General features: G+C 34.3%; 1 protein-coding gene and 1 long non-coding RNA gene across 3 annotated transcripts; one reads left to right on the top strand and one right to left on the bottom strand.

Moving 5' to 3' along the window:
* Window positions 1–24,489: 24,489 nt before the first annotated feature.
* Window positions 24,490–127,741, bottom strand: PCDH17 (protocadherin 17). Of its 2 annotated transcripts, XM_059041899.2 has the most exons (5): window positions 127,150–127,741; window positions 122,674–126,354; window positions 90,823–90,881; window positions 90,517–90,689; window positions 24,490–29,215 (listed from the first exon to the last, which is right to left on the bottom strand). In XM_059041899.2, the coding sequence occupies exons 2-5, from the start codon at window positions 125,242–125,244 to the stop codon at window positions 28,533–28,535; spliced, it is 3,486 nt and encodes a 1,161-aa protein (XP_058897882.1). In that variant the 5' UTR covers window positions 125,245–126,354; window positions 127,150–127,741; the 3' UTR covers window positions 24,490–28,532. The 2 variants fall into 2 exon arrangements, with proteins under 2 accessions (XP_058897882.1, XP_066872318.1); XM_067016217.1 differs by lacking the exon at window positions 24,490–29,215 and adding an exon at window positions 81,634–84,954 and having other exon boundaries at window positions 122,674–127,741.
* A 482-nt stretch (window positions 127,742–128,223) lies between these two features.
* LOC136792763 (uncharacterized) lies at window positions 128,224–137,959 on the top strand. Its single transcript, XR_010837120.1, has 3 exons — window positions 128,224–128,255; window positions 129,139–129,267; window positions 137,917–137,959. It is a non-coding gene; the product is annotated as an uncharacterized lncRNA (long non-coding RNA).
* Window positions 137,960–144,179: the final 6,220 nt, after the last annotated feature.

Genomic DNA, 144,179 nt, shown 5'->3' with positions numbered 1-144,179 from the left:
CACAGTGGTAGGGTGTGGTAAAGAAACCAATGCAGAAAGCTGAATGAGTTCTCACATGTGCCAAAATATAATATTCTTTGAGCCAATGCAACTCAGGCAGACCATAATAACCTGTTGGGGTTAGAAAAGTTCATGCCAAAAATGGATGATTTCCCTAGAGCCAATCAAAATGATGGAAACATTGGTGCAAAATCACAGCTGAGCAGGTTTAGTCCTCTCTTCACTAGCTACAGATGGCATGTAATTTAGAATGCCCATTTGGTGAAATTTACCCGTTCCTCTAGAGATCACACATATGGGTTTGCATTTAAAAAGAAATTGTACCATGAATAGCTTTTTAAACAACAGATGTAAGTATTGACAGTAAAAGGATGTCCAAAAAGCAAAGTATGTCCACATAAGAGGAAAAAAAGAGCGTATGTTATACTTTATAGCACTGTAAGTGGCCTTTTAACTTAAAAAAAAAAAAGAAAATAATTATGAAATCAATTCATACAATGCTTGCCAAGGCATGAATTAGATGGGAGATTCTCTCTTCACACTATGTTACTTTCCAGTAATTTACTCCTTTTTTTCCCACCTTTTTATTTTACAACCATACTCTTAAATCCCCAAAGAATACAGAAGTACCTTAAGAGGAGTTCTGAGATCTGTGAGTCAATCTGTGCCCTCTGCTTCTCACAGCGCTGTTGTTTGTAGTTGTTGTTTGTTTATTTCTTACAAGGAATTCATAATAGATCTGTGAAACCCCCAACATCATTTAAAAATTGAATGCACTTGTGTAAGTGTACACAAAGGGAGATATTTGTTTTTGCAGATGTGTGCACTAGTTAGTAAAGGATGTTGTTACAAATTGTGAGGTTTCCAATTGCCTGTCCTTTATTGCTTCCTTTAAAGAAGGAAATTAATTGTGTGAAATTGCCTTGCTGGTAAAGTGATATGAGATTGCAATGCCAGCATTGACCTAATCTAGCAGTAAAACAGGCAATCACATCCTCAGTGAACACTCACAGAAACATTTGATTTCAGGAGTGTGCAAGACCAAAGTTTCCCTGGAGAAACATGCACATAATTTCCATTCTTGTATTCAAAGGTAGTTCCGTTGTGGATTTCTCCCATACAGTGTAAGCCTTCTTTGCTTTTATTGAAGGATAATGCTTTGTACGTCACAGTACAGTCCCATATGCAAGGAAACTACAATTAAAAGTTTAGGTATGGACATCAGGCATTTGACACTGTTTCTTGATTGAATGAAATACAATGTTACTTTTCTCTCATTCTCTGATACAATGATGTACTGGAATACTAACAGCTATGCAAATGATGACATTAACAGGAAGATACCATTTTTCTGGCTGTTTATGACTAGCATCAGGTGAAAAATTGTGGGAGATTGAATTGCTTTTGTTTAGAGGTGCAAAGACAGGCAATTGGTACTATCCCAGGAAGCAAAGGAAAATGAAATTGCTTGTACAAAGGGATGAACAGATTCAGATTAGTATTCAAATATTTATGATACCATTAAATGGATGCAGTGAAGATGTAAAATATGGAATACCCATAACGTACATATTCAAATAAGAGAACTGGTGTTATCATGAATCTTCTTCTATATTCAGCTTTATTTTTGAACTGGATATTTACAAAGAAACTATGACATTGCCCAAGCTGTATTAAATTTGTGTATTAAATTAATTCAAGTGCTTTTTTATTTCACATAGCTGACAATATTAGAAGTATAAAGGCTTGTATATATTACATATATAACCATAAATGCAGTTCATTGTTGTATTCCCACAGTGTGCTAACTGCCACTGTGAAATTAGACAAAAAGCTCTGACTTTAGAAATTTACAGTTTGAGAAAACAAAGAAAATAAATCAAGGCTTTCACAAAATTATCAAATGTTTTCATTAGAAATGGAATAACTTATGTGTAAGTTCCTGCATACAAGAATGTGCATTAAAGACAATTTTGAAGGAAGAGGGTGTCTACAGAGAGGAAGACAAACAAATTTCCAGGCATACAGAAACCTCCAAAGGTGAAGCCCAGAAACAAATTGCATGAGTAATTGGAGAGGAGCGATGGCAGTAGGAGGAGGTATAGTAAAGTTGGTCCATTGTGACCATATGCTGCAAGGGGCTTTGTGGAGGGTTTGTAGATCTGATTTTTCCTGTACTTCTGATTAATCTGGGCTCTCTCCATTGCTTAGGAACAGGCATTAAAGCAGACCCTCAAGTGATTACGTTTGGACTTTAGACTTCAAAAATGGCATTTTAGGTGTAGGAAAAGACATAGGTTTCAGAAGTGGCATTCCAGGTGTAGGGAAAGGCTAGAAAATAGACAGAACAGATATTTGCTACCAATCTCCTTTTCTCTACTCCCCTCTGCCATACACACACACATAAGACACTCCAGGCCCAGTGAAAATCATTTCAAATAGAATGAGGATTAAAGAGAAAAGTAAAACAATGTAGGTAGGTGCTGGGGAGTGTCCTGGAGAAGAGATCAGATGTCCACTCACCATGGAGAAGGGTCAACCATGACACAGAGGGTAAAGTATAAGAGAAGGCAGGTATAGGGTAGCCTCATGGACTCTCTCTGCTCCTTGATGGGGAATAAGAAGAGCCCTCTCTTTCTTATGCCTGAATGTGGCCTGAACTAGCAGACTATATTATTTTAGCTGAGAGGAGGAAATCATGAATTGATCGGACATCTGCACCCGCCCTGCCCCTCCCCCCCCAGGTCACATAAATATTCCAGAAGCTAGACGGCTTACTAGGGAGAAGTTTGGAAGGTATAAGAGCTGCCATTGATCAAATTTATCCTGAAACAACTGGGAAAACTCTCAAGTAATTGAATTTATCCTGAATTGATGACATTAAGTTTTCTATTATCAGATAAAATGACTCACTATAAAAATTTACTTCAGTTAGATCTTTTAAATGCTAGATTTTTGCACATCTAAGAGCATGAATGGAGAAATGATACTTGTTATGTAAATTAATCAATAAATAAGGATTTTGGAAATTAGCTGTGATTTCTAATCACGAATTTTTTGTGGAGATAACATTCGTGTACATAAAACAATTAGTGAACAATCCATGATTATAAGTAAGTACTAAAATATATGACACAGACTACTAGTTGTGTGGACATTTGGAAAAGAGAAGATAAGTGAAGATTGGGAAGGTCACAAATGGCTTCCCAGAAGTTCTGAAAAGGTGACTATGCCCTGAGAGAAAGAACATTTGAGGATAGGAGAGGGACAGGAAAAGGACAGCATACAAACTACACCATGAAGAAAAGGGCCTTGCCTTCTAAACACTGTATTAATAATACTTAGTCTGACATATGCTGGATGCTCAATAAATATTGAATTGTTGATTCAATATGATCCTCATAAATTCCAAATACTATGAGATTAGTCCAGGGTCTCCCAATGTCTGCAGTACTGACATTCTGGAGCAGATGATTACTTGCTGGGTGCAGCTGTCCTATGCATTGTAGCATATTTAGCATCATCTCTGGCCTCTACCCACTGGATGGAAGTAGCAACCACTCATTTTGGCAAAATGACATTGCCAAAAGTCACTTGGGAGGCAAAATGGTCCCCTATTAAGAACAACTAGTTGGCCTGATTACTTCCTGGCAAGGAAGTGAGGAAAGATCTGTGACAGGTAGAGTAATTGAATATATTTTTATCGATATAGGTTTATATGTTTTATTGGACTGAGTCACTGCTCTGTTTTCTTAATGTGGCACCATTTGTTGAGTTCATACTCTGTCCTGGCATTGTATTAGAAACTTTAGTAATTATTTAAACTCTGAAACGGGTATTACTATCTTTATTTTGCATGCAATGAATTGCCAAAAGTCAGTTTGTACCCAAATCTGTCTGACTCATATTTAACATTAGGCTATACTATTTCTTTATAATGCTATAAGCATATAGTGAAGTCATATTCTTAGAAAATATGTTTACACACATATGTAGGCATGTCTATAGAGAGATGGATAGATACATACACACATAAAGATACTTGCTCATTCTTATGACATAAAACATATTGATTACTTTGAAAATGAGATTATCTGGAATGAGATGTGTATTTCAATTATTACCTAAGTCATATTAATCTTGCTTTATTCAATTTGAGTACAGTGTTGACTAACACTTCAATTAGTTCCAGTTTGCTTGATTTCACACTCCATAAAATTAATGCTGGCTGTGTCTACATAGGCAAAGTGGAGATGCAGTAATTATTGCAAAATCATAAGTAGCAAACACATTCTGTTATTGAAGAAAGGTAGTCCGATAATTCTGAACTATTAAGATTGGCTTTCTATATTCAGGACATAATATTAAAAGAGAGAAAAATGTTAATTGACCCTTAGCGAACACTTGTGTGTGATATTCATCTCAGTGAAAGATAAAATAGAGTATTTCCCATTCTACTTTATAACTAATCTTAAAGTAACACAACTCTCAATCAAACTTTCAATGCAAAATAAGGAGGTTGTGAGAAGTAAAGAAATTTGAAAGGCTCCCCTTAACTGTGTAGTCCTGTTTTCCTCCTGCTGCCGCATGAAGCAAGATGGCTGCTGCCTCCTCCAGTTATCTAGAGGCTGCCTTCAAGGTCCTCAGGCCTCCGAGGTCAGAAAAGTTTAGTCTTTTGATGCAGAATGACCACAGAAGACTTTTTTGTGTACATGACACAATGGTTATTCACATTACAAGTTTAAAAGGTGGTACGGGCATTGCAGCTCTCCACCATGAGTTCAGAGGGCTCAGTTATGCCATCCTTGAGTTTCTATACTTAATTCTCAAGCTTTGTGTCTCTTCTCCAGTTTTGTATCTTCAAGCAAAGAATCTAATCAGAATCTGTTCCAAATGCCAAAAAATGTCATGTTATTTATTATTTCTCCTTTCATTTACTATTAGTCTAAATTGGTTATTATGAAGCCAATTTTATATCACCTCTCTTTTTATAGAGGTAGCGATATACAGAAATTAAGAGGATGACTGCCACAGTTTCACTGGGTAGATGTGAATTGTGTTTTTGTCCTTACTATTTTTTTCTTTTTTTGTTGTTTTCTGTTTTTGTTAAGAGTTACAGAAGTGTTAGTTGTTATTTTTTTTTAATTGAGGTATACTTGCTCTACAATACTGTGTTAGTTTCTGCTTTACAATGTTTTGCCAGCTACATGTATACATATATCTCCTCTTTTTTGTGTATCCCTGTGCAAGTTATGAAAACTCTGAACTTTAGTTTTACTCATTGATACAATTAAAGTAATAATAACACATAACTACACAGGAATATTGTAAGGAATAAATAATTGAAAACAAAAAAGTACTTATAACTGTACCTAATAATACATAGTAAACTTTTACTCAGCAATTGCTACTTTATGTTATATCATACTATTAGATAAATAGAAGTTCCAGGGAAGAGATACATATATAGCTGAAGGGTTATAAGGGCAAACATTTCATATTATAAAATTACTAAGCTCTAAGCACATACAGCATCATGTCTATTCTTTCGATTCCAACAAATATATGTGTGCAAAATCATTTTATAAACTTCAACTGCTATGAAAGCTGATACAAAAATACTAATTATTTTCAATACTGTGGAGAGCTTGAACACCTAATAATCATTTTTAAATTACCACTTTAGTGGCATTAATATACTTCCTTCATATTCTTCCAAATTCCTTCAAAAGATTTATTTTTTAGGGAAAGTGAAAAATATAGGTATTTTGTTAAATGATAAACTGTTTTTATTTAGCAGGTTGTTTTCTTACTCAACTCACTGTTTCTTGACAATACATTTATGAAGCAGAAATTACAGTCCTTTTTGTCTTTGTATGAAAGTTCCCAAGGTTATTGGTTTCTGTAAAGAAAAAGGAGAAAAATTTTTTATTCATAAAATAAACACAAAAGGTGCTTTCACAGTGCATGAGAATTTGGGTGCCTAGTTAGTAACTCCAGGTTGTGACTTGCTTACATTTTGTGGCCCCCTTATTTCTCATATCCAGCTTTCTTACTGTCTGTTCCTTTTTTCCCATTTCAAATTTAAAAAATTTTGAAAAACAAATATGTAAGCCAAGACTAAACCAAGACTTTAAATAAGTGAAGGTTTTAGCCAAATTCATGTCCAGAAGAAAGAGTCCAATATACCTGAAAACAGGGGAAGGTACAGTAGAGTGTAAAAGAAAGGCAGTAAAGAGCACACTCACCTTGTAAGCCCTTATAAGGTCTTTTTTTTTTCTCTAAGTGACATGGAGAAATATTTGCAGATTATGATTTCAAAGGATCACTCTGCATTTAGGTTGAGAACAATCACTTAAAAGGGCAAAGCTAGAAGCAGAAAGACATGTGAGGAGATTATAAAGTAATTTGGGCTAGAAACAATGGTGTCTTGGACTGGGGTAGTTTAGTGGAAGCCATGGAGAGTGGAAGGTTTATGCCTACTTTGAAAAAAGTACCAACAGGTTACCTGACAATTTAAATCGATTTGAAAGAAAAAAAAAAAAAAATTAAAGGAGGCCTCTGTAGTTAGGGCCTGAGCAACTGAAAGGATAGAGTTGTCATTAACTGAGATGCAGAAGGTTGCAAACTGTTTATTTTGTTTTGTTTGTTGTTTCATTTTATTTTAATTCTGAAGATCAGAGTTCAGTTTTTTGAGATGTTGCGTTAGACATAGCAAGTGGATTTATCAAGGAAGGAATTGGACATATGGAATTGGAATTTAGAAAAAGAGGTCTAGACTAGAAATATAAATTTAGGAATCAATTGTACATTGATTAAAGCCATGAGACCAGCAGAGACTACAACAAGAATGCATATAGGTAGAGAATATAAGTGATGCAAAGACTGAATTCTTGGATGCTCCAAAATTAAGAGGTTATGAAGAAAAGGGAGATTCAAGATACTGAAGAATCAATCCATGTCAGAAAGAAAACAAAGAGAGTCCTGGAATCCAAGTAAAGAAATATATTCATGAGAAAGGAGTGATCAACTCTTTGAAAAGTCACTCATGCAATTGACTATTGCATTCAACAGCCTGGAAGTCAGCCTTGGTTTCAGCAACCTTGATAAGAGCAGTGTCACAAGAATGAGAGAAGGGAGCAAAAGCCTAATTGGATTGGACTTTGGAGAGAACAGGAGGAGATTTGAAGATAAGATTACAAGGACTTACATTGTAAATGGGAAAACAACACCACCAAAATATGCAGTAGCAAGTGGGGCAAGTGGGTCAAGAGAAATGTGTGTGTGTGTGTGTGTGTGTGTGTGTGTGTGTTTATAAATAACAACACATTTGTTTGCTAATTGCAATGCTCAACAGAGAGCCAACTACTGAGAATTCAGAAGAAGTGACAAGAATTGCCTAGAGTGCAGAGCCTGAAAGGATGGGAGTTGGTGCAGAAAGGGAGAAACTGATTTGCTTGGGAGAACAGAGGTCTCATCCATGGTGACATTGGAGGAGGCAGAGGATGTGGATGCATATGTTATTTTCTCTTCTGATTGCTTCAGTTTCCTCTTGAAGTTGGAAGCAACATTATGAGATTTAAGAATGTATGTTGATATCTGTAAAGAACTGTTCAGGTTATTATAATTTCCTATCAGGACAATTTGCTCATCAATTCATTCCATTTTTTACTCTATTATACATTATGTTTCTGATGGGCAGTTTCAAAACCCTTTCATTATCATCTTTGGTAAGAAGTACAAACTCATAGCATTCAAAGTACTCCAAATCTAGTACATTTTGAATATCACATTCGAGTTCATTTTTCCCCATTCCATATTCCAATCATATGGATGTACCTCCCAATACCCCAATGATATATGAAATATCAGCCATATGTGCCTTTGCTCTTGATGTTCCCTTATCCTTAAATTCTCTTCCATCTTCCTACCCATTTAATTTCATGATGGTCTAGTTTGAATGGTACAGGCATGCCTTGGATACATTGCAGTTCGGTTCCAGAACACCTCAATAAAGTGAATATCACAATAAGCAAGCCACACACACTTTTTAGTCTTCCAGTGCATGAAAAAGTTATATTTACACTGTACTGTAGTCTATCAAGAGTGCAATAGCATTATGTCTAAAAATAATATTCAGACCTTAATTTAAAAATACTTTATTGTTAAAATACTACTAATCATCATCTGAGCCTTTAACGAGTCAATATTTTTGCTGGTGGAGGGTTTGAAATATTGTGAGAATTACCAAATATGACACTGATACACACGAAGTGAGCAAATGCTGTTGGAAAAATGGCACCAATAGACTTGCTTGATGAAGGGTTTAAACAAGCCTTCAATTTGTAAAAAACAAAACAAACAAAAATCCCTGCAATAGTCGCAAAGTGCAATGAAGCAAGCACAATAAAATGAGGTATGCCTGTATATCCTTCAAAACATGAAGGCATTCCCCAGCCCCTTGAGTGGAATTCACCCAGATGAAACAACTTATTGGTGAAAAGGCATGTATTTCAAAACTAGATCTTGGTTAAAATCCTGCACGGAATGTGTCCAGGCTTTAGTTTTCTAACGCATTAAAAAGGAGATAGTGATAATGATATATAGTAAAGTATTTATTTTTAAAATTAAATAGATAAAATATATTAAATTAATTGGTAAAAGTATATGTCTGTTTTCACCTTCCTTAGAACGTCCATATTCACTTGTGTATATAAGACCCTCTTGTATTACTTATATTTTTATTTACACAGGAACTAGCATTTTTTATTTCAAAGCCAAATAAATGTCTTATATTTTGAAGTAATGAATAATAAAAGTATTTCTTAAAAATCAGCACTAACATTTAAAAACACAAATTAATATGAGCCAGACTCTGTTGTATATACATATCATAAACATAATCACTTTTATCTTCACAATAACCTAATGAATTAGGCATAATTGTACAAATGAGTAAATGTAACTCAGATAATTTAGAAATTTCCCAAGTTCACCAAGATTACAAGAGTTTGAAGGTGATTTGCACATATATATTTTTGTTTTCAAAGCCTGTGCTTTTAATAAGTGATCTCTAATTAAGTATATCTCAAATTTGAAGTAGAGAAACATTTGGATGAGGGTAAAGGAAAAGAAGTGAGCATTTTAAGACTTATCACATAATGAATTGTAAATATATTTGTTCTCCTTATTTGCTTCTAGCCCCATGTTGGGACTGATGAAATAAATGTATATAGATATGCATGCTGTGCAACATACATAAATAATGCAACCCAATCTTTTAAAACTAGTTCTACACAAGAAAACAAAACTTAAAATGTGTAGGGCAAAGAAAGAACAAGGCACCATCCAAAATTCTATCTTACAAATGAAATCCAAGGGCACAAACCAACAATGGCAAAGGTTATAATTTTGATAGCATGCAAATATTCAGTAGAAACCCTCACTAAATGTAACACAATGAACTAGTTTGGTATAAATATATTTTTTTCCTGAAATGTTCCCTTAGGGACGGCCAGATCTGTTGTTCAAACACTGCCACCCACATCCATATGTATTGTCTTTCCTGCCAATGTTTTTTAGTTTTTGCTTTGTTTTGTTGTTTTGCTTTTAGCTACCATGTAGACCTTAAACAGCCATATATATATATATACACACACATATATCATGAGACATATGCGGCACATATGACATAACTTAAGAAAAACTACTTTCAATTAAAGTGTAATTGGGCAATGCTTGCCATACTGAAGACATTTGAATTCATTGCTAGTTACCAAGTTTCTTGGTAATATGAAGACCTTCTAGAATCTAGATAATTAATACAAATATCACATTGGGAAAACAAAACAAATTCCTTCTTTTTGAAGGAAATCACTTATTCCCTTGGAAAAATATCTGTCTTCATGGAATAACTCTTTCATTCTAGTTTTAGCATATTGTTTTGGCAGTTTATTAAAACTTCAAATAGGAGCCATATATATAAGTCTAAATATCTTATTTTGCTTTAACACTAGATTTCTGTTAAAACAGAACACTTCATTATGTTTATTCATCATCATTTGACTGTGAGGCTGCTATAAGTCAAAAATCGTAAACACTTGTGGAATGTATAGTAATTGAGAGCAACAGTAAATTACATTTTAAGGGCTCATCAAGGTGAGAATGAGACACTTCAATGCCACTTCTTGCTTCCTTGTTGGGAACCTTGCCAAAATGGAGAAATTTAAAGACTTGTTAAGCAGTGCCTTATCTCATTGACCTTTCTTCATTTGGAAGATTATCACTCCACCTAACCATGATCTCATGTTGTGGAGGTTCCCTGGATGGCATTGATTTGCTTTTTTTCAACTCAGCTGTGGATAAGGGCAGACACTTATTTAGAGTCATAAAATCAAATACATTTCTGAAACCGTATCATATGTCTCATGATATTTCTATGGTGCATTCTGGTACATCTCACAATTTGATGCTTACATTGTGGAGAGAAAAAATATGGGGAATGGGATAAGGAAAAAAAATTGTTTTGGACAAAAAAATATCCCAGGATAATAAATGACCACAATAAAATATTCTTCTATAATAGTTTCTCTCAAATGGGGCCCATATGTTCTCTGAAATATGCAGACATATTCTTGAGTGCCACAACATTTTCTACCAGAGCTTTCAAAGTATAAGCTTCCATTTTTTAAATCATAGAAAATGTTAGTTATTAAACTAAGACCTATCAACAATTTATTGCAGTAGGCTAAAAAGAATAGAGACAGAATTAATATGTAAATGAAGCATTCATTCAAAAGACATCGGGGTATGTGTACTAATGAATGTTTTATAAAAGGTCAAAAAGAGAAAAGTGGTAGGAAATTTGTGTCATTATAAGATGCACAGGAATTTATCGATGCCAAACTTGCAACTACCTATAGTCAGTCCCCAAATGGAGCATTGTGCCATGTTCATACTCATGTTTCTAGCAGCAATTTAGTTTCAACAAAACACAATCATTTACCATCTTAAATTAACTGTGGTTAATTTGAATTATATAGGATTTGTATTCCTGTTTGTATGTAATTTGTAATTTCTTTTTTTTCAGTTTAAAATGATCAATGTATGAAATTCATATTTAGTTTATATTTAATTTTGTACACAGTTAACTAACATAATAATACAAACAATTTGTTAATAACTGAGGACGTTTGGATATTTTTTTCCTTTAAGGAAGTGGAAGTGCTCCAAGGAGATATTGAGAAATCTTTCTCTATACCATACTTGCCAAGAAATCATTCTATGGGCTGATGATAATTTTACAGCAATCAGTCATTATAGTATAAAATTTCCTATCAGTATATTTTTCTAGACCAGTAACAATTTGGGGGGCATTTGATAGAACTCCATTCTTCCCACCAATTTCTCTATCCCTTTGTTCACTGTAAAGACTTCTACTTAACCTTGAGAATAGTGAGGTAGTTATTATTTTCTGTGGCAACCCTTTCGATGAAGACATTAGGGAGAATCAATTTATACATGCCTTGGTCATGAAATTAGTTCAGGTTACATTTCTCAACAGAGTCCTTGACTGTCTTAAACCAAACCTACTATTAAGCAAATTGGCTCCAAGCACTGACAATATTATGGTACGCCACTTGCATTAGTTAGGGTTCTCTAGAGAAAGAGAACCAATCTGATATAGATAGATAGATGATAAATAGAAAGATAGATAGAAATATTGTATGGAATTGTCATATAAAAATAAATATTGTACTCAATATACATTTTTAAATAAACATATTATGAAAACAGAACATATTTGTGAGATACAGTACTTATTTTATTCTCCCCATAATCAATCTGATTCTTTAAAAATATCAAATATGACAATCACTTCAAAGCTTATTTTTAATTTTATACCACTGCTTTGCTGACATTCTGAACATGGGCATAGACTATTCACTGGGAAATCCAGGTACCATCTATATCCCCAACTGATCTTCCACATGTAGATACATTAAGTTCTCAAATACTTAATATTAAGTTATGAACTGCATGTCAAACTTAGCTATTATTTATTGAGATCTCTGAAATGAAACAGTAATGAGTATTGAACCAGCATAGTTGCCTGAGAAAAGCCTAAGCCAAGATACTGAAATGAAATAAAGGAAAAGAGCAAAAGAATGTAATGTTTAATAACAGATAGTATATGGCTTTGAGATAGTATGAGATAGTATATGACTCTTAGGTTGTCAAAGTATTGAGTTGAGTTTATTGTGGATATTTAAAAGTGCAATAACATGCAGGGTCTGTTTTTATCTGGTAAGGTGTGGAGCTCTGATTTTATTTTGACACCCTCTCTACTCCCCTCCCCCAGTGTTCAATAATACCTAAATATTTTCTGGTTGGTGGAAATGAGAGCACTGTAATAATTAAAGAGGAATATTTCTGGGACTATTTGTTTTCTTAAGTGGTCATTCTTTTAAAATCTTGGGGCTGGCCTTGTAGGCACGTGTACATTGAGACTTTTTTTTTTAAGGACAATTTGATGTTAAATGAAATTAAAAGGACTACTTTTATTGAATAAAAGTATTACTAAAATATGTGTATCTCTTACACATAATTTATATTTTAAATTTTCAGGGTTTTGTTTATACTTGATATACTTTTGTAAAATGCTATTGAAATTTCATGGTTATATTACATTTTATATTTGGGTTAGAGAATCTTTCATTTAACATTTCATTTTTATTTAAAATGAGTCACATATAAATTGCTCCAGTGTGGGCTATTACCAAGATTTCTTCCTGTGGAATCCTGAAAGTTCAGATATGCTAAAAATACAAGAAATTTCTCATGGGAATTTTGTTCTTTCTGGATAAGATGTAAGAATATTTTACTTTCTTATGAAAAACACAATGGAACAGGTGTTAGGTTTCAGGATTTGGGGGGAATTAGAAATTAAGTTGCTTTATCCAGATTAGATACTGATTTTTTAAAAAATAATGCTGACTTTGCCTGTAGAAATTTAACTTAATCCTATGCCATTATTTTAGATAGGCATTAAAAGCTGTTTTAATGAGCTTTGAAAGAAAGCTAAACACTTACAAATTTTTCCCTTGAACTTTTTCTCCTTTAGCATCTTTTCTACTTATTTAAAAATAATTTTATTGATGTCCAAGAACACTTATTGAGCTTTATTTGGAGCTATTTTTTTTTAAGAATTCAAAATATAGGGTGATTTCTTTTTCTTTTAATAAGTTGTTATTCCCCAATTGTTTTTACCCTTTCCCCCTTTTCAATTCTAAGCATGTCTTTTCAAGTTCTTCTCACAGTTGCCACTTCAGACATTTTTGATTCCACTTGTAATTTCCAGGTGCTTGGTTTCATGGATTACATATGTTGCACAAAGCTAAAATCACTATAATCAAATGTTGAACACAGTGCTTTCAGTGGAACACAATTACAGATGATTCTGAGCATAATCCATGGAAAGGTCAATTCACTATTTTAAATCGGAAATACTTGCAATAATGATACATATTTTTCTAAAATGCCATTACAATAGTCTTTTCTGCATGTTGACTTAACTTTGATAAAAGATCCATAGTTTTAACAACTATCTGAGTTACAAAACATGATTCAATTACACCAGCTGGTATTGACTGATGTATTTAATAATGTAATAAAGATGTCCACCATGACAGAACTTGTTAGTTTGATATTAGGGCAAAGTGCCATTTCTTCCACAAAGTTGGCTAATAAAAATACAGCCTACTATATGATGAGACCTGTCAAGTAAATTTATGATATGCCAAATTCATAAGCTCTCAAGAATTTCTTTGGAGTTTGGCAGAAGGGGCAGCCTATAGTGTGCTCTCTGTGTAAGAAACAAATACATTGAATGGAGGGTGAGCTGGCTAGTAAGTGGTCCACATTACAAATGATTAATTGGAAATATTTCATGTTCTATATCCATCTTTTATCAATAATATTTTTCTTTGGAGGGTTCTATATTTCACATTTAATTTTTATGTTCACTTGCAAGTTTCTCTGGTCCCACAATTCAAAGAGAGTCTGTTGAAGGGAAAATTAGAGGCTGTGATTCAGAATTCAGTGAGTCTAGTTCCTGCAGAAACTTGGCAGAGGATAGAATCAGTTCTTAGTATGCCAAATTGAGTGGCCCTGGGCCAGATGCTAATTTTGAATGCACGGCACACATCACTTTGTGTCTCGATTAAGCCATGTCTGTGAATCCTATGCAAGCCCAGCAACACATTTTGTGTAACATATATATTAGCGTTCAGCACATCATAGATTTAATTCTGGCTTTAAGCATGTAAGAGAAATCACTTCTTTTAGGCTAATAAATTCTACCTCTTTGAAAAAAAATGAATAAGGAATTTTAATTGACTTTTTTCCATGATTCCTTATTTAAAATTTAATAATCTCTATTTTGGTCATTTCTTAAGAAGGCACATTCAAGAAGAGAGATTTAATCTTACACAAATGTAAAAATGTGATAGGAATAACATAAGATTATTTTCTCCTTCTACTTACTTTCTTCTTTAGTATGTATCAGACAGAAATGTATTCATGAATGTGGATTTGTTCATTAAGCTAATTCAATCATCTTAGAGAAGACTAATAAAAACTGTGGAGCACAAAAATTTAAATGTCAGTGTGTAAAACTGGATTAAAAAGTTTTACTTGATTATCAGTATTTTCACCTTATTTGAATCATACTGCTGTTTTATCATCTGGCGACCTCACCAGAATGTGCCTGTCTGTTTTCTTTCTTGGAAAAATAAATCCGTCAGTGTATACAAGCCTTCAGAAACATGACCCTTTCCATGGACGTAGTTTTAGAATTGTTCTTGTTTGAAGTCATTTGTAAATAAATAAATAAATAAATAAATTTTTAACGTAAAACAAATAAAGTTACTGATGTAGGTTTTTTTTTTTTTTTTTTTTTTTAATGGGAGTTGGAGCTACTGAGTCATAGAGAGGATTAATGTACTGACCTTGACCTTGAACTGTGCCAATTTGTGCTGTCTTCAGCCAGATTAAAAAGATCATGGTGAATCAGATACAGCTGGCTCTGTGAGTTACAATAAAACATAATATTCTTGTAAATCTATTATCTGAAAAGTATACACAAAGTCTTCTATTTATACTAATAAGTTTTAAAAAAAACAATATATGAGAAACGTTGACCTTTTATTCAGAGAAAGAAGGCCATTAGTTAAATGATTGATTTTGTGCTTAATTTTTTTCTCTGCAGCATTTTATTTCCTTTCTGTGTTCCTTTTTAGTTTGTTTTATGCCACTCTCTGAGTATTTAGGCACCATTGGATACTTAACAGAGAAAGGAGAGGAAAAGGCAAGGACCAAATTAGAAACTCTTTGAATTGCTGGCTCTTACTCCAGCCAATCTTCTTCTGGAGTTGGAAATAATGTTGTTTTCTTTTTTTTTTTTTTAATTAAGGGGAAGAAAAGAGTTTAGTGTAAGTTATATTGTTATTTTACAGCATGATTGCTTCGGCCTAAGGGAAACACAAATTGAAATAAAAGAAACTTTTGAAGCACAGTATGAAAAAATCTTGTTTTCATCCAACACTAGTTGACTTTGAATGGATCTAGTCTAAATTGTTGGTACCATGGTCATATATAACAGAGATGAGATTGGGGAGGTCTGACATCTCTTAATTTCTTTATTCCACCAGTGTAATGCTAGCCACCCCCTGTTTTTATTATACCAATTTAATGCCAGCCATTTCCTGTTTTCATTAGACCATTGTTATGCTAGACTCCTACTGTTCTCATTAGTGCAGGACTGTGTAATGGCAGCCACCTCATGTTTTCATTATAACAGAGCTGTATGGTGCCAGCTGCCACTTGTTTAATGTTACTGAGAAGCATTTGACCATGGATTACATACTTCTACAAGCTAGCGGCAAACAAGGTAAAGGCATCCCAGTTTCTGGTAAAATAGTGGTAAGTGCTTAAATGACTTATTAGCTATTAATGTGCAAGGAACAGTTGTTGGTGATGACTGGGAAACTACAATAAACTGAGTAAACCTTTGAACTGTTTTGTTATCATTGTTGTTTTGTTGTGCTTAGAATTTTCTGACAATGACCTTCGATAAGATTTTGAAATGATGTATTGTGGTTATGTGTAGATAGATTTGTATTGCTCAGATGAGTCCATTTGCAATAATGGATAGCATTCATTGAGAGTTTTCTATGTGTCCAAAATATTTCTAAGCTTTTTATGTCTTATTTATTCCTTACAATTACTTTAGAAGTTACTCTTGCACACATTTTACAGATGGAAAAACTGAAGTATGTAGTAGTTATACAATTCAAATTTCCTCTGTAAAGGGCCAGATAGTAAATATTTTGTTTTACGTTTCGTACAAAATATACAGTTTTGTCCCAACTACTCAACTCTATTGTTGTACTAGAAAACAGCCATAGACATATAAATTAGTGTGGCTGGTTTCCAATAAATATTTATTTACAAAAATAAGCTGGGGATTGGATTTGATCCAAAGGCCATAGTTTGCCCACTCATGACATAAAGCCACATTGCTAGAGGGTGGTAGGTGAGAGTTATGGCTCTGAGGTAAGAGTATGACTTTTAACCATTATATTTCCTCTCTGTAACTTTGTAAATGGAAATACTTCAATTCAATTTATTTGGGACACTTTATTATGTAATTATAAAAGTTTTCAAAGAGAAAAATGACTGCTTAACTGTCCTTAAAATTTTTTCTTTATATTTTCATAGTTTTGTCCCTAGTGCTTTTTATATGAAGCATATATGAATTCTTCTGAATAATAATCTAAATATTAAATTTATTATTGAAAATAAAAGGAGTCTTTTCCTATGGGTAAAAAATAAACTTTCAAATTTATCTGGCCTACATTTTCTTTTCTTTATGTAAAAATGTTGTGGAATACTTTTTTTTTAAAATCCATCAATTTGTCACCCTCAGATTGCTGCATTACTAACTTTACCAAATAGGGTGATTGACAGATGTGTATAAGTTGGTTGAAATGATTAAAAACGGTTGCGAATTGTAACCTGTCAGTGTTTCCTGGGAAAAACAGTCCTATCCATCTGTTAGGGGACTTTCTAAATGACTCTAATGAGTCACCTTTAAACTGGCAGCTGTCACCCTAGGATTTGAAACTTGAAGCCCCCAAAGAAAATGCATCTATATAATGATGCATGTGCTTCAATGAAAAAGGAAAGTATATCACCAAGTTTCATGCTCTTGATCACAGAAGGAGGTCAGAAAGCAGTGCTTTGTTATATTAGGTTGTGATCTACAATTAGCACCCCCATCTGTCTGAGGCCAATAACAGTCAGATAAGCAAGAGTGATGTTGAAGGTTGGTAAGACATTCTGTCTCACTTGTCTTTTACATTTCCCAAAATGAATATACCCTCCCGATGAACTTTGTAGGGCTCAATATCACCTGTGGAAATTACCTTTATTGAACTGCAAGCACTGTAAAGACAAAGGAAGAGAGAAGATCAAATCAGAAACTCAGTGCACTAGTCATGAGGGTCGAAAGTCATCGGGGTCTTTCATGCTCTCCAGACTGCTGGGTTTGGTACTGCTAAGTAAGGATGGGTGGGTGAGAAGTTTCTTATATTCATTCTTTCCTTTAACTGTTTCTATTTCTCTCTTGTTTTGGTGTTTCATCTAAAAAAGTCAGGTGGAGTCATAACATTTGCTGTGAAATAAAATGCAAATTCCACTACACAAATAAACCATTAGAAAGTAAATTAACTTGAACAGTAGTGGTATTTCAGTGATTATATTGTTTTTTAATATAGAAAGATTCAGCATAAATAAAACCCAGCAAGTTTCTGTATGTGCTGGGGGGTGACTGAGTCTCACTGGAAAGAACACCTCAGAGGCTGAGGCTATGGTTTTCTCTTTCACCGCTCGAGTGCTTTTCAACATGTTCCTGGCCTGTTAGTAACAGCAGCATGCACTACAGTGTATGCTAACTTTAGTTTTAACACACTTAGTGCATATTTAACCAAGTTGTACCAAATAAAATCTCAAATGTGGATTGGCTATGGTAACTACTGTTTATATTAATTATCCTGTCAATGTGCAGACTTTCAACTTTGCCACTGGAGTTCCTGTCACCCTTTTAACACATTACCATTATTATTTTTAAACCAGAGTCATTTCAAGTTCAAATTCATAAAATGTGCATTGGAACCACCCACCCTGCCTTACAGATGGTAAAACAGAACATGTGTCAAGAGAAATAAAACTTTTCAGAAACCATTTGCACTCACCTTCCCCTCACCTCTATTAGAAAGTCAATCTGAAATTTTTGGCATTCCACATATTACTCTGAAAAATTCAGGTAAGAAGATGCCTAAGAAATCAATAAAGGCATTCATTCTACAGCATCCAGACATATTTATGGTCACCTAGCTTCTATTTAAACACTGCCATTCCTTGATCTGACACCTCCTACCACCATCACGTTTTGTAATACCTGGCCCCACAAAGTCCCAATGTCATGGGAGAGAGATTTCACATACACGTTAGGGACAGGTGACTTGAGGTTGAAAGATAAATTGATCATATCATTTTACCTCTAAGGCAACAGTAGACCAGACCTTTGAGACAGTCCCAGAGGCAGACTCTTCCCTCCCTTTACAGCTGGGGAATTTTGTTTTACCTTCCCTTAGGAAATCAGCTTTCAATTGCTTCAGGAGGAGTAAACAGCCATCCCAAGCAACACCTTTCCATTCCATGGAGATTCTTCCAATATATGTGTTACTGGTACTGATTAGAGTATGAGATAATACTCCCAGCTGCAAGAGATACTGACCTGCCAATCTCCAGAGCAGAATATACCCACAAGAAATTGGAAATAAGTCCTTATGCTAAGTAACTTAGGAGAATTTCCAGAACTCCTCTCAAAACTCAGGAAGAAAACATGTCAATCCATTTAATAGTTAATGTCCATTACCCAAAACCTAATGTTGTTCACTGCTTTTTTTCCTAAACACCTCCTTTCATCAACCTGGACATTAGTGATATTTTTGACAAAAGAAATCTTTGTTAGTTGAGGAGAGCACTGTATTGTGCACTGCAGGATGTTTAGCTGCTACAGATGCAAGTAGCAACCCAACTCCCCCACGTCTTAACAACCCAAATTGCCTCTATATACTGCCAAATATCCCTGTGGGGCACAACTTCTGCCAGTTGGGAGCCACTAATCTAAGGCCATTATTCCTTATTTCAGTGCCTAAATAATCAATAATTTAAAGCTCCTCTCTGATATGCTTGGAACATTAGAGAAGCATTAAGATAGTACACCTATATCAGCCTGGAGGGCCCTGGATGAGTGGACTCAGAAAAAAATATTTAGAAATAGAATTATTCTGCCTAACAGAATTCACACAGATACCAGACTGGAAAATCTGGGAATGTTAAAAAGCCACTTTTCCATGGTATGAAAATCATCCATACTCTTGGTCTTCAACTTTCTCTTTTGTCTCTCTTTGCTTCCTAAAGCTTCAAACATGATTACAGATTTCAAAGGAAGAATTATTTCTGGGAAGTTGGAAACATACACATAAATACTCTGCTGAGGGCTTGAAGCTGAGAATTGCAAGATTCAGCAAAGCTGGCATTGCCCCTAGATGGTTGGACCTGACCCAAGAACAAGGTGCTATTAGGCAGCATCTTATAAAGAATGGATCACCAGGCAGCAGCAAGCTGTCCTAGTGTTATTTTCCTGAATTCATATTCAGCTTGGCAAGCCTTTCACAGAGCTCTCCCAGCTGGTGAGCCTAATTCAGGTATCCTCAAGTTTCTTCTTCCTTGGAATAGAAATTCACATGACACGTCATAAACTCAGCATTCAGTACAATCTCCATCTTGACCTAACCCACCTTCCAAATCCTTTCTAGCTTTCTAATCAGAAAATACTTTGACTTTATTTAAATGTTTTTGCACACACTGCCCCTCTCTCCTTCCAGAATGTATTTCCTGTACATCTCTGCTGCCAAAATTCTGTCCCACCTTAAATGCTCAATTCAAATGCTGCCTTCTCCAAGAAGCTGTTACTGTCATTTCCTCTGCTGAAAGTACTTGCTCTCTCTCTCTTTCACTCTCATTTTTTACCCACTGCAACTTGTACTTTCATAGTACCAACTACAAACTGTGTTTGTGTAAATAACTTCATTTCCCAGCATATTTTAAATTCTATAGTGACAGAGACTACATTTTGTTAATATCTGTATGCTCCATTGTATTCAAAAACACTATATATGATCCATAAATTAATGTTGAATTGAATTGAAATGTCACATTCTCAGGAAGGGAAATCACCAGAGAGGCCACTTTTGACCCATTCATTTATTTCCTTTTCTCCTTTGCATTATGAACACAGATTAAATTTTTTTAGTTATCCAAAATGAAAGAAATGATGAAATACATACAATAGTTGAATTTTCAAGATGTTTGGAGAAAAAAGGCAGATTAAGATATCATAAGCACATCTCAGAAGTAAGGGTCTTTTCTAATCTTCTTTCAAAGCCAAACATTTCACATGATGAGATTTTAAAATGAGAATTTCTTAACATATAGTAATTACTAATAATAGAGTAAGATAATTCACTTTCTCTCACTTTTTCAACTTTTCAATGAAGTAGCTAGGCACTCTTGCATAAAGATTTTAACTAAGACCCTGCATCCTAACTTATTTACCACTGTTTATACTGTTATATTCTATTATGCATTTTGTCAGTTTTAACACTCCATGTAGGTTGCATTTAAAAAATAGCTAATTTTCCTATAGGTTAATAAAAGCAGTTTGAACATTTTGATGAGACTATTGGGTGAAACATCACTATCTCCATAATTGATCCATAAATATGAATACATATGAAAAATACTTATATCTATATGAACATATCTAATGGAAAACAAATAGATGAGAAAGACTATATAATAGTTGATGTTGAGATAAAATTATGAAATTAAGATGATAATAAGAGACTAGTCACATGCAAGACAGTAGATAATATAAAATTAATGCTATAAAGGTATATATATAAATCTGATTTATAATGGAAAGAATAAAACAAAAATTCAAAAATCTTACGTCAAAGCAAATTATTATATTGAAGACATTGTCTTTCAATTGCAAAAGTAAGGAGGAATAATATCAAAATATGATTTAATATTGTTAAAGAGATAGTGCTGAGATATTCAGTGGATCAATAAAATGAATGAATATCTCATATCATCTATTTGAATTTAAATTTTCAAAACAAAATAATGCTAAAGGTACATTAAAATTTATTTCTGGACCTCTTGAAAGTCAGGTCGGTTTTCTGTATATTGGAAAGAGAGATATTTTAAAATGTATGTGTAAGCAAAATTCAGGAAGAATCAGAACACTTCACTTTTGATTAACCAGCCTGAAAATGACAGCAATTGCTCTCTGTCTTTTTCATCAGATCATTGAAGACGGCAGTGGTGTAATATGTTATCAAATGAGGATGAGGTAAGTCATAAATAAAACAACATGTTTTTCATTCCTTAGCCACATTGTTACTACTCAACTTCTGTCTTTTATTTTGTGATACTGGCTTTTTAAATGATTTGACTCTCACGTCTCTAAATGTGCATATGAATCCAAATTATTTAAATGTCCTTTCTATATTATTAGAGTTTAATTATTTCTAAGAAGCCAATTAATAATCTTATTAATTTAATATATGCAAAATTTCATAATATAAAGGAATTAAAGAAAGTTTATGGATTTCTTCCAGGTGAGAATATACCAAGTTCATGGAAAAACAAATCTTCCATAATATTGCTTCAGAATATTTTGGAGATCATACCATCAATGCTGTGAAACATAAATGACAGTAAAAAATTGAGGACAATCTTAAGAGAGGCTCAATTCTTGTGATGTCTTTTCTTTTTCTTGGAGACTACAATCTCTATTCTCTATTTTCAAATTAGTTAATGTTGTTATGAACTATTAACATAGAGGGGATCTAAATTATATGATGTGACAGTCAATTTAAAGGGGAAGGCACATTACTGGCATAATTTAATGTTTTAGGGATGATAAATTTAAGATATTAGAGAGGCAAGATATTAGATAGGGCAGGATTGCAGAATTCACAAAATCTGGAACAAATAGAAGAACTGGTCATTAAGTTCAAGTGTGGGCTTAAGGCTTCTAAGCTCTTTGCCCTTGGATAAAAGTCCATTGATCTCCTTGATCTTCAGAATCCTTAATTCTGTAATGACTTGTAAATTTGTGAAAGTTCGCTGGGAATTGGAAAATTCTCTATAAACAGAATTTATCAGTATTAATTTAGGCTTGTGTAATTATTCTTTTATTTGGCCTGCCTGATGCTATAAACCCTTAGGGAAATAAGAACAATTTTTATATAAGTAGTGTTGAACACCAGTATTTTATACAACGTATCATGATAATCTGTGTATGTTGAACAAAAAGAGGGTTCAAACTTGGTTCTGTTTGTTTTTTGACAATCTTTGCAAAGTATTATGAAGTCATTTGACTGAGTATTGTAACTTCAGGAAACTAGATTTTGAAATATATATCATAATCAAAATATAGTTTATTAGAATGCTATAGATCACTTATAAGTTGTTCCTCTCAAAGTGAAATGTTTCATTTGTAAGACTAAAAATAGAACACTTATTCCATCTAATGGGGGAGGTCAGCCTGTGTGATACAAAATTTGTAAAATCTCACTAAAATTTTCCCTCCTTTAATCAATCTTTGTACATAAGATACTCATTAACATCTAAAATAGTTTGAAAAAACTGTTACTTTTTGATAACTTTCTGAAATATTAAAAAGGGGGAACAATGAAAGAAGTTGTACCCTCTTTTATAAATATTGAGAATTTAATCCTTAGTGTATAGTGGATTATCCAGCATTATTAATGTCTAACATGAACAGAAAATGATATATTTCCTTGGTGAACCATGTGCAACCATCTCCAAAAGGATCTAATAAAGAGTTTGAAGATGGTCCATCAACTTAATGATCTATTTCTTTGTGCTGTATTGATGCTATAGTGATGTTAAGAATTTGTTCTCTTCATATCCTACAAATGATTGTTCTCTGTGATTATCAAATAATTGTATTTTTGAGCATATCTATTTTAAAAAATACCATTATTTGAGGGGATTTAATAGCTCACTGACATGGAGTAAGCCTGTGATACATGTTCCACTCATGACTTCGTCCTCATTGCAGCCTAGCCAGGTAGGGTTGTTCATTTGCTCGACTCCCTAATCTCTCAGCCCTGGTCAGATGGTTCAGGTGAGTCAATTAGCAGCTTGTTTGATTCTCACACTTGAAAGCAATGAATGTCATGGTAGGCATATGGTTTTTCTCTTCTTAAAAGTTAAATTATTTTTGTTATAAAAAGGTAACAGTATCTAGGCGATATAACGTCAATTTCTATGTTGCTATATATCACCTAGGCACAAGCTATAAATTCTCTGAGGATAAAATGTAATTGGCTTAGTTCTTTTTCCCTTGGGATCCTTGAACACCACCTGACACCTCAGTGGTGCTCAATGAAAAAGAAAGACATGTTAACAAATAAATGAGCAAAATAAAGAATAGATAAGTCATTTAGTTTATCACAATAAGTCTAAACCATAAAGATGTTCTTAAATATGGAAAGCAATGCACTCTTCTTGATTTAATTTATATTGTCAGAAGAAAAGTAAAATTAAAAGAAAAAAGATCAGATCGACAGGGGCAGAATATTATGTTGGTTTGTAATTTAGGAGATGCCGCTCACTGAGTGTGAGATGGCAGAGATATGGGATAGGTGGAGTAGCTGAGGGAAAATGCAAACAAGCAAGAGTAATGTGCATTAGAAGTTACCTCTTTGTTTCTCCCTCCAGACCCAGGAATGGTGACCCAGGCACCATTCCTTGTTTACTGTTTACTCCTGGGCATAATAGCCCAGGGAAAATACACAGTAGGACTTCAATAAACGTTTGTTGAATGGGTAGAAAGAGAGGCTTATTATTTTAAGATGCCACAATAAACATGTACTTACTTTAAAATGCCATTTATAAATATATAGTTTCATTAGTCATGTAAGCTTATGAGAGGTCTTATAAAAATTATTTTTCTGAAGTCCTTTAGGATCTTGTACCAAATTATCTTCAAACCAATCATAAATATGAAAATCCACTAGTATCATTAGGCTATGACTCCATGGTAATTATCTGACTAACCAACTTATCTAAGCTATCTGAAAGCCAGGTAACCCATTCCCACTGAGGACCTGGTGACAATATTGTTAAATAAGTTTTTCCAAAAGTTTATAGAACTAGAGCACAAACAGTTGTGATGCCACAGTTGCTTTCCAAAATAATTATGATCAGGGTCCCTGAGGTACGCAGTGTATTAATGAATTCAAGGGAAGGCAACACCACTATTAGTAATAGCTTTTTATTCGGAGTCCTCATTTTCCAGATAGGTCACATTAAACACAGCCATTAACAATAGTGTTGAGATAAATCCATACAATGTATGCTGCTTTGTTGTTGTTATTCTTGTTCACCAATCACTTGGTGCAGCTAAGAACCTTATGGAGTGATGGGACTGATAAATGGGAATAGCCAACCTGCAAAACACTGGGGCCAGGAAAGTCAGACTTTATTCAGGTCTCATTCAATTATGTTTCAAATCAACACATCTTGATAGCTAAAACTCTCATTTGAATTAGTGCTCCAATAAATGCTGTGTGTTGTCAAAAGAATATAATTAGGCAGTAATGAGTGGGCATATATTATGCCAAACCTCAGTCTACTTGTTGACCTCAGCAACTTGTAGTCCATTAGACAACAAACAGCTTTTAACCTGGTGGTAATAAAGCATACTGCTCTATTACTACATGACTTATTTTATGGTGTCATTTTTTAAATTGAGCAGTACCTAGATCCTTTAAAGGGAAGTCATGTCTTACAAGATCTCAGCTAATTTAGAAAAAACAAAACAAGTCAATTTTCGAAACCAGAATTCAATTAATTTATGGAGTAGTGAGCCAATATTTGCATATCGCCTGCAGTAAGGATAAGTATGTCAGGTTAAGAAATAATATGAAAGCATTCTTTGAAATTGCATGATATGTCTCTTTAATGTTTACTTTGGTATAGGTATAACTAATTGATTCTAACTACTTTTAATTTTGATGAAAAGATCTTTCATCATTAACATTTAATGAAAAAATTGTTTTGTCACTGATATTTTTTAGTTCATCAGTAAACAATTTTTAGAACTTTAACTTTCTTATGAAAATTTCTATAAATTCTTTTTCTGTACTTGACTTCAGTTATTTAAGGACCTAAAATACAAAGTATTCAATATTATTATTCATTTTGAATGTGTGGGATTTTTTTGAGGGGTTAGTAATTGGAAGATGTGAATTAAGATATTTTTTTCGCATTCTGAATTGTGATAAAAACCCCTTGAAACATCATTGTCTGATCATGCATCAACCCTTAGAGCAAGCTGATACCCAAAGGGGTAATTTTGGTATCTCGTAGACTTCCATGGAAGCTGAGCACCAGAGGTCTGTGGTAAAGGCAGTTGCCAGCCAAAGAAATAAAAGCAAGGTTCCCTCAACTCAACTATAAAAGCTTAGAGTCCTGACTGCTGAATTACCACCAACTTATAAATAAATAATCACTACTAAATTCAGATAATGTGTTAAACAGCTAACACTAGTAAATCACTGGTGACAGAGAGCCTAAAGGTAATCCCTCACACATTGGCACAACCAATTCTTAAAATCTGATAGTGTTTTAATGTCTTCAGACACATATAATAAATTGAACAACTGGTTACTCAGCATAAAGAACATTTTAAAAATAAATCCTACTCTCTTTGTTGATTTCATTTACATACTGCCTTAGATTTTACTACTTGGCTATCTGTCTAGTAAGAGAGAGGCAGCACTTGGTAAGACTAAATGGAAATCAGTTTTCCATCAAATTTCAGCTATCAAGCTAAATCAACCTGTAGTCTCCTGGCAAACATAACATCATATAATAGAGACAACACATTTCATATACATAAATTGTCCAAAATATAGAGAGTCAATTAGGTTTCACATGTACAAGATCCCTTCTTTTCTGACTTAAACATTTACAAATAATAAAAACCAAGAGTAGAGCTTTGGAAAGGCTGTTACTGGGAACCAAATACAGTTCTCAAGAGAATAAGGCTGATGGGAGTTGTCCATTCTTCCCTTTCAAAGCAGTTTTGCAAACGAGGTACAGTCTAAAATCTTGACAGCATTTGATGGAAATATTTTCAGTTGGATTTTTTGAGGTTTAAAATTACAAAGCTGAATTCACTTCAGTGTTTGTTTTTGCTTTTGTTTTTATTTTTAATATAAGGATTTTATGACATTTATGTTGTTTCTACACTGGCTTGGTGGCCAGGAAAGAAGGCACAGAATTCTCCACCAGTTTGCAAATAATGCATTTTTCTGCTCCTGTGCACAAACAGCCTTTATTTAACTCAGCACCACATTTTCTAAGGTATGGGCTGGAAACTGTTTGTCATGAAGCTGTAAAATGCAAAAATTTTTAAACGCTGAAGGAAAATGTCAATCAAGGCATTTTCCCATCTACTGCTACTTCTGCAAGTGCTAATTTTATTTTTCCCAATTCCTGAAATTTGAGGTTTCCTAGCCTCATATGGAAGTAAGTTTGAAACATGCTAAATTTCACAAGGAACGGTGCAACAAAATGAAGGAATAGATGGTGTACTGGTTTCAAGGGACACCAATAAAAAGAGGCAGAAGAGCGTGGAAAAAAAGGCAAATTTTTTTTTAAGACCCAGACCTCTTGTAAAACACTACACAATGCAAGTAACCAGTGGTGGTACCACACATGCATTAAAGCATTTTTCATGGTTTTGAAATATAATGGGAACACCCATCTTGAACCACTTAAGATACTTTTGAGAACCAATCAACAATATGATATCTACATAGGCAGTAGCTGTATGCTATTGAAAAAACATGAAGTTTCAGGTATTGGTACAAATGTAATTCTTGTGATTTAGCATGACTTTAATAAAAGCTTCCACGAAGGACTTGCACATAACCATGACTGACAGATGTATTTTTTGACCTTTCAGTTAGCTCCATCAGCTCACTCAAACACATTTTGAACAGATTATGTACTGTAGTACTTGGTAGACTCTACATTAAACAAGAGACTTTGCTCTGAGGCACTGCTTCCAACACTCCATGGGGAAATGGAAGCAGGAAAAAACAAAACTCATAGAGTTCGACAGCTACCAAGGCAACACTTGCCATTTACAATATAAGCCCAAATATTTTTGCAACACAACTATATATTAATTTAATAAAATACACAATATAGCTCTTATACACTCAACAATTTGGCTCATATGCACTGAATCTGCAATAAATCAATAAAAATATGTCATTTGATGTAAACACATTGAATCTTCTTACATTTGCACATTTAAATGGTCATGTGATTTGTGTATGTCTAAGACATTTTTGCTTTCCTGAGCTATTTTAGTGTCCACAAATGAATAAAACGTATCATTCATGTTAATTGTCTCTGAATATCATTACTCAATGGTAACTATTTTTCAGAACTTTTCTAGGTCAGATTTAAAATATATCCATCATTATTTATACGTTTGTTGGACACTAAAATGCTAAAGAGGCATTTTAAACCTTTAAATTTTCTTCTCCTTTCATGAAGTGAATTATTCTAAGTGTGTGCAGGACAAAATGGACTATACCTTTTTACATTGAACTTTTATACGACATGAGGTGTTTTACAAATGACTCAGTTTTTAATTTTTTTTGACTAATGATATGGAATGTTTCCTGTGTTTATATGTGTGGCAGGTAACTTTATACAGAAATGTTTACCACAAATATGTGTTAATGTTTGGTGTAGCTTGGACTACTGCAAGGTCTTTTCAGGACTTTCAGTAGAAGCCTGTGGTGACTGCTAGAAATTCTACCACAGATCACAAAGTATGACCCTGCTTTGTATGGGGTTTATAGGTAAACAGTTACGTTAGAATAAATCACGGAGGACAGTCTTAGGGCAATGAGAAAAAAACTTCCATTCTCACACTGCATACCTTCCTAACAGATTGTCACAAGGTAACTCGCCTCTTCATCCTCCTTTTTCTTCTCTCCTTCTTTCTTCTCTGTTTTTCTTTCCTCTTTGAACATCGTTAATTCTGTCATAATATAAGTTTGGTCAAAACAAAGCCATTGTTATTTCTGAAAAAGAAACAGCAGTGAAAAGAAAATAGTTGTGGGCACTTCAGATGTTCACTAAAAGCCTTAAAGCAGCATCGGTTTTTCTTTATCCCTGTAAAATGGGGTTTTCACCAGGAGGGATCATTTTTAAATCAACAGAAGAGACAAGAAAATGCCAATGCTTTTTTTTTTTTTTTTTTTTTTTTTTTTTCACTTTCTCACAGCCACAGGGTCATTTCCCCGGCAGTCCTGCAGAAGCTTGTCGATTTCTCTCACGACTTCGTCTGCATCCACCGTCTCTCTGGCCAGATCCCTGTTGGAATGGTCAAGCTGCTCCAGGACAGCGCCCATCTCGCTGGAATCCCGGCTGGCTCTAGAATGCACATCTGCGAAGACCCTTGCCATCTGCTCAGAAGCCAGGAAGGGAGGGTCCCTCGGTTGCTTGCTGGGGGACAGATACTGACTGTCAGTGGGCAAGTACTGGCTGCTCGCCTCGGCCAGAGCTCCTGGCTTTGCTTCGCAACCATCTAGGGAGCCTTTCGTTGAGGTGCAAGGCTCAATGCATGCCTTGGTTGGGCTGCTTGATGCTGAGGGGACCTCTTGGAGGAGAGGGCTCAGGGCACGTTTGGCTTTTAAATAAGGTTTCACATTGGCAATGAGAATCGTGTGCTCTCGCTTGTCTTTTCCAAATGTACAAAAAGTCTTTTTCCCAGTGGGATTCACAGTTTCGTAAGTCTCAGTCTCAACATTAGCTTCAACTGTGGGTACAAAGAGATTTGTGCGGTAATCTGCGTTTTCAGCCTGATTGGTTGCAGGGAACTGTGGCATCCAACACCTGTCAGAATGACCAAGCACTCGGCATTCATCTGTGCAATTAACACACTCTTCCGGTTCTGCAAAACAAAAGAGAGGACAGCAAATTCAATCATTAGGGTTGCCTTTATAGTTCTACAAAGGCTGCGATCAGCTCTCCCTGGGTTTGCTTGACCTCTGGTCTCTAAATTAAAAAGGAAAAGAAAACAATAATTAAAACATTTCAGGATGGTTGCATAAACCTGCTGGTTGAAACAATGGTTTTATTTAAGTCTATTCTCTAGGTATTAACGAATTCTCATAGCCTGGGAAGAAGTAAAAAGTGGCCACTGGAGAATCATTCTCAGTAGAGTAGAATATCACTGTAAACTAGTCTCCTGGGGATATCAGTTAGTCTTTGTTCTGTATAACCCATCCTGGAAATAGGGAACTTCAAAAAGGCTTACCAGGTTTAATTTTTGAAATCAAATAACAGTGCAAAAACTGAATCACAAACTTCCATAACAAGTCCTAAGCTGCTACTATTTTTTATGTTTCATCCCTACTTTGCTTGTAATTGTTATTTTGGTGACATTCATGAAATAAAGTTTTCCTTCAAAAGTCTTCTTTTCCTACTGAAGAGTAGCAAATGGAATTTTCTATCCCAACGTGTTATGAATAAGCTTGTCAAAAAGTGCACATTGCTATTGTCGTAGACTTGCGTATGGATCATGTAATCAGTTTTCTTCACTTCAGCTTTTTGTTTTGGGTATAAGTAGGTGAAAATGTATTTTGTCAACAGATATAGTTCAGAATGAATGACAAATCATGATTTCAAGTCTAAATGATAATGATTTCTGTGAGAATTTTTGCTTCTCTCTTTTGTGATAAGCATGTAGATAATCTAAATAAAGTACTGTTTAACGATCACTATTTCAAAGATGCTGAACAAGAAAATATGAAAGAAAATCCCTTCATTATGACAACAGCTGCATATGTCCATGAACTCAATATTTTAAAAGATAACTTTGAGCTACATCTTCCCAGTCGTCCCTTTCATCTACAAATCGTTGTCTTCCTTATGTTTAATGATCCTTTTAAAATCAGGGACCTTTTTTTCAGGAGAGGATATTTACAGTTTAACTCTATGTGATGGGAATAGAATTCCTTACTCATTTGGGAACACTTGGGATTGCCATTTAATTGATGCGAAAGGATCTCCATAATGTATAGTGTCCTGTGTGCAAGGTAAAAAGCAGCAAATTTAATAGCACTGATACATTTATACAGTTACTTTTCAAAGTCATATACAAAATCTGAGTTTGTACTTAAAACACACAAAAAATTCCTTATCCAAAAAGAAAAAAAAAGTAAACCACACCTTAATTTATCTCAAAAGGTTTTAGGATAAAATAATTTCTTATGAAACTAAACTCTTTTAGAAAAGAATCAAAATGGTGTTTTGACAGAACAAAAATTCTGTGGTATTTCATAGCATGTATCATTATTCACACTTGAAATGTTAAAAAGAAGTATCTAGGTGGCTTGTCTCTATTTTAATTTTGTCTTGCTTTTAAACATATATTTACCTAGGAGTGAATAAAATATGTTAAGTTTATTATGTAATGCAGGCAAGAATGCTGAAATGTAGTCTCAAACTGAACTGTCTACTCACAGACTCAAATACTGTCTATGATTTGAAAGGTTGTCAGACAGAGGGACACAAACAGAAGCAGAAGAATCTAGGCATTTAAAATTTTCTAGAAGCCTCCCTGTGCAGACTTAAAGTAGAGCAGAATTTAAACAACAGGATATCAGAAAAGTTTAATATCAGGTATCTGTTTTCATTACCTATTCTGAAAGTGAATCTTCAATATTATGCCTGTGTCAGTAAGTGTTAGAAAAAAATAATACATATCATTTCATTCAACTAATTTTATCCTTAAAAAATACAGTAGAAAACTTTACTATCTATTTCACTTGGTAATATTTTTGTATCTTTTAGATTTGTGATTTTTAAAAACTTCATTTACAACTCATACACCTCTTTGAAAGACACTAACATAATTTTATTTTTCAATATTGACTGACCTCAATTTCAGCAATTTCAATAGCCCAGCTTTGAATGAATTCAATATGAATTTAAGAATAGAGTGAACAGGACAGAATAATGCAGATTTATGAAAGTTTAAATCGACCTTGAATTTGAAACCATCAACATAAAATGATTGTTTGCACTTCGCTACTGAAAGGCTGCAGCTTTTTTAACTTGACTTCATGTCACATCCTAGGGAGCAAATTTTGAGTATTGATTATGACACATTATATGCTGTTCACCTTGTGATTAGACTATAATTTTGACAGCAGCAGTTCACAGACAGTGAAGAAAATCAAATGGACCCTTTTGTACAAGCTGCAGAAACTAAGAACATAAAATGAACTATAACTGCCAAGGGTCAAATAAGAATTTTTGAGAGAGTAGAATTATTTCTGAAGTGACATAAATAAATGGATGTCTAGGTAGACACATAAAAGAGACATAGGTAGTACATAATGAATTACTAGCTAGACCAAAAAAAAAAAAATAGACAAAATGGAAAAAATGAAAGTAAAAGAGAGGGAAGAAGGAAACCAAAGTGAGGGGAGAGAGGAAAGGAGGGAGGGAAGAGTGAGGGAGGAGGGGCTTAAGGGAAGGGGAGTCATATTGCAAAGATTTCTGCTATGCGCACCTTCTATTATATTTTTAATAATCCACTCAATAAATTAAGTGTGTATAATAAAGAGTAATAGTGTGGAGGATTTTCTCAAGCCCTAGGACTATAAAGGTAGATAACAGCTTCTTTCTGTACCTTAGGGAAAATGAATCCCAAAACAGATATGTTGAATTATGAACTATAAAAATGAAAAAGAAGCAAATTACACAGACAGCCACTATTTGCATAGATTAGATATTTGTATCAAAAAACAAATTTAGGGATCCTGGACAGAAAAAAAAATTTAGAGACGCTTGATCCAAGATTCATTTTTTCTTCTGGGCCAATCTGGGATTACAAAGAAATTATTTACCCTCATTTGTATCCTTTCCTTAGTATAACATGATAACCCTTTCACAGAATGCACCTCTTGCCAAGAAAGATGGTATAATCCAAATGGTATATACATGAGAGAAACTAAGAGATAAGCATATTTATATTGCAAAGTGAAAACAACTCTGAAGTCCGACAGCTAGAAATCTGGGCAGTTCTGTCTATAGAGAAAGTTTACAGTGTCTAATCTTTTCAGGGTATAATTCCCTGAAGGATCATGTGACAATCAGAAATTTAAATACTGTTTAACATTAAGAATCATTTTCTATACCACTATAGTCACATCTGACTATTATACCAGCTCCCAAGGGGAGGGATCTAAACACAGTCATCTTAATTAGTTCAATTTTGCATCTTAATTTATATGATCTTTTTCAAAAGATATAGTCACTCAAATTACTGTAAGTACTTGCAGTTCAGCTGCCACCATAAACTATACATGCACACACACACACATACACACACGTATAGATCTTTATTTGCATGTGTGTAATAAAATTGAGCTTTCTCCAGGAAATAGTCCAAACAAAATTTAAAAACTCAAATGCATGTCCAATGCATTCCTGAAAATTAAAAATCAGTAACTACCATAAGAGAAATACAGATGAATGAATAAAACACACAGGAAAGTTATATATTTGAAATATAAAGGATAGCAAGTATATTAAAAACATATATATAAATATATTTATAAATATAAAACCTTGTATATAATTTACATGTATGTATAAATCTTTTTATTTAAAATCACCAGTAAACAACCTTTTAATCTTTCTCTATGCCTTTCAACTATGAGTGTGAAACCTCTGACTGGATAAACAACTTGACTACTGATTTTAGAATTTTACATAATTCAAGTTGATTTAGACATAAAGATGTATGAAATCTACAAATTCATATTAGCTGACAAATCTGAAAGCTCTCTCTCTCTTTTTTTTAACCTAGATTAAACTGTTTAATAACTTAAAGATATTAGACAAGCAAACAGTTTTTGCCAAAATATACCTTCAAAGGAACAGGCATTGTGAAAGTTACATATATATGAGGAAAAAAATATCTAGGTAAAATATCAAATTATCTATTTCCAAATTACTGGATTTTAGCTATCTTCCACAAAGGTTAACAGAACTTAATGTCCACAATGTGATTTTAACCTTGTAATGTCACTACATCATGAAGAGTACACATCCATTTCAAAATGGGTAAGAGGTGCCAATAATTACAATGTAGAATATTAAAATTTGAAGTCAAAACACTATTTAAACCATCAAAGATTAACAAAGATTAAGGGGCCTCTATTGAACATAGTTAATTTGGGAAAAGTCAGGGGAAAACCCTTGCGTGTTGTGACTCGGAACTGTTCACCGCAAAGGAAACACAGTTCGAGGAGCCAGGTCATGACATTTCTTTAGAATAAATCTATCTCTTTACTACTATCTTTCTCACTCTCAAAAAGGAATTCATCACAAATCAAAAGATAAGCTTATCTTCCCTGTCTTCAAAGCACTATACCACATAACCCAAAGAGAGATACTTAGCAACTAATTTGTTAACACTTAGGGAAATATTAAAAAACATAAAAGGATTTCCTCCCCTTAGTTTCATTGACTGTTTCCTCCAGAGCCCACATATCTGTACATCTGAAAACATGCATATTATTTCTAGAATAAGAGTTTCAGATACGCATCTGATTTAATTTTTATAATGAAGAAATAAATGTCTGTGTCACAGAAATCTGAAAATCAAAATCCATTAATCAGAACATCAGTGAGGAAGTTCTAAATTGCTGTGGCTGTGGGGAAGGCTATTTGAGAGAGTTTTCTGTGCTTTACGACTGTCAACAAAATGGTTTTATTTCAGCTCTGTAAATAGCTTTAAATAGGAATAGTGCTCTTCTGTGAGTGTGGTTGTTGCTCCTGTTTCTAACAGCACCTTAAAATTGGAGTTGTTTCCAAGTAGACAGCTCTATAAATGAAGTTCATTTCTTATTTGTTCTCACTTTTCTTTTGTATTTCTACTTTACCTTCTTTCACCAATGTAAGCTTTCATAACACCTAATTTGCTGTCTGGGAAAGCAGAGAGCTGGCACCCTTCTATATTTATGGCTGGCCCAAATGTTCTGGAGATTAACTCTACAGAACTTAAAGTTGACGCCCATCACAGATTATCTACCAGTAAACAATGACAAGCCAGGAGCTTAGACTGACAGTTCGTGTATACCAGTTTTCTACTGAAACGTTTTAATGATGTAACCACAGCTTTCTTCACTGCCTTTTTCTTTCTTCAGTGCACACACAAACACACACACAATTTTACACATGTACACACATGTCTCTATGAGCACAGCAAATTACAATTAACCCTAATATATTCTAACATATCAGAGAAAAAAAACACCAATACTAAAATAGAAATCTCATCAGAATACAGTCCAACCAACGTCTAATAAAATGTTTCTTCAGTAAATTGACATAATTCATAATATCCTGCAAACTGACAGTTTTCTACCACAAACAGTTCTCTCCTTATTTGGCAATGCTGATGATTATTCACTTACTTCCTTCCCTTTACCATCCTATAAACCCCTTACACTTGCAATGATGATAGGGTGAGTCATTCCATATAAATGGCACATTAACAATCTATATTCATTCAAATTATTTCCATTTTTGATTTCTATGTCTCATTTACTAGCATATCAGTTAAAAATAAACCTTCTGATTTCACTCTACCTGATTATGAGGGGGTAAAAATTTCACTTTCAATATTACTTCTAGAGACAACGTTGAGAAGTTGTTTCAAAACGTCTTTCTCTGTGTCGGGGAAAAAAAGAAACAAGTATCCTAATATTATAATTGTATCACATGCTTTTCTTTCTGCTAGTATTCACATGCCTGCCAGGCTTAATTTTAGCACAATTTTTAATAACCTTGGTGTATCCCTTATTCAGGGAAGAAAAGAGAAGGGTAAGGGAAAACGTGGCATCAGAGTACAATCACTTTATTTAGCCAAGTGATCTTTCATCTATTGCCTTGTATTTCCCGTATTTCTCACTTGTGCACAGTGATCTAGGCTGTTCTACAAATCAAATAACTGATATACAAATACAGATGTGGGATATGTTTTTGCTTCTTTTATTTTTTAATGTAAGATCACGTATCTTGTTACAATATGCTCATTTGCTCATTTTATGAGCATGCTTGTCCACACGTTGGCAGTGATATAATGATAAAACATTGGGTACTGGACTCCAGGAACTTAAAACTATTTCCTAATAATTGGTCATAAGAAATCATAATTTAGAAACATAGTTCATGGAATAAAAATACTATGAGAGAAATGTATATATTTTTTAGGTGTATGTACTGCTGATCTGGCTTCCAGAATTTACCTCAGTTGTGAAATGCCATTCTATCTGCTTTTGATAGGCAGAGAGCACATTTTGAAGAGGAGGTTATTATAATGCTATCAAATAGTCAAACAGTGGCAGCTTTGAAGTACCAATCCTCTGGCGTGCAACTACATCACACAACGCTTCTGAATGTATCGCCACAACTTCATTCAGACACCAGAAACCACTGGCCTATATCACATTCAACTGAATCCAATTGCAGCTGGGTCTTTGGAGTGCTGGGAGCATTTGCACTTACTATTTAGTGCACCTGCACACCTTCAGGGATGGTTTCAAGTGTTTGTGACCCTTTGGACATAATAATAGGTCCACCAGAATGAATTTTCTGGCATAAATACTGACAACCACAGATAATGCTCTGAGATGAAGAAAATGAAATTAAATGGAAACATATGTTAAGGAATGAAAGCAAAAGGATATAAGGAAATCTGATACGGAAGCACCAGAAAAAAAAAAAAAAAAAAAAAAAAAAAAAAACATGCATTGGGAACCTATGGCACAAATATAATTGTGTCCTGTGGCACAGTGTTCTGAAATTAACATTCAAAATTTAGCTGCCACCCTTCCCCAATCCCATACTGTAGGTGCAGCCATCACCTGGGCCAGTAGCAGATGCTTAGAAGTGAAGGCACAGATAAATAGGGCCATCTCTTCCTTAACAGGTACCCTCAGGAGAACTGCCTCTGAAACTCAATTCTACGCTAAATGGAGCAAGTTTTGGTTTTTGTTTTTATTTTTGTTTTCTTGAGAAAAGGACTCTGACATAACCTCTCAAGGAAAAACAGTTTAAGTCAAATGCCCCACCAGAGTAAAGACAGCTCAAATTCATTGGGAGTAGTAGATGTGTGTAATTCAGCAGTTAAAGGAATTATACTCAATCATTCATAAGGTAAGAATGAACTAAACATCAACTTTGTGAATTGGAAGTTTTCAAGCAAAGGCATCTTTGAAAGAATGTTGTGGAACAGGTGTGTCAAGTAAAGGTTTGTGGTAAATGAACCCACGTTTATCCAACTCTAAAATTCTCCAGTCTGGAAGGCTGCATCTCTTTACCAAGGAGTTTACAGTTTCATTAGAAACTAGAAACTTGATTTGAAACCACCGTAAGAGAAATAATTCATGATGAGTTACATTTTGAACTATGTTATATGAATGTCAAACAACAGAAATACAGAGAAAAGTGTAGACTGTAATATTTTGAAAGGCTTTTTAGAAGAAGTGGTGCTTGATATGAAATTCAAGAGATGATCAGGGTTTCAACAGACAGTGGAGAGCAGGGATAGGGTGATCTAGGTAAAGAGATTAGAAAGTGAAATGATTACCACACAGAAATACGCATTTCACAGGGTGATAAGAGAGTAGATTTGTGGGTCTAAAGATGTATATTGCAATGCCTAAAAATAAAGTAACATGGGAAAAACTGGCTAGAATGTAAAAGAAAATGGAAAAGCTCTGAATAAAATAACAAATTTATTTTAATGGGTAATGGAACACTAATATAGGTATTTGAGCAATTTATTATACATCTCAGAAGATTCTTGAAATACTTAGGAGCTTGACTGAGCAGTACTGAACAACATTTATGAGCCTAAAAAACTGCTTGGCCACAGAGCAAGTAGTATTCAAATCAGCATTACTTCTGGTACAGGTGTCTAGCGTTTTGGCTCTGACCAGGATGATCTCCAACAGAGCACAAACGACTTGTCAGGGCTCTGTCACCATCATTCCAACTCCATCCTACCCCATTCTGCTTGCATCTCACCCCACTTCTCCTAAACTAAAGAAATACTTTGTGTATGTTGATTCAACTGATATTGTATATTAACAATATAAATCCTGAATTTTATAGTTCTGCATTAGAAAACTATTTTCTTTCTTCCTACATCTACTTTATCTGCCTTCCTGCTTTCTCAAATTTGCTATTATTATTAAGCAATCATAAGATTGCATATGATCACGTGTCAGAAAGATTAAAGGATTCTAGAAGGTCAGAAGAGGGAAGGTCTGGAAGAAAGAAGATCATTATATGTATCTAAAGAGAAGTAATAAACACTCCTACAAGGCAAGGAACATGGACACAAATAAGGTAGGTAGATGTTGAATCTCAGAAACCTTTCAAAATTTATTCTGGATCTCAAGAAGAATAAATAATTAATGAAAATTCCTGAAAATATTCTCCAAAATACTCATTTCTATTTTGCACAAAGATTATGCCACAATTTTACAATTGCATTGTATACTCTAGCGTTGCTCCCTGACTCTTATTTTTTAATCTGTTTGCCTCAACAAATTCCTTATGCCCCTGGAGGATCAAGACTCTGAGGTCCTGGTATATTCTTACATGCTCTATTCCTTGAGAATACACTTAATAGTCACACTTCTGAATTTGAACAGAATGCTACCATTGATATAAAGGAAGATGAAATTTAAAAGGTATCAAATACTATTGGTAAGCTATAAAAAGAATGATCACCCCTTACAAATTACTCAATTCATTTATGAGAGTGTAGTGTCAGTTTTCAGAATGATCCCAGGACCTAAACAAAGTTATATATATTAGCTCTCTTTTGCTATGAGATACACAGTACTTAAAGTAACATCAGATCTGTCTGTTAAATACCATATTTATATAAAATTCTTAAGTTCTCTATTTATTATTGAGGGTATCTTTTTCAATAAAATAAATAAACCCTACTTGACATATATCCACTGAAACATGGAGGTCAGGATATTTTCCCCTTAAGGGAATTTTTTAAACCAGGGACACACTGAAATTAAAATCTATGTTTAAATAATCATATTTTTATAATTTTAAATTATGAAAACAGTGAGTATTCTAAAAAACCAACACCTCAGAATCTATTAAGTTTCTTTAATCTCTCTCTTCTAGGTTTCTCCTTTTGGCTTTTTTTTTTTTTTTTTTTTTTTTTTTTTTGATTCGACTGCATTGTTGGGTCAAATGTGCCAGTTTCTCTCTTTTGTTTTAAGGTAGTTGCCTCTGTATTTTATGCTTTATCTGACAGCTACCATCAACATATGAATTAATTAATAAGTCCTTATAATTTTAGAGTATTGAAAGGGTTAATGCAGCTTCCAAAAAAGTCTGATTTATATGCATTGAGAAACCTATGCTCTGGCATGCAATAGTTAGTAAAAACTGTTTGGTTTACAAGGACAAATTTAGCGACTTAAATAATACTGTGAGTTTCAGACCTAAAACTATTTAAATATACTGCTATGGAGGATAAGTTTTCCTTATGCTTGTATTGCCTGTGTAAGCTAACCCCATCTCTGATAATGACACCATTTTTGATGACATGGATTAATACATCTAACATTCAAGTCATTCTCCTAGCAAAGTGGTAATTATTAAGGAAGGTCAACGAAAACATGTCTATTAAGCTGAACTCTTTGTAAGAAGGAAGCAAGATCGTCTTATTAGTTTTTCTCTCCTGCCTGCTATCTGATTTCTGTTGGGATGTATTTCTATTTACTAGTTTAAATCCTACTGTTCACCTTGTTTCTAGCGCTTGTTTGTTTTCAATTGCTAGGGGCAAGTAAACAGAATCAGTATCATTGTTAGCATTCTCAGAAAACAGAGTTAATTCAGATGCAACTAATCCTCTCTTACTTATTATTTAGTAATCAATGCTTGCCAATAGGATTTGGGAGTCCCAGAAGATGGATTTTTTAAAAAGATTTTATTATTATAATATTTTAATGATATTCTGGTCTCCAAAGTCTATTCATTAAATTCATAGAACTCTACTCTAGAGATAGATCTAAAGTTTCAATTAAGTTACCTTAAATTAGATGGACATGGTTCCAAAAGAACAGATGGGTGTCTTGTTCAGATGAGTATGTATAAAAATGTAATTTTTTAAAAGAAATAAGTAAAAGAAAAGATGTTTTCTTTCAAGATTTAAAACTGTGGGAAAAATATTTGAAACTATACTTTTCCATAAATAATTCTTACAAAAATTACTTATATTACAATAATTTAAAAATAAACTGAGGAGAGACCTTCAAGATGGCGGAGGAGTAAGACGTGGGGGTCAACTTCCTCTGCACAAATTCATCAGAAATACATCTACATGTGCAACAACTCCTGGAAAATATACTGTTATGAGAGAAAAAAATAAGATACTTTTATTTATAACAATAATAGGCAAATTACCACTTATTTTGTTAAATGAAGTTTTATTAGAATACAGGGCCACAGTCATTTTTTTACATATTGTCTATGGCTATGTTCATGATACAAGAGCAGAAGCAAATAGCTGCAAAAGAGATAGTAGAACCTACAAAGCCTAAAATATTTACCATCTGGACCTTTAAGAAAAAATGTGTAGACTTCTGATTTGGGATAGATATTTTGAGTCTCAAGCTGGATCATAATACTTTTATATTCCCTCTTTTAGCAAGATAATATCTGTGAAAGCCAGGTGTTGAGGATTTTTTAAGAATGATTTTTTAAAAATTTCCTTAAACCTCATACAAACCAAGATCTAAATCTGCTGGTCTGTAATATAGTAGAGTTTGTTCTAATTAGAGCTAAACTATGAACCTTCTTGCTCTATGGTAGTAGGATGGTGTGATTTTCTAAACCATGGTAGAGACTCATCAGTAGGTCTTGAAGTCAATTTTCTGGTTGTAACTAAATATTTTTAAGTGAAATAGACAAAGGTAGAAAAATAGAGAGTAAAGGCAAGATTGCTTATAAAAGCTTTGTTTCAATTTGATAACACACACACACACACACATTCTGGTTTACCATATATCAACATCAATTAGAAAATGTTTGAAAGTCATTGCTTAATGAAATATGAAGCTTATAACCCAAGTGTTGTGGACCATTAAGGGTGATGGAGTTAAGTGTGACTATACTGTTCCCAATTCATCCTTAGGGACCAAAGATTGAGAGAAGGAGAAGAGTAGAGAATATTTAATGGAGGACTTTGGCACCCTTTCTGATCTAGAATTCTGGAAGGAGATCTCTTTGAAGACTTATCTGGGCAAAAAACCAAGGGCATGCCAAGGAGAGTTAGAAAGGCTGCGGGTATATTCTGCATTTATTCACTTCTAAAATGACCTGGATTATTGTACTAGAGTACAGATGAGGGTGGGAGCTGAGTCTGAAGCAATATTCTTATTTTCCCAAGGTCTGCTTTGTGTTTTACAAATTTATCCACATGATTCATGGAGGGGAGGTAGAAGTATAGAGGGCCCAATATACTGTTAAGCAAATAGCCCACCATGTTCATTTACTTTGAGACTGAAAGTAAATGGTAGAGATGTAGTTCTGACACTCCCTTTCCCCTCTCCCAAAGCAAGATGACAACAGTGATCCCCAAAATGACCAGTGTAGGGGGGAGACCTTCTAGATGGTGGAAGAGTAAGACGTGGAGATCACCTTCTTTCCCACAAATACATCAAAAATATATCTACATGTGGAACAACTCCTATAGAACAACTACTGAATGCTGGCAGAAGACTTAAGATTTCCCAAAAGGCAACTCCCCACGTACCTGGGTAGGGCAAAAGATAAAAGGAAAAACAGAGACAAAAGAATAGGGATGGGACCTGCACCTTGGGGAGGGAGCTGTGAAGGAGTAAAAGTTTTCACATACTAGGGAGCCCCTTCACTGATGGAGACGGGGGTGCGGGGAGGGGGGAGTGGGGGATAGGGGGCAGGAAGCTTCTGAGACACGGAGGAGAGCGCAACAACAGGGGTGCAGAGGGCAAAGCAGAGAAATTCTTGCACAGAGGATCAGTGCCAACCAGCACTCACCAGCCTGAGAGCCTTGTCTACCCAACCTCCAGGCCGGGTGGGGGCTGGGAGCTGAGGCTCAGGCTTCAGCAGTCAGATCCCAAGGAGAGGACTGGGGTTGGTTTCATGAACACAGCCTGAAGTGGTCTAGTTTGCCACAGCTAGCCAGTAGGGAGTACAAGGAAAAGTCTGGAACTGCCTAAGAGGCAAGAGACCATTGTTTCGGGGAGTCCAAGGAGACGGGATTCAGAGCACCACCTAAATGAGCTCCAGAGACTGTCACAAGCTGCGGCTATCAGCATGGACACCAGAAACGGGCATGAAATGCTAAGGCTGCTGCTGCAGCCACCAGGAAGCCTGTGTGCAAGCATAGGACACTACCCACAACTCCCCTCCTGGGAGCATGTGCATCCCATCACTGCCAGGGTGCCGTGATCCAGGGACAACTTCCCCAGGAGAACACAGGAGTGCCTCAGGCGGCTGCAACATCAAACCTCTGCCTCCGCAGGCTCACCCTGAAATATGTACCCCTACCTCCCTCCAGCCTGAGTGAGCCAGAGCCCCCTAATCAGCTGCTCCTTTAACCCCATTATGTCTGAGAGAAGAACAGATGCCCTCAAGTGACATACATGCAGAGGAGGGACCAAATACAAAGCTGAACCCCAGGAGCTGTGTGACCAAAGAAGAGAAAGGGAAATTTCTCCCAGCAGCCTCAGGAGCAGTGGATTAAATCTACACAATCAACTTGATGTACCCAGCATCTCTGGAATACCTGAATAGACAACAAATCATCCCAAAATTGAGGCTGTGGACTGTGGGAGCAACTGTAGACTTGGGGTTTGCTTTCTATATCTAATTTGTTTCTGGTCTTATGTTTATCTTAGTTTAGTATTTAGAGTTTATTATGATTGGTAGATTTGTTTATTGATTTGGTTGCTCTTTTCCTTTTTTTAAATGTATAGATATAATTTTTTTTTCCTTTTTCTCTTTTTCTGAGTGTGTATGTGTTTGCTTCTTTGTGTGATTTTGTCTGTATAGCTTTGCTTTCACCATTTGTCTTAGGGTTCTGTCTGTCCATTTTATTTTTCTAACTATAGTTTTTAGCACATGTTATCATTGGTGGATTTGTGTTTTTGGTTTGGCTGCTCACTTCTTTCTTTTTACCTTTATTACTTTTTATTTTTTACATTTAATAATTTTTTAAAATTTCTTATTTTAAAAACTTTATTTTATATTATATTATGATTTATTTCTTCTGAGCTGTGTGACTGACAGGGTCTTGGTGTCAGGCCTGTGCCTCTGAGGTGGGAGAGCTGAGTTCAGGACATTGATCAACCAGAGATCTCCCAGCTCCATGTAATATCAAATGGCAAAAGCTCTCTCAGAGATCTCAATCTAAATGCTAAGATCCAGCTCCACTGAATGATCAGCAAGCTACAGTGCTGGACACCCCCTATGCCAAACAACTAGCAAGACAGGAACACAACCCCATCCATTAGCAGAGAGGCCACCTAATATCATAATAAGATCACAGATGCCCCAAAACACACCACCAGTTGTGGTCTTGCTCACCAGAAAGACAAGATCCAGCCTCATCCATGAGAACACAGGCACAGACCCCTCCACCAGGAAGTCTACACAAGCCACTGAACCAAGCTTAGCCACTGGGGGAAGACACCAAAAACAATGGGAAATACGAACCTGCAGTCTGTGCAGAGGAGATCCCAAACACAGTAAGTTAAGCAAAATGAGAAGACAGAGAAACACACAGCAGATGAAGGAGAAAGGGAAAAACCCACCAGGCCAAACAAATGAAGAGGAAATAGGCAGTCTACCTGAAAAAGAATTCAGAGTAATGATATTAAAGATGATTCAAAATCATGGAACTAGAATTCAGAAAACACAAGAAACATGTCACAAGGACCTAGAAGAACTAAAGAGCAAACAAACAATGATGCACAACACAATAAATGAAATTAAAAATTATTTACAAGAAATCAATAGCAGAATAACTGAGGCAGAAGAATGGATAAGTACCTGGAAGATAAAATGGTGGAAATAACTACCACAGAGAAGAATAAAGAAAAAAAAAAATGAAAAGAATTGAGGACAGCCTTAGAGACCTCTGGGACAATATTAAACACACCAACAGAAGATAAACAGAATTGATAAACCATTAGCCAGACTTATCAAGAAAAAAAAAAGGCAGAATACTCAAACAAATAGAATTAGAAATGAAAAAGAAGTAACAACTGACACTGCAAAAATAAAAAGGATTGTGAGAGACTCCTACAAGCAACTATATGTCAATAAAAAGGACAACCTAGAAGAAATGGATGAAATCTTAGAAAAGTACAAGTGTCTGAGAATGAACCAGGAAGAAATAGAAAATATAAGCAGACCAATTACAAGCAGTTTAATTAAGACTGTGATTAACAATCTTCCAACAAGCAAAAGCACAGGACCGCATGTCTTCACAGGTGAATTCAAATAAAGATTTAGAGAAAAGCTATGATCTATCCTTCTCAAAGTCTTCCAAAATATAGCAGAGGGAGGAAAACTCCCAAACTCATTCTACGAGGCCAACACTGCCCTGATACAAAAACCAGACAAAGATGTTAAAAAGAAAGAAAACTATAGGCCAATATAGCTGATGAATATAGATGCAAAAATCCTCAACAAAATACTAGCAAACAGGGCTTCCCTGGTGGCACAGTGGTTGAGAGTCCGCCTGCCGATGCAGGGGACATGGGTTCGTGCCCTGGTCCAGGAAGATTGCACATGCCATGGAGTGGCTGGGTCTGTGAGGCATGGCCGCTGAGCCTGCACATCCGGAGCCTGTGCTCTGCAATGGGAGAGACCACAACAGTGAGAGGCCACGTACTGCAAAACAAAACAAAACAAAACAACAACAACAAAATACTAGCAAACAGAATCCAACAGCACTTTAAAAGGATCATACACCATGATCCAGCGGGATTTATCCCAGGAATGCAAGAATTCTTCAATATACGCAAATCTATCAATGTGATAAACCATATTAACAAACTGAAGGAGAAAAAACATATGATCATCTCAGTAGATGAAGAAAAAGGTTTCAAAAAATTCAACACCCATTTATGATAAAAACCATCCAGAAAGAATGCATAGAGGGAACTTACCTCAACATAATAAAGGCTATATATGACAAAACCATAGCCAACATCAATCTCAATGGTGAAAAACTGAAACTATTTCTCTAAGATCAGGAAGAAGACAAGGTTGTTCACTCTCACCACTATTTTTCAACATAGTTTTGGAAGTTTTATCCACAGCAATCAGACAAGAACAAGAAATAAAATCAGAAAAGAAGAAGTAAAGCTGTCACTGTTTGCAGATGACATGATACTAAACATAGAGAATCCTAAAGATGTTACCAGAAAACTAGCAGAACTAATCAATGAATTTGGTAATGTAGCAGAATACAAAATTAATGCACATAAATCTCTTGCATTCCTATACACTAATGATGAAAAATCTGAAAGAGAAATTAAAGAAACACTCCCATTTACCATTGCAACAAAAAGAATAAAATACCTAGCAATAAACCTACCTAAGGAGACAAAAGACTTGTATGCAGAAAACTATAAGACACTGATGAAATTAAAGATGATACAAACAGATGAAGAGATAAACAATGTTCTTGGATTGGAAGAATCAACGTTGTGAAAATGACTATACTACCCAAAGCAATCTACAGATTAAATGCAATTCTTATCCAACTACCAATGGCATTTTTCAAAAAACTAGAACAAAAAATTTCACAATTTGTATGGAAACATAAAAGACCCCCAAAACCCAAAGCAATCTTGAGAAAGAAAAATGGAGCTGGGGGAGTCAGGCTCCTGGATTTCAGACTATACTACAGAGCTACAGTAATCAAGACACTATGGTACTGGCACAAAAACAGAAATATAGGTCAGTGGAACAGGATGGAGAAACCCATGCACATATGGTCACCTTATTTTTGATAAAGGAGGCAAGAACACACAATGGCGAAAAGACAGCCTCTTCAATAAGTGTTGCTGGGAAAACTGGACATCTACAAGTAAAAGAATGAAATTAGAACACTTCCTAACACCATACACAAAAATAAACTCAAAATGGATTAAAGATCTAAATGTAAGGCCAGAGAGTACAAAACTCTTAGAGGAAAACATAGGCAGAACACTCTATTACATACATCACAGAAAGATCCTTTTTGACCCACCTTCTAGAGAAATGGAAAGAAAAACAAAAATAAACAAATGAGACCTAATAAAACTTAAAAGCTTTTGCACAGCAAAGGAAAACCTAAACAAGATGAAAAGAAAACCCTCAGAATGGGAGAAAATATTTGCAAATGAAGCACTGACAAATGATTAACCTCCAAAATTTACAAGCAGCTCATGCAGCTCAATATTAAAAAAAAATCAAACAAGCCAATCAAAAAATGCACAGAAGACCTAAATAGACATTTCTCCTTCGAAGATATACAGATTTCCAGTAATAAACATGTGAAAGAATGCTCAACATCACTAATCATCAGAGAAATGCAGATTGAAACTACAATGAGGTATCACCTCACACCATTCAGAATAGCCATCATAAAAAAATCTGAAAGCAATAAATGCTGGAGAGGATGTGGCAAAAAGGGAACCCTCTTGCACTGATGGTGGGATGTGAATTGATACAGCCACTATGGAGAACAGTATGGAAGTTCCTTAAAAAACTACAAATAGAACTACCATATGACCCAGCAATCCCACTACTGGGCATATTCCCTGAGAAAACCATAATTCAAAATGAGTCCTGTACCACAATATTTATTCCAGCTCTATTTACAATAGCCAGGACATGGAAGCAACCTTTGTGTCCATCAGCAGATGAATGGTTAAAGATGTGGCACATATATTCAATGGAATATTACTCAGCCATAAAAAAGAAATGAAATTGAGTTATTTGTAGTGAGGTAGATGGACCTAGAGACTGTCATACGGAGTGAAGTAAGTCAGAAAGAGAAAAACAAATACCTTATGCTAACACATATATATGGAATATTAAAAAAACAAAATTGGTTCTGAAGAACCTAGGGGCAAGACAGGAATAAAGACTCAGATGTAGAGAATGGACTTGAGGACATGGGGAGGGGGAAGGTCAAGCTGGGACAAAGTGAGAGAGTGGCTAGAGCGTTTACATTTGGTACTACCAAATGTAAAACAGATAGCTAGTGGGAAGCATCTGCATAGCACAGGGACCTCAGCTTGGTGCTTTGTGACCACCTAGAGGGGTGGGATAGGGAGGATGGAAGGGAGACACAAGAGGGAGGAGATATGGGGATATATGTATACGTATAACTGATTCACTTTGCTATAAACTGGAAACTAACACACCATTGTAAAGCAATTATACTCCAATAAAGATGTTAAAAAAATTTAAAAAATAAACTGAATCTAAATATCCTCAGTGTGCATCTACGCACATACACAAATGATAATAAATATGTATTTTCACCAAAAAATGCCTCCTGTTAAATGAAACCTTTCTGAGAGATCTATTAAAATTGATAGTGTCCCAAAGGTTACTTTAGAATAAAATATAGGCTGTTTGAACAAAAACAATTTGGCCTTCATCTTACTACCATAGCATATTGTTGCTACTATTATTACAATTCAAAAATATATAAATAGAGAGTGGCATTTTATTTGACATTTTAAATAAACCTGTTTTCAAAATTACTTCTCGAAAACTATTTGGTCCTTGTTACCTTTACTGTGTTGTAATTTTATCAGAAGCTGGTGTTTTTTACCCTGTAAGAATGGGTCATCTCAAGAATGAAAATTTAAGCAAAATCAATATACTCAATATCCATGTTCTAGAGTAAATACACAGAAATGTACGTTGTAATGGGTTTTACTGGCAATGACAAGCCATTTTTCTACTAACAGCTTTAATATTTTGTAATCATTAAAACACACTGAAGTATAGAAGAAATTGGGGGAAAAAGGCCATGAAACTCATAAATAGAAGGAGAGGATGTGAGGCTTTCTGAATCACCCTGCTATGTAATGTAACCGAGGGTCAAAACACTATTGGAGAAGGCTATCCTTGAATCAGAGCAAAGATAAAAAAAGGTGTTTTAAAAGAATATGAAGTCTATCCATACATAATGCAGTATAAACCTCAAAAGATGTCTACAGTGGTTTTTTAAATAGTTTCTTATCTTGGAGAGCACTTTCTGAGCTCTGATAACCATACCCAAAGCAAAGAACAGAAAAGTAAAGTGCATCTCCCATTAGTAATAACAACAGGGAAATAAACATATGTGTATGAGAATTGTTTTTTTTTTTTTTTTTTATTTTCAGACTTGTAATCTAAACTAATCTAAAAGAAAATCCATATTGACATCACAGGGAGAATTCATTGAGACGGTCTTTTCTAATTCAGGCATGTTCTGTTTGAGTTTTTCCCTTTAAAAATATGTATTCTCAGTCTCAGAAAGAAGTGATCCTTTGTGCTGTGAAAGTCATTTTTGAGTAGCTGCTTAACAATTCCACGTCATAATGAAAATAGTCATAATCTGGGCTACTTTGGGCCTTTTTAATCAGGCCCAAAGATATTTGCTAGACAATACTATCATTAAAAAAAAATTAACAACAAGTCAAATTTGTGCACATTCTTTCACAGCAAATTTCTTTGTAATCTTTAGGAAAATGGCAGCAATCTTGTAATTGAAGTCTAAAATTCGTTTAGAGCACTGTAGGATTTAAGTCAGTTGGAGAATGCAGAACCTGTTACTGACACATAGTTGGCATTATAACTTGTCTGCCCAAAGGACAGAAAACTTGAATTTGAGAAAGTATAACTCTAACCTTAATTTTTTTAACATCTTTATTGGAGTATAATTGCTTTACAATGGTGTGTTAGTTTCTTCTTTATAACAAAGTGAATCAGATATACATATACATATGTCCCCATATCTCTTCCCTCTGGCATCTCCCTCCCTCCCACCCTCCCTACCCCACCCCTCTAGGTGCTCACAAAGCACCGAGCTGATCTCCCTGTGCTATGTGGCTGCTTCTCACCAGCTATCTGTTTTACATTTGGTAGTGTATATATGTCCATGCCACTCTCTCACTTAAATTTTTGGGTGACTTAATTTTTGAGTTTCAGATGACTGTGTTCCTGGATCTAAGATTATCTAGTATTAAAATCCAAGTTCCATGCTAAATTAAAATTAACTACTTAATTTGGCAGATTTCTAATAAAATATTTATTTTAATGCTTATTCATTGAATTGATAAAAATATACATGATCACAAAATAAAATTACCTAGGTAATTACTGTAAATATGGTCATTGTGGTAAGTACTACTGCATACTGGAAAAACTACTAAGTTAGAAGTACTTGGAAAATAGAACATTCTTATCTGTTGGGTGGTTCTTTTATTATTAAAAACATATATATCTATACATAATTTTGCATAAAATTCCAAATATAAATGATGTGTTGTGAGATTAAGCACTTATTTTAAAAGTACACAGTCTAACATTAACTCACTGAAACATAAACATAAGAACTGTAGCTATAGAAACCACATATTTTGGACATAGTGATTTAAACAGAAAGATATAGTTATTCTGATTATTTTATAGCATACATATACAATGATTATATTATATATAATAATTCTGTTATAATAATAATCAAGGAAATATATATATATAAATAGAAAAAGATTACATTCATTAAGGTCCAGTAACTGAATTCTAAATTGAAGAATTCTATGACAGCATATATGTTAATGGAAAATATTCACTAGCTTCACTAGCTTGATACTTTAAAAAACTATACAAGTTTGAAATAGTAAGATAACTCCAATATGCCAGATAACTATCAACAAAGAAATACAACTAAAAGGCAAGGCTTTAATCATTTTTTAACTGCATTTTTTTTCTTCATGTTAGTTACACAATGTATATTGTCTGGAACTTGAAAACAGTATACTATTTGTAATTTATTTAATACTTTACTCAGTTGCCTATAATCATTCAATTTTTAAAACTGCACTGACAGTATTAATGATAATTATATATATATATTTCTGTAACAATTTCTACTCTTTTTCCACACAGCATAAAATAAGTTATTTAATATGACATTAAGGAACTGTGGCATTTTTTTGGTTTTGTTTTGCTTTCTCTGAAACTTTAACTAACTTAGGTATATTATGGAAGTGTATAATTGATCAATTTCTTACATTAAAAAAAGAACATTTTGCTGGCATTAATGTTATTGAAATATGCAGTGAATATCTGAAACTGATTGCTTTCTAAAAGTTCTGCCAAAAAAATGCCTGTTGGTGAGCAAACGTTGATTTATTTTCTAAGTAGTCTCGTTTTCTTATTTTTAGCCTTTATTCAACCTCTGTCATTTGTCCCTCCCCTGGAATGTAATTATGCAGAATTCCAATGTAAAACAGGTTGAGTTGTTAATAACAGGCAGCTCAAACATTTTTTTTTACACTGTTGCCCTTCCGATGTTTCATTTTTTTCTTTTTTTCCCCCCGGCTTCATGTTTAATTTGTCTATGTTTCTTTCCTATTTTTAAAGTATATTCCCACAACAGATAGAAACACCTGAAAATAAGTCTGCCTCTTGCACATGTTTAAATAATGCCTATTGTGATATTTAACACAGTAAAGAGAACACAGAACACACAGAATATTTGTTTAGGGGAAATAAAATAATCTGTAAGTCATATTATTACTATATTCAATTTAAAATTCTGAAGAGACAATCTGGTTCTTGCCAAAGACATATGAGAAAAAGATAGTCTACAGCCTTCCTTTATTCTTATTTTGTTACCAGATTCATTTGCCTTTTATGCATTTGACATGATTCTCTTAAATTTTCAGTCCTACAAGAAACTGAACTTTTTTCTATCCACTGACCAATTTACTATGTAAAAGGCACTTTACATTCACTTGATAATAATCTAAACTCAGAAATCAATATCTAACATTTTTCAGGTATATTCAAAATATCTTATATTATTGAAATAGTATAACCAAATTCATATAACCTATGTATAAGGTGTAGGACTTTTTTATTCATAAAAATACAGTTCATCAAAACTGGAGAAAAAACAGTTATAGGTTGTACACTAGGTTGGAAATTGTCCCTCAAATATTCATGATTATCCAGAACATATGGCCTTGGAAATATGGTCCTTGCAGATGTAATTACTTAAAATGAGGCCATACTGGATTAGAGCGGGCCCTACTCCAAAATCTGGTGTCCATATAAGAGAAAAAAGAGATACAGAGACAGTCACACAGGGGAAACACCATGGGACAGTGAAAGTTAAGGTTGAAGTACTGTGTCAAAGGTAGCTGGTGACCACAAAAACTAGATAGAGACAAGGAAAAGTCCTCCCCTAGAGCCATCAGATGGCATGGCCCTGCTGACACCTTGATTTTAGACTTCTGGCCTCCAGAAATGGGAGATAATAAATTTCTATTATTTTAAACCACTTTGTTTATTAGTTTTGTTAGGTCAGCTTTAGGAAACCACTTATGATTCTGGTACCAGAAGTAAGGTGTTACTGTAACAAATACCTAAAAATGTGAAAGTGACTTTGGAATTGAGTGATGGATAGAAGATGGAAGAGTTTTGAGATGTGTGTATTTTAAAAAGCCTAGATTACCTTAAGGAAACTATTGGAAGAAATATGGACATTAAAGGTGATTTTGCTGAGAGCTCAGAAAGAAGCCAGGAGAGCTCTAGAGAAAGCATCTATCATTTTAGAGGATTCCTATATGGTTATCACGAACAGAATGTAGATAGGAATATAAACAGTACAGTTGCTTCTTGTGAGAGCTCAGATGGAAATGTTATTGGACTCTGAAAGGCAATCCTTGTTATAAGTGGCAGAAAACCTGGTCAAATTATTGTGTGCAAAGTAGAATCAATGAACTTGGATATTTAGCTGAAGAGATTTCCAAGCAAAGTATAGTAGGTGTGGCCTGGTTTCTCCTTTCTGGTTATAGTAAAATGTGAAAGGAAAAAGTTTAACTGAGGAATGAAATTTTAAGCAAAAAGGAATCACCACTTGATTTAGAAAATTCGCTGCCTATCCAATAGCATGCTCTGGAAATAAGGACAAGAGTGGATAGTCATTTGCTACAGAGATTTGGTATATGGTTTATGGATCCAATAAACCATCTCAAGAGAAGTCAGGATTAGAGATGGGATGGGATTATCAACGAAGAATCTGTAGATGCTTATCAAATGGCATGGATCCCCTCAGCATCCACAGGAGATGAACAAAATTCTTGAGAATTTCATTCTAATAGAAACATTGCCAAATTGAACTGAAAGGGACAGATATGGGATGAAATGAAAGCACAATGACTCCAAGAACACAGTCACAGATGCAGGGACCAGGAAGGTTGGGCTACTGCAAGGAGGGTCAGAAAGGCTTAAAGGACAGAGAATCAAGAGACAATTCATGCCTTGAAACCTAATGGAAATTGCTCTGCTGTGCCCCCAACTTCCTTTAGACTAGTAACCCTTTATACCTTCTATTTTCTCTTTCAGAAGGAGAATGTCTAGGTTGTGCCTCTTCCACCACTGTATTTTAGAAGCAGATAACTTGTTTTCTAGTTTGATAGGTCTGTGGAAAGAGAGGAATACTGCTCCATGATGGACCATGCCATGCCTGATTTAGATGCTGAGATTTGGGACTACTTGAGTTGATATCTAGAAGAGATTTGGGACTTAGAGTTCATGCTGGAAAGGGTTAGACATTGGGATGATGTTGAAAGGGGGTGAATGGATTTTGTAAATGGGATGGATGTGAACTGGGGTCCCGAGGGTAGACTGGGTTAAATTATCATCCCTCCAAAATTCATGTCCACCTAGAAACTCAGAATGTAATTTTATTTAAAAATAGAATCTTTGCAGATATAATCACTCAAGATGACCCTGATCCAGTGATAGTGTCCATATAGGAAGAAAAAAAGAGACACAGAGACAGTCATACAAGGAGAACACCATGTGACCATGGAGGCAGACATGGGAGTGATGTGTCTTGGATTGCCAGCAACCACAAGAAGCTAGGAAGAGTCAAGAAAGGTCCCTGCTCTAGAGGTGTAAGAACGCACCGCCCTGCTGACAGCTTGATTTTGGACTCTGCTCTCCAGAACTGTAGAAGAATTAATTTCTGCTGTTGTAAGCCACCCAGTTAGTATATTTTGTTACAAGAACCCTAGGGAACTAATATGTACCATCAAAAAAAACAAACAAAAATATAAAGGACCCAGATAGCTGTTGAGAATGACAATGGGGCAAATTACAATGTAGATTTCAGAAAAGTAAAACAAGATTGATATTAATAAATTAAAATATCTTCAATATTTTGGCTCATAAATAAACTAAATTTAGCATAAGAGATAAGTACATAAATCAATAAAATTGATGCCAGGAGTATAAGACTAAATTGAAATCACCCAGGAAAAATGTGTGTGTGTGTGTGTGTGTGTGTGTGTGCGTGTGTGCGCACGTGTGCGTGTGCGTGTGCGTGTATGTAAGATTGTTCCATATCTTACCAAAAACTTTGTAACAGAATATATTTTTAAATGCTTTCAAAATAGTAGCTCTTTGTTCTTATTTCCTAAGATTGCTAGAATTTCTCATCTCAATTTGCATTACTTTTAATTTGTATGTATAATAATCACATTTTAATACCATCTGCAGGGCAACTTTGCTTAAAATTTCTATGTATACTAGAGGACTATTAAACAAAATGTGTGACTGTATGTATGTGCACATATGTGCATGAGTATTTGGATTAACAATGAAAAAAGAAATAGTCTCTTACAAGAAAATATACCTCCATATTTGTAAATGTAGTTTAAAAACCATGCATATTTTTAGTGAGAAACTTACTATGGATAGCATGAATAGGTGATTCATATCCACAGACACTCAGCATTCTCTCAAGCCATATATTAAAATATTTTTCTACTTCTTTGGGAAATGAATATATAAACATTAAAATATTCAATTTTTATACATTTATCAAAAGGCATTTGACTGCATTTTTCATCTAGATAGAAGAAAGAAGGCAGAAATATATTTCCTTTAAGAAATATGATACTGAATTTCACTAAAATATACTATACATTTGCAATAGGCATATGCATTATTAGCAAAGGCATTTCTTTTTAATTCAGTACACACATGCATACTGTGTTTCTTTAGGGCTTTAAATTCCAATATGTTAATATTAAATCATTTTTTTAGGGAATTCCCAGGCAGTCCAGTGGTTAGGACTTGGCGCTTTCACTGCCATGGGCCCAGGTTCCATCCCCGGTCAGGAAACTAAGGTCCTGCAAGCTGCATGGAGCAGCCAAAAAAAAAAAAAAAAAAGAAAAAAAGTTTAAAAAGGAGAATTTAAAAATATAAATAAATAAATCATTATTATAAAGCATTTGTCTTAGTCTGTTTGGGCTGCTACAACAAACTGGTACAAACTGGGAGCTTATAAACAACAAAGTTCTGGAAGCTTAGAAAAGGTCCAAGATCAAGGTACCTGCAGATTCAGAGTCTGGAGAGGACCCACCTTCTGGTTCATGGAAGGCTGTTTTTCCCCTGTGTCCTCACATGGAAGGGGTCCTCCATTATAAGAGCACTAATCCCATTCACGAGGGCTCTATCCTCAAGACTTAACACCTCCTAAAGGTCCCACCTCCAAATACCATCACATTGGGGATTAGGTTTCAACACAGGAATTTAGGGGGGATACAAACATTCAGTCCATAGCAGCATTCTACTTCATGAAATAAAATAGATGTTTTGGAAGGGGTGCAGTCTAAAAGTCATACCTCTAAAAAGAAACATTAAATTTTTCAACTGGTCTGTTGTGGAACTAACAAAGAATTTTTTTAAAATGACACATTTTATATGTATATATATATATATATATATATATATATATATATGTATATACATATACACGAGCATATATATGTTAGTTATTGGGTATTTATCTGCCCTTTGCAAGTGCAAAGCCTAAGTATCAATCCATCCAAGTTATGTAATATCTCTCAAAGTGACTGAATCTAAGGATGTGTAAAAAGTGACATCAGTATCTTACACACAATGCAAGAAAATATCTCATCAGTTTGTGATACTGTTCACAGTAGAATCTTTCTGCCATGCTATTTCAGTTTCTTTCAATGAAAAAATCAATGCATGCTTTTTTGTAGCATAGCAAATTACCCCATCACTTTGTTTCAAATAATGTCTTCCAAGTACCATGACTACATCTTAGGTTTCAGTGGGCTCTGAGTAGGAATCTGAGTCACCGAACCAGGGTTTACAATAGGAAACAGCTATTAAATTATTTTTTTTCCTGATATTTGGCTCTCAATCTTTATACTGACATGGAAATATAATGCAAAATTAGGTTTTAAAAACAGACATATTATCAGAACTATAATCAAAGGGGAAAAATGTTCAATACACTTTGGGTTTCCTACAAAATTTCTGCTGACTACTGGACTGCTTTAGTGAGTAGATTTTGTAATCTGTAATGCCTACCAAAAAGTCAGGAAGGCGTAATGGCCAGATAATCATCATTATCCTTGACGATGGCTAACGGGAAAAGGGAAATCATTTAATTCATATTACTTTGATAATAAAACAAAATGGCACACTGACAAGTACAGGCTGGGTTGTGATTAAATCTAAGAGACCACAAACCTACATGGCTGAATTCTCATTCATTTAATCTTGAAATCAGAGGACAGGTATCTAAGAGTATTAAAATATCCAACTAAAGCAAAATAAATCTTATCTGAAAATTGCTCTGTGAATTTTCCTAAATCAAAAACAATGACATTAAAAAGAAAAGGATAAGTCAGCATTCTTATCACAAAAAGCAAACATCAATACTGAATATCCATGCAACAGAAAATACTGAGCTTATATATATATATATATATATATATATATATATATATATATATTTATTTATTTATATATATATATTTATATTCCACAATTTCAAATGAGTTATGTTCTGAAAGCTTATTAATTATTCTCACTTTGGGAATTCAAAATGTACTTTACTAAGTTAAAAAGTCATAATAAAATAGATTTTAGTTTAGTTTACAAAAACCTACGAAAGTCACAGGGTGGCTGAACTCTAGTACTATGAATGCTAACTCTGGCTTTAATTTGAAGTTCTAGCAATAGGGAACAATAAAATATAATAGGAAGTGGAGGAAAAACAGCTATTTCCCTCCTTCCTATACACAGAAGTGATTCCATGAAGATATATGAAACGAGTTGGCTTTATTCCAATCTCCTTTACTCTCCCTTCTTATCTTTCCTCCACTGAACACTCTTTCTCTTGTCCCTAAATTTATTAAACTTCCTTTATTTTCCCAATTGGGAAATATCACCTTGGCCAACTTACTCTCCCAATAAGTTCACTATCCCACAAATTACCTCTAGACTTTTCCTTCCTCAAGAGAATTCCTTTCATGCCAAGCAGTTCATACCTCATATATGTTATACCTAAAAGCAATACAATTAAATTATATCCAAACTCATGTGACTTAATAAACTTCTAATTCTCTCAAAATTTAAGAAAAAATAAGAATCTTTTACTTAACTGTTTAACAGTTTCCTGGCCAAAGAGATTAATTACATCTTTCCAAAAATGAGAACACTTATAAAACTAGTTTAAATGTCTCAATTGTGAAATTTTAATAAAAGTAAACTGGTGATATAAAAAGAAAATCAATACAGAACACAAAAATACACATGTGCACCTGCACACACATGCATACATAGTTCTGCAGAGACACAGAAAAGCAATGTCACATGAGAGTCTGCCAGCAGCCCTAGTTGTGCCCGTTTCCTTTCCCCCACTTTCTGAACGCAGTCAGCAGCAGGGGTTCAGAGTGTGGAAAAGACAATGAGGAAGGGAGAGTGTTCTTATGTGTGTGGGGGTCATTTTTTTTAAACCTCTTTATTGGAGTATAATTGCTTTACAATGGTGTGTTAGTTTCTGCTTTATAACAAAGTGAATCAGATATACATATACATATGTCCCCTTATCTCTTCCCTCTGGCATCTCCCTCCCTCCCACCCTCCCTACCCCACCCCTCTAGGTGCTCACAAAGCACCGAGCTGATCTCCCTGCGCTATGCGGCTGCTTCCCACTAGCCATCTATTTTACGTTTGGTAGTGTATATATGTCCATGCCACTCTCTCACTTTGTCCCAGGTCATTTATAAGTCAGAGACAGCCTGTCTTGCTACACGCAGCTGCAAATATACAGCTGAGGGCATTCAGTACTCAGAGAGCATAACGGAGGCTAAGAGAGAACAGTCATACCATCCCTAGGGGACTTGAAGATTTCAATCTCTATAGCTGGATTCTTACAAGTATAAATCGTGTTTGGCAGCTGGACCATTAAGGAAGGGAAGAACTTGAATTTGGCAAAGCCTATAGCTGGAGCCTATAGCTGGATCTGAGGACTTACTACATGTGTTCCAGGTCAAATCTCTTAACTTCTATATTCTTTCACTCCCTCATCTGTAAAATGGAAATACCTTCATAGGGTTATTGTGGGGATTAAATGAGCAGACGCATGCAAAGCATTTAGTTCACAGAAAACACTCAATGAATGCTACGATTAGGTTATAACACTACGGCAGAATTGGCAAGTCAAAGAAAGTACAATACAATTTGTACACCTCAGTTTGAATGCAGAGCCTCTTTCAAGTAAAAGCTACTCATTTTGGGACTCTGTTTTTGCATCACAAAGCAAAACATATAGTTGTTGTTGCTTTTGTCTTTAATATGCTCAATATAACCGTTACCCCAAATTTAAGCATATAATAAGTAAAACACATAATTTTGTGAGGGTGATTACACCCTCAATTACAATTGAGGTGAAAAGGTCATAAATGCACACTATTCTTTCCCTCTAGTTGATTTTTGTAATGATGGAATCAGAATTCCAGAGCTGTTGATCATGTATCTCTATGCTTCTCTAACAGAAAAGTGTGTTCAAGATACACAAAATCAAAAATAGGCAAGATACATGTTCCTGAAGAAAAATATTAATTAGATGCAAAATAATTTAAATCATTACTTCTCCATAAAGCAAATATTATCATAAAACAGAGGGCAAAATTACAGGTATTTTAAAATTAGAACATGAGAATAAAACACCCCAGCAGTCATTCAATGACTCATAATTATACATTTACTGTCCTCTGCCTTTACTGTCCTCTGCCTTTAGAGATCCTTTAATGGAAACATCTGAGAAATACCAGAGAGGTGAAGGATTTGACATGGGCCACATGTAAATTAGAAGCGGACCTTCTGGAGGTTAGAATGAATGTCCCATGTCTACAATACAGGGTTTCTTCCCCCACCCTCCACTTTTACAATTTACATGACAAAAATCAGGGAGTCAAAAGACATAAAGCAATCCTGTGACAAGGTAATTTAATAAACTACAGAAAAAGTGTTGCTAGCTTTTGCTTTCTTTGATTTTTTTTTAGTAAACTAAATTCCATTTTAATAATTCTTTTCCACTAGGTCTTTAATACTGGAATTAAATAATGAGGGAGGTTTATTTTTAGTTTGGCCTTCTATTCATTGTTTACTTATGGTTTATTGACATTCAAAGAAACGGTGAAACAAGAAAATTACATCTCATTAACTCTTAATTAAACATTGTGGAAAGAACGTTATTTATAGAATTGCTTGGCCTCAACTTTTCCTTGGATCTAGTTCAGGTTTCCATGTGTAGGACTGACTACTCACATACAGAATGATAGTTACAGTAATAAATTTATTTTATATTTTCCAAAGGTACTTGGGGAATATCATAACTCTAATATCACTCATAATATCATAACTCTAAGCAAAGAAAGCAAATATTCACTCCTACAAGAAGGCCATCTCTTAAATCAAGCATATTCATCTTAGCTTCTTTCGTTGCAACTATTGTTTATATGTATACAAAATCTTTATGCAGTTCAAATCTTAAAGGAGATGTAATTATGTGTGATAATTTATATTTTAGGAATGAGAGGAATTCTAGAGATCATTCAAAAAAAGTCTTCATTTTCCAGGCAAGAAAACTGAGGTCCAGAATAGGTAGTGGCAAAACAAAAATTATTCTCCTGATCCCAAGTACAGTTCTTTTCCCACATTAAGGTATATCTGAAAGTGATAGAGTCCACTATTAATTATTATGCCTGGACAACAGGTATAGACAGAGATTTTTTTGAGTAAACGATGACATATAATAACCTACCCAGAAAGTAAAGAAAGGACAAGTATAGAATCCTTTGATTTGTTCCAAGAAGGTTATTTAAAAATATGACAAAAATTTTATTTGAGATCTGTAATCAACATTTTGTCTAGATAATAATATGAATCTTGATCCTTTAAAATTGGAAAATAATTGTACGTTTATTGACTGCATTAAAATATTTTTCATCCATGTACACAGAAAAATGCAGTAGAAAAATCTTTATTGCTTCTGTGAGAAACAATAGGCACCACCATGAACAAAAACAGGGGAATGTTTGAAAAAATCCGTATAAAATATTAAACTAATCAAAAAGCTTTAAATCAAATTAAAAGTTATAGGGTTTCCCTGGTGGTGCAGTGGTTGAGAGTCCGCCTGCCGATGCAGGGAACACGGGTTCGTGCCCCGGTCCGGGAAGATCCCACATGCCGCGGAGCGGCTGGGCCCGTGAGCCATGGCCGCTGGGCCTGTGCTCCGCAATGGGAGAGGCCACAACAGCGAGAGGCCCACGTACCACCAAAAAAAAAAAAAAAAAATTGAAAGTTATAAAAAGTACTAATAAAAACATGTCTTGTAAGAAATCTAATAGAGAAGGCAGCTAGTAAAGAACAACATATAAAAATAAAAGAAGGATAAAAAGGCATCAGATCCAGAATAAAAATGCAAGTATGCAAAGAGATGGTGTCAATTAATCATACAAAACAAAGGGAGAAATATTATGTGCAAATTTGATGAAGGAATTCTCATGGTGCTCACTTGAGTAATCAAAGAATGACAGATCAATAATTAAAATTAGATAGCTGAGAATAGTTTCTTAAAAATTTAGAAAATTAATAGGAATAAATTTTCACCCTTTTTTATTAATCTGGGGAAGAAACAAACCAGAGAAATGAATTATTACACACATACACACACACACACGCAGACACAAACCTTAAAATAAATCAGTGAAACATAACTAAATATAGACCTCTAATATTACTTTTGACACAGCATCAATGCCTGCAAGGGAATGCACACATTACAATTATACAAGCTGAAACCATTCAGATGTACCATGGTCAGTTATTATCTAGGACACTAAAAGATCCCGGCAAAAGTTAATCTAATAAATCTGCCATTATCTCTAATACTTCAAATCTGTGCCTTGAGCTAAACTATTGTCAAAATGGAACTCTGTTTACATAGAAATGAATCAGAGTGGGGGACAGAAGATATCAAGGTTTTTCTAATTATTCTTTTTGCCTTTCAATTGTTGGCATAAAATAGTTAGCTGGCATATATCATACTGATTTTCTACAAGGTGCCAAAGGTCACTGTTTTTCCTCAGAAATATATGCTCTACAACATGAAGGCGGCTGCTCATTTGAGTTCTTTAGCTCTGAAAACCGGCTTTGGCAGTGTTCAAGGCATTTCTGTGAGGCAACATCTCTGATAATTTTATCTCTATGACCTAAAAGAATCAGCTTCTGAATGAAAAAGAATATGTAATATTTTTCAAAAGGGTCACGTTATTCAATGATTTCTGTAAAACAGATAAATTCAATTCACTACATAGTGCTCAAAATTACTAATTGAAATTGTGGAAAACATAATATGCTGTTGGTATTTTCAATAACATGGGCAGGAATAATTACCAGAACCCTGTAATCAGCATCAATTTATCAGGAAGATTAAAGCAGTATGATATTTATAATCCACTAAAGACCAATATTTGAACCTTGATTTTACTTCAAAACTGTGACTTTATACATCTATATGCTCTGTAGCCTCAATATCTCTATCAGGTCAATAAGAAAAGTTTGTTCCCATAAGTATCTATCTCCCAGTAATGGTACTGAAAATAAGCATATGAACAAAGGATCTTCTGTTATTAAAAAATAAATAAAATTAACAAAAACCTTCTCCTCTTTTTATATGTATCCCTCTATATAGTCTCTCCAATTTTTATATAAGAAATGCAATAATTCAATCAATTCAGAACATTTTATCAGTCTATGATGTCACAAAATACATCAGGTAAAGGTAAAAATCCACTTGATGAAATCTTTGTATACACTGTTACCCCAAAATATACATTTTACTGCTTTACCAAGATTATGGGTGTTTAGTGTCATTGAATTTAGGTGCTCCATTGCTATGACTCATTTATCCATGGAAGAAACTGAAAATATATGGAATACTAAGCTATATTTTAATATATTTAAAAGAATGATGAAAATCCAAAGTAGAATTATTATCTATTTGATTTCATATAACAAAAGGTATTTTAAATTCATTTAATCTGAAGTACCCCAGACTTGAAGTCTTGATTCTATGTTGATTCTGACCCCTTTTCCAACTCTCTTTGTAGACTTTAAAAAAATTACTTTTGTTTTGAGCTATAGAATGAGGATGCTAAACATATAGACTCTGTGTTTCATTTCATATTAGTATTATACAATTTTTTTAAAAAAACAACATTCTAGAATATTTGACTTTTGATACTATGTAAGAGGATATAAAGGCAATCATTCTTATCACCTTGTAAATTTGGTAACAACTTTTTCATAGTTCACTTTTGGTAGAAACATGTTATAGTAAACCTAAATATATAGCATAGAGGATAACAGGGCTATTCATGTTAGATATATGAGACAACTAGCTTTTTAACATGATTTTCCCTATTTTGCTTTTTTGGCAAGATCTTTGCATTTTTTTCTATACAAGTTGTATATATTAGATGTTAAACATGTTAACTAACATAAATCTAAAAAGATAGGTTAAAAAACTAGCATCTCTTCAGGAATAAAAAATGTATCTTTGATTTCTAGCACAAAACACGCAAAATTTTGCTAAATTGCAGTTCTGCAATATGGCTAATATGCATAAAAATAATTTTATTTCATGAATAAATAAGAACTACTCTGTATAGCCATTACATTCTAGAAAGAGTGGAAAACCAGCCTGTATTCATGGGGTTTTCACTTAATAAAAATAAGTACATATAGCTCAATGAGGAGAGAACCATCTGAAAATGTAAGCAGGTGCCTAAAATAATGGAAGACTGTCTCCTTAAGAGATGGATTCTCCCACTTAAAAAAAAAAAATCAAATTATTGCTCTAAAAAAGGAGAATTTTAATAATAAATAGATAAATAAATAAATGACAAAATATCACACACAAATTATTATACTTGATGCAAGTATTTCCTAATGATTTCTTCAAGTCTACTTTAAAATCCAAAAAAATTAAGAATTATTTAAACAAATAAAGTGGGCAATTATCAGTTTGTTGAGAGTGTCAATCAACTGTGAATGTGGGAGGAATTTAAGTAGGCAAAAACACTGCCAACCTTCATATTTGATTCCTTTCTCATACTAACAACATAGAAAAACTTTAGCAGTTTCACTGCCATTTAGAAGGATTTTTTTTCCTTATCATTAATTTCAATTTATAATTCCTATCTAATCTTTATTGTTAATACTCAAAATGTGTAACATCTTATACTTTGCTTGGAATAGAGAACTGCTAACTTCCATTACCCAGCGTAAATGAGAAAAATAAATTTAAATGTCACTACTAATGCCTTGAAATATGTAGTGTATTTTGGGGATACTGTTTAAGATAGAGTGCAAATAATTAATTCTAAAGCAATTAAAAACAGTCCAATTATTTTCATGTTTTTGTTTGTGAAAAGTATATATGTGTATTTTCCTTTGTTAAAATAATCTATAGTAACATTGACATTTTCTATTGATAGTCTATTTTCATGTTTATTCAGTTTTTATGGTTTATTTCTTAAAATTTTAGGAATAAATACAATTAGTTTATATAAAATTGCAAACTTACTGTTTTGAAGATGTATAAAGTAAGGAGAATCTGGCCCTCTAAAACTGAAGATTTAAATAATTTTATACAATCTGTGGTCTTCTTTTTGTATTCTAGAATCAAGATAGTATTTTCATAAAATGCTAACAGGTCTGGAAAACCAAAATAATAATTACAAATAAAATATAAAGATCAACCATTTATTTCTATTTCTTGCTAAGAACAGTTGTTATAATAACATCATATATGTATAGGGTTTAAACTGTTTACATACATCAATACATTAAACTTCATCTTTAAAGAAGTTGGGGTAGTTGTTATTAGTTCTGAATTTCAAAACACAGTTCTGAAATCTAGAGTTAAATGGGCAAGTGGCAAAAATAAGCCAGAACCCAGGCTTTCTGCTTCATGTCTATTTCTTCATGAAACAAAACAGATATCTTGAGCAGACATAAGTACAAGAATAATTGCTGAGCCAGAATCTCTTCTTTGGTAACCTGAGATTTACATTTAAATTACAGAGGTTTTTATCTGTGAGGACAGTGCTGATATATGTAAAGGGTTGGATACAAAGTAAAGAAGGTGGTAAATGGCAGATATGTATTCCAATGTACTGGTCCATAATTCTTAAATTTAACCTCATTTTTCTATACAAAATTAACCATACTGCAGAGAAGATTACTTTGATGGGAAAAATAATAATCAGCAGACTATAACTTAAAAATGGGTTATTTTCCTCAAAATAATTGTAGTAAATACAATTTCCCCTGAAGTCATAATTTACTTTTAAAAACCAATATTTTCCCTTCCTATTCCTCCTTCCTTCCCTTCCTTCCTTCCTCCTTTCTTCCCTTCTTTCCTTCCTCCTTCCTTCCCTTCCTTCCTTCCTTCTTTCCTTCCTTCCTTCCTTCTTTCCTTCCTTCCTTCCTTCCTTCTTTCTTCCTTTTCTTCTATTTGTAATCTCAACCTTATCTTGTATGTTTTTACACAAAAGCCCTGCTTCTGGCAGCATGTCAGATTCTAGGAATTAGGCTAGAATTGCTAAATAAGAGGCAATGATTTACAAACAAACTAAACCCGATCTCGTGTCCCTCTTTGTTACGAGTTAGTTAATTTTTTAAGATGTAAATTATCAACATACTTGGAGCCATTGTTTTATACCAGATATTCTATAATAGATAAAAGGCAACTCAACTTTCCCTTCCTTTCCATACACTTGATTTTAATGTATTTGGAAAGGGAAAACATAGTTTATTTCACTTTTTTGCAGCCAGTGGGAAACTTTTCTAAAAATTATATTCAACCATATAATAAGACTTTCACTTACTGGAAAAAAAAAAGTGTGTCCTACTTAGCAGGTACACTTAGCAGTAATCAAGCGGTTAATAAAATAGAACACACTAAAGTCTATATAGCACAAAAGGCCAATATCTTTCTATTCCACATCAGGGAATTACAGAAACATGCTGACCCAGCTCTTCCAACACACAGGAGTTGCCATCCTGATTCAGATCCTTGATTAATATACTCTAGAATGATACATCTGGCAATGCCCTACATAGGAGCTCTCTGAGGACTGGGGAAAAAATAGACTCTATTAAAATGGAGCAATTATACTACTATATATTGTTACTGTTTTTCAGTTAGCAGCAAATTTTTTTTGAAAAGGTTAAAAATTTTTAAATAATCAAATGCTGATCTCAAGAGGAGAAATTTCATTTCAGGATGTGTAAAAATATAAATTTACCGTTATAGATTTTATTTTAGGGACTGAAATTAGTATTAAGTGTGTTTATTCAACAATAAATGAATTCACACAGATTTCATTTTGGAAGGTTAAAAATTTGCTTCTAAATTCTGAGTTAGCTAATGCTTCATAACACTTTTCCTAATACTGGACATACACTTTTCATAGGATAAATCCCAGCATGTAAGAGCAAGACTGAACAGGAAGAAAGTCCTTCATTCTCATCGAAACATTTTCATATTCATTATTTATTGGATTCTAACAATTGCTCTCTATGGTAAGGATGCAAGGCATTGCTGACATAATTCTACAGATAAGAAGGTAGCTATTATAATGTAGCAATTAGATCGTGCCCTAAAATCTATTGCAGAGATAACCCTTCTCTCTCATTTTTAACAACAAACATCTTTTGCTGAGAAAACATAGCATATGACTTTTATACTTGGACTGGTTTACCTACTTCTAGCATTCCCATCTTAAAAATTGAGTCAACTTTTGCCACATCAAGGTAGGATTGATTTCATTTTGCATATACCTTGATCTGGAAAAAAAAAAACCTTAAAACTTGGCTATGAAATATCCAAGACTTGTTACCATCAATTATCTGGACCTCCCTGATATGCCATTCTTTATGTAGATTGCCTAAAAAAAAATCACTGAATGCTGCAATATGATCTCTAAAATTTATGTATCTACAGTTTATAAATTGGAAGTATTCTTACAGACTATTTTGACTTTAATTGGTCTCTGAAGACATGGCTTGAATTGTTATAAAAGAATACTGGATATAAAACTGCAACAACTTAATAGATTTTTAGGATTTCTTCTTAAATCAGGGATATATAAAACTGCATTAGTTTTTCTCTGACATGTGTACACCTTCCAAAGACAATAAGAGATCACAAAATGTGAGAAAAGCAGTATAAAATACCTTATATAATTAAGAAAAGTACTATTTGACTGGAGTAAAGTGCCATATAATAGTTTAACCCTTCTTAAAAGATTTTTCTGTGTAGCTGAAAATTTTAAAAAAAGCAATTACCAATGTTGAATTATTGTGTTCCTCACCATAATATTTAAAGTAATAAATCCAAGTGCTTTTGTGCAATTTTATTTCATTCACTATTGCTGAATACATACATATACAGAATCCACTCTGATCTACCTGCAATTCCTCTAGTAATATGCTGAAAATTTTAAAAATAAAATATGAAAAAGCAATGCAAAATTTTTAGTAGGTCTGAATCTTGAAATTTGAATATTATTTGAGAAAATATGAAAGTGAATGTATGTTTCCTTTATAAAAAAATACTTTAAATATTATTTCAGTTAGCAATGAGTTATCATATTGAAATTGAAAAAAATGTTGATCTGTATTCCAGTGTTCACCTTTACTACTTTAAGAGCACTAGCTTTCTTGGTACCTGAAAATTGTGGAAATATCTTAAAGTGGAAGTGCTGACAACAGGCACATCCCTTGAGATGAAGCATCAGGAACTGTAGCCTCAATCCAAGCTGCATCATGGATTTCTTTTTGGCTATGGGAAAACTAATAAATTTGAATGACATTATTTATTCAACTGAAGAAATCCTTAAACTTCTTAAAAGTATATCTGTTTATTTATGAGAGATGAACATAAAATAATTTGACTGTAAAATAAGTTCATATAAATTCAGACTGCATCATACAGATCACCTTACTGCCAAATATATGTTTATATATATATACATATATATGTATATATATTTTTTAAATTTGAAATAGTCATTTTGAAAGTGAGATTTACTTTTATTATATGAGTTGGAAAAATGAAAGGTTTTTAATCTTCTCTTTGAAAAGGGGTCTAAAAAGAAAACAGAATAGAAAAGTAATAATCTAGAATAAGTGAATGTTAAAATACAAGTTAACCTGTGTTCTTCCCCTCCATTCTAGATTATTTCATCTAATACTGATATTTTTAGAGATGTTGCAAACAGATATGAAATACATACATCATTTTAGAATTCCCAGAAGTAATTCTTTTATATTAAATAAAATATTATATTTAAGTTACTCTAGAAGTAGCTGAACCAGTTCATGGTTTATTTTAACTCATTTTAATAAAAGGCTTTGAACGTCTTATTTCAATGTAAGTGAGATTACCAAATATCAGCCTAGTTAACTTCAAAAGATATTACAATACTAAAATAGTAAAAAGTAAAAGTAAACTAATACAAAATAAATTTAATTGCTGATAAAACAAGAGAGCAGCTAGTTAAAGCAACATTCAATTGATGTATGGAAATGAAAACTGCCAGAATGCTTCCTGGGCATGGCAGAGAAAGGGAGGATCTCTCATTTATTTATCCATAAAATTGCAGACAATTTAGCAATAAGCATAAAACTGTTATTCAAAACATGAAAATGCTAAATATCAATGTCTGGATACAATAAATAGAGGATGAAGCAAAATGATATGAAAAAATTTTATCAGTCTTCATCATGAAATATTATCAAATTGAAATTATCTTCCTGAATTTTATAAGCCTTTTAACTTCCTGTTTTCACTAGTATTTATTAAACCATAAGTCACCTTAAATTGGTTTATTTGTATCAAAATTTAATTAGCTCTAGTATATATTCAAAGAAAGACAGTCTCATATGCATTCAAATAAAGGTTTGCCTTTAATTCAAAAATAAATTACCCTTATTAGTTGGCATACTATTAATATGTGTATTGATTTAGACAAAGGCAAAATATGTAAGGACAATATACTTTCACTTTGGTAGCAGCTAAAATTATTCTAGACATGCCATTTTATCTATGAATTAAATTCTAAATATTTTTTTTCTCACAGATTCCCTTTCAAACTAACCATTTTCACTTCTAAATACATAAGGAAATGTGTAAAGCTTTTTGTAAAGCTATTAAACTTTTAATTGATGTGTACACATTCTACATCTATGAGTAACGAAAAAGCTACTATTCTTATTAAAAATTAAAATGCAAATGTTGAAAATGTCAACATTTAAAAAATAATCAGAGGAGCCAAATAGAACAATACTCTAATTTTTACTTCTCAATTTTTTATCTCTCTTTTCTACTTATATTTTGATTTTCCTACACAATCACTTTTTTTCCCATTATTTTAAAAACTTCCTGTGTATTAGGCTGACCAAACATTTGTATTTGTCCTGAAAAATCTTCTCAGTAAAGTATTAAAAGTGCCCTTTTCATCCTAAAAAAATGAGCCATATTGGATAGTAAATAATATGGTCATCCCATTAAATTCTGTCACTAAGTGCTATTAAAATGGTTATGAATCAATGAGTGAATGAAGTTCATTTCAAATGAAAAAATGTTTCATTTCTTTCTATTTTATTCATTTAATAGAATTTTGCTGTAATATTTAAATATTTGCCCATAATTTCTCAGTATTCAATTTGAGAAACATTTTTGATTAATGAGTTGGCAAATAGTCACCAAATAATAATTAATTTATTATAACCCCAATAAGAAAGAGATGAAAATTAAAAGTGTATTGCAGACATTTTTTCAGAAGATGTAGTTTTTAACTCAAATGCATTGAACTTAACTGCCTACAAAATGATTCTGCCAAAATACTGATACTGCATTTAAAAATCACAAGGGACACCATTTTCAACGATTATATAGTTATACTATGTGTGTAATGAAGGGCATACAATATAGCTAGTTAGAGTAATGAGATTAGTGAACATGCTCTGGTTAAATTATTTTGAAGACTGTATCTGGTAAGAGGTAAAGACTTCACAATTTACACATCATACATCATCACGCATAAATGATGCTATTTGGATATGTATTATAAGGATTTGTATTATGGCTCATGCATTGAATCATTTTTTAGTCTACCAATGAGTATATTCAGTTTTACTCAGAAGTCAAATTCTCTGATCGTAGATACATCATACTAAATATATTTCTCACCTATTAAAAATTAATGATTTTAGTCATCTTCACTTTTTTCATTCAGTTTCAGTTGCATAATTTGATAAAACAAGGTATATTCCTTCATGACTACTATGGTAACAATTTTAGGTTTTCTAAACTGCCGTATCTAAAAACTAAAGTCTCTTATTTCATTCAATGATCTCTTTACATTCTAATTGGATAAAGAACCTTTGAACACAATCCCCTAAACTCTATTACACTAAGCTGATATTATAATAATTCTTAAAACTAATTTGTGAAAACATTTTTGCCCCAATAATACCAACAATATAATAAAAACCCAGCAGGAATATGGTTACGATGCTGGTCTAAAAATTAAAATAATTATTTTTTCATACATGATTCCTGAAACCTAGATAAATATGAAATATGAAAAATATCAGAATATTTCCTTTATGGATATCATGGAAAATGGGCAGGTTTTGCATGTGAAAAATTTGAGAAATCTATAGCTTATTAATTTTATTTTAAATCCTATGAAGTTTTATTTTTTATCAAGAACTTTAAAAAACATTTATATTATCTGAAACAATAATTTGCTCCTAGGATCACTTCTTAGGAAAATAATAAATGATATTATTGTAAAAGATATCTTCAACAGTATGTTGTCCGTGAGATCATTGGAATAGCCTATTATTTATCAAAATATTTATAAAATATGTGTGTATTTGTGTTATATACAATTTTCCCACAATAGAATTATGCTTCAATAAAGAATTGTTCAACCAGAGCTTTGAATTTTGAGTTTAAATGATGAGATGAATCAGACTACTTCTTTTGAAGAAATTAAGTGATCAGGGATTTGTTCAATATATATTGCTAGGTGTTAAGGGATATAGGTATAGATACAGATATAGACAGAAATAGAGATAGATACATTTGAAGACACCTAACGAGAAACTATGCAAATATGTTTACAAAGGTTATCTCCAGGCAAGTTTGATTATAATCTATAATTCCCACAAAAGTTTTGTATTTTACTGTAAGAGAACCTTATTTCGATGATTCTTTCAATAAACAGATCATAAGCATCATCAGTAAGATAAATAAGCAGGAATTGTGTCCTCTCCACTATGGTCCTAATACTGTCCATCTACCAGCTTCTCTCTTCCTTATCGTACACCTCCTTTGTCTCAAACTCACCTCCTCTGCTCCAACCGTGTTGGAATTTGTGCTTTTTATTCAATATGCCAGACTAGCAGGAACTGCACTGGTCATTCTCTCTGCTTGGAACGCTTCTCCAGAGAGCCACCTGGCTGTACTTCCTCATTTCCTTCATGGCTCTACTGCCCCGTTTTTTTCTTATGGTGGCTAGAAAGCCATATTCTCCATGAGGACTCCTGTCTACTCTTTCTACAATGTATCTGGCTTATTATAGATACTCAGTAAAAACGTGTTACATAAATGAACCTTATTGCTCAGCAATATTTATTAATATGTCATAATCCTTATCATATAGCAACAACAGGGTTGCTGAAAATTTGGGACGGTACAAATAAATTCTCTCTCTAATGAATTCTTATTGCTATTACCTATGTAAAATTAATCGTATTTCTATACTGCGAAAATAATCATCAGAATTCAAGTAGAGGCTGCAAAATCAGTCTTACAGTGGCAAAACTTTTCAGTTTCCTTATGTCTGTGTATAACAGAGCATTATAGGGTGGTAAGGTATATTAGAGATAATCTGGTTTGGTCCTTCCATTTATAGATAAGGCATTTAAGAACCAGCAAGTTAAGGTCAGAGTCAAAGACACAGACATGCAACTGGTATTACTACTGAACCAAGACTAGAACTGAGTATACTGATTCCTGACCTAACATCCATTACGAAGCTGTAGAAAGTTTCAAGTCTCTGTGTATTTGAAGATATATTAAAGCAACTTTATATAATATACAACATTTCTGCAAATATTTAGGCAACTGTAACTCATAATTAAATGTCAGTAGTATTTGCAAAAAACAAACACAAATTTTGAATTAAAGAGAAAGATCAGCCTGAGATATAATAGTCACTAACTTGCTTTTCCCTGACCAAAAAATAAATAAATAAAAGTTATTTTATTATGCATAGATTAGTACAAAAATGGAAATTTTATTATATTTTCTGTATAAAAACACTTTTCCCAAAGAACTTTTAAATGCACTAACTACTTAATATGTATAAAATAGATAACTAATAAGAACCTGCTGTATAAAAAAATAAAATAAAATTTTAAAAAATAGAATATTTAACTAATATAAAATTCTGAACTAGGTAAGTGAAAAGGCAGTATCAGCCATATTCAATATGAACCATATTGAAGCCTGAGGCAAAAGGAAAGGAAAACTTGTGCACCCCAATATACACGGTTTTGTGTATTTTTTAAATGGTGAATTTTCCCAGAACATTAAAGTAGTTGAAAAAAATAATGAAAAATTGAAAAGTTGGTGTATTAAAATTCACAGTATTATTTTTAATTTAAACATTTTATTTATACCCAAACCTAATTTATTATAATTTTACATCAGCTTAAGCTAATTAAAAATTATTCAAAATTATCCCTTGGACAGGAGAAATGGTCAAATATGGTAATTCTCTCAATAAAAAATGAAATAAGCAAAAAGGTATATTTTGAAAATACTACTGATGAGTTTGTATCTATTAAAAGGAGCACATTTTTTCCTTTAGCCTCAGATGCTAAGATGTCTCAGCAGGGCATTGACCTCTAAAATTTTGATATTTTGTTCATCATGGTTTGTGCATTGAATTTTGATTTTTGAAAATTATTCTATTCTAATATAGTTTACCTGGATTCCTGAGAATTTTGATGTCCCCTTGAATTCTATGCCTCAGGCAACTGACTCACTGAACTCACCCTGGTCCCTGCCCTGTGAAAATGTAGAAGAGAACTCTAATCCCCATATGATCCTGCAATCCCACTCCTGGGCATATTTCCAGACAAAACTATAATTCAAAAAGATACATGCACCCCTATGTTCATAGCAGTACTATTTACAATAGCCAAGACATGGAAGCAACCTAAATGTCCATTGACAGATAAATGGATAAAGATGATGTGGTACATGTATATAATGGAATACTACTCAGCCATAAAAAAGAATGAAATAATGCTATTTGCAGCAACATGGATGTAACTAGAGATTATCATACAAAGTGAAATAAGTCAGACAGAGAAAGGCAAACACCATATGATATTACTTACATGTGGAATCTAAAATATGACACAAATGAACTTATTTATGAAACAGAAACAGACTCACAGACATAGAGAAAAGACTTGGTTGCCAAGAAGGAGTGGCAGTGGGGGAGGGATGGATTGGAAGTTTGGGAATAGCAGATTCAAACTAACATATATAGAATGGATAAACAACAGGTCCTACTGTATAGCACAGGGAACTATATTCAATATCCTATAATAAACCATAATGGAAAAGAATATGAAATACATTTATATGTATAACTGAATCACTTTGCTGTACAGCAGAAATTAAACACAACATTGTAAATCAACTATACTTCAATAAAAAATAAATTTTTAAAAAGAGAAAAATAAATAAATAAATATACTAATTACCTAACTGTGCAAAAAGAGAAGCCCATGACCTCTAAAGATTTCAGAGAAAATGGAAAGGGAGTCTGGGAGTGAATGGACTAAGCTTTTTCAGCAGAGAAAAAATTTCCAAAGCTGTCTGTACCCCACTGCACTATAAGTGATCTAAATGAACAATCTCTCTCTACACAGTTTATCCTGACCAAATACTCTCACAGGACTCTAACCAATCCTGATTATATTTAACCTGATTAGGGAAAATAATGTATCATGCTCCAGGTTTCCCTCCCCTGAGGGAGTTCCCTCCACAGATTCAGCCTTAGACATACTAATGGTGGTATATAAGAGAACAGTGCATCACAAGAGAGTCTGTAACCCATCCTCTTCTGTGGACAAAAATCCCATTATTCTTTTCAGGTATTCATGGTCAAATTAGCAGTCAAATGTATACATCTTTTATCCATTTTAATCATAAAAGTATGTCACATTTTACTGAATCTAAATGAAAAGCACAATACATACCAATCATGAATGTGAGCTCCCTCCCCCACCCAGATAACTACCGCATAGCTATTCTTTCGATGAAACAATTTTAGAATTTTTGTTAATGAAGAGTTGATTTCTTTCAATAAGAATGACCCTAAAGAGTCAGTCAAGTATATAAAATGCAAATTTAAATCCAATTGAGGTTGTGTTTAATCAGTTATTTCTAATTTGAAGACTTCAAAAGGCCTACAGAAACATTCTAGGAACCTCCATTGACATCAAGGGGACCATTCCACACAATGGGAATATGTTTCAGTGCTCTCTCTCTCAAGTCATTACTCGTGTTTTGTGGGTCACTTTCAAATTTGATAATTCCAACCATTTACACTTCTTTAAAAGTTTCAGAAGTAATTTATTTTCCACTTATGAAATACAGAACATAAAATTACCTTATTTAATATTCAAGGTAGAAATGTAAATGAGAATAAAATAAAAGTTAACCAGTGAAAATTTAATTTTGTGAAATGCATTTGGAATTGGAGCAATGTGCCATGCTTAGACTTTTATTATAACCATTAATTAATATTCTGAATACATATTAGAGATTACTGATTAAGAGATATCTGGCAGCTGTAAATTTTCCTCTTTTACTCTTAATTCTTAGTTTATCCATTAAGAGGTTACGGTTCACTATGTGCTTATGAGAAAATGTTAACAATGAAAATAAAAGCACAATCATTATCATGACAAAAAGAGGTTGTGAAACAGACCACAGTGACATTCTGGGCTCAAAAACTCCAAACATTCCTTGTTCATTGCTCAAAAGATTTCAGATTATTTAACCATAAGACAGTCCTGGAGGAAATGATTAAACTTTCTTTTAACCTTGGGAACTCAAATATATCTTCCTTTACCCTATCTAATACAACAACAGCAACTGTAGTTTCTAAGTCTAAACTACATATTACATTTTTATTCTATATTCAGTTTATTATGTTATACATCTCTCCTTTAAATCACCCAGACTTTGTTTCTCTGATAGGTTTCATATCCAATAAACTGCCAAATACTGTTAATTACTTATTTGTACTGTGTCAAATCTTTATCTTTCCATTCATACTGAACACCACATGAATTCTGCCTTTATCACTTTATAGGGAAATTACTGAATCAGATTGGTCTCCTGGAAGCCACTGCTCCCTTCTTACAATTTGTGCAGTCATAGAAAAAGTTGTCCCTAAATGGATACATTAATTATGTTAGGCTCCTGCCCACATATTTGGCTTCCTACTGATTATTAAAAATGCTCAAGTACTCGAGTTAACATCTAAAGTTCTGCACAATTTGGTATCCTCACTTTTTTTCTTACAAAGTTATTAATTTTTAAAATAAACTTCAAAATTTTAGATCAGTTTTAGATTTACAGAAAAATTGAGAAGATACTACAGAGATACTATAGATACTATAGAGAGTTCCCTATATCTCACACCCAGCTGGCTTATTTTTAACATCTTACATTCATATAGTACATTTGTCACAAATTATGAACCAATATTGATACACTAAAGCCCATACTTTATTCACATTTCCTTAGTTTTTAGCTCATGTCATTTTTCTGTTCAAGGATTCCATGCAGGATATCATTCCTCAATATTTTTATCTGTATGAAGGGAATAAAAATTCCATCCTACAACTTCCACAGCTGTAGATAAGGTACATTTTTATCTCACCTAATTTTTAAAGTTTACTTTCACATATTCATTGATTTTCATATGGTAGATCTAAGTTGTGTTTTCAGACTAACAAAACACTTTTGTCTTTATGCTTCATTAACAAAAAGTCAAATTAGATGTTACAAGAGCTTTGAATAACACAAACATCTACTGAGGTAAACAACAAAAGATCAGGACTTAGGTCTGTTTCATGAATAATTTCTTTCCCTAGTGCCACGTACAAAGTCTGGCACAAATAAATATTGAAACCTTTAATGTAAACTATATTTAAGAGAATAGAAAAAATATATGCCACTTTGAATCATCAGTAATGCTTTATATATCAGTATAATTATTACTAGGTAGATTTGTCTACCTTGTCAAATATTTTTAATAGATATTGCACATTAAGAGCATAAACACAATTATAAAGGGGTACTTACCAGTTCTAAGGGAACAAACTACTTCTACTTTCCCTTAAGTAAATTAGAAGCAAATTATAGATAACATACTAATTACTACCTATCATATCTATTTATCCTTGAAGATGTTAATAAGGATTTATATGGAAACATACTATTGACTCATTTGAATTTCAGTATGTCTTTGAATCAAAATAGAAATCTGAATTCTTTTTAAAGTAATTCGTGAGACACATATGTTCTCCCCCAGACAGAGTTAATGACTGTGCTCTATTATAAAAGAAAAATTGAGTAGTTTAACATTATTGAATTGATATCAGAGAAAAATTGGTTACATCTGAAGAAAATGATAGCAAATCACTCAAACGTTGAGGGTATTAACAAATGTATCGAGTGTTCAAATGAACTCATGATATGTAAGTAATAAATATACTTAAATGAATGTATATATTTATATTCATAACACAATTCCAAAATCAAATTAGGCAAAATAGGTAACCTCTATTCATAAAAACATATTATTCATAACCTAAAAACAAATAACTTGGATTATGGCTTTTTAAAAAGCTGCTTCTTTTATTCTTTTCAACATTCAAAAGTTTTAAAATGATGGTTAATAAAATATTGTCATGTGAACACAGAAATAATTAGGTTGTTAATGGGTTTTGAATACTCTTGTGCTAATAAATCTATGTGAAAAGGCATTATTATATATTGTTGATACATTTTGTAATTTCAACGACAAGTCTCTAGTAAACTGGTACAATTTCCAGGCACAATTACAATACATTGGAGAAGTTAATGATATTCTAGTGGATATAGGTTAAGTGTAATTTTTAAAAAAATTAAGCTTTTGTCATTCAAATTTTGAAAATATGTATACAAATATATAAACTCATGTATGTTTTCATATAAATATGTGTGGGTATAAAACAGAAAATAAATTTAATAATCAAAATATAGAAAGTCAGAGTTATGTCTCACAAAAACAAATCTAGTAGCAGATGTATTTCCTAACCTCTGGAGTTTTATGTAGCCTAGTTTTTTTTTTTTTTTTTTTTTTTTAATCTCAATATGTTATAGAAGGAAAGAGGGAGCAAAAACATAGCACTGGTGTTCTCCGTAAAATTCAAGGAAGAAAGCTGGAAAACTTTGGCTTCTGGAGTGTTGTTTCTTTAATCTTTATTATTTTAAATATATGTTCTTCTTAAAGTATAAACTCACGGGGATCTCACATCATGCCCTGAAGTAGTACACTTATCTTTCTTTTTAGTAACTATTCAACGTATGAATACTTTCAGTTATTCCTTTACTTAGTATTGTCTATTATCACTTTTGGCAAAGCTTTCATTTTCATTATTATTTTTATCACACCTCTATTACTCTAGATGGACTTATATAAATTGACAATTTTAAAAATCAGTACATGTATGTGGCCAACAGTATCAGTATTTTACAAATAAATGAACACTATTTTCTGGGATTCAAATATAATTATTTTACTGAAAATGTAGCTCTGGGCCCAGTAATATGAAGGACACTTCTGAGCCCTGTGGAATCTTTACCTGCCTCATCTAAGGTTCTGTTGTTGAATTTCCTTACAAGATAAGCTTTCATTTTACTGATTTGTCTCCTGTGTGTCAAAGTAGCAATTTGCTTTATTATCTTCCTTAACATGTCAGTTTATCTACTTGCTCTAATTTTTGTATATATAGTATGATATTAATAATGGACACTCAAAAGCTAACCCAAATTTACCCATCTTTCCCTCAATATTACAGTATGTTTTGAGTGCTTGCAGTCACATATTTCAAATACAGCAATCATATGTTTCAAATAGATTGTACTCATATTTTTCATTTCTCTTTTCACCCATTCCTATTGCACCATGTACTTTGCATGCTGCTTTAGCCAGCCAATACTATTAAATATCCCAACCATATTGTTAAGACATGATGGAAGTTTTTAACATTGAAAAATTTGATGACTGACTCTTACTTCCTACCCAGATGTTAAGATCTTTATTCTCCAAATATTTTCATCCCAATGACTCCCTCTTATTTTCACTATCACTTAGACCAGTTACAACTTTGTTACTTCTCATGTGGCCATTGCTACTGTGAAAAAATGAAAAGATCAATGAAATTAGAATCAGAGCCCTAGGCTAAAATTTTGGCTCAGCCACATAAAATTTCAAAGACCTTAGATTGGTAATTTCCTCTACTCAAAATGGAAATGGCAATGCCTATCTTACAAAATTATTTAAAATTGTGCATGGTAAATGAGATGCTTCAATTTAAATGTGCATAATTCAATTACTGGAAGTCATTAACTGTTTGTTGGATTTGTTTCTAACTATAGAAGAACTGGCTTCTCTAAAGATTAATTCAATATCATGTTATTTATCAGGTCAAATTCCTTTAACATTTATCCAATGACTTCGAGTTACCTAAAATCTTCTTCTTAATCTGTAGTTTTAATCTTTGATAACCCTTATTTTTAAACCAAACATTGGGAATGCACTGGAGAATAAAAGTATCTCCATTGCACATGGAGCATGCAGATTCTTGAGGGAGACAAGTTAATGCAAAGAAAGCTTTCCACACTAGAAGCCTCTTTCTTGAGTAAGAAAAGAAGAAACTGCAAGAAGACTTCCATGGCTGATGTATAGTGAGCGAGTAGGAGAGTGATAAAAGTGGAGGGTTGACTGGCCAAGGTTAAAAATCTAATTTTTTTTTCAAGTACTCTGTGGAAGCCATTGAAGAGTTTTAATTGGAGTGAAATGTTTGAACTTACATCTCAAACAAGACAGCAAAGGAAGCAGGTGGCCACCTACCCTGGGAAGGTATGGTGGTGTGAAAAAGAGGTAGCTTCTTATGGGGGAATACACTACAGGTGAAACAAAGAAGTAGACTTGGGTCGTGGTAACAATAGGACTTAATGGCACATTCTGGGATGAGGAAGAGAAAGGAAATAAGAGGAGTTCCTTTGTTTTTGACTGGAGTGACTAGGTAGATGGTGGTACCAATAACTGGAATTAGAAGGGCTGGTTGGGAGGGCTTGAGAAAGTAGGAAAAAAACTGTGTTGGCAGTTTTGGAGTGGAAAAAAATGAGGTAAATGGAATTTATTCAAGGTTTTTTTGCTCCATTTTAATGGAACAAAAACTTTGATCAAATACTTGGAGAACTGTGACATTTCTTAAGAATTCATATGGACTACAGTGTATTACAAAATGTAGATTATGAATAAAGTGGGATTAAATTTGTGTATATAACATAACTCTCAGTAGTCTGTCATAGGATTAAAAGAAAACTAATGTTAGAGCTTAATACAGACAGCATTTAAAAAACAAAATGTATTTTATTTATTACTCAAAAATAGCAAAAGTACCTTTTTATCAAACTTAATGGAAATGAATGGGGAGATAGAATATATATCTAGAACTATCTTGTTATATTCTGTGTTTAACAGTGATTACACATTAATAAAATAAAACAGTGATTACACATCTTCACATATGAAGATGACTTTTAGAAGTATATAGAAATTAAAGTATTTTCCAATTGGTATCAATATGTTAGCATGGCAAGTTTTGTGCCTTCTGTCCAGTGCCTAGGTTAACTGCACAATATGTAGCAATTAAATAAATGTTATTTGGGGTAAAGGCAAATCATCTATATACGTATCAAAAAACAATAGTCTCAGTATTAGATACTGCTGTAGAGGAAGTCACGAAGATAATAAGAATAAAATAATGGCAATGAGATAACTATATATGGTACTGAAGAACTGTTCATAACTCTATTCACTTAGGCATAAATAATCACATTCAACTCTAATTTCAACCCTATTTTCAATTTATAAATATAAGTATAACTTCCCTGTGAACTCTCCTTTGCACATTGGTATTGAAGGCTACAAATATGGAAATGGAACTAGAATGAAGAGAGCACAGTCATGGCATCAGGCAGACAACTGCTACACCGCTGAGGGCCTAGACTACGGGCAAGTTACATCAGTTCTTTATGCTCAGGTTTTTCACCTATTAAAGATAACAGCCATCTCCTCAACTTACCATGAGGACAAACTTGCTTAAAGGTGCTTGGTACGGTACTTGACATAAAGTAGCTGTTCAATTTATTTTTCTTTTTAATTGCCTGTAACTATTAGTTGTTCTTTTGTTATCTGATTGAATAAGTCCACACAGTTTGTTATATATTTATAATCTTTTAAGGGTTTCATTAGGATTCATATTTAAGGTAGGGTTTTCAGCTCTGCTGTAAATAAAAATGAAAGAGAAAAATCAACTTTGATCATACCTGACAAATACAAATAGATGGTAATTTGAACTGAGTAATCTTTCTTTTGAGTTACATTTATTGCTCAGAATGATTTCAATAAAAACTCTTGGGCTCAGCAATTAAATTACATTATAATATATAAAAATTAGAAAATATTAAACACGCCACTGCCCTTTTGAAATCTGGTGAATGATCAGTCTTGGCCATTGGGCTTCTTTGATTTCCAGAGCTCTTATGGTATATTATTAATTGAATCTTCTAAAACAAAATTCTGATCAGTTAACTCTACTCAAAATAAAGTTTTCAATGGCCTATATAATCAGATTGAAACTTCTTAGTATGGAATTTAAGGTATTTCATAATCTGACCCTAGGCCATTTATTTTGTCCAATTTCTCTCCATTATAACTCTACACATCATACTCCAATAAAAATATCCATACTTATTTGTCACTCCTGGATCGTGCTATGACTTGTCATATCTCTAGCATGATGTTAGATCATGCTATTATCCCAGCTTCAAATACTCAATTCTGTGTCCTATAGGTCCTACTCTACTTTCAACACCCTATTAAAGGCACATCTAATTCATGAAGTAATTCTTTATTCACTTCTCTAGCAGAATTTTATTTTTATTTATTACATATATTACAGTATTTGACAAATGGAACTATGGCTAGATGGACAGAGGAATGACAGTTTCAAAAACCAAACTCCTTGAAGGCAGAGTCATATACGTGGGTACTGAAATTATATGTATTGAATTAATTTATTCATATTTTAATGGTAATGAGAGTCACTCCTGAGCAAGAGTCACAATACACTCCATGAGTAAAAAAATAAATAAATAAATAAATTATCACATATATTTACTTAAGATTCAAACTATTTTCTATTGTTTTCCAACAGTGTGGAGTAATACATCATGTACATCATGAAGTCATTCTGCATGTATTAAAATTTTCTGAAGTTTTCTTGCCAACCTTCTTTTAAATATCTTTAAAAATGTTAGCCTGGAGGGGAAAAAGTTCAGATGTCTATATAAAGGACATTATGCAATAAATGTAGTAATTAAAATTGGAAGGAAATGGCCTAGGACAAAAACAAAACAAAATTTCACCCCTCAGTATGAATATTCAAAACCTCAAAGAAAATAAAATCCAGGGCAGATGAATCAATCTCCATGAAATATGTATTTGTTTCAAAAATATACCCTGTATCAGAGGTGGGAGTGCGTTTGTTACCTGTCTGCAAATGCTAAAAGTACTACTCAAAATGTTCTTATGACATGATTAAACATTTAAATGTTCCAGGATGAAACATTTGAGTGATCTTCCCAAAGTAAATATTTATCACATTAAAATGACTACAGGGGTGATAGAATATTTTTGTCTATATTTGATTTAAGACATCCCCCACTGCAGATTTCTATTATGACTTAATAGGAAACTGGATTAAATCATTTCTCTTGTTGGTAGATACTTTTTTTTCATCACGTTACTACTGGGATCATCATCAGTATAACTAACTGTCAAGAATTTAAGGAAGGAAAAGCTCCAATATGCAAATTAAGTAAAATTTTAAAATTTCTTGTCCGTTTTGAAATCTAAAAAAATTTCAGGTTTGGAAGTTATTTTGCTACTCAGTCGGTGGTAAAATTGACTTGAACTGACATGGGCTATCTATATTATTCATTTATTCCATTTAATGTGAATATTTAGACTTTTCACTATAAAACTGATCATGTGTTTCATTGTGAGTACTGGTACAGCTACCAGTGGGGATGTTACATAATACATGGTATATGCAATACATCATCTTTCTAAAATCTGAAAAATTTTTAATTCTAGAAAACATCTATACTATAGGCCTACACATCAAAATATCAGCTTTAAAGACTCCTTGGGAGCTATAAAATGAAAAGGAGTTAATTTAAATATGTTAATATATTTGGTTTGATACATTATATGTTCCTATTTCTTATTTTTAACAAATATAAATATGAAATAATAGCCATATCTGTTTTTGACAGGTGTTCATCTTGCAATAGAATACCTTGGTAATTGTATGAGCTCCTCTGGTTTTTCTCAAATCTGAGTGTCATTTATATAATACGTGGCTTTTGTGAAATAATGAGAATGATGAAATTTGCTTTCCATTTTATAGAGAAAATCAGAATCACCTACAATTATTTTCCCTTTGCCTCCATATGACTGTTTATCTTTTCAAATTTATTTATCCTTTCTTTCCTTTACAGAAAAAGTTTATCTTCACTTTAAAGCTAGCATCCCCATTATACTGGAGTAACATCTATCTCATCCAATCCTTCAAGGATTCCTCTAGGTGGATCATTTACCCCAGTATATTGATACTCAGCTACCTTGAATAATGAAAGCATTTTCCGTCTGTAATACCACCTTCTTTAGCTACCTTTTCCCCCATTCTTTCTCTTATTCATAAAAGGAATTTTAACATAAGAGGAAATAATCTGCACTGCAATTCACCAATGAAAATCACATTGCTGAACCTTCCTGGTGCTGCAGTGGTTAAGAATCCACCTGCCAATATAGGGGATATGGGTTCAAGCCCTGGTTCGGGAAGATCCCACATGTCGTGGAGTAACTAAGCCCGTGTGCCACAACTGATGAGCCCACAAGCCACAACTACTGAAGCCCACATGCCTAGAGCCCGTGCTCCACAACAAGAGAAGTCAACGCAATGAGAAGCCCGCTCACCACAACAAAGAGTAGCCCCTGATCACTGCAACTAGAGAAAGCCCACGTACAGCAACGAAGACCCAGTGCAACAAAAAAAAAAAAAAAAAAATAGATTTATTTTTTAAAAAAAATATGATTCCAAGTAAATGTTCCTTTTTTTGAAGTAGTGAGCTCTGGAACTCATACATTTAATGCCAGTGATGCCAGATCACATATTTGGGACTGTCCTCAGAACTAGTTTGTGAAGCATAAAACAGAACCAAGCTCAGTATCATTTTGTTTTAAATAAAAACAAAGTTGTCCAGATTGATTTAATGAATTGATTTAATTTGGTTCCCAATTATGTTGTCTGGAAGTGAAATCTAAAAACTCTTGGCTTCAGTCAAATACTTCATCTAGTTGTTCTCCAGATTTTGGATTGTCACACAACATACTGATTATGTCTCATGCAGATTGAACAATTGTTGAACTTTTCTCCTTTCCAACTTCTTACTGTTGTGTTCTGAAGGATTCTGTCCTGGACTCTATTCTCTTTTCTCCCAATAATCCCTGACATCAGTTTACTTTAAGTATGATCCCATATCAATGGCTTCTATGTTTATAGCCCCCACCTCTCCTCCCATTACCAAACTGTAATTTTCAGTTGGATCTTCTGTTACTCATCTAAACTCTTTTTACTTCCCAAATGTTTTCCCCATGATGACCTCACCTTGTTTTTACCATTTAGTAAATTGAACTCAATTATCCTAATCACAATCCTAATGTTTATCACAGCAAGTTTTATACTACCTTACTGCTTTCTGAAAGTTTTCTCAAAGATCTGGTTAACTGAAGTTTTTTGCTTGTTTGTTTGTTTTTCCCCAGCATCCTTGAATGGTAAATTTCTTTATTAAATCGATTCCTATATAGAAATAAGCATTAGTTATTTAGAGCAAATGCTAAAAGTTTCAAATATTTATGTGTTAATTTAATATATGTGGTATATATTACATAAAAACTTACTTAAATGAATTAAAATGCATTAAATAATTCAAGTGCTATTCCATTTACTTGGGCATCCAATGATTTTTTTTCTAAGCAATTCATTAGAATCATAAAAGTAGTGGTGTGTACTAAAAGAAGTTTTTAATCTTTCACGTTGTGCCATTCCTACTACCTCTTCACCACTCTAGGCCTCATTTTGCCTTGCCCTGTATTACTTGCCCAGCTTCCTAATTGTATTCCCATCTCCCGAGACATTGTCATAAAAATCACCCCTTTAAAATGAAAGTTTGAACTGCCACCTCCTGAACCTCCAAGGGCTGCCTCTCAGTGGTCCCATCATTGGGCTTCTACTTACCTCCCCAGTCTCTACCTGCCATTCCCACTCTCACACATCACTACTCACATGCCTCTAACAGCAGCTTGCCGTGCACTGCTTCCTTTCACCTATGTTTCTGAGAGTTCCCATCATCTTCCCTCTCTCAATTTCACTCTGCCCAGTAAGCCAAACATTTTTTGAAGAGTCAGCTCAGATGTGTTCTTCTCCAGGAATGTTCTTTGAGCCTCCAAATCTGGGCCGGGTTTCCATTCTCCTGACTCCATTAATACTCAGGACATATCTCTCACTGCACCAAACTCATGATTTGTATGTCAAATTCACTTAATACAGTGTGAGCTTCTTGAGGATCCAGCCTGTGCTTTACTGCATTTTTGTATCCCGGGCACAGTCATTTATTAGAAGGAAAATTAAGTGATTGAATAAATGAATGAATGACTGAAAATCTCTCTTGGCACCACCATTCCTCAGCATACTAAGAAAGTATCAAGGACTCACAGGTAGCAGAGGTATAGGTACTGTGTCCAGATTGAAGAAATATTTACATCCTAGTGCTTAGTGACATATAATCCAGTAGTGTCAGTGTCTAACTTCTGGAATGATACATTTAATTGACCTTTTGGAGCTTTTATTCAATATATATTAAATATATGAATATGCGAAATATTAATTCAATATATATGAAAGAATCAAGAATGAAGCTCTGAAGTTTGGCAGTTGACATCTTCAAATTAATAAGGAAAAGAAGTGTGATGACAAATCTGAAGTACTTGTTCAGAGGCTTCGAGGTCCCTATTAATGTGTCACAGAAATTACACAGAAGGATGGAAAGGGCTCTAGACAGAAAATTATAAACCTGGAACTAGTGCTACCTCTGTCACTAACTTGAAGACCCCATGGAAATCACTTAATCTGTTTTCTTACCTACATAATAGGGGGATTATACTTCAAGGATTCTTACCCTAATGTTTTGTAATACGGATTTCAAAACAACAGAGAACCTGCAATATTAGACATGCTATTAAAGTGAAATAACAGGAAATTGCTGGGAGAAGTTTTAGAGCTAATAATATTATTTTCTTACAGTTCTTAATTAACAGATGAGCTGATAACTATTTTATATTTTTAGAATTTATGGACACACTCCTGCTTTCATAAAAATGTATATAATATTAGTATAGAATTTTATTTATAAAAATGAAAAAAAACCTGTCATTATTTATATTATAAAAAATACAAAAAGTAAAATCCTCTGGTTGTTTGGGAGTATTTTAGAGAGTGTGTAATTCTAAGGCTGGGGAGGGTTCCCCTGGCCCAAGTATAAGGCAAAATGAGTGTCAAAAGTTTGGGAAATACTGTTCTAACATTTCCTAATTGGAATGATTCAGGAAAAGTCATTGCTGTGCTTACTAAAAGCAAGAGAATCTCAAAATCACAGTGAGTCTATAGTAAATCATGCAACACTTGTTAGAGAGGCTTTACGATGAGCAACAAATGTGAGGGTGATAAAATCTCTCTATTTTCATGATACCAGATGCTGGATTCTGGAAGCAGATGTTTGCACATGAGAAAAAGAGATTGAAAAAAGTCATTGAAACTTTTAAAGTTAGGTGAACTATGGGACGATTGCAAAGCCTGGTAAGCAAAAACAAAGTGAAACTGCTCACAGTTTGAGAAATATTTTGTCTCGTAAAATGTAAGACCAGATGAATTGGGAAGGCCCTAAAAGATAGCACAGAGAGGTGATAAAATTGATATGACCCTGCTCTTGGATAGATGCAGCCTAATAAAAACTTATAGGACTTGACAATAATATGAATTCTTGGCAAAGAATACAATTTCTTAAATACCACATATGCAAATCATAAAGCAGCAGTGCTTCTAAAAATTTGTAAATGATTACTCTCTGGCATTAAATATTCAAAGTTCCTTCCCGTCCCCAATATATGGCAGTAATTTCCCATTTCCTCCCTAAGACAAATTTCCTATTAATAAGTTTATAGAAACATTTATTTTAAAAATTATTTTCATAGATCGCCAGATGGCTGCTGAGAGGATGGACACAGTCACCACCTTCATGTTCTTGCTTCCGCAGAAGTGGATTTGCTGTTGCCTGTTACAGGAAGGCCTGGGAAAAGACACTGCTTGATTGGAAGGTTCAGACTGCAGTAACCATAATGAAGAAGAGAAAACAGAACAGAAGCTTGAGAATATAAAAGTACTATGCTAGTACTTTTCTATTCAGGGTCATTTCTAGGGGAAATTGCAAGGTAGGTCAAGTTTGTGCTCAGCATCCCAACCCTCTGTCTCAATAACCCCCTCCCAAATCCTGAATGTATGGCTCCACCCTCACTTCAGTGGACAAGGACCTCAACTTCCATTCTCCCATTTCCCTACTACTGTTTTCGTAAATATCTCCTTCATGATAAAGTGTACATTGTACAAACATTAAACTGTTTCCTTTCCAGCCATAATTAGAAATATGGTAAAATTGCAGTCATTATGCAGTGAATTAGGGAGGAAAATTAGAAGAAGTGGGGCTCAGAGCCTTACCAAACTCTGAAATCCTATAACAAATATTAAAGTCATTCCAACTAGCCTAATCCTGTTTTGAATATGGAGCTCACAAGCAAAATTCAAACACTGACTTAAAGAAAAAAAGGAACGACAGCAAAAAACAATTATTTAGCTTTCGTTTTTGTAGTTTTCTAGAATGTCCTCTGGGGGGAGGGAACGCAACCCTTAAGAACACAATTTAGTTTTAAAACCGAATTCACTGGAGCAAACCTAGCTTATTTGTTATTTCCATTATTCTCAACTTTCTATTGATTATATTTTATTAGATTTTAATCAGGGATTCCATTGTGAAATGTTTTAAACCCAGAATGTAATTCAAGAAGTCAGATTTTTCTAGAAGTAGAGAGAACGGGGGAGGCACAGAACTGAATAGAATAAAACAAATTATAAGGCAATTAAATAAGATGAAAAATGAAAAATAATTTGATTGGAGCAACTCCTGAGGCTCAGAAATGTCCTGGAATCCAGTCACCAGGGAAGGGACCAATATCTGGCCCCCACAGGGCATTACATCCTGCGTTGGTGATGCTTCCACTGCAATCTCTAGCACAGGCCGTGAGTACTCACGATGTACAATGCTACTCCACTAGCTTCAGAGTTCAATTCAACGACGTGGTTGCAGTTAATTATAAAGATATCAGAAGACTGATTATCCTTGGAAAATTGAGAACAGTCACTCAGCTATCAATAACAAGCTCAGAAAAATTGCCAGTCAACATTTATAAAGACTGCACATGTATTATTTGGGAATCAACAGAGACTGTTGAATTTTGGGGAGAGCTTATTACATCTTTTAAAAGAAAAACAAAAAACTTATTGCTAACAATCAGAATACTCTACAGGGCTTCTGATGGATAGAAATAAAGAAGTCAAAGTATAAATAGTATTCTGAGGTATAAAGAGTAGGTTACCGGCAAAAATTTTTGAAAGAGTTCTGTTCTTTATAAAACTGTATGTGACTCTTCTTTACAGAAGTGACATTATGTATTTTTATTAGTTCTTGATATAAATTAGTTTTGTCATTCCAAAATATAACATCAGCAGAATAAGATAAAATGTATTTTGGTCAATTTTCTGTGTCATTTTCTTATAAATAATGACTTATTAAATAGAAATATATATATTCCTTTCTAAGGAATTTGCTTCTATGGCACCATACACATTCCAAAACACATGGATTGTTTTACCTATTATCTCCCTCTCTCCCTCTCTCTCTCTCTCTATCTACTCACTAACCTACCTACCTACCTTTAATATTTGATGGGGAATGAATGGGGAAAAATCTAATTGACAGGCAGAGAACAAAACTGAACTCAAATAGAAAAAAAACTAAGTACATTCTTTGAGTTTTTTTTTTTTAATCACACTAAGAGAAGCTAAAATAACCTCTTTCTATTATAGGTTTTAGTAACATAAAATCCTTAAAGCTATCTTCAGCTGTAGTGCAGTACATCACACCTTCACTTAACTACTGAATCCTTTCAAATATTTTTTTCTAAAATAATGGTCAACACATACTAGTGCTGTATATTTGGGATGCTTAAACTGATGGTAGCAAAAATCCACAAATATCAGGAACAGACCAAATGGAAAAATTTTAACAGCACAAAAGAGAAGAAAAACAGTAAAAAAATGAGCGAATAAAATAAAATCTCAAATGCACTAAGTTATTTGCAAAGGAAAATCATTATTAGCATAGACAGGTCCACTGAAAATATGAAGACTATTTTTTTAATTGATTTTAATTTCTAAGTTAAAGAAGTATTTTAATTTAGAAATAGAACATTATTTTTCTTAAGAGATAATTTAAACAGGGAAAGAAGTCAACTAAACTAATATAAAATATAATTATGCTATTGATTTTAAAATTTAAGACACTACTATAAAATTTTAGGACAAGCAAAAGACTGATAAAAATGTTTCGTTTTGTTTAGCTTTTGTTTTAAAGGAAATGTATTTATGTTTTTTAGGAGATTTTTAAAGGCATTAAAAATTAGGGTTTAACATATGAAACTTGGACATGAGATAATTGTTTGAATATGGCTGTCATCTTCTTTCATCTGTAAAGAAAATTATTATTTGTAGGTGTGCATTAAATTAATTTGGCATTGGCTCTCATGATGCTTTTCAAATAAATTAACAGAGGACATTGACCAAGACAATGGCTGGTTGCTTCTTCAAACATTTTACTTTTTTTTTCTGAGTAAACCATTCATTATGTGAATAGTATAAAGCATTGGTTAAGAGGGCAGACCCTGAAGGCATGCTGTGTTATTTCTAATGCTGACTTCACTACTTACAGCACAGAACATTGAGAAAATTTCTTAACAACTATTAAATGTGAGAGTAACAGTAGTCACCTATCTATAAGTGCAATGAAAACTAAATAGGATGTTATGTTTTAACCACTGAATAATTCAATGCATATAACCTATTTTGATGTTTTCCCTCAAGGTTCACATACATGAACTCAACTTTTAACTTACCCTTCAATGTTCATTTGATATATAGGCATAGCAATGAACCAGAAAGTATATTTGAGCTAATTCTCCCATTTGGAGATAAAGTTGAACAGAAAAGACACAAATTTCAGGCATATCTAAACCTAAGATAAAATTCCAACCTGCTTGGAAGGTTAATACATTTCCAATAAGCTCAGTTTTCTTACATGTAAGATAAAAATGATAACTATTTTAGAGTTTGCAGGTTAAATATGCTAATGTTGAAATGAAGTTGGCACAGTTTATGGTAAGAAGTAAAAACTTAATAAATACTAGTCTCCTCCTCTGAATCTATATAGGTAGATAGATAGATGTATGCATAATATACATAGAAGAAAGAGAAAGAAAGAGAGAAAGAGAGAGGGAAGGAGGGAGACAAAAAGATTATCTGGATGATGGAGAGAGAAAGACAGATTGGAGGTAGACAGAGAGATAGATAGGGAGATAGATGGCAGATAAAGGTAGATGAGAGAGAGAGCCAAACAGAGAAAGATCTCCCATCTCAACTAGTTACATACAGTTTCTTGAAGGAAGGCTTCAAGTCAAATTTATTTTTGATGTTCCTGAAGAATCTAACTTTCCTTACATATTGAAAGCATTTAATAGATATTTATTAAATAAATGAATTAATGAATCAAATCTGTCAATCAATCAATGAAGTACTCCTTCAAAATCATGTTTTAAAGTAGAAGTCAGTCTCTTTCCTATAAATTCAGAGATTACCTTCTAAGTATGGCTTTCAGATTCATAACTTTCACATGTTTGTTAATAAGGTTATGTGGAAACTACTTGTTTTACAGGAGATATATCTATTGGCATTCTCACTCATAAACTACCAATTATTTATTGTGTAATATTAATTAAAATATGTGTCAACCACATTTTCTTTTAAGAGCAATAGCCACCTTTCTATGATATTACTTTTTGATATCAAAATAGGAAAAAACAGCTTTTGAGTATAAACTACATTTTCAGAAATATATTTCACTTTTCTATAGGGTTTTTTTTTTTTCATTCCTATCAAATACATTGCTCAGTCAATGGATGGAAAAGAATTAAAAAGTTAATAGTGAGCAGCAGGCTTTTTAATTAACAAAGTTTCTCATGAAGATAGGACAATAAATGCAAATTCTTTACTTACTCTATGCAGCTTTACAAATAGTGGCCAGTGAATTACCTGTAAATCACTTTATCACACACATAGATTAGTCTGTTAGGCTATGCATTCACATATCAAGATCCAACAACCCATTACTTAAAATGTGCCTAAAATATTCATATATTATAATATTGCATAGTCAAACCCATGAAGACCACTTAAGTCACTTCAAGTAAACATCCAACTGTGCAGGAACTGTGAATAAGTATTCAAATAGCTTTTGTTTAAAATAATTTTTAAAACAATATTGCATTGTTACGCAAAAAGTTGCTAAGACATATCCGGCACTTATTACTTAGAAAAGAAGGCTTTTGTGAGGTTATCCTTAAAATAAAGCCAGCATAATTATATTTAGTGCAGAAACTTTTATATATATGTATATATATGAATTTATTTCTGTATTGAATGTGTGTGAGTGTTTGAACTCAAATTTTAACATGAATAGATAAATTAAAAAGCATTCTATCTGCTGATGTATATGTGATAGGACTGACTGCACTAAAGGCAAAAATTTACTTTCTATGAATCACCAATCATTAAATGACTTAGAAGAATAAATAAATATGTCCATATAGCTTAAATGTAGTCTCTCATAAAAACTTCAATAAATACTAAACATATTTAAATACTATTAATATTTTGAAAACTAATATTAACTAATATAATATGCATTTGTAATTCTGAAATTCAATTTATACAACAGTTCTTTTCAATTCTTATAATTGGACATAAAAAAGCTTATTCACAACATCTAAGTCTCACACTTAAGAGTAGCTTAATTCTCTCTGGGTGAATCATTAGTAAATATTCTATTGTGTTTGAAACAATAAAAATTTTAAAAGGCATATCAAGCTAATAAATTGAAGATAGACTTTTAGAAAAAAACATATGTATTTATGAAGAAGTATTTCTTTTTTAACTCTATCAGGGTAAACAAGTTCATGTTTATTTGATAACCAGGAAGACTTAGACATAAAAGGAGCCAGAACTCTGGCTTAGTTGTTATTTGACTCTTGAAAAACTATCTTGAAGCTAAAATCCACACTAAAAATACACCAACACTGATAAGAGCTATACAATTGCAATCAGGTTTTCATTTCACCTAAAAACATTGAATTTGTTCATCTTAATCAGTATTTTAGTATATTAAAATGTGCATATCTAGCTAACATATGCTATATTTTCCTTTAATAAAATGCAAAATAGTAAAGGCTGGAAAATGTTCATAAAGATAAGTATATTCTAGTGACTTTGGCCGAGTTTTCAACTTAAGAAGATTACAGACCAAAATCCATGGCCTTCCTTTTTCTGTGGTTACTGAGGTATTGAATAATTGCTTTTTGTCTGGGGCAACCTCAGAATTTGCTGCTTCTTTTGCTATATCATCAATGGTCCACTCCAAGGTGATAAACTACAACTCTAGTACTATGATGTTTATAATGATTGCTTAAGCTTTACACTTTGTAAGCATTGGAAGACTTCACTCACCTTGTTCAAGTGGTTGGCTTTTAGTTGAAGTAGTTTTCATCTTGAGTGCCTCCCTAACAGACATGTCACAGCAGGAGCCTTTGTTAGTGTCTTGGTCACTGTCAGCCTGATCACTGTCCCCGTGCCCACTGTCTCTCAGGCTGGCTCTTTCTGGGTCCTTAAACGTGGAGCTACTGAAATACATATAAAGAAAAAGAAGAGAAAGTGTTGTCTCTACGAGTTTGAATCTGAAGTGTAATCTCTAGCAAAGCAATTTTGACATGAATGCAAATGGGGAAGCTGAGAAAGTTATTTAATAGGCCTTACCTTTGAACAAACTGCTGCCTGCTGCCCATGTAATTGGGCTCTGCGGGAAAATTGTCTGTCTGCGAAAGAGAAGGAAAAAATACGTATAGTTGTACACTGGACAAATCTCCTGCAGAGCAACAAGATTTCCTAGTGGAAAAATGATTAATAATTCAAAAATTCCCTTAATCTTCAAATTTGTACATTTTAATTAAATTGGAAATTGCTGACATGTAATTATGTACTCAGAACAATTAAATGATTCCAGTCCACAAATTATCTATTAAAGTAAACAATGAACCTGTCATAACGGGTATTCTCTGTTAGTACCAGGATGGATAACACTGTCTGTGTTGTTTCATTACTTAGATATTAATATTGAATATTTGTGGGAGGAGTGGAAAAATGACCTAATTTCTCCATATTAAAAGCGTGAATTAATTAATAATACTCATTTTTAAGCATAATTACATCATCTGCTGGGATTCTTTGCCCTTCTTGTTATAACATTGTTTAAAGTCATCCACTCCTCAATTAAGGGATATAAGACCTTTCCTTCAAATTTTACCAGTAACAAATACAGGCATGGCACCTATGGTCGGACTCATCTTTATAGTGCATCCTTATCTGCATCCCTATTATGGAAATTGTACTTAATACAAGAGAAAGGGCTGTTACTTCCTGATTATTAAAAACAAAGTGAAATAATAATAAGAATTAAAATGTTACTTAAAACATTGGGAGTAAAGACACTGAGAAACGAAGCTTGTTTTTGTGTTTGTTTTTGCTGCTTCCAAACTGACGTGGAGGTCTGCCAAATAGAACTGAATTCTCCTTGTGCCGTAGAACAGAGTCTTTTGCGAGAAAGAGAGTAGATCTTTCATAGGTTTCCCTATACTGTACATTCATACACGTTACTTCTTCTTGCAGCTGACTCAACGACAAAGGTTCTCCTGTTTTCTGCCTCACTTCATATCACACCATTGTGCTCTGAAGCAGCTATGGGTATCTACAAGATCATCCAGCATGCAAGTATCAGTGACACAGGAGCATGCAATTCATGAAGCAGAGGGACCAAGGTAAGGTTTAATGTAGAGCAGTATGTATTTTCCTTATAAACAAGGCTAATTTAAACTAACAGGACTCTTTTTTTATCCCATGTAATAATTTAAATTATTTGGCTTTTTAAACTATTATTGGAAAAAAAAAACATGTTAAGAGTAATAGCTTAAACTACTGTCTAAGTTTCACTGTCTTTTAGAAGTTGGGAGACAGGAAAAACCCTCACAAATTTCTAAATCTATATAATCTTTTCTTGCTGTTGTTCAAATGACCTTTGTCAAAATAAATGCAAAGATGAAGGTAAACAAGGTAGATTAATTTCTCACTTCTAATCCACTTATCTAGTAGTTGGTAGCAGACTTTTTTTATGAACATGTTTTTACTAATTTCCAGATTCTGTGAAGCACCTTAATTGTTTCCATAACAAACTATCTATCTTTAAGGATAACTTTATCTTCTAGTAAAAGTAATGAAACCAACACCAAGAGCAAAAATGTTTGCAAAAGAGTTTTGCCAATGTTAAAAACTAAAATTACTTAGAAACTCCACATTTAAACTTAAAATCATCTAGTTCATTTTTTGAATTGGTCAAAAACATGCTGTCAGTTAAAAGCTAAGCCTGAGTATCTTAGAACACTGCAGAAAAACAGAATCCGGGGTATTAAAGAGAGAGTAAAATGTAAAGTGAAAGTGTAAACTCTAGTTAGAAAATATAAGGGCTATTATAAGTAATCCTGTGATTTTAATGGCTTTGATTAGGTGGGACCTCATAGGATGTGGATCCCTATTCAGTTAGACACAGGGAGACTGACTGGGAAAACTTTTCTTCCCTTGTTCTAATAGGGACAGTATCTAAAACTTTTTGCAAAATATCAAAGTTCTGGGCAGTTCTTATAAAATAAGATACTTTAAGTTCCTATTGAGTGAAGAACTGTTTTAAATTATATGTGAGTGTGTGTGCACACGTGTCTATGTATGTTTCTATGTATGTATCAGCGTGTTTGAAGAGCACTGGGCGATGGTAATGCTACCAAATATTGTTCTGATGAAAGCAGAAAAACAATAGGAAGTTAGAAAAGAAGAATTTTGGAAAGGAAAGAAAGGCAGGGAGAAAGGCAAGGGAAAAATAGAAAGAGAGGAGAAGAGAAAACAAATGGATATACAAAGGAGGAAAAATGAGGGTGGAGGGTGGTAAAAACAGGCTAAAGAAAATTGGTTTATTATTATAGAATTTCACAAAGTACAATTTTAGAAGTCTGCAACTTAATCAGTAGAAGAGTATCAAGGGTTTATTAATAATGTCTGCCAGCATTCATCCATTAAAATAGGTAGGAATGTGAGAGGCTGTGTCTGTTTATAATTACCATAATGAAATAGCCATTTGGCCTTTAATAAACATATGACTAATTCACTATAAAAACCACACTGGTTTTAATATAGAAAATAACATTTTCATTATCCAGGCTCCAAGGATGTCTGAAAACTCATTTTAAATAATCTGAAATAAAATAACGGTATTTACATAGAAAAACAAACAGAAAATAGACAAAACAACTGAATGTATTACAGCATCATTTAATTTAGAAATATAAGGGCTTCAGCTATTTTCCAACACTGTATTCTAAAAATCAAATTCTATCTTGTACATTTATAATTCTTAACCATTAAGTCTAGAAAGAAAGTAAAATTTGAGGTCAGACACTTGTAGATTTTTAGGTCTCAGCAGAGTAAGTAAAATATTCATATAAGTAATTAAAATATAACTCTTGAAAATTTTATCCTTTTCCATACAAGGATAAAATTAGAATGTTTTCCCTTCAAACACAACTTGAACACGGGAACTATTAACTTTTATTTTTAAAACATATCATTTGTTTGGTATTTAAAAAATGGATCCCTGGAACTGATGGCTAGTTACAAAAAAGTTCTAAAGCAGACACTTTGAAATAAACTGTAGGATATGATTATCTTTTTAATCTATTTCACTCAGAAATAAAAAGACAAATGTTTTGCTGTTTTTTTAAATGATCATTTGCTCATAATGATCACTTAAATCTGAACTAACTTATAAAACTGAATGGCCTTCCTAGTTTGATTTTTTTGGTTATTTTTTGGCTGAAGATAAAAATTTAGATATTCTTTCCTTTGTTCAGAAAACATAAACAAAACAAGTAATCAAGTAAACAAACATACAAAGTGGATAAAGTCTGTATGATATGAATAGGTTCTTTGATTATTTACCTTTATACACTTCTCTTCTAGTACTCAGCAAATTGTAGTAAATTTATAAATGATACTTGAAATAATAATTTTTATCAGCAGTAGTCAATAATAAACTATTCCTAAGATGTGCCATATTCTACTACTTGCTCATCTATTAGGACTCTAAAAATTCATGATTTTAAAAAGGAGTGTCTCTGAAAAAGACCAAAAGAAAGCACCTATTGAAGCTGAACCACATTGCCTGAAATTGGGGAAGCTCTATTTGTGGAAGTAGATTAATTTGACATGACCACTTACATGTATCTAGAGAAGTTGATCTGAAAATGGATAGCAAAAAGAGTCAAAATAGATTTTTTTTACTCTTAGAATAGTAAAAATAGAAAATTTTAAAATATATCCAGCATTTGACAAAACTCAACATCTATTAATAATAAAAATTCTCAGCAAATAGGAATAAAAGGAAACTTCTTCAACTGCATAAAGAGCATCTATCAAGAAAGAGTATAACTAACATCACACCTGAAAGACTGAAAGCTTTCACCACTGCACTGAAAGTCCTAATATGTTCAATAAGGCAAGAAAAATAAATGAAGGACATAACGAATTGGAAAAGGAGGAAAAAATTTTTTCACAATGTTATTGTATTCTCAGATAATAGTATTGTTCAAACAGAAAATAAGAAGGAATCAAGACAAACAAAAACAAACAAATAAAACTTCTCAGAATGAGTAAATAAGTTAAGCAATGTTGCCATGTCCAAGGTCACCACACAAAAATCAATCATATTTCTATATACTAGCAATGAACTAGTTGGAAACTTAAATATCCAAAGCAAGACATTTATAATATGTCCCTAAAACTCAAATACATAAGCAAATAGATAATTTTTAAAAATAAGTACAGAATCTGTATACTGAACATTACAGAAACTGATGGAATAAATCAAAGAAGGCCTAAATAAATGGAGAGGTATATCATGTTTATGGATTGAAAAATTCAACATGGTAAAGACATCAATGTTCCTCAAATAATCTATACATGTAACATAATTCCATTCATATTCACTGAATGATTTTCTATAGCTATAGACAAGAGGACTCTAGAACTTACAACACAAAGAACTGTATGTAATAGCCAAAATAATTTTGAAAAAGAAGATTAAATTTGAAGGAATACACTACTCTATTTAAAGAATTACTATGAAGCTACATAAATCAAGACAGTGTAGTATTGTCAATGGAAAAGACACATAGATAAATGGGACAGGAGAGACTGTTCAGAAGCCCACAGAAATACGACCAACTAATTTTTGACAAAGTTGCAGAAGGCAATTCAATAGAAATGAACCTTGGCAATTCAACAGAAATGAACACTTTATAAAAACAAAACAAAACAAAAACTTAAAAATTTGAAATTGACCATAGATCTAAATGAAAAACATAAAACTATAAAACTTTATAAGAAAACCCTGCAGAAAATCTATGTGACCTAATGTTAGGTACAGTTTTTAGATATGATACCAAAAGTATCATTCATAGGAAAAAAAAAGACCAAAATTAACCTAATAATTTGGTATTTACTTTAAATAAATGAAGACTAGGATCACACAGAGATTTGTACATGAGTATTTCAAGAGCTCGCTTTGCCAAAACTGGAATTACCCCAGATATCTTTTTTCTTTTTTTTTTTTTTTTTTTTTGTTCTAGGCAGACCTCTCAGTGTTGTGGCCTCTCCCGTTGAGGAGCGCGGGCTCAGCGGCCATGGCTCACAGGCCCAGCCGCTCCGCGGCATGTGGGATCTTCCCGGACCAGGGCATGAACCCGTGTCCCCTGCATCGGCAGGCGGATTCTCAACCACTGCGCCACCAGGGAAGCCCCGGGAAGACCCCAGATATCTTTCAATAGGTGAACAGATAGACTGTGGTACATACATACAGTGAAAAACTATTTAACAATAAAATAATGAACTATTGAGGCAACAACTTGTATGAATCTCAGAAGCATTATGTTGAGTGAAAGAAGCCAATCTCAAAAAAATTGCACAGTGTATGATTTCATTTATAAGATTTCTCAAAAAAGCAAAAACTATCATAACAAAGAATAGATCAGTGGATGCCAGGGGTTAAGGTTGACTATAGAGATAAAGCATGAGGAAGCTTTTAACGGTGATAGAACTGTCCTGATTGTGGTATTAGTTTCATGAAGCTATATATGAAAAAAATAACAAAAAAACACAAAACACAGAACTCTACATTCCAAAAAAGGTTCATTTTACTGGATGCTAATAAAAAGTAATTCCAAACATACATATAAGGTGATCATCTGCATCTCATATACACTGAGAATTTTTCTGTCTCACAGAGAATTATAAAACTACAAATTCTTTCATTAGTCTCAATAAAGAGTATTTCTGAACTTTGTCTTTTAAAATTATACAGAGCCAACTTTGAAAACACTATGTAGAAATCCCATATTCATTTGGACAGACTACAAATGGATTTGAGATATAAAGCTCTATTTAGCCACACTAACAAACCCAAGCAACACTCTATGAGACAGTCATCTTAAATATGAATTATTTAGCTCAATTTTCATATTTTTTCAAAGATGTTTTTCTTGCGTGCACTTCTCATTTACCCAGCCATAAAATAGATACTTTAAATAAAGATTTCAGACTGCATTTATTGCAAAGAAGTAGTTTTTCCTTCCAATGCATGAAAAAATATGGCTATATCATGAAGAACTGGGAACCATTCTTAGAAATGGTGAGTTTTTTAATTTGGAGAATACCTCATGAAATTGATTCTACATTTGTAAGTAAGTGAATAGAATATCCTTGTAAAGACTAAAGACATTGAATATGAAAATATTAGCATCTAAGATGCACCAAAGTGTATACAGAATAGTCAAAATAATTTTACAACTTTGATGGTATAATTAGGATAATACTATCTAAGTTGTGTGGTTTTATATTTTATGAGATAATATATGAAAATGTCTTATTTATAAAATACCATTCCTGTTACAACTTTAAAATCTTTTAAATTTTTTATTTTTTGGCTGTACCACGTAGCTTGCAGGATCTTAGATCCCCAACCAGGGATCAAACCCCAGGCCCCCTGCAGTAGAAGCACGGAGTCCTAACCACTGGACCACCAGGGAATTCCCACTTAAAAAAAATTTTTAATCTTATAAGCAGCACTGTAATGATCATGAAATAACAGTAACTGGATGAAAGTCTAGTAAGTTGTAAAACAATACTTGAATTTCTAAAAAATAAGGTAACTGTGGGATGACAAAAGCAAAGACCTCAACTTTTTGAGTCTAATTTCTAAAGAATTTCTAAGAAAAATATCAGAGTAGTATTCTCCAAATGTATCCCTGAAAAGGAACAGAGAAAAATATTGTGAGCATTAGAAAACTGGATTCTATAGTTATTTTTTACCATCATAGATACTGTTTAAGTAAATGTTTCTAGAATTCAATCTGTGGTTAGTGCAATAACTGTGAAAAATATATGCACAATACCTCGGTGCTATTTAACAGGATTATCTTATATTTCCCATAATAGAGTCATGAGACAGTCAGGAAATTTCCTATGGAGAGAACAATTTTGACAAACCAAACAGCTCTGGCGTTTCCAGAATCATTGTTGTGTAAACACAGAAGACAGTAGTTTATAAACTGCTGGCATTCTTGATATTATTTTGCTTTTCTACATCTGTTTCTTTACCAAAGAGGAGACCTTTGGGACAGAGACTCAGCAGGTAAATTCATTCCACAAACACACATTTAGTTCAAACCATGCACAGTATAAAAAATCTAGTATTCACCAATGTAAAATTCACAGTATCTGATATTCAATCAAGAATTACAAGGCATGAAGTAAACCAGGAAACATAACCCATACCTAGGGTATAGCCCATCAATCAATAAAACCCATCAATCAATAAAAACAGAACCAGGTATGAAAAAGATGACAGAATTAACCAATAAGGACCTTAAAATCTATTAGAATTTTGAAAATATGATCAGGAATATAAAAGCATGACCCTGAGAGTAAGTTCCTCAAATTTTGAGCCCAAGAACTTCCCTTGAAGTATCCTAATCTTGGGCCTAAAGGTGAGAAATAGATGGCCCAAAAGTTGCAAAATGAAACTTCTAAAAGTGAGAACTATAATATTTGAAATTAAAAATACAATGAATAAGATTGACAACAGATTAGACAATGAGGGACAAAAGATGTAGCATTTTGCACCAAGTTCTAGAAGCATCTGTCTCAACAATTATATATTTAATATTAAATTTCTACTTTATGTTTATCTATATAAGCTTTATATATTTGAGTCAACATCCTGTTTATAATTTTGTAATATATAAGAGAGCAGACAGATATGTCAAATACAAAAAGGCTCTCCCAGAGGTTGCAATACAAATACTAAGAAAGCTTTCATTCTAGAGGTATTGATGTAGAATTGGAATTATTGAAGAAAAATTAAAGTGTATATTTGACTCTTTGAAGTCATCATTAAGGTAAAACTTCTCACAGACTAATTTTGGGTCGGATGTGTAGTTATGGTGTTGAATCACATCATTATAGCTTCAGTTACGTATACTTAGATGATCAGTGTTTTCCTAATCCAGAGGAACAGGGGAGTGAAGTTTTGAAAATTCCTTTGAATTAGAGAAGAATGATTGCATATATTGACGCCACTGGGTTGCAAACAAAACGAAAGTAGTTGAACTTTTCCCTTAATTCAAAGGCACTGCTTTTCCCATTGATAACAGTATTCTCTTTGCAGCACTCTGAACAAAAGGGAGTGTTAAGAGGTGAATAATTCACTTTAAGCTTTTTCATACCGACATTGCTTCTGATAGCTCTGCCTTCAACAGAATATATGGTGCGGTTCTTTCCACATTGCTGAAGTAGCCAACAGCATTTTAAGCCACCATTTATAAAATTACCTGACAGCACCTATAGCTCTGAAATTTCTAAAGTGCATGAGATATGGCAATAACTGTATTTATCAGTGATTTTCAAAATAATACATTTTATACAAATATAGTGTGGTCCACACTTATGTACTAAAGGTATAAGAAAAAAAGTGAGAAATTCTTACCACATTTAGCAAAAACTGACATTAAGTTAAAAATGGGAGGACAAGAACAGCCATATCCTGTTAAGTGAGAATTGCAAGTCTACTGCTCAATTCGGATGACTTAGATGCATTTTTAAAGTGATGTGGCTGTATCTGAAAACCTCTTGCAAATGTTAACCCTTTTATAAATGGCACTGATAAGTTCAGTAATAACTGGTGTGCCAGAATTTAATTATGCAATCTGTGAATCTTAAAGAAAATCATCTTTGACAAGAAAGAAGAAAATCGAAATACTCAAAAGGTAAGATGAGAGCTATTTTTTATCTATAAAAGCACACAAAATAGAGAATGCTGCACATTCTTTTTATATATTTGCTGAAGGGTGGAGCTCAGAGGCCACCGAGGCACCACTGAATGCTGGCTGTACTTTCCCACTAGCAACAGCAGCACATTATGCCATGAGTGGATATTTTAGGAAAATAATCCAAATTTACTAGAAGATTGCTAATTTCGACATCCCTAATTAATCCATTCTCTTCAGTGTGGTAAGCCTCTCCCTTTCAACCCTATCCAATACCCAGTCCTCCCTTTTTCTTCCAAGTGGCGGGGGAAGTTTGGAGTTCTTTTCTGTTTTCTTGCTAACTCTTAGCCAGATATTTAGTCTTAGGAAACTCTCCTCTGCTTTCCTCCTATCATAGTCTTTTCCCATCTCTATTAAGAATTCAGAAGGATTTTCCCCCTGGAGGGACTATCTGAAACTATATTCTCTGCAGTTGGGACTCTAAGACTAACAACTCAAAGATTATACATTGCCAATAAAAATTCATTACAAGCCTGAAATTCTGGGATACTCCACATATAAAGAGAAAGAGCGAAAAGAGAGGGAGACAAATTAGTGACACATTCTTTTGAATGCTCCCTTCTGCAAAACATATTTCCTTAAATTTTTATTTTATTAATTTTTAGAAACTTGCTAATAAGCATATGGAAATTTTTTACAATTGAATTATTTAGATTCAAGCCAGTCTTTAGTCCAATTCACTTAGCTAATATGGACATGCCTTGGAACTATACCTCACTGAATCTAAATACATGTAAATGGTATAACTCTGTCCATACTGTACTTGGAGATTTGGAGTATGCTGTCCTACATTAGGATCTACAAAGCGGTATTATTGATATTTATTATTCATTCTTCTCAGTTGCCCTAGGAGACACAATACTATTACTGTCCACATTTTTTTTTAAACAGAGAAACTACAGCTGACTTTCATAGGGATGCTTGTCATATACCCAATTCATTGTAGAACAATAACACTTGTCAGAGACTGCTAGGACCAGTCGGTTGATATACTGCCTCTCTGAGAAATAGAGAAAAATAATGATCCATACCAATATTTTCAGAAATAAGTTAATGAGAAATTAATGTGAATTGCCTTGAAATGATCTTAAAAATTATTGTTACATACTAAGCAAAATAGTACTACTATTACCCCTAATAACAAGATGGCTCTTTATGCACTCTACCTTTCTTTTTATACTTTCACGTTAAATTATTTTAATATGCTTAATATTATATTTAACTCTAATGACTAGATTTTTCCTTTGGTCAATAACATAAAAAGGTAATAATGGCCATTTATTATCAAATATACTAATGCATACAGTAGGCTTAATTGTATAATTACCATCATTATAGTCATATATTATCAATTGCCAAAATAGGCACTTCTGAACACTCACTTTTAAAGTGCAAATTTAAGGAGTTACATTCAGTCGATCATCATATGAAATTCCTAAAAGACAAATAACTAATTTAAAAAGTAAATCAAACTGTATGCTTGTTATCCATTTCATCAGTTTATTTTTTCACAATACACTAAAATTAAAAACTTTATGAATGCACTGATTTTGGTAAACACAATTCACCAGTCTTGCTGCTCAAAATATTAAATTGTTGATCAGAAGATAGTCAATTATTATTTAAATAATGATTACATTTTGCAAATGTAACAAAAAGTGATCAACAAGATCTGTTTCTTATCTGATTTTGCATCAGCTTTTCAAGTCATCAACTGCATAGGTGCATTCCAATTCTTAATAGGAGAAAAAAATAGGAGGAATTCAAGGTGAAATTGAATAAATCAGCAGCTTTCTAATGTTTTCCTTCCTCTAAACCTTGAGAAGCATGGAGAATTTTTAACTCTGTGTAAGTAACGATTCAGCCAACCAGGTAAACAGCCAATATATTTTACAATAACTAGTATATACTTTGGGTGAATTTTGAGTCCCCAAGCTTTTGCATGAGTTTCAAAGATAATTTACTAACCCCTTCCAAAAAATAAAAATAATATACAATTATAAATTTAAAAATAACCCTTTAGATTTGAATTTCTGGCTTAAAAACAAGAGTAATTTGAAAGCACAGTTATGAAAATGTAGGAGATAACATACAAGGGATTTGAAGACTTGTCCTCAGACATGAATATTAAAAAGAAAAAGAAATTCCTAAATTTGAGGAAAAATTATTAATCAAATTTGTGAGTATTAGATTACTAGAATATTTTTCATTTTCCCTCTGAACTATAAGTATCACATTTAAAATGCATGATTCAGTGGAAATAGCTATTTCAGGTTGGTGTTCATACCTGAAATTAAAATAAAGTTAAGTGTCTTTACTAATGTTAACATATTTTTAAACATTAGCATAAAATGAAATGAAATATCTCTACTCTTTATCAGACTGTCACTTAATACCTAATTCAAGCAGCCCCAGTTCTTTCTTTGCTTGAAGATTTTAATTCTAAGAATTTTTCTCCTCTAGTGAAAAAAGCAATGTTATCTAGAGAATCACTTCATGAGACAATAAACCAGCATTCCTCCAATAACTGGTTTTGAAATAACAGATAATCATTTTGATCTTGTTAGAAACTATTTAAAGTCTACATAGTGCAGTTTTTTAGCAAACACTCAAATAGAAAAAATTAAGAAATATTATTAACAGTTAATAATGACTTACAAAATTGGTTGGTGAACCCTGACTGGCTACGGGGCTCATTCTCTCTTTTTGAAAATAAAGTTTTATTGGAACTCAGCCATGCCCTTTCATTTACATGTTGTCTATGGCTGCTTTCATGCTTCAGTAGAAAAGTTGAGTAGTTGTGACAGAGACCGTACGACCCCCGAACTTTAAAATATATACTATCTGGCCCGTCATTAAAAAAAAAAAAAATGCAGCCTCCTGACTTAGAAAGACGAAGTCTCAGGTTTTTTGGGGTTTTTTTTGCGGTACGCGGGCCTCCCACTCTTGTGGTTTCTCCCGTTGCGGAGCACAGGCTCTGGACGATCAGGCTCAGCGGCCATGGCTCACGGGCCTAGCCACTCCGTGGCATGTGGGATCTTCGCGGACCGGGGCACGAACCCATGTCCCCTGCATTAGCAGATGGACTCTCAACCACGGCGCCACCAGGGAAGCCCTGAAGTCTCAGTTCTTAACCATATAATTAACATTTTTTTTACTCTACTCACTCCTGTAGATAAAATAATAATGAAACACTTTTACATATGCACTAGGCTTAATTAGGTCATGGTTTACGAAAAAAAAAATACATCATTTTCATCCTCTGATGGACACAGACCTCCTCACAGAGTATGCACTTGGAAGGTACCTGACTGAATAACGATTTATATTTTTAAGTGATTTAGGTTTTAGGTGATTTATAGCATGTTTATATTCAATTCCAAACAACTTAAAACAGTACCATCATGGGAACACCTAAAACAAAATGCACTCAGATGCATGAAGTTTCCTGAATTGTATTACAAGTTCCTCTAGAGTGCACTTAGAATAAGAGTAACCAGTTCATTCCCAGAGAAGAGAACTCTTCAGTTCTGAGAACTCTGTCTCCTTTGCTTCCTTTCATATTTTAGAGGTTGATGTCGTCACAGTATTTCAACTCTTCCAAATGTATTATTTCCTTTCAGCCTCACTGGATGGGGCCATTATAATTATTTCTATTTTATGGATGGGGAAGCTGAGGCCTGTGGAATTCATGAAAGGCTAGCCGGAGGTTCCAATATGAGTAAGTAATATGAACGAATTACTTTGACTCAACATTTTGCACTCTTTCAAATAAAAAACCTGCAAGTACTATATGATTCATCTTTCTTTTGTGTGTATTGTCCTTTGCTTTCTATTTTATTCTATTTATCATTGTCTGTCGTGTTTTACAGATTATTTTCATTCTAATCATGCTTGTTAATCAACACTCCCTACAGAGTTCTGATACCAGGTCACAGCCCCTTGAATGACTTTATTCCTATAACTGGGCAGCTCTGAATTAAACACAAATAAAAGCAATGATGTCTACTGCACAATTTTGATTAGAATAAAAGAATCAAAACCAGTTCTGTGATCAAGTCTGAGAATCCATGGCTGCTTCTGGAGTCTCCAAAATTTGGAAGCATTTTCACTACGAATGAAAATACTATAGGAACAACTACGGAACCTCTTGACACTACTGCTGGTTTCCCATTTGAAAGACCCTGTGACAACATGTTGTACATAGGCTCCAGCAGAGTTTTTGATGCTTCCTATTTGGAAGCCTTAAAGAATTTTCTTCTAAATTGACCTGCAGTCTGGGGACTAAGTTGTATTACTTTATTGCAGCAATTTTCATGCTATAAGATGTTCCCATAAGCTATAGATACCTCAATAGAAATGAATGTCAAATATGATATCCCAACTGGTGCAGGAGTAAAAACCCTAAACTCTGAGTCAGATGACATTAGTTCTCTATTCCTGGCAACCTGCGGTAACATTTCTGTGCTTCAATTTTCTCACATGAAAAGAAGTGTAAATGAAATCAGACGCTGTCAAATGTCTCTATCTTTCTAGTATTCATTGCCTTAAAACAGTTCTTTTGTGGAAAATTCTCTTCATTTTCTACCTAGTTGAGTTTTTCTGCCTACAGGGTCTCCCTGCATAAAAAGCACAGTTTTTAAGGAAGACTTAAAAACATCTTTCCACTTCAGAGTTAACTTTGGTAGTTTAAGAATGTTTAGACATCTAGAAACCAATTTTCACAAGATAGTCTATCAAAAATCAGTCACATTTTAAAATGTCTATTTAACATTAAAACAAAAGTGATCACTTCTGGTTCCGAGAAGTCAAAATATAAATGTACAGTAAAATACATTTGCATTCCCGGAAAATTCCTTTTTTATAAGCATAAGTAATCTGGGATAAAACTATACTCTTGTACAAATGCTAACGTTGAGGCCAACTGAAATTTTGTTTTTACAGGGAATATGTCTACATATCAACACCCTAAAGTTTAACTGCTCCAGAATGTTTTATGTCTTTTGCTGTTAATGAAAATAATAATAACATGTTAATATTTCTTCAGAATTTAGCATCATGAATATTATTTATATGCACAATCATATTTCATTCTTGACACTTATGACAGCCCTATGAGTAACAGATATTATTACACCTGATAAGAAAACAGAAAAAAGTAGTTAAGCAACTTGCTCTGGACTGAAAAGCAAGTTTGTTTGTTTTTTTTTAAACCAAGACATTGGGAACAGAATCTCAGTGTAAAGAATCCATCAGTCAGAGAGTAACTGATGAAATGAACTATAATATATCCATTAATTGGCCAAGAATTCCACCATTTATATGAAACTACATCATTGACATAGAATCTATGCTACATTTATATAATTTTGAGGAAAAAGCAGCTTTAATATATTATGTTTTGTATGTACCACTTTTAAAAATTGAAATATAGTTGGCTACAGTATTGTGTAGTATATACCACTTATTGGAAAAATCTAGTTATGTGTGTGTGTGCGTGTGTGTGTGTATGTCACGTATTACTCATCCCAGCGGGGACTTGTATAACACCTCAAAATTAAACATATTAATATTTTTCAGGTAAAAAATATTGATATTAACACTAAGTGGAATAAATACAAATTTAAAATAGCCTTAAATCTGTTCAGGCCTGAGTCCTTTAGATTTCATAATTAGAGAAGGGATTGTGGATCTGAACCAAAAAAGTTAGCAATAGCTACCTCTGAGTTCTAAATTACAAGCAATTATAACTTATTAAATTCAACTTTATCTTCAGTCCACAGGTATATAGTGAGTTCTAATTATATACTAGACACTGTTTTAAGTATGGCTTTTTTATTGGAATTTTTGCAATAAGTAAGAATTCCTCTTAAAATTAGGGAAAAAATATAGTCAGTATAAAAAAATGAAAAGAGAAACTCAAAGTCACATATACTGGAAAATAACTTGAAATTATTTTAATGAATAAAACAATTTTTACATATCAGACTTTTGTATATAGCTGTTTTTCCCAAGAGTAAAGTATCTTCTAAGAAAACTGTTGACTTGTTTAAAATCAAGCAGGAAGGGAGTAACTGGCCTTGTGGTCAAATGTAGTCAATTCATCCCTGGAGGCTGACTACAAATTCCCAGTGTGATGGTACAGTAGTTGAAATCCAAAAGACACTAGACCAGCAATGACCACACAGGTCTAGAGGCACAGTCTCAGTGGAGCAACTTCATCTTTGGAATATGTCACACACAAAAAATAAGGGTCAAAAGATCTTATTATTCAATACATATTTACATATCAATTGTCCTTGAAGAGTTCTTCTTTAGGGGTTACCTAATTCTATGTGGGTTTTTTGGTAGGGATTTCCATGCATATTTTATTAAAATGTACAATTATTCTTACAACCTTTATTTGATGTCATTATCTGAATAATTTCTGGGTATGCCAGGTTTTCTGGACAAATATTCTCTGGTTTACCTTGACAAATACCAGTTCCTTAGCTTTTCAGAATATCTGTTTTCAGACTTGTGCCAATTAATATGGAAATTAATTTTCAGTATCTTTCACCATGAAGAATGGCTAGGTGCATCTCCTAGTAGAAACAGTGATTTTCTTTTTTCCAAGTCTTTTTGATTATTTTTAGAGCTGTAAGGGTTTTTTTTTAATACAAATTTTAAAGGTCACTTTCCATTTACAGTTACTACAAAATATTGGCCATATTCCCCATGTTGTACAATACATTCTTGAGCCTATTTACACCCAATAGATTATACTCCCACCTTTATCCTACCTCCACCCACCCACTGGTAACCACTAGTTTGTTCTCCATCTCTGTGAGTCTGCTTCTTTTTTGTTATATTCACTAGTTTGTTATATTTTTTAGATTCCACATATAAGTGACATCATACAGTATTTATCTTTCTCTGACTTTTTTCACTTAGCATAATGCCTTCCAAGTCCATCCATGTTGCTGCAAATGGCAAAATATCATTTTTTTATGGCTGAGTGGTATTCCATTGTATGTGTGTGTGTGTGTGTATATATATATATATATATATATATATATATATATATATATATATATATATATATAAAACACATCTTTATCCACTCATCTGTTGATGAACACTTAGGTTGCTTCCATATCTTGGCAATTTTAAATAATGCTGCTATTAACACTGGGGTGCATATATCTTTTCAAATTAGTGTTTTGTTTTTTTTTTTTCAGATATATACCCAGGAGTGGAATTGCTGGGTCATAGGATAATTATAGTCTTAGTTTTTTGAGAAAACTCCATACTGCTTTTCACAGTGGCTGCAACAATTTACACTCCCATTAACAGTGTACAAGGGTACCCTTTTCCCCATGTTCTTGCCAACATGTGTTATTTGTGTTCTTTTTGATTGTAGCCATTCTGATGGGTGCGAGGTAATATCTCACTGTGGTTTTGATTTGCCTTTCCCCAATGATTAGAGATGTTAAGAATATTATGTCTCCTTATTTTGGGTCCATTAGACACATTTTTGTGTAAATATAAAACACAAAGTAGATAATTCTCCCAAAAAAGAAAAAAGCAGAATTGTTCTCGTCACTGATAGTCTGTTTTCTTTTTCCTTCTTTACAAAACAGAGGATCAGGTTGTAATATATAGTTTGAAAAATAGGTTTTTCCTTTCTCTGAAGGAGCATGAGTTTATTCAAGCAGAGTCAGGTAGTTTATAAAACTATGAACTTAATATAAAAAAGACAAAGTATGGAACTCTTCCCAGTCTAATTTGATTTAAGGATTCTGATACCCTTTTTCTTGAGAGGACAGAACATCAAAAATATGAAATGGTGCACCTAGTAACATGGTGCATAAATAGCTCAAACTGAAAGCATAACAATAAGCTCTCCATCTATTACTGCAGAACCTATAAATAAGCATAATGGAAATCATGACACTTTATTACATTATTCTGTATTGCCTCTATTCATTAAAAAAAAAGGATGAGTGCATTTAAAATAAGTTAACATGTCAAATGACATGCAAGGCCTTGCAACTGAGATAATGCTGAAAGGAATATATGTAAAGGGCAGATGCATGGTCTTATATGGCTTATCAAGATTACGATAGAAGTATGAGAAATCCGAGTAGTAATTGCTTCACACCAAAGTGGTGGTAGCATAGTATCTAAAACTTTTACATCATTCACCTGCACCATGTGTGTTCTAATATTATAGTCAATAAAAAAAATTAAAGAGGTTTAGAGAAAAGTTTCCCTGTCAATGAGCCCTTAAATGGATTATTTTTTTTCAGTTTCCATGTCAATTTAACATACTAGATTATTTTAACAGCGCTGGATTGTAAATAAGGAAGATCTGAATCCTATTAATGGAACTATGCTGCCAAAATAATCAGCTTCATACTTAACAAGTTTCCAAGTATTTGGAAAAGCTGTGAAATAGGATTATAAGGTTAAGCTGTGTACATCTGGCTCATCACTATATACACATTTCAGAAATTTGATCTCATAGGCTGCAGAAACACCCATCTAATCATGATTCTTTTCCAAGTTATACGGACTTCAGTGAGCAGAGCAGTACACAGACGCTGACAAGAAATCATGATCAATTTACATAATGTATTTCTCCTGTTAGGCATATAATTTTGTTATATATCACCCTTCTGAGTGAAGACATAAGAAATATTTTAGGAGGGTCCTGTGGCATCATAATTATGTTGGTGAAAGGGGTTGGGGAGTGCCCAAATTTTTGAAATTAAGGATAATCACCTGTAATACTAAATACTGCTTTTTTCTTATGTCATGGTAAGTAATTTTAGTGTAATTGGATGTTGTAACTATAAATGTAGTGTAATATAGATTCAGAGAATAATTAATGAGAAGCAGGAGTTTGTGAATAAAACAACAGTAAAAAGTTCGCCAGTCCTTCTAGTTAATAGAAACCTTAAGTTGAACATTAGTTGCTTTAACCAGATTCAGGATTAAATAACTATGCTGATGCTTTGTCAAATACACACCAACCCATTAAGTCTGATTTTAGTTTTTGAAATTTTGTTCAAAAAGATAATTGGGTTAAAAATGTACTGAATATGGTTCTATCAAATTAACTTCAAATGTCCAACTTGAAAACATTAGGCTTTGCAACTGTGATCCAAAATGGCAACTAAAGGTCAATGAATCAAATTTCCAATTACATTTCCTGGGAGCAGATAGGTGCAATAAAACCTAATGATTGGATTTTAAATGCTTTCATGCACCTTTTATCTGTTTCCCAACATGTTGATTCTACCTTAATGTTCTAACAAGATAGGTTTATTACAATTAACCAGCTGAAATACTATCTCCTTTTTCCAATTATTTATATCATATTACCTGGGGATATTGAATTAGAGCTCCTTTCCTTCTCCGACCCCTAATGCCTTTCCATCACCATCCCAGCTTTCACCAAACAAAACCCAAACTATAATATCATTAAATAACAGATGTATCCTTGGAGATTTAATTTCTCTAGTTAAACGATGAGTATTTAAATAAAGCTGAAGTTCACTTAGGCTTAATGGAAAATTTCAAATGAAAATAATTTTAATGAATTTGTTGACGAAGTTTAACTATAAATTTCCCTTCCTTATGTTATGCACTGATATGTTAGTCTATTTCTCTGACCTGCATAGGCATAAATATATGAAGAAGATTTATCCAGAGGTAAAAAACTAAGCATTCTATTTTTGGGACTGGCAGATGGAGGATTCTTTCTCTACTCTATCTCAATAGAGAACACTCTTGCCTGAAGAACAAAAAGAGGGAGTCATGTGGAGAGGTTTATTTTATTGTTTTTACACAAAAAAGAACATCAATAATTTACTTCTTAAAATATATACTCAAGTCTAGATTAAGGGAAATCCAAGAAGCTTTTTAGTTTTAACTAAATAAATATGTTTCTTGTCTATTAAATGCATTTAAATAATATTAAACATAATACTATCAATCCAACCCATCTGAAATCCAACCCACCCCATATAGCTCCACTATGTAAAATAACTATATAATCTCAAGTCCAAATGTACATGTAGTCAAGCTCTCCATATCCTCAGGTTACACATCCTCACATTCAACCAATCTCAGACAGAAAGTGTTTGGGGGAAAAAAATTCCAGAAAGTTCCCAAAAGCGAAACTTTAATTTGCTGCAAGCTGGCAACTATTTACCTAGCATTTACATTGTATTTAGAACTGTTTACACAGCATTTATATTGCATTTGGTATTGTGAGTAATCTAGAGATAATTTAAAGTATACGTGAGGATGTGTGTAGGTTATATGCAAATACTATGCCATTTTACATAAGGGACTTGAGCATATTTGGATTTTGGAAACCACGGAGGTCCTAGAACATATACCTCACAGATAATGAGGGAAAACTCTATAGGTAAACATTAATCTGGTGATAAATACCACCATGGTCTCATCAACCTATATATCTACATTCTTTTAAAATATTTAAGCTATAAACTAATGTGTAAGGTTCTTAAGGTATCCCTGTAAAAATAAATTTTCTGAATGGATATCACAGAAAAGAGAACAGAGGGCAAAGATAGGAAGAAAAGAATTAGAACAGGTCAGTATAAGATAAAAATAATAATTCCTTTCCATTTGCTTCACTCAAATTATGTATTTTAATGATACTTTTCAGTTATATAAACAACTTTTGAAAAATTTAAGCTGATGATACATGTGTTTAGATTATACGGTTTTATGTGAAGACTAAACTCATGAAATCTAGTATATTTGCAAACCATTCACTTTCTACCAACATTATCTGGAAGCAACCTTTCCAGAAGATTTCTCAGCTGTATTCTTTTTCTAAAAAATCAAAACAAAACAAAAATAACACACATGTATAATAGTTCAAGAACAAGCACATTCTGAGAAAGAATTAAAATTCAGACAGATTATGAAGTATTACAGGTCCAGCTTCTGATCCACTATGTCTAAAAGAGTATCTTCCCCAGATACACAGGCCTCTTGTAGTGCCATGAAACCAAGACCCACCCTAGTTTTCCTTCTGGAGAGAGCAGCTCTGACTGCTGATGGGCCTTTTTTCCCCAAAATGCCAGATAGTTCACTGTGAATTTACAGATGGACTTGAACTATAATGTTTAGATAATTGTGGATATATATGTCTCCATTGAGAACTTGTTATTTGTAGGCTAATCTTACATAATATTTGACACTATTAGTTTAATCTTTCCAAAAGTTCTTCTCTTCTTTATAAATGGTAATTGACAGTGAATCCTAAACTTTTAAAGTTTATATTTCTATGCTCCTTTCTATTGTTTTTTTCCCAATCATTTTGAATCTCATCATTTTGAGCTATTCTGGCAAATGAGGATAATTAAATTTTGAATATGGTTTGAAAGCTCATTCTGCTTGAAGTCTTTATTCTACCAAGCCTCCTTATTGTTTTACTTGAATTTTGCTATCAAAATTTAAAATTCTGATAAATAGTAATTAAGTCCTATAATAGCTTAAAAGTAGTAAAGTATTTCAATTAAGAGCTCTTTAAATTATTTCATTATTTATTCTTGAATTAATGATTATGGATTGAACAACCTTGCAGGTGGTAGATGTATTTTAAATAACAATACTGCAATGGGAAAATACTGTTAACATGAACATGTAGTTTATGTTTCCCCAAAATGTGCACTGAAATTTCATATTACCTATGCAAGATAGATTCTGAAATTTCAAGAAAAGTTTTGTAAGTTGAGTTAGTATTATTACATACATTTGATAACTGCTCATGGTGATTTTCTTTTCCTGTCATCAAATGGCAAATTGCTGGTACCAAAGTGATTAAATCATAAGAAATACAAATAAATGTATTTGTCAACAAATACAAATAAATGTAATCAAGATTACTATTTATGGTTTATCTATAATTTCATTAAAAATTCATATAGAAAATAAGTGTATATTTTATGAAGTCTCTATAAATATAATTATCTTAAAATTAAATAAAACATAGAAAAACGGATCACATTAGTTTCTTAATTTACTAGATCTGTGTGATTTTCAAAACCTTAATATAACACCTGAATTGCATAGTTTCAATATTTTATTAACCATACCAAGGAACAGAACAAAAGATGAAAGATACTCTCTTACCAACACCATTTCCCTTGATACAATGTAAATATATTTATGGATATATATATATATATATATATATATATATATATGGATTTACATATACACATATAAATATAAACACATTCTGAAAAGATTGATGCTCATAATTGTGAACCTTGATCACCTGTTTTTTTCCATGAATTGGTAATATTATCAATAAAACTGTATAGGAACTTTCATTGTAGTTATTAAAAAGGTAACAACTATAAATAAAAATGATCAAATAGGCCACCTTCAAATAAATTATTTAGCAACAGATCCTTATTTCAGCATGTTTCTGTACGTGATATCTTAGGTTTGACCTTAGTAATTTCTAATTCTGAATCCAAGCTCCTGCTCATATCTGATCAGTGATCACAAGACATTACAAATAATTCATATTTTAAGTGCCCACTATGCAATAGAAACCATGCTAGGTTCTCTCAACTATAACGACCAGCAAGGTGGATGTGGTCACTGTCCTCAAGCATTCTCCTATCTAGACCGCTTTGTGACAAATTAACTTTACTAATTATGAGTTACAACATTGACCCAGAGGTTTAAAACTGTTCAGACTTAATAACATTAATTTGTGTGTAGATCAATTAGATCTTTATTAAGAATAGGGACGGAGACATGAAGAACGGACATGTGGACACAGCAGGGAGAAGGGAGGGTGGAATGAACTGGGAGATTGGGATTGCTATATATACACTACCATGTGTAAAACAGTTAGCTAGTGGGAACCTGTTATATAGCACGGGGAGCTTAGCTCGGTGCTCTGTGGTGACCTAGATGGGTGGGATGGTGGGGGGAGGGAGGTTCAAGAGGGAGGTGATTTTATATATCTATATATCTATATATATATATATATATCTGATTCACTTGGTTGTACAGCAGGAACTAACACAGCATTATAAAGCAACTATAACCCCAATTTAAAAAAAATAATAGAGTTAACATATCACAATCAAAAGAAGGAATGAATGGAAATTGATAAAATTTAAATCTCGTTAGCTATCCAGCCTCAATATTTTTATTGTGACTCTAAAATTCTTATGCATTAAGTAGCTTTAGGATCAAGCACAGAATTAAAATACTTCCATCCACTTCTGTTGACTAGATATTATTTTATAGTTCAAAAGAGTGCGCTTTTCTTTTTGCCTGCTAGTCTAAGTCCTGCTTTCTCAACACTGCCAAATGGTCCTACTACCATTTACTTCAAACTTAACCAGACAACAGAGGAGTGTGATGGAAAATATTATCTACTCCTTTGCTGAGACGTTACATGTCAACTTTTCACCTAAGGCAAAATTTAATGGCTGACTTGTGGATCTTCATTTCTAGAGATTTACTATGGAAACACTGACATAACCTTTAACCATAGCAAACAGAGCCGCTCTAATAAGCAGGCAACACCAAACCTAAAAATGCACGAGGAACAGAAAGATCCTGGCAGGAATTAATCTGCCATTTTCACACATCTGCCCAAGGTAAGCATTGTAATCGCAAAAATTTACTCTAAGACTGCTGAGATTCATAGTAATTATGTTTCTTTTTTTAAATAGAAATAAGCACATGTGGTAACAAATAGCATTTTGAGATAGGGCCCTGGGCACGCATTCTAAGCCAAATAACTATGTAATTGCCTTAATTATAAAAAAAAAAAAAACATGGAAAGTCTATTGATCAAAATCAGAAAACAAATGTCTCCTTAAATTTATTTCCTGTCACTTAGTTTCTCCCAACTTAGCCATTTTGCTTCATTTGTTGTTATTGGCACATCTGATATCAGGGCCACACCGCAGAGTAGGCTTTTGTCAATAACCCTTACCTTGCCTGTGAGTGGGATTTGTTTAGTAGGATAGTTCTCTTATTTCCTGCCTTATTATTATCTAGGAATAAATAGTAGCTTTCCTAGAAGTTCAGGATCTGGAAATTTAGCTAATAATTACTATCCGTGCATCTGCCAACACTAAAAGTGCAAGGTTATAAACTATTTTTTCAATATATGTGTTGTATTAAAATATTTCCTATTTTTCATACAATACCTGCTCTCAGTCATCCTGTCTTTATCTACATTTAGGTTCATGCATTAGCACCAACATATTTTCATAGTTGCTAAAATTACAAATGCATACCATGCATATACCATGCCAAGTAAGAGTCAACTGTACCTCCAAAATTTCTCATTAATCAGAAATTCTGATTTAATCAATGAATATTAAAATAAGAGAGTAAGGGTTGGCTTAAAATAAAAAGAACAAACATTTCATTAATGTTACACAAGGTCATGAAAAGCTAAAATAATAATAAAAATAAAGAAATCAACTGTCTTGCCTTCAAACTATGTGAAGGCAAGTTTTCATGTAATCTTTAATTCTGTCTTAATGGGAATGTTAGTAATGATAGATGGTTGATTTCTCTTTCATTTTGCATTACTTATAACTCCTCATATTCACATTCTTAATGCAACAAGTTAATTTTGGATAAACTATTTTAAAATAGATGCAAAACTGCCAAAGCAAAATAGAGAGAATTTTGTGCCTCAAGAAGACACGGTAATAGAATTCACCAATATTTAGATAATCTTCTGGGTTTTTGCTGATAGAACTATTGAAATCAAAGCTAATTATTTTTCAAATTTCAAAATTTCAGAAAACTTTTATGCCTCATATTTATATAAAGATGTATCACTAAGCAATTATCAAGTTTGAAATGGAAAATATCCCCTTTTAAAGTTAAGTCCTGTTTTTCCAAATACTAAAGGATAACATTTTTTCTTAGTAAGTTTTGCTAAGATTTTAAACATATTATTTCTCAAGCATTCTAACTTCTTACTGTTACCTCATCTACTGAAATGGGGACATCAGTAAAAGCGTATTTTGCTCAATTTACACTGTGGTTAGATAATCCTACTCATGGTAATTATAGGTGAACTGCCTTTATAAATATCAACTCTGCATATGCAATTGCTCTGGTGTTGTGGAAAAATAGCAAAAGTTTACCAAATACGCAGTCCTAAAATAATCTCAGTATATTCTGGTAAAATATTCTGTGGTAAACGAAATGAAGAGCTTTCAGCAAAGGTATTTATATTGGGGTCTGTGAAGAGAAAAGAAATTAATATATCTTAAGAGTGAAAACTATAATTCTAGGTTTCAAAACTGATACAAGTGTTCGTACTGCAAATAAATAAAAATTTAAGAATTTTTCTAAGACATTGATTTTCTAAAATTGGATTATAAAAATAAAAAAAGAAATTTTGACCCTGTGAACATGTCTGCCTACAATAAAATACTTGTTGTGTTTCTGCTTTATAAAAGAAAGATATCAAAATTTAGGATATATGTGTATATTTCAATTTGAATTTTATTGAATTGGAGGACATAAAAATTCTGGGTATAAGTACAACCCAATCATTGCTTAGCAATGATTATTAAGGATTCAGGTAGAAATATTGTAAAGAATTATACCAATTGATGACTTATGCTTAAATTACATTTTTAAAAATTACCACTAAATGAAGCTGAAGAAAACATACCTAAGCACCACAGTTGTTGGAAATAAATTAGTTGAGTTAAATCTCTTTAAACATATATATGCCACCAAAATAGCATTAGAAAGTTTGAGAACATAAAGTCATTATCTACATTAAGTATTAATATATTTTACAAACATGTATCTAGTGTTTCTTAAAAACAGTATATATCTACAAAACAATTATGAATATATAGCTCTGAAAACTTGAAATAGACTTTTAATGCTCACACTTTCATATTTTACAAAAGCTACTTTTAGCTGATAAAGAAAGTAAACAAGAAACTGGCCTTTAAATGGTCACTTTAATGTGTGCCACTAATTAAAAATCAATCAGAAACATTAAAAGTCTAAAAGACAATAAATATTGTTCGGACAGGGTGTATTCTACCAAACAAGTTTACAAGTTTTGCACATTTTTCATTCAACACAAATATGGTTCATGATCATTTCATCAAATAGAAGCATAAAGAAAATAACTCGTCTTTAAATATTTCATAATATCTGAAATAAAATGCATTTCTAATACCATTAAATTATTTTAATATATTCCATTCCCCTAATCAGACCAAAGTCTATTTATGTAGATTAGTTACATCTAAAGTCTAATTTATCCAACCTGTATTTATCCTTTGATCACAAAGCTTGTTAACTTAAATGGTCTTTTATTGTTATGATTCGTTTTCCCATAATTATGCTGTTTAACTGCCTTATTTTTTGAATAAATATATGCAAACGTGCCAATCATATTTAGTACATTTATGCTAGATGCTCAATGAACTGTAAGAGTCATTTTACTACAATAAAGCTCCCTGGAATATATCCAGGGCAGAGCCTACAAATACCAGTAATCAGAATGTCACTAGGACCAGAACAAATAGAAGAGTGTCACATGTATATCAATAGATTTTCTCAAACACTGTCTGAAACCAATTTCACAGTCTATCACTGGAAGACCATGGGGCACACAAGTGAAAAATGCTACGTACACTGCCACAAATTTGCATTTGTATTTTGTTACTTTTTTTTTTTTTTGCTTTACCTTAAAAATATTGAATTTATACTTCTGAAGTAGCAAGGAGGTGAGAGCAGGCTTCTGCTTAGTCACGGTAGGGAATGTTGATATCATTAAGGACTTTTTTATTATAGATACTTTATTTCAGGAGACCAAAGGATAGCAATATATCACCATCAAAGCTACTGGTGAAAGCTATGACTAACTGTAAAATATTGTGTGCCACTGAAGGGAATTCTTGTCAGCATCTTCTCTGCTAAAATAGGTTGACAATAGATTAGTGTAGGTCTGATGAAGATTTAAAAGTGTTTTGTAGGTGGGTGGGAGAAGTCACACTATCTTCAAATTGACAGGCAAAATGACCTTGACGCTATTTTCTAACAAATATACAGTCATTGATTGAAGGAATTCAATAGAAAAAAAAAAAGCAACTTTCCCTAATGGCTTTACTAAAATATGGCTTTAAGATAATGCCCTGTGGGATTTATTAAACAGAAGCATCACTGAAGGGAACACATTTTGGAGCAATGACTAATATCATAATTAGCAGGTGCATTTGTAAGAATTGAGTGTATTGCAAGACTTCTCAGCATAGGAGTGTTAAGCTTCACTTCCTGACTGACGTGAGCGCAGTTCTAGTGGCTTCACCTTCGTCCTGTTGTTTCATCATCAGACTCCCAGCATATATTCTCACAGTGCCTCCAGCCATCCCACCAGCCTCACCAAACAATCAGAAAATTGCATGAAATTTTTTTTGTCTTAATCTACATAAACTCCAACCTATTGTCCACTGAAGACCATGTGTTCCTTAATTGCTCTGGAATCACTAGCTCTACTTTAAGGAACTTCAAAATGTTTGAAGCTTTAAAACAGTGAGTCATCAAGTTTTAAAATATTTTCAAAGAAAAATAAAGGTTTGAGTTATCCTTAATAAGAGGAGAACTACCTTTGAACTAAAAAAGTATAAAAATGGGCTAATATTTGTGCTTGAGTATTTATGTACATTATACTGAAAATATAAAGGCATATATATATATGTATACACATATGTTAATTTTGCCAGGAAGTTTGATTCCTCACATTTTCATAAATATGGGCAGAGATGACCTTCACTGCAGTAAATGCATGTAAACCTTTATTAATCTTAAATTTTTAAAAATATTTTAACTTACATATTTTATAGATATATTTTTACTGCATTATATTACACAAGCAGCAATAACAGTGTAAAATTTGAAACCTGACAATGGTAGTGAAACATGATAAAGTATAAACACTGTATTTTTCAACAATATTAAGTATTTATCTGGAGATATTTAAGGTGTTTTTCTTTTAAAATATGTATATTTCTTAGTCCTTTAGGGGATGATATTTTGGATTATTTTAAGAATAATTCATTTATTTTAACCTCATATATAACTGTATATCTGTGTACCATAAAACAGTGAATAATATGCATTATAATATCAACTTTATAAAGAAAAGTTTCTAGAAAATATGTTTTTATTTTATTTTATTTTTTGGGTGTGGCTTGATCAATATAGTTATAGGCAATAGATAATGTTTTAGAACATGTACATTTTTTTTCTTGACTAAAAAATATGTTCAAGAAGTTGAGATAGGAATTTTAGGGCATACTTTTTTATGATATGATATTTTTCATGATCGCACACAGCCTTAAATAACATGATGAGGCCAAGAAAAAAATTTCAAAGTCATCCGTGCAGATTTCTATATGACAATATTTATTGATATTATAAAATTCAGTCATAGAATTCAAGTAAAATTATAGAACTCACTAAAAGACCTTCAGTAAAATTAAAAATCATCTTACTCTTCCATTTTTAAAAGACTGATAAGAACGTAAGGATGATAAAGTACTACCTAGCTAATATTTTGAGAATTGTATTGAAAACTAAAAACTAATCGGTAAAGAAGTTAATACCTCATGAGTAGTTAGATCAACTAATGTTAAAAATGAGATTCTCAGGTTTCTAATTCATATAGTAAAAGAGTTACATGTTTTGAGTGTTCATATTATTATAAAATAGAGAAATGCACAGAGATTTACGTTGAAGCTGAGATTTTCATGGGTGCACACAAAACTAAGAATAAAAATAATGTATTAAGAATGATTATAATAATTTGGATTTTAAACTCTTCTCCAAAGAAACTCAACCCACTTTAATCATTATCTTTTTAGTTAAACTTACTTCCACTTTATTTGTACTATTTTAATATATGGTAAAACAGAAATATATGTTTTATGATTGTGTACTCATGTTAATTTGAAGTAGAAATTAATCCTATCTTTTAAAAAACTTAAAAAAAAAAGTGGACAAGATAGTACTAGAGACATGCAGTAAGAAAGGGATATCCCCTTCCTTCTCAGCCCACCAAACCCCTAGAAATAGAAACGTATATCAAGTTTATGGAAATAAATGCATGTAATTAATCAAACTGTGCCATATTGGAATAACACTGTAAAAACTCTTTAAAATTGTAAATGAAAAAATTGTTCACACACTTTGTTACTGAAATCACTAACATACTAGAGTATGAAGTTTTGAAGATAATGGCCTTGAAAACTCATCTGAGTCCCAAGCCAATAATCTCTTGTATTAGAGAAGTAGTAGCAAGGCAGACAATGGTTAATGTTGCTAGGAAAGACTTTTTCTTTCACCTTTTCATTCTAAAATACTGAGTTTATTGTCTACACTATGATACTTTAGCCCTCTATTCCTCAATCTCATTTTTATATATTTGTATTGATTATAAGTATTTATCATGTGTTTAATTTGCTTTTATTGAAAAGGCCATCCAGGTATATCAAAAGAATTTCCTCTTCCAGCATAAAAAATCTAAAGTCAACCAAAATGTGAATCTTTTAAAACTGAACTGTAAAACACTGTGTAAGAATGTATTCTTTTCAAAAATTTATTTCAATAGATCTTATTCTGCTGGCTCAATATATTTTCTTCTATGACAGCATATTAAAATGACTACATTTTACGTGCTACCAAAAGAAATTCTGAAAATACATATGTTCCAGCAAAATTGGAAATTCTCCCACCAGTGAGAAGTCTCCAGCCTCCTCCCTCTTCACAGCACGACCTTCATTGAAAACACCTGTTGAAAAGTTACCCCGGGACAAATAATTCTTGATAAACCAGGATTAGCAGTTACTCGTGACAATTAGTAAGGACCTCTACTTGATTTCAGATTCTCATATTAACCTATGAAATAATTCACATGGAAATCGCTCCTATGAAGAGTGCTTTTATAAATTTGTGTAATAATATATTTGCCTTACCTATCACAAAATCTGGTGTTCCTATTTTTCACAAATCATTTTTGTAGCTTTAAAATAAATAAAATATCTCATTATAACAATACTATATTATGATTCACACTGCTGAGGATATTTTAATCACTAGTCAATTGTTTAAACATTTCATAGACTGACTTTACTTGGGCTGAGAAACTTGAAGAAAATCTGCCATAAAATACTTTCTCCTGAACCACTGTTTCTACACCAGTTTACATGACTGTTCTGTATCCACTTTCACTAAAAATACTCTGATGCCCCCAAATCTATATATCTTAATCTTAAAATTTTAGACCCTGTGATTCACACAAAATCTTTTGAGAAATTTGAACTTGAGCTGTAACATGAGTCTTTTAGGTCCTAAAGTTCCTGTTTCATATCACCACTCTTTACCATTCTACCTCAAAACAATTATGATATTATTTTCATTCCATCAATAGAAATACACTGGGAATATTCTATACAGCACCCAAGATGCTGGAAAATAAAGATAAACCAGACCTAGTAGCTGCCAGCCCAGTTGCACTGTGAATTAAAATTCTTCCTTCAGAAATATACACGAGATTAATAGTGTGTTTCCTCAGCAGGCTGGATTAAATAAACACACACTAATAAATGCACTAGAAACAAGAGTATGGGATACCTAAACACTTTAATTTGGGCATGTCACGTCAGCACAAAGTGCAGCGCACTAGTTTAAAAAAAAAAGAAAGCAAGGTCACTGTACTCAGTTTACTCCGTTCTCCATAACAGGCACTGAGAAAAACCTGACACATTTAAAAGGAAATTAACATACTAGGAATTTAAAAGACATCCCTTATAGAACAACAAAAACTCAATAGAAAAAAATAAAAAAGAGCCTGTTTTAACATTTTATATTGAGGATATTTCCAGGGCAGAAGCAATATGGGCAACTGAGCCACTGTGGAAACAATTTCAAGAACTTAAACATTTTCTGTGTCTTTATGGCATTAATTAAGATTCCAGAAGAAAGGGAATAGCAAGGAAGTTTGTCTCCTTTGTTTGCTGTTTAAACTCTGTGTGTGTGTGTGTGTGTGTGTGTGTGAGAGAGAGAGAGAGAGACAGAGAGACAGAGAGAGAGAGAGAGAGAGAGAGAGAGAGAGAGAGAGAGATTTGCTTTGGCTCAGGTTTTACTGCTAATGAGAACCATCATCATCCATCCCTTGGGCAATGACCAGCTTCAAGAACAGTATGGTGTAAACCTGTATAGGGACCCCTGTCCCTCAAAACCTCCTGGATACTCCTATCCAACATTGTTCCTCACTAATCTGACCAGGAATCAGGCTTGCTGAGAATTCTACTGCACAAACTTCATTTTTACTGGACCCTAAATAAGAATTCAACTCATAGTACTTGAAGTGAAAGATTAAGCATTAACCCTCTGTGATATCTTTTTAACTGTCAATGGTAAAAATATAAGAAAGGTATATAACAAATGTGTATTTATAAAATGACTGCAAAAGATCTATATATATATTTTAACATATATCCCTCTAAAGAAATTATCATAAATACCAGTTTTACACGCTCATAGACTTTCAAAGAAACTACAGTTTTTATGGGAGGAATATCTTGTTCAGTTTTATATAGACCTCCAAAAAATCATGATTACTGGTGTGTAGTAAACACTGTAAAAAGTGGGATTTAATACTACAGTGGATATTCTGGTGTTCGGTAGCGTCAAGTACGAGTCTGTTTTACAAGTACATTATTATAAGAAAAGTTCTGCTGAGTTTTAGTATTTGTTACACTTATGTTAAAAATTATAAGATTATGGAATTGTACTACTCTGTTTTAATAATAAAAACAGTATTTGCTTTTTCAAAGCACAAAACTGTGAACAAATTATTTTCATTTGCCCCAGACTAATCTTCCTCCCCAAATGTCACTTTTAGTTGAACTCAATTTTGAATTTCAAGTATTGCTCATCCAGAGTAATTTGTAGCAACATGCATTTATAATAAGCAAGAATTAAGTTTTTTTCATAACACAACTTGATATGTGGAGAAAAGAAACTAGGTAATAACTAGACACAGTATAGTCACCTGCTGTTGTTAGAGTCTAGTGTCCATGCTGGGTCAGTTTTTTTCATATACCAATAACTTTAAATTATACTATCTAATAGATATTAAATATCACTCAGATATACTGAAAATACTCGGTATGCAAACTAAATGCACCCTTGAATTCTTCTTGGCACAAGTGCCTTTAGTGCAACTTTGCCTCCTGTTTTCAACAGCACAGAGTGAGTACACTCCTCTACTGTACTCTGTTCATCCCTCAATGACTCCAAGGAAGAAGACCAGGAAAAAAATCACAGGACAAAATAAATATAAACTTTTCATAGATAGATACTAGTCATTATCCAGAGCCTATATTTTTTCAAACTTTTGGAAGATCTTCAGAGCATAACTCACATTTCCAAACCTTAAGCTACACTAATGCATTGTGCTACAGTTTCACCTGAAGAATAAATGAGATTCATGAGCACTTTTAAACATAAAACACTTTTTAAATATAAAAACTGATATTTTTCTGGGGGTAAGGAGTGAAACCTTAGCTCAAATTGATTCAGGCTCTGGCATTCTGACCGGTTGTTGTGTTGTGCTTCAAGTACTTTACTTCTTAATATTGGGGTATACATTTCTTTCTTTTGTCATCAGATTATTTTTAATGAAATAAAAAAAAAATTAAGTCAATTAACTGAAACAATTTTTTTCTCTCTCGAGTAATCCTCTGTTGTGGAAAGAAATGTGGACCAACAAATATAGTAAAATAAACTATGAAATACTGAACCCTGGTAACATTTTAAAACCTATAAAAATAAACTTTAAAAATGCAAAAGTAAGACATTTACATCTTGTAGATATTTGACTATTTACATGGGAGGAGTTATGTATAGATTATGTTGTACACGCAGTGGCAAAAGTGTAAATCCTTTACATTTAAAAAAGTTCCCTTCTCACTGCTACTAGCAGTGTGGCTAGTCCTGTTCCAAAGGTTTCAGGACAGCTCCAAAACCAGCAAAATGTGAAGTCCCAGTTATGCTAAAAGTCTCCTACCTGAATTATGGACATCCGAGTGGCCGGGGTCTCGCTCGCATTAGTCCCTTGTCCGGTGAAGCTGGTGTGGCAGCCCGCGTGCCCCTGAGGAACAGTCAGGTTGTTGGAGGACGGTTTGAGATACATCACCTCCGACCGGGGCGAGCTGAGGGGCAGGCGGGTCTGGTAGTCGAAGTACATGGGGGAGGTAGCCAAGGAGGGGCTGCTCACCACGTTCATGACGTTCATGGCGTTCCTCTCTTCCACCTCGCTCTGTACCAGCATGATATCATTTTTGCTGATCTTCTTTTTCTTGCCCTTGCCCCCGCCCAGCTGCGGGTGGCTGTACTCTGCGATGCGGCAGTTGTAAGTACGGATCTCCTTGTTCTCGCGCTTGCACTTGACGGCGATGGTGATCATGGCCGCTAGGAGGATGATGGAGATAGTGCTCAGAGTCACTATGAGCGGCAGCGACATGTCCCAGTGGTGCTGCTCGCCGTTCACCCGGGGAACACCCTCGGGCAAAGAGCCGCTCACCGAGCGGATGATGAGCTTGGCCACCGCCGACAGAGTGGGCTTGCCGTGGTCAGTCACCTTCACTACCAGCTCCACCACCGGCGTCACGTCCTCCCAGAAAGGGTGCAGCGTGCGGATCTCGCCGCTGGATGGATCGATTTCAAACAGGTGGTCGTCGTTACCGTCCACGATCTCGTAGGTGAGGCGCCCGCTCTCGCCGAAGTCGCTGTCAAGGGCGCGTACGGTGCTCACCAGGTACCCTAGCCCGGCGTTGCGCGGCACCTGCAGTTCAGCCGTGTCGTTCTGCAACGTTGGCAGCACGATCACCGGAGCGTTGTCATTCACGTCTAGCACTGTCACCCTCACAGTCGCGTTGCTCTCCAAGTGCGCGGGCGCCCCGGAGTCCTTAGCGAGCACCTTGAACTCAAAAGCCTTGGTCTGCTCGTAGTTAAAGGATCGCAGGGCGTAGATGGCCCCGTTGGTGGGGTTCACAGACACATAGGTGTAGATGGACACGTCGCCGATGTGCGAGGGCAGGATGGAGTAGGACACTGTGCCGTTTTGGCCCAGGTCAGGGTCCTGGGCAAGCACCGAGCCCAGGTACTCTCCAGGGATGTTGTTCTCGTGCACCTGCAGCACATAGAGTCCCTTGGTGAAGCGAGGAGGGTTGTCATTCTCGTCCAGAATCTTGACGGCGAACGACTTGGTGGAGTTGAGTGGAGGCGAGCCCCCGTCCCGTGCCACGATTGTCACGTTGTACTCGTCCTGTGTCTCGCGGTCCAACGGGCGGTCAGTCACCACCGTGTAGAAGTTGTCGTAGTTCTCCTCAAGTTTAAAGGGCACGGAACCTCCCGGCCCGCCCAGGCCGCCGCTGCCGCCCGCCCCTCCTCCCCCCAGGACCCTGCACTGCAGCTGCCCGTTCTTGCCCGAGTCTCGGTCAGTGACCCGCACCAGAGCGATGACGGTGCCGGGCGGAGCCGCCTCGCTCAGCGCCCCCTGGCGCACGGAGACAAAACCAATGGACGGAGCGTTGTCATTGCGGTCGATGAGCTTGACAGTGACCTTGCAGTGGGCCGGGATGGGGTTGGGACCCAGGTCTCGGGCCTGCACGTCGATCTCCAGCATCCCATTCTCCTCATAGTCTAGGTTGCCCTTGACACGGATCAGACCGGTCTTGGGGTCGATGGAGAAGAGCTCCCGCACGCGGTCGGGCACATAGCTGCTGAAAGAGTAGAGCACTTCGCCGTTGGGACCCTCGTCGGCGTCGGTGGCATTCAGATCAATGACCACGGTGCCCAGCGGGGCGTTCTCGGGCAACTCCACCAGGTAGGACGGCGCCTCAAAGACGGGGCTGTTGTCGTTAGAGTCAATCACCTTCACGTTGATCTGCACGGTGGCCGAGCGCGGAGGCTCGCCGCCATCCAGAGCGGTCAGCACGAGCGTGTGGTGGTTCTGCTGCTCGCGGTCCAGGGCCTTCTGGATAACCAGCTCTGGGAACTTGGTGCCGTCGCCGCGGGACTTGACGTCCAGCGCGAAGAGGCCGTGGTCGTCGCGCGTAAGCAGATAGGTGCGGAGCCCGTTCTCGCCCGCGTCGGGGTCATGCGCACTGGTGAGGGGGAAGCGGGTGCCGGGGGCCGCGTTCTCTGAGATGTCCATCTCAATCTGGTCCGACGGGAAGGAGGGAGCATTGTCGTTGATGTCCTGGATCTCTACCTTGATCATGCAGATCTCCTTGTCGTTGGCAAACACCTCGAGGGACAGCTGGCACTTGGCGTTGTGGCGGCACAGGGACTCGCGGTCGATGCGCTGCTTCGTGTAGAGGAGTCCGCTGTCGGCTTCCACGTCCAGCAGGTGCGGCGCCGAGTTCTCCAGCACCCGGTAGCTACCCGACTTGCTTCGCCCGCCGCCACCGCCGCCTCGCTCTGCGGGCGGAAGCCCCGGCTGCAGTCGAGCATCCTTGCCGATGTTGCCGATCACCGTGCCGGCCCCTTGCTCCTCGGGCACGGAATAGTTCAGGTTTTTGAGCGTCAGGGCAGGGGCCCATAGGAGGAAACAGCAACAGATGGAAAGGTACATCCCAGACCGGTGGGGTATTGGCAGGAGTAGCCGGACTGGAGGGGCGAGTGGATGGGTGCGCGCCAGCTTGGGGCCCAGGCGCAGCGTGCGCCCCCGACCCAAGCCACAAGTCTATGGATCCTTCCTTCCTTCCGCTCCCGGGCTGCGGTACCCGGCGGTCTCTCCTTATTCCGCTCAAGTTCCCTGAACCTGTTGATCTACAGCATCCGCACCGGGCGAGAAGCAGCGGTGGAGCAGAGCTGCAGGGGCACTGAGCAAAGGCGGCGGCTCCCTGCAGCTGGGGGCGAGCCCGGAGCTTTGTCTCTCCCGCCCGGACTTCGGGCGACTCAAACTTGAGCGATGAGACCAGCGATAAGAAGGAAATCGCGTTTGGGAAGGATGATAATGAGCTAAAGAATCCGTAGGTTTTCCTCGCTCCCGCTAGGGCGCTGCAAATCCACTCCAGCTCTTTGCCTCCGGAATACTCTTCACATCGGGTAGGGGAGGGAGCGGGGAGGTGTGTCTCTAGGCAGATCAGAAAGTGAAATCCTTACTTGTTTCTCCTCTCCTGTGACGAAATTGTTGGGGATGAGGAACAACGAAGAAACAGTCAGATATATTTTGAAGCTTCAAAATAGCCGGAGCCCTGTGAATTGTCTGCTTGCTTCGCGGGTTGATCTGTTTTCAGGCCGTGTTTTGCTGCATTTACAGATCTAATCTTGCATTGCTGGCTGAGGCAGCGGTGGCGGCAGACTGCATCTCCCAGCCAAGGATATATATTTTTTTCCCTCTCTCTCTCTCTCCTTTCCGAGCACCCAAAGGGAGGGGAGGAAATGCAGCGCAAAGAACTAGTGTCCCGATTTGTAGTTTCCTCCCTCCACGAGGCTCCTCCCTCTCTTCCTCGGAAAAGGCTCTTCCCCAAGTCAAGAACGCCACAGCCTGATCAGCATTTGCGGTTTGAGTCTACTGGGAGGGGGGAAAAGGTATAGATGTATCTCCGCCTCTGTTGGTAGAGCACACTCTGTGATTTCTCTACGCTGAGCCAGTAGCCGCCGCTACCAACCCATTCTCTCCCCACGGGCAAGGACTTCTCTCAATGCAGTTTAATTCCAGTTTGCTTTTCTTCCCAGGCTAAAGGAAATCAACAGGCAACTCATGGTTGGATGTGCAGATTTGAAGGGGAAGGGAGAGGCGGAATAAAAAAGAAGGGGGAGCCACCCTCCCAGTCCTCGCACACACACTCTCCCTGTCTCTCGCTAGAAGGGAAACAGTCTCTGCATTCACAGGGCTGGGCTGTCAAGTGCCTCTCTTTTCTTTCTATTCAGCATCTCTTTCCAATGGCCCTGCCTCCCAGCCCTCTTCATCTAGAAAGGAAAACCTTGGCGAGGAATAAAAGTGGTGAATATTTGAAGCGAATAAAGTGCGGGCTGTTTTTTTCTTTCGTCAATTTTTTCTATAGTAGGAGGAGTGGGCTGGATGAAAGGAACGCATCAAGGTTTGGCATGATGCATTCTGCAGTCTCGCTCTCGCAGTCTCTCTGGGCGACTCGCGAGGGCAGCGGGCGAGGAGCTGCGGCCGCGGCGGTCCAGCCAGGGGAGCCCTCCCCGGGTAGCTACCGCTAGGCACGGGTCTGTCTACACACTATTTCGGGTTGTCGAGGCGCCTCGACAAACGGGAATGACACATCCAGAAATGCAGGTGTTCCGATCTGCCGGATGAGTCAGAAGTAGCGGAACGAATCGTATTCACTCTCGCCTCATGGTCCTCCCTTCACATACATTAGTTGTGGCTTCTTCCTAACGCTTTCTCTGACTCACTCTACAAAAAGAAAAGCCAGATTCATGTTTGGAGAAAAAGAAAAAGCGAGAGAAAGGGAGGGAGGGAAGAAAGGAGGTGAAGCTGAATCCAGCAGCACTTTTACTCTACCTCTTTCTGCCGGAGTCCGAGGCTCTGGATAGCAAGGCGTCTGTTTTGCAAGTTGTATTTATTTAAAAATAAAAACAAAAACAAAAAACAAAACAAAGCAACGACAAAAAAACCTTCCCTTTTTGTTAGGCGTAAGGAACCCCCAAATCTTTCAGAGTCTTGGGGAAAAAAAGGAAGAAAAATCTGGATTACAGTGACTGCTCACAGCTTAGCCCCGCATCATATTTCACGATTTTCCTCTCAATGTTCTCTATTCACAAAGTCCAGCACCGGTGTGCGTAGTTAATTGTGCAGTCCGTTGTGGAGGTTTTTGGTAGTTTTTAGTTGTTGTTGTTTTTTTGGGGGGGTTCCTCCTTTTTTGTCACGGATGGTGTCTTTCAATCTGGTGCCTGCCACGATCAGCTCACAGCCTGCGAAAGACGTGCGGATTTCAAAGCAAATATATCCATCTCCGCAAGCAAAGCATCGGTGGAAATGAAAGGTGAAAATTCAACAGTTGGAGTAGCGTTTCCCCAGCCGCCCTCCGCGCTGCCGTATCCGCGGGCCTCGCAGTCCCTGCTTTCTCCCCAGCGCCTCTTGCTGACTGACTCTATTCACCTCACGCCGCAGCTTAAACATTGATACTGATTTCCTGCCAGCCAATCCGCGCGAGGAGCAAGGCTCTGCCTCCTCGGCCCGCACCCAATGGAAGGCGGAGGAGAGACTGGCGGGGGCGGAGCCCAGAGCCCCAGAGCTTCAGAGCCATTGATTAGATCAGTTAGGTGGGAGACCAGACCGGCTAGCCGAGCCCCGTGTGTGCTGTGGCGGCTTTGCCCAGGGCCTCGCCGCAGGGTCTCCCGAGTCTTTAACTATCGGGAGAAACGCCTCCACCGTCTTCCTCTGGAAAAAAGAGAATTAAAAAAAAAAAAAAAAGTCTGGCAGCGATTTATATATTGTTTTATCCGGTGTACACGGAAACGGGAATCGCAGCGAGCTTGCAGAATAGGGTAGCTGCGGTCTTCCTGATGGATTTCTGTACACACACACACACGCGCGCGCGCGCGCGCGCACCATACACTCACTCACACCAAGGGAGGCGCAGATCTTCATGGACCCATCTAAATGAGGTGCAGAGGGATGTGTGTGTATGTATGTGGTGTGTGTGTGTTTCTGAGGCGGGGTGTGTGTATTTCAGTGAGTGTGTGTAAATGCGAGGGTGCTAGCGCGCCCGCTTCTGCCCCGCGCTGGTGCCAACACACCGCAAGCAACAGCAGTCAATATGTAACTTTCTTTATCCTCGGAGAAGAATCAGCTGTCCCCAGGCACCGCGGCAAGGAAAGTCGCTTGATTATATAGTGTTTCAGAAGAAAGCAAAAGCCCAGTGAAAGAGAGGCCGTGTCTCCCCAGAGGAAAAGCGCCTCTCCTTTAAGGAGAAAGGCTTACGGTCAATTAAAGCTTTGTAGCTTGTTGAAACTCAAATCTGGCTAAATAATACTTAGAGCTTTACCGTTTTCAGTCGCCAGCATTCTCAGCCCAGATTCAAAGTAAAGCGGACATCCATACACGCACTCATAATAGTTTTCGAGGGGTTTTGTTTACTTCGATCTTATTATTAAAGGTCCATATGGAAATTTGAATGTTATATCCTCAAAACCAAGTTAAGTGCTGATGACCACATTTGCCAAAGCTTCTTTGCGTAGAAACTGAACCATAACCGTGAAGACCGATCAGTGGGAGATCTGTTAAGATTCATGCTTTCTAACTTGGTAGTTACTGATAATGCACCTTAATAAAGAAAGAAAAAAAAATCATGCTTTCTAAGTAATACCACCACCACTACCACCACACACAGACACACAGACACACACACACACACACACACACAGAGAAAGAGAGAGGGAGAAAGAGAGAGAGAGAGAGAGAGAGAGAGAGAGAGATAGAGAGAGAGAGAGAGAGAGAGAGAGAGAGAGAGAGAGAGAGAGAGTCCTGATTCATCTACTTCTTCTGCAGTTCTTAATCTCAGAGATTCTTTCTCCCCAAACTATTATCACAAACATCCGCAAGCGATGACTGTTTTTTCGTGATCCAGCCGTTCTGGGAAAGAACGCAAAAGAAAATTGAAGTATTGAAATCGAAAAGGTGAGTGTTTTGATTGCTAGAGTATTGATCGCAATTCATAAATACTGAAGTAAAGTTGTCATTTATAACTTGTGAATGACTAACGTATAAGTCTGTAACATAAATCTTTCGAAATTCAAAGAAAATTAAATCCAGACCAATTACAAGAAAGTTCTGATGATTGTTGTTGGGATAATTGCTTAAAGATTCAGGTAAAGGAGCTATTTATTTCCCAGAGGATTCAATGAGGTAACCTACAGTCTGAATTTGCAGTGTGTTCTGCATCCAAAATTCACCACTCCCTTAAGAGACTATCTTTAACAGTTTAAAAATTCAAAGAGGTGCTCTTTACAGCCAGACCTTCAAATCCTAAAATGTCTTTATATTTTTTTTAATAGTTTGCCATGCACATACTTTTACTAAACACGGGAGCTAGAGCTTTGTTGACATCTGGGTTGTTTTGCTGAGTGGGTGCCTAACCGCACTGTCGCATGAAACCTCACCGTTACATTTCTCAGGAAGGGGTTAGTATCTCTGGCCTAACGCATGTACCTTGAAATCTGAAGTGTAGAGGCTTTAAAAGCAGCCGTTAACTTAAATCAAGAGTAGAGAATGCATACTCATTTTTAATCATTACTTTTAAATTTTTTAAATTTATTTTTAGCTGTGTTGTGTCTTCGTTGCTGCACGTCGGCTTTCTCTAGTTGCAGGAGTGGGGGCTTCTCACTGCGGTAGCTTCTCTTGCAGAGCACAGGCTCTAGGCCCTCGGGCTTCAGTAGCTGTGGCACACGGGCTCCGTAGTTGTGGCACACAGACTTAGTTGCTCCGCAGCATGTGGGATCTTCCTGGACGAGGCCTGGAACCGGTGTCCCCTGCATTGGCAGGCAGATTCTTAACCACTGAGCCACCAGGGAAGCCCCTCATTATTTTTTTCAATATGAAAAATCTATGATTTTTATTTTTGCAATACATACTAATTCAAGGAAAGTCATACAATATCCTTACTTGAGATTTACAATAAAGCAAAAACAAAAGGATGAAAAACTTCCAAGGAAAGGGTAATATGCCTTATTGATTATTAATTAGAAGTGCTGTTATGCAAACGAGGGGAAAGCCACAGTGTCTAAGAGACCAGTGAGAGATATGAAACACATACTCATAGACACCAATTTGCCCACCACCCCTCCAGAGTAATTGTAACACCTCCCCCTAGTGTGTATAGAGAGAACTACCATGATTATGGTGAATACCCCAGGGTTTCAGCCAAGGGGAGCAAACCAGAACTACTACTACATATTAGATACCTTTCTCATATATTAACTTGAAGTATTGAATTCTGTTGTTAAAGATCGACATGTACCCATAATAATTAATTTTAATCTTTACGTCTCATCCCTATTTCATTTTTAAAGGAAATGAAATCAGCTTCCAATTGTTTGACTTCCCTTTAGCCAGATAACAATTTTTAAAACTGTAATCACTCCTAATTTGTAACCCTTTCTTAAATTATATTTTTCCCAAAACAATTTTTCTGTGTAAGATACCATTTTTGAGTAATTTCTTTTTAACTATTCTTAAAATATTGAGCTCAATTTTTTAAAAAAGAGATGATATATATATTGTTAAACAGTTCAAAGATCCTATTGGTTTTTATACCATAGTAGGCTATGGACATAGCTGAGGAATCCAGAGGACCACAGAGTTGAGTGTAGCTCATGCTACCTAGAATCTCATATTTCTAAGAAAAGACTGGCTGATAATCATGAGTTGTGATTACAAATGATAGTCTCAACATTAACCCAAAATTATATGATTCCTTTATTATTATAAATATATTGAACATCCAAAAATCTTGTGTGATTCCATCAAACTATAAATGTATGAACACTCATTGAGAAAAAGTACTGAGAAATACTCATATAAACATAACATTATTTCATTAATAAGGTTTTATGCTACTCTAGGTGAGTTTTAAAATAAATTGATTATGTTGGAACAGCTTCAAACAGAGAAATATTAAGGTCTATTTGTATAGACTGATAAAGGCTGATTAATGCTGTTACATTAAATCAATACTTGAATATCATTAATAATCTTAAAATGCTATTTTATGACTTTTCTCTTATATGAGGTAAATTTTGCCTCTGAGAGACTCTTTAAAATTCATATTGACTAGCTGTAGTTGTAGTTCCAAAAGTTTATGCATGTAGCCCCAAGAGATTATGTATGTAGCCCAAATGGTAGCAGTTATAACATTCTTCCAAAACTTGTCCTGTTTGTTGTACTCTTGAATTCAATAAGATACAGTTCCTAAGAGAAATTTCTGTTGCTGATATTTTCAACACAGCCACTGTTTATATGACTGAAAAATTCTCTCTCCACTATTTCTTTTTCCATCATTCACTACTTGATTTCATATATATATATATATATATATATATATATATATTTTTTTTTTTTTTTTTTTTTTTTTTTTTTTTTTTTCCGGTACGCGGGCCTCTCACTGTTATGGCCTCTCCCGTGGAGCCCAGGCTCCAGACGCGCAGACTCAGCGGTCATGGCTCACGGGCCCAGCTGCTCCGCGGTGTGTGGGATCTTCCCGGACCGGGGCACGAACCCGCGTCCCCTGCATCAGCAGGCGGACCCTCAACCACTGCGCCACCAGGGAAGCCCTCATATATTTTTATTTAACAGATAATTTTCAAAAATAATTTTAACAGCTAAACATTTTAGATGTAATAAGTATCAAAGGTTGCCATATCATGTTTAAATCCACAGGTGAAGGGTAGTGTTTCATTCACAGCTAGCTCTGGTCCCCATTTTCTTTCAGAGATATTTGAGGCTCACCTCTAACACACAGCTATTAGTCAACTGCTGACTTTTAATCAAAGATTCCCCTTTTCACAAATGACAAATTCACACTACTAACAGGACAATCACTACAACATAACTTTCCCCTTTAGGATAAATATGAATTTTAATAAAGCAATGTAAATTGACTATAATTTTTAAGTTTCAGGAGAAATGGTTTATAATTAAAAATATTTTTGAGAACTAAATCTCTCCTATATAACAATTAAGAAAAAGTGTAAACTATATCCATAAATCAACAGTATATTAAATTAAATGTTAATTTTTTCTCATTTTAATTAAAATTATTAAATCTTGCTATTAAAAATTATTTCTCAGGAAATGATATATTTCAAGTCCCTTCTATATGATATGTATGTTATGTTACAATATAACATGTTCATATACATGTTCCCTCCTCCCACACGTAGGATGTGACTTCCCAATGAACAGTAAAAAATTAAATACAAGATTACCCCTACAAAAACATGGAAGTTCTATTAATTTGAAATTCACACAGTAAATAAACTAAATTTCCAACTGGTGCTATGTATTATAAATATATGTAAATTGGAAGGAAACTCTCGTAAATTAGTCACCAATGATCAACTTTTGAACTGGGACACATATCAGGATGTTTATTTTAAAATACTGAAAGTTATTCTAGAAATAGTTCTACTTGCAACATTTTGGTTTTTTCCTGCTGGATAATATGTTCCAGACTTTTCTTATCACTAATTCTCATCTTATTTTTGTGTGTGTGTTTGTGTTTCCAATGATGGAAAATCAATGAGGCAATCACTTAAAGATTTCAACAATTTAATTGATTGCATACACTGTTTTGTTTTTGTTGTCTTTTAGCAAAAAAAAATAAACTAATAAAACTATCAAGTACTAGAGTAATTTTTTTTTAATTAATAAAAATAAAATAAAATATTGAGACAAATTTAAGTGGTAATTTAAAATTTTTGTATTTAAGTTTTACAGTTGAAAATTATTTGGTGTGGTTTAAACAAACTGTGTGCGGTAATTGTGTGTAGAGTACCTGAGAGGACATGCAGAAACAGGAATTGTCAGACTAAAAAATGTTACATTATATCTAATGTATTAGCATATATTAAAAGGGGCAGTTGGATTGCATTGTGCAAAATGTAATTCTGAGAAAAATTATATTGAGCTTCATAAATTTAAAATGGCATATTTATATATTCTCCTGCCTTAGCCAGGAATAAAAGTGTTCAATTAATTATGAAACCTCAACTCTCCTGCCCCATGAGAAGTTGCTTGCTAGCTCCCCCTTGTGGCCACTTCGACAATAAAAAAGACAGGTATTTGCTTTGGAAATTCCCTTCATTAAAGAACAAAGTTAGATTTGTTCAAGCTTTGTATACTACTTTTCAAAACAAATGGAAAGTTTTTGAATAAAATGGTTAATTTATAGATGTGATGGGTGGATTGTTAAAATAAATTGACTGAAGCTGGAAACAAAAATAATAAGTATTTCATGCATAGTGCAGCAATCCCATTACTTATAGTTAAGCATGTTAGGACAATTCTAAAACTGAGAGACCAGCCCTTGGAGGGAACCCGGACAATTTGATTCAGTAGGTGGCACTCTTTCCTCAGAGTCAATTTTGCTGTGATGACCTGAAGTGATGTTTCAAAAAGCTATGTCATTGGAGGTCCTGCCTTTCAGGTGAGTCAAAACCCCAAAGATTATAATCATTTATGGTTATAACAGGTCAGACGTTGCCTTCCATTATTCTGAGGTATTTAAACATTCTGTTGTATAGCTATTGCACAGAGATCAATGAGAAGAATAGAATATATGAGAATTACACTGAGCTTTTCAGAAAGCAAATATGTGCTCTACAAATCCTCTGCATTTTAATTATCATCATAATCATTAACCCTCCCACGTCTCAGCAACAAGGTCTTACTTGGATAATTATGATCTACTTATGTAAATGCCTCTTTTCAGTGAGCTAGGCATATTATTTCCTCATCTTTTAAATATTCTGAGCAGTTCAATTGAAAATCAAGCACTGTTAAACAGCTATTGTCTGTCACCCTGGAAATAGCAGACTTTTGTTTTAGGTAGAGCACCTTTGTTTAGTTTTTCCCTCCTACATATACATAAACTAGTACATATCCAATAAAATCATTTCTGCTTTTACTCAAGCGGTGTTTCTGAAATCATGCTAAATGTTAAGTAAGAGAAATCACTGGGATGAATCATCTTTAAAATTACCATGGCTGGGTTGATTTTTGGAGTTGCTGAAACCTAATTTCTAACATCAGATTTTCAGAGAGTGTCCACATCTTTCTGAGGCAGTGTTAACTGTTTCTAGAAAAGATGAGAGGAAAAAAAGGCCATGGTCGCTTACAAACTGCCAATACTAAAATAGAAATATAATGATGTGCAATATTTTAATTAAACATTGAACAACTTAAATCTAACTTTGGCAGTAAATGAGTAATATATCTTTATTTCTCACTAAAGTTGGTTATCACAGTATAAGTTTGTTATGTGACAACCATAAATATAGTATTAAACAAAAGGAATTTAAATGCTTGAGTACTTATTTAAATATTGGCCAACTCATCTTAGAAAATGTACAGATTAAATTCTTGAATGTATTGGCTATAATAAATAGATGAGTTGAGATTATCTATTTTTTTCCTTCTAAATGATTTGATTAAGGCATAGGAATCAGAGAAAAGCATAAAAAATAAAGAATTTAAAATTATTGCACTGTTCAGCCATTTATACAAATATAAATTAACAATATTCTGAAGGATTATCAATAAGGTACAGTGTTACTTTAACTCTTGTGACGAGGATACTTTCGAGAATCTGCTAAAGGCTATAGAACCCCTTTCCAATAAGTGTGATGGTGATCTATAAATTTGGTTTGTACAAATATTTTCACAAACACTTGTAGGAATTTTATATACATGATTAGCAAACTCACTGTGTACAAATGCTGAAATAATTCTGTTTTGGAAAAAGATCCAAAAGCAGCTTTGCTCTGCTAAAATTAAAATTTTAAGAGAGGTGGGATGAATTTATGTGATGCATTGCACTATATGAGATATTTTAATAATTGAAAAATCCATTTTTTAAAAGCAAAAGCTTCCTGTACTTTGATCAGAAGACTAATTTGCAGTGGAAATCTTAATTGATTATAACTATTGTGATACAAGTGAATCTCATAAGCAGCAGAGAAATAAAAGGTTGCCTAGGGAGCAGCTTCTTCATTTTACTACTCAGGTTTAGCAACCAAAAGGCCATTGAGATACAGAGATCTTTCTCACTCTGACTGGTGAAAGATGGACATATAATTCTGTCTAGTTAGAGGTAAAAGGCAGTTTATGTGAACAGGCAAAAGCAGTCAGAGAGGGCTTCCCTGGGGGCGCAGTGGTTAAGAATCTGCCTGCTAATGCAGGGGACCGGGTTCGAGCCCTGGTCTGGGAGGATCCCACATGCCGCGGAGCAACTGGGCCGGTGAGCCACAACTACTAAGCCTGCGCGTCTGGAGCCTGTGCTCCGCGACAATGAGAGGCCCGCGCACCGCGACAAAGAGTGTGCCCCGCTTGCCGCAACTGGAGAAAGCCCTTGTACAGAAATGAAGACCCAACACAGCAAAATAAATTAATTAATAAACTCCTACCCCCAACATCTTCTTAAAAAAAAAAAAAAAAGGGCTTCCCTGGTGGCGCAGTGGTTGAGAGTCCGCCTGCCGATTCAGGGGACGCGGGTTCGTGGCCCCGTCCTGGAAGATCCCACATGCCACGGAACGGCTGGGTCCGTGAGCCATGGCCGCTGATCCTGCGTGTCTGGAGTCTGTGCTCCGCAAAGGGAGAGGACACAACAGTGAGAGGCCCGCGTACCGCAAAAAAAAAAAAAAAAAAAAAAAAAAAAGCGGTCAGAGAAGGGCATGTACATAGTGAGGATTTGAAGTTTATTTTATGACAGCCATTTCAACAAGTATAAATTAACAATATTCCAAAAGTGGTCACTAGACTGTTGAGTCGTGGGCCCTTCCAAGAATTTGCTGAATGCTTTAGAACTTATTTCCAGTACATTGTATATAAAAACATGCACTGAAAATAGAACACAATTTTTAAGGGAGCATTTATGAATAAGCAACCCATGGAATTCCTTGTGCTCCATGGACTCCAGATTAGAAGACTCTTGAGCACTGCAGACAGCACAGTGTGTCACTCTAAGTAGTTTCGGCTAAGAATGAAAACCTCAAGAAAAGGTAATCAAAGTACTTTGTTTGAAATGCACACATACATTAAAAGAATGAAATATTCTGATTAATCCAAGTCTAAAATCTTGTTTAATCGGAAATATTAGTTTCAAAGTGAATTGGTGACATGTGCAGATTTCACTTATCCCTCCCTTGCTTCAAACCTTGCTAAACTGTCGTTGAAAATTCATTAGAAAAATAAAGGAAAAATAAAGAAAATTGTGCATCATGTGGAAAGGGCAATGATGACATATTTGAATAATGAGGAGTGTTTTATGGACACAGTTGAGATGGAACTAGATGGAAGGAAACTTCTCAAATCTTAGCTCCCCAGAGCCACTTCCCTGGGAATGAGAGGAAGAGATTTAGGGAAAATATAAATATCTTATACACTGGAGAGAAGAAACCAAAGGAGTAGGCTGTGCGGAGACGGTGGCTGCATATTTTATCAGTAGTTCTGGGACGTGCAGCAGATGACTGAGCCTTTACTTTTGTCTGGATCTGATCAAAATCTGAGGATCTGATCATTCTCTTGGGGAAACTGTCTTTACCCTCAATCATCTCCCTCTTTGAAAGTGAACAGGGTAAGTGTATCATCCTGAAAGATAGGTTCTGAGGAGGGAACTTTCAGGACCACATTCAGGAAGCATATATTCTCTTGTGAAGTGGAATTAATTCAGAAAGGCTTTCCAAAATTTGGTTCATATTCTCAAAAATATTTTTGGGGATAGTGAATCCAAGAAACTTGAAGAGGTAGCCATGAAAGGGAAATAGTATAAAATTTGAAAAGTCACAACCACAAAATGTAAAACTACAGTAAGTGCAGTCAACAGCAGAAAGAATATTGCAGAAAAAATGTAGAGTAGTGCATGAAAAAAATCAGACATTTTTCTGTAACTCAGAGAAAAGGGGCCCATGGAGAGAAATAAAATCAGAGAAAACAAAATACAATGATAGGTGAAGGGTATCCATTAAAAGAACACAATAATAAATAACAGAACTTGTAAAAGGGAGAACAAAATAGAATGGGAAAACACGGAAGATCTATAACCATAAAAATATGAGGGAAGGGCTTCCCTGGTGGCGCAGTGGTTGAGACTCTGCCTGCCGATGCAGGGAACACGGGTTCGTGTCCCGGTCCGGGAAGATACCACACGCCGGGGAGCGGCTGGGCCTGTGAGCCATGGCTGCTGAGCCTACGCGTCCGGAGCCTGTACTCTGCAACAAGAGAGGCCACAACAGTGAGAGGCCCACGTACCGTCAAAAAAAAAAAAGAGGAGAAAAAGTTTTGGGCTAAACAAAGACCCAGTTTTGTTAATTAAAATAGCTTATTGACTACCAAGCAAAATGTAAAAGCCAACACAGAAATAGTCCTTTAATTTTTGAATTTCAAGGATGATGAAAATATATTGTTAAGTGTTATCTCCAAGTGATGTTCCCCGGTGCTGCTCTGGGTGGGCTCCATCCTGTGGACTAAGAGAGCAAATGAGCAGCAGCTGCTACATTTGTTCAAGTTCCAAACCCACTGGTCAACATAACGGTGGGCTTCTGCTATTTCTAGGGTAAGTGACATTTTCGGAGAGCAAGTTGATGGGAAGAGGAGCAAGACAGCATGGAAAGCAGAATTCCTTGACTTGCAGGCAAATATTGCAGCTAAGTGGCAGTAGAAAACACAGCTCTACAGCATCCCAGAAGCTATTCAGCATTTGGACACTATTTAAGTTTTTACAAGTGATATACATTTCTCTCCTCATGACTTCCTTTATTACACAGACTCATTCTACACTCCTCCCTGTAACCAGGAGTGACTCCTCAGTCTTGAATAAAACCTTGACTCTCCATATACTCATACTCGCCGCTCTGCATTCTTGCTTCTTCCCTCCTGTACCAGAGTAAATGGGCGATTTCCACAGTCTGCATGTTTCTTCTCCCTATTTTGTTTCTCTTTCTGTAAGTTTAGCTAAACAATACAGTGCTTTCCTGATTTTACTAAATGAATTCTTTTTATTTCTAGTAACTCACTTTGTTGCCTATCTGTCCTCCTACAAAATAGATTCCTCCTCTAAATTTCTCATTCTAACAATACTACATATTTAATACAGCACTTCTGGCTCCTTCAAATCAAAAAAATAAAAAGAATCATCTCACAAGAGGCCAAAAAAATTGTAGAAGTGATATTAAGAACAATCTACAAACTCAGAAATATAATTCATTCATTGATTTAGCAAACGAGATGTACATTTTAGGTTCTGGAATCATAATAGTGAAGAAGGCAGACAAGTAAAGTCCTTCGTCCATGATTTAGGGTTATTGGTCAAATTCACTTCTGTGTGACTGTGAGAATGAGGTCTCCATTTCCTTGCTAGCTTCAGCCAAGAGTTTTTCTCAGTTCCCTGAGACTGTCTGCATTCTTTGTCAAATTGCCCTCTCCATCTTCAAAGTAGAAAAGCCAGCTTCTTCTCAAGCTTTGAATCTCTCTGACTTCCTCTTTTGCAGGATCTCTTTTGCCTCCAGCTGGAGAAAATCCTCTGCTTTTACGGGCTCATGTTAGATTGAGTCCACTCATATAATTCAGACAATCTCCCCCAATTAAAGTCTGTAACCTTATTTACACCTGTGAAGTCCCCTTTTTCATATACTGTAACATATTTTCAGATTCCAGGGATTAGGGTGTGAACATCTTTGGGAAGAGCATTTTGCCAAAGGGATCTATACAATGGGGTTAGATAAATAATTTACAGAACAGCTGTATTTAGCATTCTACTCAAAAGTTAGTATAAGAAAAAGTAATAAAATAGAACAACACAAAACTTACATTAAACAGCATTTAATAAGGCAGTATATATACTATTACAATTTTTTAAAAACATATATACACATTTGTACATAAAATTAAGTGGGGGATAAGCATTTTTGACTGGGTGGTAGGGTGGTGGATGACTTCTTACTATCATCAATTTTATAAATGTTCTATTATGAAGACATACTAATTTATGTTAAAGAAAATACATTAATAAACTAGTAGTACCATTTCCCCTCACCAGTGTCTTAATTTCAGTCACTTCATTCTCTCTCATATACACAATATTAATTTCCATGTTTGCTTTTGTTCTTCTTCCCACCTGGCAAGTCTTTTACTTACAGAGATCACTCAGTTTTCCAAAACACTGGAGTTCCACAAGAAACAATTGATTGCTTATAATAGCTTTCTTTAGTTTTATATTGTTACATTCTTCATAATTTATCCTTCAAGTAGAAAAGCATCATGCTTGGGGTAGGTCCATGACAAATATTCCATTTTATTTTAGTGTGCTGTTGGGAAACCAGTCAACATTAAAGAGAAGAATTAATGTATAGGTACATGAAATACGAAGCCATTGACTTGGTATGCTGTAGCATAATATTTCAAAGGGAAAAGATTTATTAGTACCTTCCACTTTTATTTCTGTGACTTTAGTCTTCAGATAAGGCATCCTAATTGTTATGTCTCAATATTGTTGTATGTGTAAGGTCCAATATTTGATAGGTTTCTTTAATGAGTCAATTAGATGAGTGCACATTAATAAAATACTATTTTTCTTATAAATGTGTGGATTAAATTATTGAAACTCAAAGTTGTCTTCATTTCTGCCCTATTAAATACACCTATCATTCATCTTGATGGGTTTAAGATATCTATGATAAAAGAACTAAACAAAGCTAATTGCTTGATGTACTCTTAGTGAGCATTTTCAACAAAAGAATTAATAAATAAATTTATTCAACAAAACACTCATTCATAAATATAACCAAAATGAATAATAAAATACATAGAATCATTGGCAGACTTAAATGTGCCTAAAAGTTTCTGAGAGCCTTGGTGTGGTGTAGGGGTGGGCTGTTCAGCATAGGCTGCATCATTAATGATGTTGAAAGTGTTACTGGGAGATTTTGGTTTCATCTGGTCCAGTAGGCAAATCGGTTAACTTCCCAGAGACTAAATTTTATCATCCCAGAAATAATAGTAAAATATCTGATGTTCCTCCTTCCCAAATTTTTGAGGACAAGATGATATTTGGGAAGGATTTTACTAACTCTAAAAAACAGGTGTCACAACTATTATAGTATTAGTCCATTTTGTAGCTAAATTATAACAAAAACGGGGATAGTGAGCATTTAATAATTATATTTGTTTAAAATACTGTATGCTAACACATATATATGGAATCTAAAAAAATAAAAATAGAATGCTCATGAAGAACCTAGGGGCAAGACAGGAATAAAGACACAGACCTACTAGAGAACAGACTTGAGGATATGGGGAGGGACAAGGGTAAGCTAGGACAAAGTGAGAGAGTGGAATGGACATATATATACTACCAAATGTAAAATAGATAGCTAATGGGAAGTAGCCTCATAGCACAGGCAGATCAGCTTGGTGCTTTGTGACCACCTAGAGGGGTGGGATAGGGAGGGTGGGAGGGAGACGGAAGAGGGAGGTATGGGGATATATGTATATGTATAGCTGACTCACCTTGTTATAAAGCAGAAACTAACACACCATTGTAAGGCAATTATACTCCAATAAATATGTTTTAAAAAGAATTATATTTATTTTAAAAATACAGAATTTTGTTTATCTACGATTACTGATCTCTTGACCATCCTACATGCCATTTGTTCTCAAATGTTCCAAATGTTTAGAAATGTGCTTTCTAGGTCAATATTTTATTTGATTAATCTACTAAATATTTTACATATTTGAAATTAACTGGCTTTTGATTTATGTTTATCGGTAAATAGCTAACTACGTCATATTTTTACGTTTGTTTACTTTTTCATTTATTTGCTCCTGAATGTGTAGAAGTATAAACACAACTGTAAAGAGCACAGATAAGCTCTCAAAATGTTACAGGCATATTACCCAAACATCTGTCAAGTAAAAGGTTAGAATTTTCACTTGTAGAAGAAAAATATATACCAATTAGCAGCAATATTCGGTTGCCTATTGCATGATTTTGGTGTGTGTGTGGAGGGGGGAAATTGTCATGCTTCTTGATTATGTGAGGGCATTTCTACATGGGGCTTTCTCTGCTGAATGTCTACTAGTTGATTAAAAAGATAACTTCTACACATTATTTGGATATTTAACACATAGACATTTATCTTCAGCATGTAATTTGGACTATATACTGGACATGTTGCCAAAATTTTTCAGTTAAATTAATTAATAATAACCTTACATATTCCAAAACACTGGTGGATACAGTTTTTCTGAATTTGTAAAGAGAATTGCTATTAGAAATCCCATGATGCATAAAATATTTGAGGTTATGATAGTATTTTTAGATGTCACTAAAATTCTTACAGATATCTAATGTCAGAAAACTGCTGAATAGTAAAATTTCTAATTTATTTTTAGTAAGAAAGGTCTTAATTATTTAGATTAGAATTAAAATGTAATTTGAAAAATATTCTACATTTGTGTGTTTGATATGAAACAGTATTTAGTATAAAATAATAGTAATATAAAATTTTTCAAAATTTGGTTCAGTCATAGTATTTATAAAAGCAGCAACACCCTACCACATAGGTAAGATATACCACATAGGTAGGGTATGTATGTAATTACAGTACTAATCACTCTTTTATATAATTTAATTTTCTCCCAGTAATGATAAATCATGCACATCTTTCCATACTAAAACTTTAAGCTTTTGAATAAATATGTAGGGTTTAATTGTGTAGACACATAATCATATGTATAACTAATTCTCTCTTAATAGATATATAGATTTCTTTTTATGTTTTATTTTAAAATGTTGAAATTTACACAATTATTAACATATTTTTCTATACATGTGGAAATATTTTCACATAAAATTAATTTCTGAGAAGTTAATTAGCTATGTCCAAAGAAATGCATATTTGAATAATTAATAGATATAATGTACTAGAAAGTTAAGGGAACTATAGTCTTCACAAATGTCAATGTCATAAAAGACATAGAAAGACCTTGGAAGTAATTCAGATTAAAGCAGACTAAAGAAACATGACAATTAATTGTAATACCTGATTCTAGACAGAATCCTGTTCATTTTAAAGATGCTATAAAAGGCATTACTGGATAAAGTGACAAAATTGGAATACATATAGTCGATCAGATAAAAGAAGTATCAATGTTACATGTTTTCATGCCAATAACTGTACTTGGGGTTATGTAAGGCAATATTCTTATTTTGAGAAAATATACATTAAAGTATTTAGAAGTAAATGGCTATGGTATATAAAACGTACTTTCAAATGATTCAGAAAGAAAAAGTATGTGTGTATACACAGAGTTATATGTATATACAAATATGCTTATATAGATGCCTATGTTTATATACATGTGCCATATAGAGAAGAAGATGAGAAAGACAGAAAGAGAAGGCAAATATGGCAAAACATTTACAAAAGGTAAATCTAGTAAAGGACTTATAGGTGTTCTTTGTACTAATCTTATTGTTGCAACATTTTTGTAAGTTTGAAATTATTTCCAAGTAAAAATTTATAAAAATCAATAGACATTTACAAATGGCTCTCACAAAAGCAGGGCTAACTGTTCCTGTTCCTCTTTTGTCTGTCTTCCCTCTTTAAACAGCAGTTACCGCTTTCCTCACTCTATCTTCCACTCTGTTTCCTTGTTTCCTTCCTTCCTTCCATTGGCAAAAATACATGAGGCAAACTCAAACTCAAAAATAGTTATTATTGTAAATACATAACATTACAATGGCAAAACCTGGTTGATCTATTATAATCAAATGATTAATGTCAACGTCACTAGTAAAGGGACAAATAGATATTATGTGCTATGCATTGGTATGCAATAAAATGAAACAGCATCTGTGATATTCTTGCTGAAAATACTTGAGGAAACGTTGGAAAAAAACAAAACAGGAGGCTGCGGTAATCAGAATAATGGCCTCCACAAAGACGCCTATATCCCCAGAATAAGGAGAATTAAGTTTACAAATGGAATAAAGGCTGCTAATCAGATGACCTTGAGATGGAGGGATTATCCTTGATTACTTTAGTGGTACCAATGTAATTATAAGGGTCCTTATAAGTGAAAAAAGGAGCCAACAGAGAGAGAATGATAGAGGTAGCAGTATGTGGGAAGACTTAGCCCAATGTTGCTGACTTCAAAGATGAGGGAATGGGACCAAGAAATGAGAGTGGCTTCTAACTCAAAAAAAAAAAAAAAAAAAGAAAGAAAGAAAAAAAAAGAAAAGGAAAGAAGCACTCTCTCCTAGAGCTTCTAGGAAGAAACACAGTCAGGTTGGCACCTTGATTTTAGCCTAGTGAGACCCATTTGGTTCTGACCTCTAGTACTGTACAATGTTATTATAAATTTTTGTTTCTTTAAGCTATTAAGCTTGTGGCAATTTGTTACAGTGGCAATAAGAAAGTCATACAAATAAATCTAAGAAGTGACTGACTTGTAATATTCAAACATGCCAAATTTGGGAAAGTCAAGGAGAAATTGAGGGACTGTTCCCAGTTCAAAGACAGTGACACATAACTGGGTTCTACAAAACCCAGAAATTTATTTGTTTTCTTGTACAGTCATCCCTTGGTATCCAGTGGGGATAGGTTCCAGGACATCCACAGACACCAAAATCAGTGGATTCTCAAGTCCCTTACATAAAGTGGAGTAGTATTTGCATATAACCTATGCACATCCTTCAGTATTCCTTAAATAATTTCTAGATTAATTATAATACCTAATACAATGTAAATGTTATGCATGTAGTTGTAAACACAATGCAAATATCATGTAAATAGTTCCTGGCATGCAGTAAA

This window comes from Kogia breviceps, chromosome 16, assembly GCF_026419965.1.
Source record: "Kogia breviceps isolate mKogBre1 chromosome 16, mKogBre1 haplotype 1, whole genome shotgun sequence".
NCBI lineage: Eukaryota > Metazoa > Chordata > Mammalia > Artiodactyla > Physeteridae > Kogia > Kogia breviceps.
Note: the sequence above shows the minus strand (reverse complement) of the source record. Positions and strands in the feature narration are given on the sequence as shown.

Excerpts from the sequence above, each read along its gene's own strand:
- PCDH17 (XM_059041899.2), bottom strand. The coding sequence starts at position 125,244 with ATGTACCTTTCCATCTGTTGCTGTTTCCTCCTATGGGCCCCTGCCCTG. Across the intron at positions 90,882-122,673 it reads CTCGGATGTCCATAATTCAG|ACAGACAATTTTCCCGCAGA; the intron begins GTAGGAGACTTT and ends TCTCTTTCGCAG. Across the intron at positions 29,216-90,516 it reads AAGCCAACCACTTGAACAAG|AACCGGAAGAGTGTGTTAAT; the intron begins GTGAGTGAAGTC and ends TTTGTTTTGCAG.